Source organism: Ambystoma mexicanum, chromosome 6p, assembly GCF_040938575.1.
Source record: "Ambystoma mexicanum isolate Mex_15411 chromosome 6p, UKY_AmexF1_1, whole genome shotgun sequence".
Classification (NCBI taxonomy): domain Eukaryota; kingdom Metazoa; phylum Chordata; class Amphibia; order Caudata; family Ambystomatidae; genus Ambystoma; species Ambystoma mexicanum.
In genome coordinates this window covers 1,296,364,280-1,296,508,458 of record NC_090935.1, presented here as the reverse complement: position 1 = coordinate 1,296,508,458, position 144,179 = coordinate 1,296,364,280, and the positions used below count along the sequence as shown (strand labels likewise).

The window sequence follows — 144,179 nt, the reverse complement described above, 5'->3', positions numbered from 1 at the left end:
ATCCTCCCAAGACTATGTTCCCTGCTCTTCCTGGGCTGGACATGATTTGACGCCCTTCTGTTATCTTGAGCTACTTGTCTCACAGGTTCATCGATACGAAGGGACTCTTGCATGGCTCTCATGTTCCCAAATCCCTTGTCTATGCTGGAATAGTGAGGTCTCTATGTGTCATTCTTCCAATTGAAAGAAGTAAATTATGTCTTTCATTCGATACACATTTGTGCACTCTATCAGATCTCAATGAAATCTCTTCTTTCAGTGTGTGTACTTCTCTAGTCATCACCTTGTCTATTTTCCTCGATGTTATCATGAAATTCCCAAAATTGTGCACTAGATGTCTCGCTGCCCACACACATACTCTAAGGCAGGCTTCACCTTCACTTTCTTGTATTCAGTGGTGCACACTATTTTCAAGAGCACTTAAATATCGATCATAAATTTGACCCGGTGTTTCCCCAAAAGGAGGTCTGTCTCTACATCTGTCAAGGATGGCACTCTATTAAGAGTGGCACAGGACACCCAGAAAGGGTTTGGGTGGTTGTGCCAAAATAAAGTGGACAGATAAGTACACACACAGCAGAAAGGAAAGAGAACGAAGAGTAGGCAAGAGTAGCAAGGAAAAAGGTACAGAATGAATTCCCTCTTGGGGTGTATGCAGATTTAGGAAAAGAGTACTCCACGAACCTTAGGAAATACTCTAGCCTTCTGCAAAGTTTGCTATAACAGAGGCCCACGCTGTTTGCTCATGGCTTGGAACAGCAGCTATGGGTGTCTGTAATGTAGAAACGAGACAAGGGAAGGGGCAGAGGTTGACTGATGGGAACCAACAGACAAGCTCTGTACAAAAGGGTCTACAAACAGTACAAGAGAAGATACTTACAGACAAATCCAGGAAAAGGAGGTTGATAGCAAACTAGCAGAAGGAAATGAAGGGAAAGTCGTGTAACAGGATTGGATAGCAGAGGACAGTAAGGAACAAGGTTGAGAGCTCAGAGGAGCAGGAAAGCAATGAGCAAGCCCACAGGAGCAGGGCTGTAAGGTAGAGAGCCCAGAGGGAAAGGGCTTAGGGCAGCAGAGTAAAGCAAGCTGCACGGCAAGGAACCCAGAAGGGCCGGGCAGTAAGGAATGAGCCCTGAGGGGCAGGGCCGCAGACTGTAGAAGGTTGCAGAGGACTGTAGAGGGCTGCTAGGCCGAGAACCCAGCGGAAAAAGGTAGGTAGTAGGCAGCGGAGCTTGATAAGCTGCAAAGTAGGAAGCCCAGAGGACAAGGGCTGTAGGCAGCCGGAGTGAGGCAGGCTGCAGAGCAGGGAGCCCAGAGGACAAGGGCTGTAGGCAGCCGGAGTGAGGCAGGCTGCAGAGCAGGGAGCCCAGAGGACAAGGGCTGAGGCTGGAAAGCAGCAGAGCGTGATCAGCTGCAATGTAGAGAGCCCGGCAAGGCAAGGGCGGAGGCTGGAAGGCAGCAGAGCGTGATCGGCTGCAATGTAGAGAGCCCGGCAGGGCAAGGGCGGAGGCTGGAAGGCAGCAGAGCGTGATCGGCTGCAATGTGGAGAGCCCGGCAGGGCAAGGGCGGAGGCTGGAAGGCAGCAGAGCGTGATCAGCTGCAAGGCAGGAGCCTGGAAGAGCAGGGCTGAGGCAGGGAGCCCAAAAGGCTAGGGCTGTAGGCAGCAGGGTGTAGCAGACTGCAAGGCAGGACGCCCACCAGGGCACTGGAACAAAAAGCAGGTGAAAGCAGGAAACAGCATACAAAGTTTGTAGCTCGAAGCAAAAAGGTGCCAGAGGGACTCTCAATGCAAGAGACTGAGCTCTCGCAGGCAGCAGCCTTCATACTGCCCAGCCCAGCACAGAGGCAGGCTAATTGGTTGCACCTGGCTCAGCACACCTGCAGACAATCGGCCACCTCCCTCTCTGTTCCTGAGCTGGTGGAAGCAGAGCAAATCCCTAGGGCTTCTGGGGATTGTAGTTCTGATGAAGAAAAATAGGAATAGCCAGGAATAGATGGTTATAGCCAAGTACATTATGGTAAGTGTAGTTTTCTGGGAAAAATAAAAAAGCACCAAAGTCTTGCAAATGGGAAATAAAGTCCAAATAGTGAATAGCGGTTGATCCAAGAGTTTTCTGTAGATAAATGAATAACAATTTGTCCATAATGATCGCCAATGTATGCGCCCTTGGCACAGGCATGACAGTATGCCCCTCTCCAGGCCCCTCTCCAGGCTCCCTCAATACTGACCAACAGTAAGAAGGTCTGTCACACCGTGAAAGAGTCTTATTCCGAAAAGGCACATCATGAAGCACCAAAAACTGTTTAAGGTTGTAAGGTGGGAGTTCTGAAAGGTGGAGACGGTATCAATGTGCTGAACCTTTGCGGTAGAAATCAGAAAAGACAAAGTCTTTGGAGCACAAAACCCAACAGAGTGTTCATGAATAGAGGAACTGTGAATGTCTGTTGCAGGTTCCATGGCAAAACTTGCTTTGAAAGGCAACAGTAAGGTGGTGAAAGGTGGAGCCAGAGGTACAGCAGAGTTGGTTGCTTTAGGAAGGTTTTCCAAGGCATCAGACACAGCAATGGCAGAGTAAAGATTTGCCACAGAAACGTCAGGAGTCACAGTGGCGGGTTCTCCATGATTTGTAGGTATTTCAGAAGCCACCGCAGCAGAGAGATCATGAATGTCTGTGGATAGTTCCGATGCTGTAGCAACTGGGAGAGTGGGTGCCATAGAAGAACCAGCGGACAGTGACGCACCTGAGACTGATAGAGTAGAGTCTGGTAGTCTTAGTGCTGCAGAGGCGCCAGCAAGAACCACCGGAGCTGTAGTCCCAAAAGAAAAGTTGTTATCTGACTTAGCAACAGGTTCTGTCCTTGTAGGCAGAGAGGAAGGGGGTGCTTCTGCTGCGAAAAGAGTGATGTGAGATGCTGCAACAGTAGCAGATTTAGAAGTATTAGCAGGAGGAGCAGCAGAGATTGGGCTAGCAGATGCAGTAACAGGTAATAAGACAGATGTGGGGTCATGATTGGGTAGGCGTGATTGGGTAGGCGTTCTGAAGGCTGATCTTCAAAGTCTGGTGTGCTCAAATTACTTGGTGGGTCTGGGGTATAGACTGATGGAAAGGCTGGATTCCAGGCAGGTACCGGGTATTGTTCAGGATTGGAATCATGGTCTAGAGTACCAGAACCTGAGTTACTGTGGTTGGAAAGTGAAAGAGCTGTGTCAGACTTTAGAAGGGATGCATATGCTAAATTTAGGTCTTCCATCTGCTTGGTATAAATCTGTATCCTTTTCTGCGTGGCAATTCCAGGCCTTACCATGTCGATCTCTAAAGACAGTATTTCGGGTGTAGGACATTGTGTCAAAAGGTCTGGAATATTGTGTCCCTTCATAGAATTTTTACTATGTAAATAAACAAAGTCATCATAGAGATCTTCGGTCTTTCTTTTAAGGCGTAGGAGTTTTTCTTGTAGCAGGTATGTATCATTAGCCTGATCTAAAGCTTCAGAATCTGGTGTGGCAGAAAATTCGGTTGTAGCAATGGGAAGACTGACCTTCAGGTTATTGTGGTTGGTAGATACTGGGGAAGTATTAAGACCACCAATGGTCAGTATTGGTCTTTTGTACCCAGGACTAGGTGAACTAACCTCAGGATACATAATGGTGTGTCCTGTCAAATGAGGGTTTCCAGTAGACTGGGGAGCTTGCCAAGCAGATCTTGAACATATCACTCTAGCAACAGCGTACTCTGGTTTAGAGACCCCCACAATGAGTGCAATATCCTTGGCTGTAACAGTGTTAGAAAAAATATCAGACGCAGGAGTGTCTTTCACTGTTTGGGCTAACAAGATCTGTAAGAATTCATTATCTTGCTGTAGCTCTTCAACCGATAAGGACTGCAGATCATAATCGCAAATGTCATAATAGTTATACATGGAAGAAGGGTCAGCAAGCCAGTGAGTGTAGTACCGTGCTTGTAAATCTTTGTTTACTAAGGCGAGACTGTTCTTTAGACTAAGGTTCTTGTTTGCTGTCTTTAGGGAAACAATAGATCTTTGCAAAGGTTTCTTAACCCGAAAGGAAAGCATCCTTGGTCTGTGTGTGCCTTTCCTGCCTATGGAACAAGACATTTTTTGCTCTTGCATTCTGTCAAGGATGGCACTCTATTAAGAGTGGCACAGGACACCCAGAAAGGGTTTGGATGGTTGTGCCAAAATAAAGTGGACAGATAAGTACACACACAGCAGAAAGGAAAGAGAACGAAGAGTAGGCAAGAGTAGCAAGGAAAAAGGTACAGAATGAATTCCCTCTTGGGGTGTATGCAGATTTAGGAAAAGAGTATTCCACGAACCTTAGGAAATACTCTAGTCTTCTGCACAGTTTGCTATAACAGAGGCCCACGCTGTTTGCTCATGGCTTGGAACATAGCTAAGGGTTTCTGTAATGTAGAAACGAGACAAGGGAAGGGGCAGAGGTTGACTGATGGGAACCAACATACAAGCTCTGTACAAAAGGGTCTAAAAACAGTACAAGAGAAGATACTTACAGACAAATCCATGAAAAGGAGGTTGATAGCAAACTAGCAGAAGGAAATGAAAAGAAAGTCGTGTAACAGGATTGGATAGCAGAGGACAGTAAGGAACAAGGTTGAGAGCTCAGAGGAGCAGGAAAGCAATGAGCAAGCCCACAGGAGCAGGGCTGTAAGGTAGAGAGCCCAGAGGGAAAGGGCTTAGGGCAGCAGAGTAAAGCAAGCTGCACGGCAAGGAACCCAGAAGGGCCGGGCAGCAAGGAGTGAGCCCTGAGGGGCAGGGCCGCTGACCGTAGAAGGTTGCAGAGGACTGTAGAGGGCTGGTAGGCCGAGAACCCAGCGGAAAAAGGTAAGTAGTAGGCAGCGGAGCGTGATAAGCTGCAAAGTAGGAAGCCCAGAGGACAAGGGCTGTAGGCAGCCGGAGTGAGGCAGGCTGCAGAGCAGGAGCCCAGAGGACAAGGGCTGTAGGCAGCCGGAGTGAGGCAGGCTGCAGAGCAGGGAGCCCAGAGGACAAGGGCTGAGGCTGGAAAGCAGCAGAGCGTGATCAGCTGCAATGCAGAGAGCCCAGCAAGGCAAGGGCGGAGGCTGGAAGGCAGCAGAGCGTGATCGGCTGCAATGTAGAGAGCCCGGCAGGGCAAGGGCGGAGGCTGGAAGGCAGCAGAGCGTGATCGGCTGCAATGTGGAGAGCCCGGCAGAGCAAGGGCGGAGGCTGGAAGGCAGCAGAGCGTGATCAGCTGCAAGGCAGGAGCCTGGAAGAGCAGGGCTGAGGCAGGGAGCCCAAAAGGCTAGGGCTGTAGGCAGCAGGGTGTAGCAGACTGCAAGGCAGGACGCCCACCAGGGCACTGGAACAAAAAGAAGGTGAAAGCAGGAAACAGCATACAAAGTTTGTAGCTCAAAGCAAAAAGGTGCCGGAAGGACTCTCAATGCAAGAGACTGAGCTCTCGCAGGCAGCAGCCTTTATACTGCCCAGCCCAGCACAGAGGCAGGCTAATTGGTTGCACCTGGCTCAGCACACCTGCAGACAATCGGCCACCTCCCTCTCTGTTCCTGAGCTGGTGGAAGCAGAGCAAATCCCTAGGGCTTCTGGGGATTGTAGTTCTGATGAAGAAAAATAGGAATAGCCAGGAATAGATGGTTATAGCCAAGTGCATTATGGTAAGTGTAGTTTTCTGGGAAAAATAAAAAAGCACCAAAGTCTTGCAAATGGGAAATAAAGTCCAAATAGTGAATAGCGGTTGATCCAAGAGTTTTCTGTAGATAAATGAATAACAATTTGTCCATGTTGATCGCCAATGTATGTGCCCATGGCGCAGGCATGACAACATCATCATCCTCATGAACTGATAGCATATAGTTGTACTCTTCTGAGTTCCTTTCCAAACTAGACACCAGAGAGTTCTGGAGTTCGACTTCTTTGCTGTGGGCATGACACTTGGGAGACCTTCCATTCAAGGTCATTTTTATTTTAGGGCGCATATATGCTGCATTTTGCATAGGGAATCTTTTTTCCACATTTACTTCATGGATGACTTAATGTCAGGCATTGAATCTCTTGTGGGAAACTCTAACCACACCAGTAACATTATTTGTTACTGGTTTATGATCTCCCATCTGCTTTGTCTTGGGATAGTCTTTGTTTCTTCTCCCCCCAGCATCTGGCATATCAGTTCTTCTTTACATAGTCTCCCCTTCTCTATGTGATTTACCTGAGAGTCTGCTCCTGCTTCCAATCGTGCCATTAGGAGGAGGCTGGCTATTTCCACTGGTGACTGAGCAGCTCTCAATGATCTGCAACCAAATTTCAGCCTCACTGCAGCAATTCTAGAAGTCACTGTAAACGACCAGTTATCTCAACCTCATGTCAAACATGTAGGCTGAGTGCCCAGGCAGGTTGAATGCTTTTTGAATGTATATTGTTCATAGATAATGTTTCATTGAGTGTCAGTTTCCGCCAAGCACTTGAGGTCTTATATGTCTTCTGCTGGTTAACCATGAACATCAACAACAGATCTTCACATTTATCAGAAACCAGATTGAGGACAAGTCATCTGGCATTGTAGTCCACTTAATTCTTCTGCTAGACACAAGGTGGTTGTCAAATTTCATGACCTATCTTTCCTTTGATCATCTCGACTCAATTGACAGGTCCTCTAAAGCATGTTTGTCTTAAGCTCTAAAAGACGAACCCCTACACACACAATTCTAGTGCACCGATAGGAGTTGGTGACTTCAAGTCCAAAGAATGTTTTTTTGGGTGTAACCCATAGGGGCCTGTTAAATATGATGGGTAACCTTTCATTTAGAGTCATGTTCATGGCTGGATTTATTTGCGCGATTATTTTCTACTGCCCATCTGCATTTTGTTAATGTATGTACATGAGGGACCACATGTATCACATAAGGATAACCTCGATTTATACATTTATATAGGCCCCAACATAACCAGGAATACCTGATGCTGCATATTGATGCATGTTTTAGGAACTTAGACCGACAATTTCTGTGTTGCATCAGGAGTCTTAACGTTTTGCTTTTTGATCTTATCGGTTGCTTGTACTTTTTTTTCCTTAACTTTCATTTCGAAGGTCATCAAAACATCTAGGAGGATCTACAGACCCTGCATGCACAGCCATGGACAAGTTAATCGTAGGATCTTAAGACAGTTAAATGAGTGGCATTTTTAGATTGTATTTGATAGAAGAGAAAAGACAAAATAAATTAGCAGTTCTGTATTACTTGTTAAAACGATCGCCCCCTCTTACTCTCCCTCTTCTCCTCTTCCTGCTATAATGCCCATAATCACCACAGATGCTGTATCCCATCTATGAAACCTCAAGATTCCACCATATCTTTCTGATGTCTAGAATCTCATTAGTGTAAAGAAAATCCCCCAATAGTAGATACTTTAATTTATGTAACCCGACCTTGCAGAATTAAGATCCATCAACAGAAAATGACTGTGGGGCTTTCCTTATTATCAACAAGCATTATCAAATTAAACAGCTTACTGGCATCTTACCAACAAATTGGAATTTGGTCGGCCTTACATAATTTAGTAACCTATTTAGTAAATCCTCACACATTTTGGACATTTGTACTTCTCTAATTAAAACTTAACTTCCTGGCGGTTAAGAAGACATTACACAGGATAAAATAATTAAAATTCTTAAGATTCGATGGGTTTCTTCATTCAACCTTCTTCATATATCCATAAGCATTTTCTCCATAACATTTCTGGGCCAATGTGGCTTCATAGTGTCTTCCATTTTAAAATCATGATCTCTCAATATCTCACAGAGCAAAGAAATTCATTCGGTGTGCTTCCAGATGCTAGAGAGTCATTTTTCATTTCAAACTGATAATTGAAAGGTGATATTCTCTCATTAGCCCAAACAAAGGTTGACAATTGAGCACACATGAGCATCTAGAGCTCTTGCACCATTTGTCGGTTATGGTATAGTCTTGTCTATTCTAGCCCAGTTTTGCCGACCTACACTTTCTTCAATGCATTTTTACTGCTTTGTTTTCGACTTCTTTTGACACAAAATGCATATGGTAAATTGGGGTATGGTATTTAAGGGGTTGGGGGTAGTATGCGAGGGGTGCTATCCTGCATTTTGCAGTAAAAACAAGTGGGAAATAATCAGTAAAAAATAATTTGGCAAAAGTGTAGGATGGCAAAATTATTTGGGTAAACATTCATAGAACCGTCTTGTGAAGCCTCCTATCCGAAGCATGATTGAGAGTATCTTTAAATATGGTAGCTCCAAAGTGGTAGATAGTTAGAAAAGACTAATACCTGTCTTAGCAGTCCATGGTTTCACTGAATCTTTGAGAATGGTAGCACCCCATAGGTATGAAATAGCTAGGGATTCATTATCTGTGCCTTCAGTTACAACTGCATAGTCTTAATTGGATCGAGGTTAACATTTGATTTAGCTGCAAGTCACCTTTCCTTCAGAGCTTCCCGTCATCATGCCCATTCATTCCTTTAGCTCCTCACCACTCGAATCTCCCACGGGAGACCCCCACTCTCTCACTGGGGACCCTCAACCTTCTAAATCCTCTATGAGCTATATTTCTTTTTGCTGTGCCTCCTGACATCGCAAACACCTGAGCAAGCACAGTCTCTCCTCATGATGGAGGAATAATTTGCTCCTTTTCATATGTTTCAGTGGGAGATAGACGGATATGCATTCCACAGAAAAAGTCTCCCTTTTCCATTCCCCTTTTGGGAATCTGCCATCTGTCTGTCTCGCATCCTGCCCCCTGAGAGATTCAATTGCCATGCAGACATAACGACAAATAATCACATGACCGTGATCACTTTTCAGTGGTATGTTGACTGGTTCCCCCTTAAAGACTGTGCCTCAGTGTGTAATTTAAAGTTTTGATAGGTTTAACCTAGTAGTAGTTTTTTTGGCAGCTTCATCAAGGTTTATTATAGTTTGCCTGTGGCACAAAATATGCAATGTCATGAAAAGGGAGGGCTGTCAATTAAATAACATGTGTACGTGATCACGACCTCGGCGGTAACCCTTAAATCCGGCGGTAGCGCTATTACCGCCGGATTTAAGGGTCTGCTTCGGCGGATTTCGCCCCAGCTCTTGGCTGGGGGGAAATCCACCGAAAATTCGCGCTATTACCGCCAGCGGGAAATCCGCCGGCGGTAAGAGCGTGAATTTTCCCCATTGAGCCCAATGGGGAATGGGGCATTCCCGAATGGGCTCAATGAGGAATGGGGACTTCCAAGTCCGCCCAACTCGTGATCCCGCGCTATTAGCGCCGGGGGCTATGGCGGTCGCGCTAATAGCATTAGCGTTACCGCCGAGGTCGTGATCAGGCCTGTGAGGTTGATCTAGGAATTGAGAAGCTTCTTACATCTCAGTATCCTATTCCATACTTGTTTCACAGAAACAACCAGGGAATGTTTCATGTCAAACTTTCAGATTTTGACCCCTGGATTTGAATCCAGGTCGGTTTTCATAATTTTGCAGAAGGCATAAAGCACATCATTGCTCATTCCCATTTGTGAAATATTCAAACATGAAATCTACATATAATAACATTTGAAAAGTTTCTTGATTTAAACCAAAGTCCCAAATATACTGATCCTGACTCACAATGTATGCTAACTTTGTCATGTACCTGGTGTGACATGCTCTTATGATTACATAACATTGGCTCCTGTCTGGTTGTAAATTGGTTATATTATGTGTATCGGTCAAATTCAGAAAGCACTAAAAACAATTCAAAATATATTTGAACACAATATGAACAAGCAGCGTTACAGGCTCTGTGAGCTTCTAAAACATATCAGGTAAAATGCTATTTGGTCCCGCTACTTTCGCTTTGAGTAAAGGATTTCTGTGCCATACCTTCCTCTGTCACAATGGGGCTCATTTGAAAGCATGTGTAAATCGCATACACTGGATGGCCAACATTAGCACTTACGTGGTGTTGGGTGCCCTGTATGCAATTGGAAGGTGTGGTGCAAATGTAAGGAGTAAAGCCAGGCAAAATTGCGTTTACTCTTTATTTTTACTCGCCCATCTTGTAAAAAAGTAAATTTCTCCTGCAATCTACACTTTGCAGACAGCATTTACCAATAGGTTCCTATGAAATCCATACCCTTTTAGCAGGTGCTTTATGGCGATGGATACCAAAGCAATCCATTTGTTTCACGGAGGAAAGCACAAAAGAGTTCTTAGCACTGCTGGGTGCCCCTTCACCTTGAAAACAAAGGATAATGAGGCAGGTAAATGAAAGTGTAAAAGCATTACGCTGTGTTTTTATGCCTTCATACCCTGCTCCACCCTATACAAAATAACCCCATAATTGACTTTCAAGATGGAGGAGGAAAGCATGCAGGCTATCTTAACACCACTTTGTGCCCCTTCTCCATTACGAAAGCAAATGAAAATGGGGCAGAGAGGTAAAGAAAAGCATAAACACATGATGTCTTGCAGTTATTCCTGAATTGCCCTCTCCCATACGAAATGGCCCCCAATATGTTTAGCTAATGTAGTCTTATCTACTCTCGATAATTTAGGAAGGGATGATCTGCTGGAAGAAATATACATTTCCAAACTGGAAAATAATGTCAGTTCCAAAAAATAAAATGTGCTCACCGAACAATATATATGTAGTGAGTATTTTATTAACTTCAAATTTCAACATTAGTAGTATAGTTCCATAGTTCACAATTTCACTTGATGGTCCTCAGGGAGGGTTCTTTGAGCCAATTAGTTTTTAGGTCATGCGTTTTGTAGTTTACAGTTCATGAAAGCGTTTTAGCCTTTTGGTGTGGTCCTTGGAAATGAATTTGGCTTTTTCTACTCACTTGATCCATTTGTGTTTTTGAAGCCCCCACACTCTGCTTGTGGGATAGTTATTTCTTCGGGGTGGGTTCAAAGAGCTTTACTAGGTTTATACCCTGCTCCCGATCCACTTGTGTTGTGAGACCCCCCCAGCGCTTTAGGTTGCTTGTTTTACAGCTGGGGTGGATTCAAAGAGCCTTACTAGGATTTTCCCTGCTGCCGATCCACTTGTGTGTGCGACCCCTTCACTGCTTGTGTTGTACTATTTCTCCACTGGGGTGGGTTCTAAGGGCTTTACTGGGAACTTCCCCTGCCCACGATCCACTTGTGTACCCCAGTGTGCTTATCTTGGATATTAAATGCAAGGGGGGTGGGTTCTGGAGCCTTACTAGGACCTTACCCTGCTCCTGATCCACTTGCGGTGAGACCCCCCTATGTATGCATGGAGGTGGATACTTGAGGCTTACTAGTACATTTTCTGCTCATGAACTCTTTCTGGGACCGGAAGGAGGGTTGTTGCCCATCATCTGTAATAACTGCTTGGCTTTTATTTCAACCTTGGAAGAATACCCAGCAACATTCCTCCCCACTCTTTCAGCTCACCCAGAAACTGTTGCATTATACTATTCTCCTGGGTTTTCTTTTTAGTAAAAATAACTTGCTATCTTCATACAAGTGTTCTGGGGGATACTCTCGAACCCTATCCATAAACGGATGCATGACAACAATCTGCTGGTGCAAAGGCTGTGAAGAATAGTAGAGGGTGATAAGCACAAATGCTAGGCCATGGATATATTTAAAATCTAGGCAATGAAATTTGAAAAGCAATCTCTGGTGAATGGAGAGCTGGATAGCATGTAATCCATGAGCTAAAGTAGGAGAGGAATTGGAGGTTGTAGAGAACGGGAGTAGCAACATTTAGAATTTTGCTGAGGGTTTCCAAAGAGTAGAGGGAAAATAACGAGGAGAATGAAGCAAGGTTTGAGCTAGCTGGATGAGTATGAGGGTGGAGTTTGTGAGTGGTAGGTCATGTGTAAGATTTTTCTGATGTTATGGAGGTTAAGACTAGCAGCAGTAAAGGGCAGTTTTGAATTGGAGTTTTCAATCAGTTTCAAGGAGGCCCACAACGTTATGGGCCTTGGGGATAGTGATAGGTTGTCAGAGGGGGTGTCAGGAGACTGGGGGGATAGATTATTTCAGTCTTAGAAAGGTTATGCATTAGAAAGGAAAGTAAAATCAGAGAGATGCAAGAGGAGAGGCTGGGGGTTGAAAATAGGAAAGGTGAAGAAAATGTGGGTACCACCTTTTTAGTTTATCAAGAAGGACAGGGTGAGGGTGAAGGCTAGTGGGTCTAAGATGGAGCCTTGGAACTCCAACTGCGAAAACCTGATCAGATCCTCCATTTGAGCATCACGTTTGGGGAGAAAAAAACAAAAATGGGGAGCCACGAAGCCTATAAGAGACTAAAAAGAAAATGAATTGCCAACAGAAACCTAGCCATCTGTGGCTTTTGCAAGCAACATCACTTAACAACTATCACTAATTCCATAAATTTGAACAAACCGAAGTCCATATATGGGAGATTCAAAGATTTAACTTTAAGATGCGTGTGTGCATTTTGCCGGGTTAGGATTTAGGAGTGCTGGCTGGGCCACAGTAAGCAATCCAGAGGTCAGGCACGTGGGTAGCTGCTGTTGGTGGTTTAAGATGGAGCGCTAGTGGGGAATACTCTATGTGTGCCCAGCTAGACCGAATGGTTACGTAGGTGTTCGCTGTATGCTAATGGCGCAGGTGTTGAGGTACGTCAGGGGTTTCAGTGTGGACGGCTATGCAAACCGCTAGACCAGATTTGTCATAGCCATAGCTGTATTCTAGAGTGCATGAATCAGGAGCCATGCCTCCAGCATGCGTCCACAGATGTGGTGCGATTTATACATGCCTTAGCCTGGGACAGATTTATTTCTTTTGTGTTGTTTTCTTAGGTCTCTCAAGACAAGTGGGGAGGTTTGGAGCAGAGTGGAGAAGCAGACTGTGGTTGCAAAGGTCTGCTAGTTTCCCTTTTTGAAATTCTCAGATTATATTCCGATTTGATTTTCCCTGTGATCCCAGTGTCTAAGTCATCAAGTTCATTGAACCCCCTCACTCGCTCCATCATAGATCCTATTGGTCAAAATGAAGCGATTAAGACTGCAGTAAGACTTTTTATTACCGAAAATGTACTAAATATGAAAGCTTTCAAATACTGAAACTGTTTTAAGAGGATTCCCAAGTTTTGACAGCATAAAGCGATATAGTCCTTGATGAAGCATCCTTTTTCACAGAGAAACCTTGTTCCTCTGCATCAGTCTCGGACTGGCTCATGGGGTAATGGGGTAATGGCCAAAGGCCAGGCCTTAGATACTAGTGTGGGCCAGTTTATTTTGGCCAAAGTGGGACTTTTTTCCGGCCGAAGTGGGCCAGTTTCATGAGTTACTTCACTGGGCAGCTATTCGTTTTGAGCAGCGTTAGTCAACAAACATTCTTTAAAATGCACAATTTGCAAAACATTTCACACAAAAACTCCACCTTGGCTACTACTTAAACAATTTGTCCAAAAGGAACAAATTGCCATTTGCGACTGTTGGACACTTTTTCCCGATCCAAATCTAGTCCCCAGTCAAACTCTTCTCTGCGTCCAAATGTCTTGGGCCCTTCTCTAGGATATAATCAATTTTTTGCCACTTTACAATTACTGGGGTCAGGATATAATTTTAAGGTTATCCAATTTTAGAAATAGATTAGAGGCTAGATTATTTGGGTATAATATAATTTAAAGTGGCATGGCCATTGCCCTGAATAAGTTACTATTGGTTGAAGAACGTGAAATTGTTTAGCGGTGGACGTCTTCAAGCATAGCACCAACTACACTCTCCCGAGCTTATTTTGTTTGGCAAAGGACGTTGTTAACACTAACCAAAGAGGTTTTCTGATTCAATTCACAATACAGGTCTTGCAATAAATCTAATGGTGTACTTGAACACCTATTTACCTACCGATCCTTCCATAAATAATTTCTGCCCATTTGTGTGGAGTACTTTGAAGGAGATGTATAACATTGGTATGCACTCTCCCTCGTCAACATTGAATGTGGAAATACAGAACATAATAACCTGGCTAAATTGGACTCTTCCCCAATAATTAAACTGGTTTGCTCAACACCCTAGCATCTCCAAGTGGAAAAGGCGGAATCTACGAAGCCGCACTAAACGGTTGAAATGTTGCTACTCAAAGGTTGATTTTGAACTAAACACATTTACGTTTTACCTGCTTTCATGTCTGGCCGCTTATCTTATGCACCCAGGAATGTGGGGGGTTCCTTGGGGAATACCACGTGCAATTAAGGAGGTGCGTCAACCTACATGAGATGTGGCATTTGGCTGGATTTGCCATGCATTTCGTGGCAGGCTGCCTTTATTATGCATCAATATGAATTGCTCTGTGGATGACTAGTGTTACCAGATGGACCGGTTGTCACTTGTCATACCTTACATACATATGGTTATGATATATCTATGCTACTGCCTCCCATACATTGCCAACTTTCAACCCTCGCCTCGCTTTCCTACGTTTTGCTATGAAAAACATAATTTTTAAATTAAACTGTTTTAACTCACAGAAAATGTGTTTTCACATTGCTACAAATGAGCTAATAAATAAATCGATCTCATACTTGTTTTTCTATTACTCGTGTTTTATTACACTCAATCACTAAACTATTTAATCGAAATGCTCCGTTTAAGCATTAAACTGGTTTTGACTGAAAGCAGGACAAAATCATGAAGGCATATCACCAAAATAGGAGACCAGATGAGATGCCAGGGACAGGGTTCCAATGCATGGCTAGGTGGAGAGAGGAAGCATGTGTGTTGGACCAAAGTCTTGAAGAGCCTGTGCCACAATGTCCATAATAAATCCGTTTAGTGACACCAAAGGATTAGGTCCCAGCAATAATCGCTTCTTAAATGATCCCTCAATTTACAGTATGGTTGTTTATTCCAATGAGAACTACTCCAGAATTTTGTACAGTGTAAATTTCCAAACCCGCAGCCACTCTTGGCATTAAGTACAGTCACCCTCATCAGCATACAAGGAGCCTTACCTCTGTATCCCTCGAATGTCCTTCGAGGGATGCACTGGAATCAAGTTGAATCAGAAATAGATTGTGTGAAACCTAATTGTTCAGTTTAGGGATGAATAGTTTTTGTTATGTAGTGACCTCCTGTGTGAGTGTCTGGTAAGGAAAGGAGATGTGTTGGGTAGTGACCTTCTGTGTGTGTGTCTGGTAAGGAAAGGAGATGTGTTATGTAGTGGCTGTCTGTGTAATACTGTCTTGCTGTGAGCCTGTGATGTCACATGGAATGTCACTGTGTGAATGGTGGAATGTTTATATGAAGGTTCCATACTGAGGCAGTTAGAGCTCCCCTGCCTGGGTGATGGGGCCAGTGCTTTATATATATATAGTCCACACTCTCTATTATTTATCTTCATGTAACTGTAATCTAAGTTCCTGTAATAAACCTAAGAAGAAACTAAGAAAGTCTGGAAGTCACTTCATAACAGTTTTAAAATGAGTTTCAACTGAATGTATAAATTTGTCATACTTCAATTTCTAATATTTTCTAATTTATTACCTCTTCAAGTGAAGACATACTTCAACGGCACCTTACTTAATCGTCGACATTGTTTTTCAGTTTGATACATAGTGACTCTCTGTTAACCAAGGCTACATACAATGAGGAACAATGTCAACGCGTACAAATGCTTCCTGTTGGCCATGCTCCCCCAAATGGCAGAGGTCAACGGGGACCTTTCTGACAGCAGTTGATTACTTTCTGTTACAGTTATATTGTGTGGGCAGCTAGTGAACTTTACTGGATAACCTTGGAGTTTCAAAATTAAGGTTTTGTCTCAAGGTAATTATTTAAAAACAACCCATATCAGATGAGTAACAACTGTTATCGCTTCAGAAATCTACCTGTAAAATGTATTAGAAAGATGAAAGACAGTAACATTGTTGAACTGCGGCTGCTTTCAGTTTGCGCTCCTAGAACAATCGTTTCCTGGAGTCAAAGCCCACAGTTCTTTCTACTTGTGTTTCTACTTGTGTTGGTAAGTAGCAACAGGCTAAGCATTCTGTACCGCATGCATTGCCGGGATCTGGACTGTATGTCATCTGAAGCTATATTCTAGTATATGTAACTTAAGGTGTGTTTTTTGTTTTAATGCAACGTACCTCATTTCACAAAATATTAAAAACATGTTACACAGTTGAAGGTTATGATTTATATTGAGGTGTTTCGTCATTTAAGTACAGGGATCAAGCAGAATCGACAAAAGGCTACTTATAAAGGTCATTACTGGTGGTGGTGCCATGACAACTTCAAGATAACATATTCAATTACAAGATCCGTGCGACATGGGCAGTGGAACTCGAGTAAATCATAGCATTCCATTCCATGCAGTGGTGTTTGTCAACACCACTTACATATAGGTGTAATTACAGGCCGCTCCCATCTGTACGAATTGGTTGCGTTATGATTAAAGTCAGAGAGGACCTCGTCACAGATGGCTATGCGTTCAACAAAGACTTACCACTTCAGCACTCTGAGACAACCATTCGGGCCCGGTTTAGTAATGTTAAAGACTAACGTTTCAAAACCAAACTAGGCGCAGCCATGTTGATCTCGACCAATACCAAGGTAACATATCCTGGGTTCTATTTCTATCGGATATGGGACTCTAGAAGAATTCATTTGTTAATCTGAAAAACAGCCAATAACTTTTAAAGCTGGTATTTGAGAAGCGTTGCGAAGAACCCTCTTCAACACAAGGAAGGTCATCATTGGAATCTCTCCAGGATATTAACGGTGCTGTACAATAGTTTTTCTAGCCGGCAGATTAATCGAATGTACACTGGCCCATTAGTACAAGTGCCGAAATGTAAGTTTCTCTAAAATAGGGGAAGCCATCAAAATATAATGGGTTGCCTCATCATGACCGCCTCATCATTGCCCTGGACGATGCGCTCAGGCCGGAAGATGTTTAATGTTCAGGCTATCTGCAGGCGTTGCACTTCAATTTGGAACTGCTTGCTGCTAATCATCTCTTTTTCAAATTCAATATTTATTCCCCTAAAATTCGAAATCTCCCCAGATGTGGCCTAGAATTATTCCGACATTATTCAAGCATCCAGAGTCTCCTAACTCTCCAGCCATCTCACCGCTGAACACCGAAATGTACCCCGAGCCAATGTTAATCCTGTACAAGATGCCAACTCTATTTATTATCTCAACAATACTTTAACCTCAGTGTAGTTTGCATCCTTGCAACCCAGATATTCACACGTGATTTGAACAGGTTCGATTCCTCCGTTTGTCATATGTTTTTAATAAGTTCTGCCTTTTTTTCTTTAAAAGCAATTTAATCATTTTATACCAATGTTGTATTTTCTTTGTAGAGGAGTTGTGGCTTTAATTTTACTGTAATGACTTGTTGATTTTCTTGCACTGGCACCAAATGTTTTGGGCCAGGCAATGGAGGAAAAGAGGTTGCTTGCATGATACTAAATCACCAAAACCTGCTCATTATCACCAGATTCTGATTTATACTTGCAGCAAATGACCACAAGTTCTGTTTGTTTTATAAATTTGCTCTAAAGAAAAAAAGATCCCTCGCTAGCAACACCTCAACTACTTTGACGCAATACCTTGACCTTCCACACACACGCACGCACACTCACCCACACACGCACATCCCATTGACTAATTAACCATTTAGGCTTTTACTACTGCCTCATTTGTAATCCAGGATTCCTCATGGGATAATCATTAACTAATATCTAGCTTCGGTACTGGAGTGCTTTGCAAATTAAAATAAACACAAGACTGTCATCAAATAGGCAAAAATCAGCACCAGGAAAAGAACTGAAAGAATCAGGTACCAGAGGCAGTTTTATTTTCATTAAGAAAAATACCAAAAATTCAATCCCTGATACTACATTTTAAAAATATTTCTTTCCTTTAATTTGAGAATAAAGTTAATGAAATAAATTACAAACATACCCAAAAAAGACTCACGGGGATTAACCTGAAAGTAGAATCTTGACTTTAAGAATTCATGTGCCTGAAGGACAGGACAAATTATACAGCAGGAGAATACTGCAACAGCTGCTAGACCGGCCAGCTGCCTCTATACATCATGTAGCCCATGGCCGGCTGTTTTTTTATTTTTTTTTACTTTGGACTGGGCAGAATGCTACATTTGTCTTAGACCTATTTCTTCTCTTTCAGAGTTTTGAGTCGATTCACTTTTGCGGATCCAGTGGTTTCGTCAAAATATAATCTCAAACCAGTGAATAATATTCAGGTTGCGATAGATTCTCGTATAAAGACTTTAATTAGACAAAGGGCCAGATTCTTGGAAGTGTTTTATAATGGCGCAATCCCATAGGAAAACGTTCCATGAATCAGGCTCAAAGTGTGAAGTCACCCCATCTGCAAGACTATGAACCTTCTTGATCCTCTGCTTGCACACATTGCTCAATCTTTAGAGCTTCCCGGAATTGTTGGTAGTCAAGCTGGGTCTAGTGTGGTAAATAGGAGTTAAATTGGCTCTGCCGAAGGTAGCCGCAGGAGGCAGGATGTAATACTGCTGGGAGAAAAGGAAAATGTAAGTTTCTCTGTGCAGGTTAAAAAGCGTGTACAGTAAACAAACCATGGTCACAACAATGTATCACCAAACTATAGCACATAGGATGATGATGAAAGTTGCCAACTGCACAAAACCCAATAGCAGCTTAGATGGCAAGTCGACATTATGTACTCAAGTTCTTTGTTGACCGTTTCTTATTAACCAAAGCAGAGGTACTCATCAGAGTCATTTCTGGTATGCTTGTGTAAGGATTGACTCTCCGTTGGATCGTCTATCACCGAGACATTGCTGAACTGGTCGAAATCCGAAGGAGTAAAATGGCCGGGGATGGTGTCGGCTAAAGTGTCCAGGTAACTTCCTACCGAGATCCCGTCCAGTCCATCACTGCAGTCTTGCAAACTATTGTAGCTGCCATGCAGGGAGGTGTCCCGACTCTCCAATAGGCTACACAGGCTGTCACTCAAGCTGCTCCCCCTGCTGGCAGGGATGCCCTTCTCTTCCATCATCCACTTAATGGGTATGAGGGTGGAGTTTGTGAGTGGTAGGTCATGTGTCAGATTCTTCTGATGTTATGGAGGTTAAGACTAGCAGCAGTAAAGGGCAGTTTTGAATTGGAGTTTTCAATCAGTTTCAAGGAGGCCCACAACGTTATGGGCCTTGCGGATAGTGATAGGTTGTCAGAGGGGGTGTCAGGAGACTGGGGGGATAGATTATTTCAGTCTTAGAAAGGTTATGCATTAGAAAGGAAAGTAAAATCAGAGAGATGCAAGAGGAGAGGCTGGGGGTTGAAAATAGGAAAGGTGAAGAAAATGTGGGTACCACCTTTTTAGTTTATCAAGAAGGACAGGGGTGAGGGTGAAGGCTAGTGGGTCTAAGATGGAGCCTTGGAACTCCGACTGGGAAAACCTGACCAGATCCTCCATTTGAGCATCACGTTTGGGGAGAAAAAACAAAAATGGGGAGCCACGAAGCCTATAAGAGACTAAAAAGAAAATGAATTGCCAACAGAACCCTAGCCATCTGTGGCTTTTGCAAGCAACATCACTTAACAACTATCACTAATTCCATAAATTTGAACAAAAAGCAGTTATCAGAAGATGGTGTGCATCAGTAAATGTATACATAATATATTCAGAAAGTAGCGACTAGGAGTTTTAGAAGGAATGTATGGCAGCAGGCTTTGGAGAAAAAAAAAGATGAGGTGTATTGTGTTGTAGTCATCATTTGTGGTTGGAATGACTGAAGTCCATATATGGGAGATTCAAAGATTTAACTTTAAGATGCGTGTGTGCATTTTGCCAGGTTAGGATTTAGGAGTGCTGGCTGGGCCACAGTAAGCAATCCAGAGGTCAGGCACGTGGGTGGCTGCTGTTGTTGGTTTAAGATGGAGCTCTAGTGGGGAATACTCTATGTGTGCCCAGCTAGACCGAATGGTTACGTAGGTGTTCGCTGTATGCTAATGGCGCAGGTTTTGAGGTACGTCAGGGGTTTCAGTGTGGACGGCTATGCAAACCGCTAGACCAGATTTGTCATAGCCATAGCTGTATTCTAGAGTGCATGAATCAGGAGCCATGCCTCCAGCATGCGTCCACAGATGTGGTGCGATTTATACATGCCTTAGCCTGGGACAGATTTATTTCTTTTGTGTTGTTTTCTTAGGTCTCTCAAGACAAGTGGGGAGGTTTGGAGCAGAGTGGAGAAGCAGACTGTGGTTGCAAAGGTCTGCTAGTTTCCCTTTTTGAAATTCTCAGATTATATTCCGATTTGATTTTCCCTGTGATCCCAGTGTCTAAGTCATCAAGTTTATTGAACCCCCTCACTCGCTCCATCATAGATCCTATTGGTCAAAATGAAGAGATTAAGACTGCAGTAAGACTTTTTATTACCGAAAATGTACTAAATATGTAAGCTTTCAAATACTGAAACTGTTTTAAGAGGATTCCCAAGTTTTGACAGCATAAAGCGATATAGTCCTTGATGAAGCATCCTTTTTCACAGAGAAACCTTGTTCCTCTGCATCAGTCTCAGACTGGCTCATGGGGTAATGGGGTAAAGGCCAAAGGCCAGGCCTTAGATACTAGTGTGGGCCAGTTTATTTTGGCCAAGGTGGGACTTTTTTCCGGCCGAAGTGGGCCAGTTTCATGAGTTACTTCACTGGGCAGCTATTCGTTTTGAGCAGCGTTAGTCAACAAACATTCTTTAAAATGCACAATTTGCAAAACATTTCACACAAAACCTCCACCTTGGCTCCTACTTAAACAATTTGTCCAAAAGGAACAAATTGCCATTTGCGACTGTCGGACACTTTTTCCCGATCCAAATCTAGTCCCCAGTCAAACTCTTCTCTGCGTCCAAATGTCTTGGGCCCTTCTCTAGGATATAATCAATTTTCTGCGGTGGACGTCTTCAAGCATAGCACCAACTACACTCCCCCGAGCTTATTTTGTCACTAACCAAAGAGGTTTGCTGATTCAATTCACAATACAGGTCTTGCAATAAATCTAATGGTGTACTTGAACACCTATTTACCTACCGATCCTTCCATAAATAATTTCTGCCCATTTGTGTGCAGTACTTTGAAGGAGATGTATAACATTGGTATGCACTCTCCCTCGTCAACATTGAATGTGGAAATACAGAACATAATAACCTGGCTAAATTGGACTCTTCCCCAATAATTAAACTGGTTTGCTCACCACCCTAGCAACTCCAAGTGGAAAAGGCGGAATCTACGAAGCCGCACTAAACGGTTGAAATGTTGCTACTCAAAGGTTGATTTTGAACTAAACACATTTACGTTTTACCTGCTTTCATGTCTGGCCGCTTATCTTATGCACCCAGGAATGTGGGGGGTTCCTTGGGGAATACCACGTGCAATTAAGGAGGTGCGTCAACCTACATGAGATGTGGCATTTGGCTGGATTTGCCATGCATTTCGTGGCAGGCTGCCTTTATTATGCATCAATATGAATTGCTCTGTGGATGACTAGTGTTACCAGATGGACCGGTTGTCACTTGTCATACCTCACATACATATGGTTATGATATATCTATGCTACTGCCTCCCATACATTGCCAACTTTCAACCCTCGCCCCGCTTTCCTACGTTTTGCTATGAAAAACATAATTTTTAAATTAAACTGTTTTAACTCACAGAAAATGTGTTTTCACATTGCTACAAATGAGCTAATAAATATATCGATCTCATACTTGTTTTTCTATTACTCGTGTTTTATTACACTCAATCACTAAACTATTTAATCGAAAGGCTCTGTTTAAGCATTAAACTGGTTTTGACTGAAAGCAGGACAAAATCATGAAGGCATATCACCAAAATAGGAGACCAGATGAGATGCCAGGGACAGGGTTCCAATGCATGGCTAGGTGGAGAGAGGAAGCATGTGTGTTGGACCAAAGTCTTGAAGAGCCTGTGCCACAATGTCCATAATAAATCCGTTTAGTGACACCAAAGGATTAGGTCCCAGCAATAATCGCTTCTTAAATGATCCCTCAATTTACAGTATGGTTGTTTATTCCAATGAGAACTACTCCAGAATTTTGTACAGTGTAAATTTCCAAACCCGCAGCCACTCTTGGCATTAAGTACAGTCACCCTCATCAGCATACAAGGAGCCTTACCTCTGTATCCCTCGAATGTCCTTCGAGGGATGGACTGGAATCGAGTTGAATCAGAAATAGATTGTGTGAAACCTAATTGTTCAGTTTAGGGATGAATAGTTTTAAAATGAGTTTCAACTGAATGTATAAATTTGTCATACTTCAATTTCTAATATTTTCTAATTGATTACCTCTTCAAGTGAAGACATACTTCAACGGCACCTTACTTAATCGTCGACATTGTTTTTCAGTTTGATACATAGTGACTCTCTGTTAACCAAGGCAACATACAATGAGGAACAATGTCAACGCGTACACATGCTTCCTGTTGGCCATGCTCCCCCAAATGGCAGAGGTCAACGGGGACCTTTCTGACAGCAGTTGATTACTTTCTGTTACAGTTATATTGTGTGGGCAGCTAGTGAACTTTACTGGATAACCTTGGAGTTTCAAAATTAAGGTTTTGTCTCAAGGTAATTATTTAAAAACAACCCATATCAGATGAGTAACAACTATTATCGCTTCAGAAATCTATTTGTAAAATGTATTAGAAAGATGAAAGAAAGTAACATTGTTGAACTGCGGCTGCTTTCAGTTTGCGCTCCTAGAACAATCGTTTCCTGGAGTCAAAGCCCACAGTTATTTCTACTTGTGTTTCTACTTGTGTTGGTAAGTAGCAACAGGCTAAGCATTCTGTACCACATGCATTGCCCGGATCTGGACTGTATGTCATCTGAAGCTATATTCTAGTATATGTAACTTAAGGTGTGTTTTTTGTTTTAATGCAACGTACCTCATTTCACAAAATATTAAAAACATGTTACACAGTTGAAGGTTATGATTTATATTGAGGTGTTTCGTCATTTAAGTACAGGGATCAAGCAGAATCGACAGAAGGCTACTTATAAGGTCATTACTGGTGGTGGTGTCATGACAACTTCAAGATAACATATTCAATTACAAGATCCGTGCAACATGGGCAGTGGAACTCGAGTAAATCATAGCATTCCATTCCATGCAGTGGTGTTTGTCAACACCACTTACATATAGGTGTAATTACAGGCCGCTCCCATCTGTACAAATTGGTTGCGTTATGATTAAAGTCAGAGAGGACCTCGTCACAGATGGCTATGCGTTCAACAAAGACTTACCACTTCAGCACTCTGAGACAACCATTCGGGCCCGGTTTAGTAATGTTAAAGACTAACGTTTCAAAACCAAACTAGGCGCAGCCATGTTGATCTCGACCAATACCAAGGTAACATATCCTGGATTCTATTTCTATCGGATATGGGACTCTAGAAGAATTCATTCGTTAATCTGAAAAACAGCCAATAACTTTTAAAGCAGGTATTTGAGAAGCGTTGCGAAGAACCCTCTTCAACACAAGGAAGGTCATCATTGGAATCTCTCCAGGATATTAACGGTGCTGTACAATAGTTTTTCTAGCCGGCAGATTCATCGAATGTACACTGGCCCATTAGTACAAGTGCCGAAATGTAAGTTTCTCTAAAATAGGGGAAGCCATCAAAATATAATGGGTTGCCTCATCATGACCGCCTCATCATTGCCCTGGACGATGCGCTCAGGCCGGAAGATGTTTACTGTTCAGGCTACCTGCAGGCGTTGCACTTCAATGTGGAACTACTTGCTGCTAATCATCTCTTTTTCAAATTCAATATTTATTCCCCTAAAATTCGAAATCTCCCCAGATGTGGTCTAGAATCATTCCGACATTATTCAAGCATCCAGAGTCTCCTAACTCTCCAGCCATCTCACCGCTGAACACCGAAATCTACCCCGAGCCAATGTTAATCCTGTACAAGATGCCAACTCTATTTATTATCTCAACAATACTTTAACCTCAGTGTAGTTTGCATCCTTGGAACCCAGATATTCACACGTGATTTGAACAGGTTTGATTCCTCCGTTTGTCATATGTTTTTAATAAGTTCTGCCTTTTTTTCTTTAAGAGCAATTTAATCATTTTATACCAATGTTGTATTTTCTTTGTAGAGGAGTTGTGGCTTTAATTTTACTGTAATGACTTGTTGATTTTCTTGCACTGGCACCAAATGTTTTGGGCCAGGCAATGGAGGAAAAGGGGTTGCTTGCATGATATTAAATCACCAAAACCTGCTAATTATCACCAGATTCTGATTTATACTTGCGGCAAATGACCACAAGTTCTGTTTGTTTTATAAATTTGCTCTAAAGAAAAAAAGATCCCTCGCTAGCAACACCTCAACTACTTTGACGCAATACCTTGACCTTCCACACACACGCACGCACACTCACCCACACACGCACATCCCATTGACTAATTAACCATTTAGGCTTTTACTACTGCCTCATTTGTAATCCAGGATTCCTCATGGGATAATCATTAACTAATATCTAGCTTCGGTACTGGAGTGCTTTGCAAATTAAAATAAACACAAGACTGTCATCAAATAGGCAAAAATCAGCACCAGGAAAAGAACTGAAAGAATCAGGTACCAGAGGCAGTTTTATTTTCATTAAGAAAAATACCAAAAATTCAATCCCTGATACTACATTTTAAAAATATTTCTTTCCTTTAATTTGAGAATAAAGTTAATGAAATAAATTACAAACATACCCAAAAAAGACTCACGGGGATTAACCTGAAAGTAGAATCTTGACTTTAAGAATTCATGTGCCTGAAGGACAGGACAAATTATACAGCAGGAGAATACTGCAACAGCTGCTAGACCGGCCAGCTGCCTCTATACATCATGTAGCCCATGGCCGGCTGTTTTTTTATTTTTTTTTACTTTGGACTGGGCAGAATGCTACATTTGTCTTAGACCTATTTCTTCACTTTCAGAGTTTTGAGTCGATTCACTTTTGCGGATCCAGTGGTTTCGTCAAAATATAATCTCAAACCAGTGAATAATATTCAGGTTGCGATAGATTCTCGTATAAAGACTTTAATTAGACAAAGGGCCTGATTCTTGGAAGTGTTTTATAATGGCGCAATCCCATAGGAAAACGTTCCATGAATCAGGCTCAAAGTGTGAAGTCACCCCATCTGCAAGACTATGAACCTTCCTGATCCTCCGCTTGCACACATTGCTCAATCTTTAGAGCTTCCCGGAAATGTTGGTAGTCCAGCTGGGTCTAGTGTGGTAAATAGGAGTTAAATTGGCTCTGCCGAAGGTAGCCGCAGGAGGCAGGATGTAATACTGCTGGGAGAAAAGGAAAATGTAAGTTTCTCTGTGCAGGTTAAAAAGCGTGTACAGTAAACAAACCATGGTCACAACAATGTATCACCAAACTATAGCACATAGGATGATGATGAAAGTTGCCAACTGCACAAAACCCAATAGCAGCTTAGATGGCAAGTCGACATTATGTACTCAAGTTCTTTGTTGACCGTTTCTTATTAACCAAAGCAGAGGTACTCATCAGAGTCATTTCTGGTATGCTTGTGTAAGGATTGACTCTCCGTTGGATCGTCTATCACCGAGACATCGCTGAACTGGTCGAAATCCGAAGGAGTAAAATGGCCGGGGATGGTGTCGGCTAAAGTGTCCAGGTAACTTCCTACCGAGATCCCGTCCAGTCCATCACTGCAGTCTTGCAAACTATTGTAGCTGCCATGCAGGGAGGTGTCCCGACTCTCCAATAGGCTACACAGGCTGTCACTCAAGCTGCTCCCCCTGCTGGCAGGGATGCCCTTCTCTTCCATCATCCACTTAATGGACTCAATGCTTTCATTGATCAGGAGTAGCTGCCGCATGAGTTTGACATCAGTAGCTCGAAGGTGAATCTGAGGGCAAAAGAGATAGGAAGAATTAAAATAAAGTGGACGTGAGCAAAAAGAAAAAAGTAAGCAAGATTAGAACACGCTGATTCCCAGCACACAGTTGAGAGACTTGCAAACCAGGCAGAATTTTAGGATAACGTTAAAAGTAGCTATTTACATCCACCGACTAGGAATGACAAACGTTTTATACAGCAGTACTAGAGAAATTAATCAGCGCGAATAGTACACACGTTTTAAATGAAAATCCATAAACCAAGAATACATGTTTGCTGGTATCCTGGCAGCAATACCACCAGGATACCGGCAAAGAGTAATACCGTTACCGGTGCCTGATCTGCCGGATTTACCAGCAGATTACAGGTGCCAGCAATGGTAAATTAATCCCCAGTCCATGAAGTCCATAGGACTCCATGGGGGTGCGGGGGATTGCCAGTATTACTGGCACCAGTAACACTAATGCTGGGAATACTGGCTGTTTTTTGCTATAGTTGGCAGTGCGAGAAAAGTGGCGGTAATAGAATTACCACCACTTTTTTTCCTGCAATGGCAAACTTGTAATGCGCACCATCATGTCATCAGGGAAATAACATTTTGTTAATATTCAAGGCCATCCCATATTAATGTCCAAACGTTTGTGCTTTACAGTTTGCTTGCTTGCATACATACAATTACAACTGGATTTGGTTTCATTGGAAGGACATTTTGTATTCAGCAGGAACACGTTCACCACAGAGAAGAGAATACATTAGTATTCATTTGCATTATAAGTATGGTCCCAGTTAGATGGCAGCAACACAAAGGAACTGGAGTAGAGCACCATGTCAACTCTTCTTCACATATCCGGAGACCGGGCAAAAAAAACACCATAACCAAACTACAGCGACCATGAGGAAAACAAAATGGGCGAAGGGGTGGAAAAGAGTAGTGGGGCGAGTAGAGATTGGGAACAGATTGCAAACAGAGGAAGAAAGTGGTAGGCGACAAATAGACGCGGAGGATGAAGAGAGGCTAAAAGGTTTTGATTTTAAGGGGTTAAAATTGAAAAGGGGAGGAAGTGCAGAGGAGAAGAGGCAGAGGAGAAAAGAACCAGATCGAAAATAAAAGGGGAGGCAAAGAACTGGAACCATGAGAATGCTAGGACTGAGAAAGTGAAAGAGAAGATTGGTAGTATTTGAAATACAGGAGGGTCTACCTTGGCTTGGGCAGGCGGGCCATTACCGGCCTTGCCCCCCAGCCCACTGATGGGTGAAAGCCATAATCTAAACCACTAACTCGTGTGCTCTTCCAGTAGATAGCCCCCAGATTCACTCCTCAATTTCTCTTGTTCATTCTCAGTATCTTTCCTGCAGTCTGGCTCGGATGCACACAGTGAGGGAAGCAGACCCAGGAACTATGCCTCTCCCCCCCACAACCCCCCCCCCCCCCGACTGGATCCCTTCAGGCATGGTGTCAGGGCCTTTCAAATTTTCAGCTGTAATAGGAGTTCAGACTCAAGGTGGGCTGTAGCTGATGCCTCCATGCTGGCTGCAATATCATAAATCTAATGTTCTTTATTTTATTACATTAAATGTGCCTTTTGCAGCGTGCACATTATAGGCTGCCTATCATGCGGCCGTCCACTTCCTCCCTCCCTGCCCTTCCAGAGTATCCAGAAGCATGCTAGTTCTCTTCACTCAGTTGCCTTTCCACTCCAGGATTCGGCTACCTTGCTTGCTGACAAATAAAGCATAAAAGCTTTTTTAAGTGGTCATTTAGAGTTTCATCTCCCAGATGGCTACCTTTGTTTGTTCTGACTTGCAGAGGCCAATATACCTGTCCTAGGATAATTTGCAGCTACTCGCCCTCTCCCCACACCGAGGTATCATCCGGGATTTTGCCACAGAAGAAAGCCACAAGATGGGACTGGTGGCATGTACACATTCCCTAAGGGAGCAGCAGTCTTCACAAACGAAAGGCTGTGTGACTTTTAATGTGTACTTGTCGGCCAAAGGCAGCTCTTTTTAAATGGTGTTACTATTGCACTTAAACGCTTACCCTGCTTTCAGCTGTGTGGTGCAGGGCAGTGAATATGCCAGGGAGTAACCGAGTACAAGATTTGGGCTCATGTTGTGCAACCAGAATGATAAATCATTGGGGAACCACCCATTGGAGTTTGCATTAGGAAACACCTCAATTACAATCTATGAACCACACACCTTCTCCTAAACGCTTTGGAATGGGACCTCGCACATCTTCAGCCGTCGTGGCCTTTCCCCTCCCATGCCTCCACCCAGCCTCGTGAAAGGTTCTGGTGTGCTGCACAGTTCTGCACTATGAGCTTGTTGGGAACCATGCTGAACCAAAACTTGTTTGCAAACCCTGAGCCTGCCAGAAACTGATGTATTCTCTTTTGCTACTTACGGGGGTGAACGGGACCATGCAGAGGTTTCAAAGTGCCTAGCTAAGGGGAGAACGTTACATTCCGAGCATAATTTAAAAATATACATAACAATAATTTGGAAACAATACGAACATTGTGGAATTGGCTAGGCAGATTTACAAGCAGATGAGCGGGCCGAGATGATCCAGTATGACTGGTTTTTCCACAGTCTGGAAGTTTCAAATTAAGCCAGTGCTGAAGAGGTGAGTTTTTAGTCAGCCTGGAGGACGAGGGTGATCAATACGGCAGAACCTTGGCTGTGAATATTGGCCACCAAATTGCTTGTATCTTGACAGCCCAATTATTTGGGGGCAACAGATTCCAAGCAGTGGGCAGGGAGATTGCCCACAGAAGTATTTAATGCAGTAAAGAGGGGTGCAACCACCCACCGGAACCCAGTACCTCAGTCTGGTCTCTTATCCCTTTTATGGGGCAGTCATGCACGTAAACCTTTACAATAGTTCAGGTGTGATCGGACAACGGAACACCTACAGCAGGGTGATCTTCTGATAGTCCCAGAAGTGGGAGTACCTGTAAAGACCGGGGGAGGGTGGGGTGTCTGTACTTCTACTCTCTATATGACAGAGGAGAGGAACAGAGGACCCCAGCCAAGATTCTCTATTGTGGTAGCAATGGAGGAGCAATCAAGGCCTAGCTTCTCAGGAGGTGACGCAGGCTGGTTTATAAGTACAGTGTAGTCCCCAGGCCCCCACAAAGGAATGACCGCACAGTCTTTATATAATTAATATTCATGGTTATGTACAATATCACGATAACTCACTTTGTACTCGATTATCTATAATGACAAATATACAGTTCTACGTGGTACCACAATTACTATTGGATCTCTTTAAAGTGCACCAACTGTACGGTTAAATGTCACACAAATAAGTTTGTAAAGGAAACCAACAATAGATATAAGAGGAAGGTAGTTGGTTAGAACAATTGGCAGAATACTGGCCCTGATACCTAGCCACAGCTCTGTGTGGAGATTCCCCCTCTTCTGGGCAACCTGTAGAATAAAGATATATCACAAGCCCAGTCCATATATTGTTCACAAGAGACTTTCCAATAGTTCTGCAACTCCAAAGTACCTGGCGTTGTAGCGTTCCTCGTCGGGGAATCGACGGCCCTTGTTGAGTGTCCTCCCTTTAAAGCAGGAGTCACGGGTTGTTGAGCGTCCAACGGAGAACAGGGTGAGCTACGACGGTGAAGTGGCAGCTTGTTTCCTAGCGGGGATCGTCAACAGGGAAGCGTAAATGTCCTGCAAGGGAGAGGCAAGCGGGGCACCTCAGTGTTGATAGTTCAGGACCGCAAAGATATTGAAGAACTGTGGCCCAGCAAGGGCATCGAGTCGTCAGTGTCTCTGTGATCTTTGGGTGGCGGGAAACCCACCGGCGGATGCTCCTCGGCACGTTGACAGCCTGGCCTTCTCCGGTGGGATAAGGTGGGCGGCAGTGCAGACGAGCGCGTCCATGAATTGAAAGTTCTTAGGCAACAGGTGCATGGCGGCTCCAGTCGGCGACAGCGGTCGTCGACAGTGGTGGACAACAGTCTGGGCGCTTCTCTTTGGGATTCCGCGGCAGTCCCCGTCATCGGTCGGCAGCCTGTCATAGGTCTGTCTATGAGGGAGCTTTGGCAAAGATCAGCTGATGCACAATGGTCCATCTTAGCTTGGGAAAAGGGTGCCTTACCAGGTCCTCTCTGGGTCAGTCCTTGGAGACACAGCAGCTTTCAGATTGATGAAGAAGGGCAACAGCAATTCTTCTCCTCCAGCAGGGCTTCAAGGTCAAGCTTCAGTTTCACTCCAGTTACTCTTCGTAGTTTGAACTTCAGCTTCTTTACAATTTCCAGTGGTGAGAGGTCCCCAGATATACTATTCTGTCTCTCATCCACACTGCTGGGTCATATTCAGCAGTCAATCATACAGAAGGGCATTCATGCAGTCAGTCAGCCAATCAGGCATACAGTGCATTCAGGCCATACTCCTCCCTCTCAGACACGCACAAGGAATGTGTATTGGGACAAGTACCCACCCATTCAACACTACACACTGCATTCATACCAGTTTCGGGCAGGGCTGTCTCAGTCATTGTGTCAAACGCCAGAAACCAGACATCCACAACAAGAAGTGCATATTGGTCACACACTCCATTCACCCAGGTCCCACCGACAGGGTGTACCCACAACATACATTCACTGGGAAGGCTCCAGCCACAACAACACCATATAGGGAACTTCCACCCAACAGCCAGTCAAGGGGAAGGGACAGAGTCAGGGCTTCCCAGGACTTTGGGAAACAAGGTAACAGGCAATAGAAAGCAAGAGGCCACAGGGGCCATCTTGTTTCCTATCAGGAATCAACTGATTCCAATGGCAGGGCCTGGGTATCCCAAAATGGAGGATACTCAGAGCACCTGTCAAATTCAGCATGGAGCTGCCACCAGCCCATACGCTGCTCTGGGGCCACACACAGGTGTCCAAAAACATACACTAGGGGCACAAGATTGCACAGGATTGGGTGCCATAAGGGTATCCCATGGATCTGTACACCAAACCAAAAACAGGAAGAGCTGCACTGCCAGGAGTCCCATATGGACTCCTGGCCAGAAAACAATACAGAACACAAATGAAAAAGGACTACAGGACAAGGACAGGGAGGCCCTGTCCCTCTAATGCATTTCAAGCATCACAGTACACCTCATAGATGACTGATGTAGAAGAGCACATTTGTTATCAATGGGTCGACTTCAAGTACTACTGGATCATAATGTTTCATAGCACACGTTTTGGCTCAGCATGGTTGATGGCGGGAGATGTGTATGGAGGGGGGGTTTACAGAATAAGGCATGGAGGAAATGCTAAATCTGGTGCAGACAGTTATGAATAAGCATCAGGTACGCCAGGCTTTGGTTTGCGGTCGGCAGAGCTTTCTTACTGTTCGAGGAGGAAATGTGCAAACAAAGACTGTGTTACACGATAATGGAAGCCAGAGGAGCTATGAACACTTTGAAAAGGCACAGGGGACAAGGGCCTATTCCTGTGTAACTGCACAAGTGCAGTGTGTACATTTTTGAAGTAAATGGCACCAGGCTACATTTCTTTATGCAACCGTTCAAAGACTCACTAGACTAACACTTTTGCCCTACTTGAAAGGCCAAATCTATTTATTTATTTATAACATTTTTGTAATGCCCTGTCCCAGGGGTATCACAGCGCTTGATCTAATAGCCAAGTAAGAGGTACATCTGATACAAACATTAATCGTATTAATCATTGATAAAAGCATTAAATCGTATTTATCAAACAGCCACGTTTTTACAAGCTTTTTGAAGGCAGTGTAAGATAGTTCATTTCTGATGGTGGCCGATAGAGAGTTCCAGAGGGATGGAGCAGTAGCAACATGTGGACAAAATAAATTGTGAGCATTGCTGAAGGCTGTGGAGAGGGAACAAGTGCAGCATACTTGTCCACATTCTGTGACCAAAAAGATGTAGGATTTTTCAAGTTTGCAAAATAATAATTGCCATAACGATGACATCACAAGAAAATACAAAACATACATTTTTGGTACCATTGAAACATTCTAAAATACACAACCCATCAAACAGCACAACATGGAAAGATGTTGAAATGTTAAACATTTATAATTATGAATGGTAAGTTTACACCAAATTCAATTACCTAACTTCACAGAAGGTAATCACACAGAGCTGGTAGGCAACGTTGGCACCTGCTCTGTAGCAGCAGGCCAGGCAGTACATATTTATTGCAAGTTGAACACTACAGGGTGACTGATACCCCCCTCAGTCTGATAGGCAGATGCTGTCTGGTGGTGTTACACTCTGCCACTTGCCTTCACTGGTGGTTCACCTAAGGGTTGCCCCGGCAAGAGTGCAGGACAGAGTCACGCAGCTGTCAGGTCAGTGGATTGGTCTGAGCCCAATCAAAGCAATCACCTACTAGCCCACTGTACAGACAGGCTAATTAATGTGTTGCATGCTTTGTCCTGCAGCCTGCCTTAGAGTCACATAAATTACTTGCCACTGTAAAAAACAGTAGGATCTGTCACTGAAATCTGTAGGCGGTAGGACTGATTAAAAAGCAGTAGTTTACTGCCTAAATCTGTAGGGTTGGCAAGTATGGTGCAGCCTCCAGCAAGAGTAGACAGGGTGCTCAAGATTGTAACTGGACTAGTTCACCCAAACTAAACAACGATATCTAAAGTTGTAAAAAAGAGGGAAAAAAAGAAAATAATTTCTTGTGCGCGTTTCCTTCTGAGAAGTGCAAATGGTAAACAGCTCTGCTGAGACGCCCCCATACACTCACATGCAAAACATTACAGACAGGCGCTCTGTACCGGAGAACACTTACCCATTTATGAAACTGTGAATCAGAGGGCGAGGCAGCGTTATTAATATGTTATTAGACACTACCTGCTCACTGTACAGGTTGAAATGTCAGGGAGTTTAGCAATAGCTCCTTCTCTGGCGAGGCTTCAGAGGAGGCAGACCATCAAAAGAGAACTGAAACCCCGTCTAGGGGCCCCAACAGTACTGGAGAACGGCGTGCCCACACGCTGCCGCAAACAGGGCGACGCAGCAGACCTGTGCCAAGCAAAAGACTAGGAAAGGAACAATGTTCTGTTTGAACTCGGGAGTTTCTTTGCTATTCACTGTGTGTTTGTTTACACAGTGAGCTACAAACGCATTAGTTAGGAATAAATCATGGGATGTGTGTGCAGTGGGGTTGCTATTTCTTTGTATCTAAGCTGGGGAAGGTCCATACACCAGGCCGATGTTTTCCAAAATTGTGCTATAATTGGTGCTCCTCATTTCTGAGAAACTGTAAAGTATATGCTACACGCTAGAAGCCATTCAAGACCACAACAAACAGTAGCTAAAGAAAACGCGTATTTGAGAATGTGTTGAACAGGCTGACAACGTATAAATTACCAATTTTCCCTCCACACAAAAACACACAAACTAAATAAAATGTGCACTCGTGTCAGAAGGAGCATACACATACGCACGCTATTTGGGGTTGGGGCGTTACTCCTGTAAACTCTTCTGCTTTTCCGGGATATGCTCCTACCACCTCTCTTTACACGTGTTTTGTCTGAACATGTATCCAAATATATCATTTCACTTTGCGACTCTGATACCATTTGCTGAATGCAATCAATAAAAAACGAGTCACAGGGCGGTTCAACCTGAATAAACCTCCATGCCCTCCCCACCACCACGTCCCACTCAGTTGTCTCCTCACTTCCCTCTAATTTTACTCGAAGGGAAACAATACTCTTAGATTGCTCTGGGGGGAGCGGCTAAAGGTGGAGTCACGGCAGGTAAGTGAAGTTTGTAAGAAGTGTAAAAACACAGAACGCTTTTAGAGCGAGAAAACACAACCTGACACTCTAGCAAAGTAAAGGTAGGATTCTAGCTTAATTTCCCCCATCCTTAATGGAAGCATGCCAATGCCTGCATGCAGATTGTGAGGAAAAAAAGCACCTGAAGTAACTGAAAGTAAACGCAGCTGATTGAGAAGTGCGGTCAATTTTTAATCACCCAACATTCATAGCTCTCAAGAGACACTGTCCACTCCCAATTATCTACAAGAATGCTTGAATTGCAGTCTTCCAGAGAAGTACGCTTCAACTGGTACTATCAGACTAATTGCAACCTGATGTTTGGTGGCCTAAGGGATTTTGCTCTAAAGTATTAACCCCTCTTTATCCCTCTAAGTGCTGTATTTAAGTGACTGGTGTGCATTTGCATGATGTATGTTACCATTTACTAGTGGTTGGGGAAATGCCATGATTGTTTCTGTTTTGGCTTTTGGGGTGAATGCATCATTCTATTGTGTCTGGGGTTTCCTTTCCTTCCAACTGTTCAAGACTCCGTTTAAAGCAAGCATGTCTTTGAAAACAGTTCTCATGACGAGAGGTCAGACATCTGGCAGAGCAGAGCCTGTTATATATCGGGGAAAAATCAATTAAGTTAAGCTGAACAAATGCACAGCATATGCTCATCACAAGTGACCTAAACAAAAATATGTAAATACATTGAATATGCACTCCAAATATCTCAGTTCGATGGTCTAGGGTGGTGTTTATGCGTAGGATATGACTTGGGTATCTGGCATGGCTGCCTTCTTTCCTTTCCGCCCGACCCTCCCAGGTCGAACTTGGGTCCTTCCTCTCGGATATCTTTTTCTCTACCTGTGGTGTCCCCCAGGGATCTAACCTCTCTCCCTGGCTGTTCAACCAATACCTGGCACTCCTTGCCCACCACATCACTGCTCTCTGCCCCAATTTTCAGTGCTAGGCGAATGATACCCAGCTCATTTTCAGGCTACCCTCGGCCTCCTCCTCTCCTTCCCTCATCTCTGACTGTCTGTCTGCTATCCAGCAGTGGTGTGCCGCCAACGACCTCTGCCTTAATGCCAGTAAGACTGAGATTCTACTCATCGGAACACCCACTCCCTCCTTCCCTGCAGCTCTCTGGCCGGCCTCTCTTGGCTCTCTTCCTGCTCCCACCTGCAAGGCTAAAAACCTCAGGGTCAACTTCAACTCCACACTCTCCTTCTCTCCTCACATCTCTGACGTCTCTAAGAAGTCAAACTACCAGCTGCACCTGCTCAGAGGTATTCTTCCTTTCCTCTCCTTCCCCCAGAAGCTCATCGTCTCCAGAGCCAAGGTTCTCTCTAGGCCGGACTATTGTAACAGCCTCTATCTAAATCTGCCTGCCTCTACTCTCTGCCCTCTGCAACATATGCAAAATAGGACTGCGAGGCTTGTCCTTGGCCTCAAGCCCAAGGATCGTATCTCTCCAGGACTGAAATCTCTGCACTGGCTCCCAGTAGCTGCGAGGATTAAGTTCAAAACCCTCTGCATTGCCACAAGGCCTTCTGGGGCCTGGGGCCGCAATACCTTCAACTCTCTCTTCCCAAATATCTTCCTTTGAGCTCTTCGCTCATCCGCCTCCAACGCCCTCAGGGTCAGTCGCTTCTCCAAGCAACGAGTCGGTGGTCGATCTCTCTGTTCAGCAGGGGCCTCCCTCTGGAACAGCCTTCCTGCCTCTCTGAAACTTGAAGAGAACCATCTCCGGTTCCAGAAACACCTCAAAACCTTCCTCTTTGCTTCTGCTTTCTCTCCCTCTCGCCCCTGCTGAAACTCCTGGTTGAAACTGCACTGGTTACATGGCCACCCTTTCCGATCTCAGTGTTAGGGAGAATTCTCTGTTTAGGCTGAATTTCCTAACCTAGTGAGTCCCCCAGCAGCTTTGCTGGATTTCTCGAGTTTGTTTTTTTCCATCCTGACAAGAGTGAGACTCTTTTCTCCCACTCTTGGACATGAATGTGGTTTATTCCTTTTGAATGTCAATGTGTTCGATGGACTATGGGGTCTTTTACTCCATAGGGTCTCATGTGTTTTGCCATGTGTGTTGCACCGCACCCTCCATGCCGTAACACTGGGGTGTCCTAGAGGATCCCCACCATAGACTCCATACCCTGGGACTGACTACTGTCTCCCAGGGCATGTAAAGTCACCAGTGGCTTTACTAGACCTAAATTTACTAACAGAACTAGTACAAACCATCCTATTGTGGATGTACTAGTAGGGGTAATTCGATTACCCCTGGGTCTGTTATTCGAGGGGGCACTGTCCCGTCCCCCCTCGTCGAGTTTTGGCTGGTGGCAGTGGAAACTACTTGTTATATTCGACCCCGAATATAATTCTATGGGATTCTTCCCATTGTTGGAGGCTAATACTTTTTCCTGTTAGTCTCTAACATACCGCCGGTTTATTTGTCTTAAATAAATCTACCGGTCGGTATTTTCTGCCAGAACTCGGCTTTTAAAATGGCGTCTGTGTTCACCTCTCTAACTCCGAACCAAAGGTTGAGCCCTTTGTTCCACTTTTGGCGGGCTTCTACACAGAAGCCCTCCAGAGTGGTGCCATTCTGTCTGGGTACCACAGGGGGTGTGGGAGGGGGTTTAGGCACCCTGGACTGAGTTGCCTTGCCAACTCAAGTCGCACTCTGGTGTGATTGGCCCAAGTGGTGAGCCACCCTTCTCACCACTTAGCGTGTTTTGATTGACAGCTAGGCTGAATGAATGGGGGTTTGCTGCATAAATGCAGGGCTTTTGGGACTGGATCTTCAGAAGTCGCCACAGGACCTAAGAATCCGACGAGGGTAAAGCTGAGCCGACCTGCAACGACAACACCTCCGGTGGAGCCCTGCTGAACCGACTCACCACTTCCCAACGACAGAGGAGATCTCCCGGCCGGAGAGTCTTCTTCCCCTGACTGGTGGGAACAACCAGTCTCTTTGCTTTTTCTTCGCTTCCAGGGCGTAGTGGTCGAATTGCCCGTGCTGAGCACCCCGGCAACTGGATAGCCACTAGCCCATACCGTGACCAAAAGGTGGTGCCTTGTGATGGAGCACTCCGCGGCTGGTCTCTTCCCTGGTGGTGCAACGATCTTCAACTTTCCTTCGACGACGAGACCATCTCATCTCTTGGCAAAGCCCCGACTTGCATCCACCACCAGGAACAACTGCCCCCGCCGGAGCTGTCTCTGCACTTATAAGGTACCGTGTCCGCCTGGCTTCCCTTGTGACGGTTAGCGTGGGGTGTCTTAAATCCCTGCCTTTCCCTTGGGTCGCCTCCAGACCTTCTTAACTTTTTGTTCTAAACGGGTCCAACCTGTCCGAGACAATTTGCTACAAAGACTCGAAGTGCATTTCCACTGTGATGCTTTTTGGGACATATCGCCTTGCCTCTCTCCGAGTGGGCCTGGCCTCTGAACTTTGTGATCCACAGTAGACCCTGCCTTACTTGCCTTGCATTTGCTTCGTAAACATGTTGGTACCGAGTTGGTTGCATACCCTGCCTTTTTCTCTCCCGTTCTAACAAATATTAGAGTGCCATTTAGGTTAAAGCATTCACCTCTGTCTGCAAATAAGTGGTGCCGTTGAACCTAGACTTGTCGAAATATTATTGGGCGATTGATATACTTATAGTAATTGCAATTGAAGTTGTTTGCCGTATTAGTGCCAGCGTCTTTTTCATAGATGTGTTTTTAAAATAATTATATATCTTTACACCCAAGCTCTGTTCCGTGTCTGCTTGTTCTACTGTGTAAATTGCCCTATCTTGTATACTCCACATACTGCCTAACTTTTCTTGAGAGAAGTCTGACAGCTCAGCCACAGCTACCAAGTGAATCTGTGTGGTACAGACTGCTCCCAAGTGGGTTTACTGCCAAACACTTGTAGGCTTAAATCTTTTGCAGTGGTCCCAGAGGGAACTGCACATGTTTCTGCTTAACACTCAGGCCCAGGCCCCACCAATTGCACACCTGCACTGCCTCCCTGGCAACCCCCGCACCTGGGGACTGTTTTCTGTATCCTTACATTCCCCCCTACCAGCACTTATGTCTGCCCTTACCTTGCACTTGCCACCATCTGGCCACTTTTTTTTATCTTATTTATTCTACTATCCCATGTACTGCACTTTCCCCTCTCCCTTCCCCCTTGCACTTTTCCCTTTCCCCCTTCCCATGCACTTGCGCGATCTGAATGACACCTGGCCTAGTAGGATTGCTGTCTGTCTTCCCATCCCTTGCCTTGTCGCGCCTTGAAACACTTGTGTATAGGTGCATTATAAATGCCATATCATATAATTTTTGGCTGAAGTCTGCTTTCCATAGAACAACGCTTCTAAGAATTTGGCTCCAGACAGATTTCTACCTTTGACTTCTAGCTCAGCCATAAAGTACGATCTGTCAATTTCTAATGGATGGCTCAAATCCTAAATAGACATAAGCTGGTACTGTTCAAGTAGATATTTAACAGAAATGGGACCTCCATGTACAGAATAAACAGAAACAAAACTGCATGTCTATTGGAATGTGAACAATAATGTAAAACATCTTTTTGCTTATACATTGTCCATACTTTGGGCGTTTGAGAAACTGAAGACATTTCTGGATTCAGGAGAGCATGCACCAACAGCACAAGTGTAAACGTAATCTACTATGTCCATAATTAATAAATGAACATATTTAAATAACACTTTCATATTTCATACTCTGAATGGCAAGTTGTACATCCCCGGGCCCAATTCCTGTGTGATGCCAAACATGTTTGTCTCAATGGTGAGAGAATATAGGGGAAAAGAGATTAGCGTCCAAATCTAAGCAGAACATCCCCTTGTCATGTGGCTAAATATTTATTACCTATATGAACAAGGGGCGGTTTCACTCAAGAGTGTCAACTTTTGAAGGGGACGAAAAAGAAGACTAAACTAATGGCAAATGATTATGTCAAATGTCACTGTGTGGGAACATTTTGCCTCTGTATAAGCCCAATCACACAGAACTTAGAGCAAGCTCTGGGATTCTGGAAAGTCTGCAAACAGGGATACTCTGCGTGAGAGGAGAAGTGCTGACATGGAATCATCTATTGAGATGACGGGAGGACTCCCTATGATGGCCTTGTCCAGATTACACCTGTAGTAGAACTTTACCTAAACAGGGCCAGATTCCCAGAGACGTTTTGTAAACACAGGCCAAGGGGCCATTTCTGACTGGGGGAAGCCTCTTGAAGCTGTGAGATGCCCGTTCTGTGCCTTAAAAGACAAACACAAAAGGGAATATAAAAGCCCTAATGAAATTAGATATATGTCCTGAGGATTCCTTTACCAGTTGGGCCACTGAATGGCTTTCAGTGTGAAATACATGGCGTTTTCGGACAGCAGCCAAACTTTGTGTTTTCACAGGTGAATTGCAAGACTGTAACTGAACTGGTGTACAACATAGTCACAGTTTACAGAGGATTATTTCATTCTTGGCCAGAGTAATGCCACACCATTCTAGTGGGGTGAGAGGAAGATTATACTGTCGGCACCCATCTCCCAGAAAATGGTGCACTTTCTAGTAACATTACTCTGAAATGAAAGAACCCTGCATAAACTGAACTCTGAATGGCAAGTAGGATTGGGGGCAGCAAAGTTCCCCAATCCAAATGGTGTGATGTTGTGCACTAACAATGTATAACAATATTAGTGCACAACATCACACTGGACACCATCAGAAACATAAACCTGTAGTTGATCACCCTGTGAATAAGGAGTTTTCGTTTAAATGAATATGTATGAATGTGTATGATGTAGATTTTCTCTGCTATTGGTCAATGGTGTTAAACTCAAATGAAATGCATATTTTGAAATGTCTCTCTAATACAAACACTTGATGCGGGAGAACACAAATTGCAATATATTGTCAATTGTTGGAAAAAGGCACTAGAAATACGGAAGCCTCCAAAGCAGCAACATTGGAATTATTTTGCCTATTGCGGTCTAGAAATATAATATATACAAATGGATATTTGCGGGCTTTGTAAATTAGCAAGATAATAGCAGGCAGGTTATTTTTCCCTTCTGTACTTCTGCAGACAAGCTGCCCCTAATTGTATAATATTGTAGGTGACTTCCCCAGCATAAGGTTACATGCACGCTTTGGTTTTGATTTACTGTTTTATTAAACAGCATGTTCTGACCAAATAAAGCCCTTGCCTCACAATATTAGGATGAGATTGCAAAAAGTGGGGGGCCTTAGATCAGAGCTGCTGGCTCCGCGAAATGAAAAGTAAGATTCAGATATGACCAATGCTGCTGGGAGGGCACCAGCTCTGAATCGTGCAGGAGCAGGCGAGTTGCAAAGGAGGATCATGCAGCCACATCTTAACAAACAAATAGATGTATTAAACATAGATAAAAACATTTCATTTAAATTAAGATTAACATATATTATATAAAGCTCTACTGAAACTTGTGCTACAGTTTGGGATGCTGTTTTCAATGTCTTACAGGCCAGTTATTTTGTGGCTAGGAGATGTGGCTGCACCAGTGGTGTGGAGATGTTAACCTCCTGCACCTTGCTATTACCTCCTTGCAAGGAATTTGCTCATTGGACCATTTCACAGACGGTCTATAGGCCGATTAAGGGTACACAAGACAGTACTCAAAGAAACAGTGTAATTGCAGACTTAGAGTGAAGGAAGGTAGGTTTGACTCAAAAGCAATGGGGCTCTAGTAAGTCATTATACAGTTAGGTGTGTCTCAATGGGTGAGGGAGAAAAGGGCAGTGAGGAGGAGGGTACTGTAAATAAACAACGTTAAAGAGTGTGTGTGTGTGGGGGGGGTGTATGAGGGTGACTCACTTGTTGTGCTGTGGTACAAAATACTGTAGGCTTGATGAGCCCAGAACTATATAGCCCTGGGCACTACAGTGAGAATGGCTGGACATGGGGAGGGGAGGCAATTTGAGATGATCACACCTTTTGAACATGGGGGTCAAATGGGATTTGGGAATTGTCACAAAGTACTGTAGAGTAGGTCTGTGTTGATTGTAGTACTTAGCAACAGGACCTTTTCATTTACATTGCTCTCAAATGTCCCTTTGCCATGTGTGAGAAGGCTGCCCAGTCCTGTTTTTTCTTGGCATTCTGGGACTTGCAGTTTTGCTCAAATTAAAATGTCCTAGAATTTAATGTAAAAGCAAAAAGATTGGATGGCCTTGTAACGCATGGCAGGGGAAACCCCAAGAGCTCTTCATTTAATATGTACTGTAAAAAGGAGCAGATAAGAAAAAATAATGAAGTCATACATATTGTGCACACATGTGTCATGTGATTCTTTCCAGTGCACAATTCTTTCTCCCGAAAACATTAGAGTACACAAATACACAAGCAAAAGAAAAGTACGGGGATATATTACAAATAAAACAATAAATAAATATTAAATCAACACCTTTGTGCTTGAAATGATCCTTGTCACACTGTCCATGCTCGTGCCCTGGTGTGGTGCAAGTGAGAGGTGCTTGTGCTTCCACCCTAGTGGGATGGCAAGGATCACCTAGCCGTGAAATGATAAACAGCTTCCCTTCAGGCTGTGTCAAGTGAACATACATGTGACCTTGACCAAGTGCTTTGACAAACTTTGTAGTACAATCATAATGAAATGACATAAAGCTGTGTAGGACCAGTATCAAAGATACTTCATGGCTTAAATAGTAAAATAGTGTTGCTATGTGGGCGATGAGGCCGACTCGCCAGATTAAAGAAACCAAAAATGGGAATAGACATTTGACCATATCAGCTACTGTATCTTCCTTCGTAAATAAAATAAAAAGTGAACTTTTAAATCAGCCAGCAAGTAAAACCTGGCTGCACTTGATTGTGACAGTATTCTGAAGAAATTATAAAGAAAAGATATATGAGAGTCCTTGACTGAAAGTCATCTTGGGCCAGATATGTCCCCTTTTACTAGTATCATTTGATTTCATGAATTAACTGGTTTATCTGGTGCCATTGCATTTCCGTGGTGTCAGGGATTACAAGGTGAACACTGGAGGATGTCAATCAATAGTACCATATGTTAAAAGGGTGCATTGTGGCATTGGAAGTCCTAATCCCCATACTAGGTGCAAACGAGTCTGTTATTTCTCATCATGGAATAGTGCAAGTAAAAAAAGTAGCCCGTGGTATAAAAGCAAAAGGTCTGACCACAGAGTGGTGAGGTTCCAAAGAAGCCTGGTAGCATCCTTACTGGTGCACTGTTGGCAACCATGGCAACCATGGCAACCAAAAACATCAACCAAAAACATGTCAAACAGTGCAGGTTTGATTTCAACATAGGCACGCTCAATAAAGACTACCCTCAAAACAAAGTGAAGCTGTATTTTACTTTTTGAGATTGCATTTCTGCAGCAACAAACATGATGAACATCAATCCTGGTGTGTGAATCCAATGCTGCAGGGATTGTCAAAGACTATGTGTTACAACCAGAGGCATAATTATTGCCCAGAACCTCAAACCTAGCTTTAAATCACTCCTAGAGTGAACATATATAGGTTGTATTCAATTAAGAACGCAATGAAGATTCTGGAGCAGCTCCACACAAGGCTGTAGTTTATTCTTCAGAGCATGAAGATCATGCACAGTCGCTCCAGATAACACCAGTGAGTAAATCATTGTTCATCCATCCACGATCACGCTCTCTGCTTGCACTGCTGTTCATTGGACACTGCCAGTGTTCTAGGAGTACACATTCCATTTCATGCTCACTTAAGCCAGATCGATGTACAAGAGATGCAACACACCCTTCTTTAATTCCCAAGGCACAGCTGATGCCAGCACCTGGGGCTGATGCATCCAAGATAGACAGCTGGTGCAATGCAGTAAAGGCTGCGACAGGAAACACTGGTGGGGGATAATCTTTGGGGTCATAACAGGCTGTGGTACCTCCGTCTTCTGGGCAAGCGAACAAGAGGGAAAGGAAAAATGGCAACAAGGGATTATACACCACTCATGTCACCATGGTCACTACAAAGTACCTATACAGCTAATCCAACTTTCCTCTGATGAGTGGCGGACAGTCAAGCTGTGAGACTGAAGAAAAACATAACAGAACAGTTAGTGCTTGAACGGTTCCATGCCGTTTAACTGACAGGAATTAATTCAAGGTAATTTACTTTGAAGGAACTATTGTGAAAAAACTCATCGCATTGTTTTTAATTTGGGGGTTCCTCAAACCCTATTTTCTGTATACTAGTCCCCCTTACCCAAGTCACTCCCCACCTCCACCCCTATATAATTCAATGTTTTTTTTGTTGCATAATTCCTTCGAAGGAATTCCGTCAGCAAAACAACGGGATACGGCTTGAACACTTTATTAAGACATGATAAGGCGATAAAGGTTAAGTAGGAAAGGTTATGTCAGGTTTGATTGAGCAATTGTTCCATAAAAGCAAATCATACTATTATTTTGTAGCATAAAATATTAAATATTTTAGCTCTGCAACAGATGCTTTAGTCCACTGAGATACACCTCAGCCAGAGTATTATACATGAGATGCACTACCTTGCATAATAATTCTCCTATCACACAGACAGGGGAAGTTCTTTACAGTTGGAGTAAGGCTGCACCATCTGGTTTGTCTCTGCCTCTATCTTCCTTCCTGTCCCCTCCACTTTCTGTAACACAAAACACTTTGGGTTTGACATCAGAAGGCAAAATCCACTTGTTCCTAGAACAGGGGATAGATCCCTTCCGCCCCCCAAATGAGTATACATTCGGTCCAATCACATGGGAGCTTTTGCCTTTACAAGAAGGGGTGCCCCACCACTTTTTTGAATCATCTCTGGACTTCAACCATTAAAGAAGATTTCAATGGACCTTCTTGGGAGAGAGAGACGTCCTTTCCAAAGTCCTCCATTTGTGAGGTGAGGACAGGTGTTGCAAGGCAGAGGCAAGCTGTGTCCCCTAACCATCCCCATTAACTATTGTGGGTGACCTGCAGCTGCAACAAGACCTGCATCTCTGCCAGCGACACTTCTGCACAGAACCTCAATGTGCTGCAGGACCCACGACAGGTGTGTCCCAGCCTCCCCCATATTGGGAGCACAAGGAATTGGACTCATCTTGTCCCAGAGACCCTGAAGTAGGACTCACAGCTCCTGAAAGCCAAGACAGCCAGGATTCTTACCATTTTGCTGTCAAACCGCTTTGAGCTGTGATTAGAGCATGTTCGACCCAGATCGAAGCACAAGGACCCTCCGGAGCTGCCTTTGACACTCACTGCATTTCGAACCGCAGTCCACCTGTGCAAATAAGATTTCCACTGTATCTCCCCAGCTGAAGCATGTCATTGCCTCAGCTCAACCAGAGAAATGCGGTTGGATCCGCTTTGCATGAACCACTGTTTGCCCTACCAACCTATTCATTTGCGATTGAGGCAATGACCGAACTGCCACTGGTGTTCTTCCCAAACTGCATTCTTCAAGCTGCCACGCCTCCACATCTAGTCATCAGCACATCCAACGTTGACCCTAAACTGTCGAACCAAATCTAGTGACCTCCAAAATCCACATTGCTTGAGCCGCTTCAAACTGTAGCCTTCTTCCAGTTCGACCCCACTTCGACAGCTGTTCACTGCTGGACGACAGTGACTGCCTTACCTCAAATTGACTTGAACTACTGAACAGCACAGAGAAGCATGGTTCACTGTTGTTGAACCGCAAAGACATTGTAATAGGTACTATTGGCAGAAAACTGCCCCCTGGTCAAATTTAGGCCATAGAGACTGGCTAGATCACCTTGATCCTTGTTGTAACTTCAAAAACATATCCTTTTGAACATTGCGGTTTTTATTGCCTTTTCTCTCTAGTCTCATAACCCTGAGTGGTTCATCTCATCTATCTTTGCATATTCTGCATTGCTTCTACAGGTGGAGGATTCTACAGTGTTTTCTAATGTGTTATTTTTGTACCTGATGTGTTTGATTAAAGTATATATATGTATAGCACCTAGATTGGACATTCCTTTATTTTGGATTGTTATACCTTTTTGAGTTGCTACTGAACCACATGTCTCTCTCTCTCTTTTTCTCTCTCTTTTTCTCTCTCTCTCTCTCTCTTTTTCTCTCTCTCTTTTTCTCTCTCTCTCTCTCTCAGAGAGAATATAGCCTTCCATCGGGCCAGAGGCGAAGGAGGTATATCCCTTAACTGTGCCCATTTCAACTTGTCTCTTGGTTTGTAGAACTGTGAGGGCTGAGTGGGCGCTTTAGCCTCTACTCATCCTTGTACTCCTGAAGGGCAGAAGTCAATGTGTCACAAAGTTCAAAACCACTAGGTTTTCCAATGCATGTGTGTACCATCCAGTTAAATTTGAACACGTAAAAATCCATGCACATATTCTGTGTGACCTATTTAGAGTGTCTAGTATGCCTTGCCAACAATGGGTTGGTCTAGCCCTATGCTTCATCTACCACCAAATGTCTCAGCTTCCTAGAATAAATTGTTTAAAACCCAAGTCTTAATAACTACAGATGGCAGTGATGGGGCAGCTTTTGGTGCCAGGGTGGCAGATAGCTCCGGAAAGGGGCACCAAGATGTGAACAATTATTCATCGGGCAGCCCTGGGGTGGTGAAAGTTTCCAGTGCAGGTCCCACATTTTTCCTAAAATTATTGTGAGTGACCAAGCATAGTGAGGGAGCCCAAAATAATTAAATGGCAGCGGGGATATAAATTGGTGGGGTTATCCTGTGCCATCTCTAAGAAAAGGGTTTAAAATGATGTGCTTAGATCATGCATTTTGCAGCACAATATAAGAAAAATGGGATGAAAAGCCATACAATGTATAATTGTTTCACTAGGGATACATGAGCAGTCATGCTGGTGAATATTTTAAGTGGAGGGGTCTAAATATTTTCACAGATTAGCGTGAGCGACAGAGTAGTGATGGAGGTCAGTATTATAGGTCTCTGCACCTTTAAGGGAGAGACCAGGACACTGGCGGGAAGCGGGAGCGAGTGGGAGAAAAGGGAGGAGTCAAGGAGGGAAACAGCAGTTCCTTGTAGCCATTGAATAAAGAGGAGGTGTGTTCCATTACTCTGGTGTTGCGTTCGTCCTTTGTGTGCGTGTGTCACTTGCAACAACTGGTGATGAGGACTTCTCCCCACACACCAGATTCCTTGCCGTTAACTCGGAGCAGAGATCCCACTGCGTCCGTCCTCCTAGAAGTGATCCCGCCTCCAGTGCTACACCACGGAGTACACATCGATCCTGCCGAACGCCCGTTTCCGTGGCAGTCTGCCACTCCTCCTCCACAAGACATTTCCAGCAGTCCTGTGGTGCCCGGCAATCCCGCCACGGACCCCATTTTAGTGGCCATCCGCCACTCTCCCGCGCAGCATTCCGCCAGCAGCCTTCTCCCGATGACTTCATAGCAGCTGGCGATGCTGATCGGGAACAGCCTACCACACATGCAGCAGAGGCTGTTGTTCACCTGAAGAATAAACAGACAGTACGTGAACGACAATCGAGCCACCTCCAAGCAGCTACTGTTGCCATACATTGCACATAAGCAATCAAAGCGGCCCCACTACAAGGCCCCATGGCCCACAGGAGAAAACGGGCTGCAAAAACACAGACAAGGGCACGCCACCCAGCATGTGCTGCACCAAATACCTGCATTTCCTGCTGTGAAGAAGGGCCCAAATTCCACCACCATAGGGGCAACATCCCAACACACAAAACGTTGCATCACCAAGCCCCTATCTCAACTGGTGCACATACAAGTAGGCCCAAAATTGCAAGCAGGAAACCACGCATCACCCTGCCATCATGAGCAGCCCAGAGGCACTAGCACCAACTCCCGCACCCACATCCAAGGCGGCACTACTACGCAAGTCACTCCCTTTCAACATGATGCTCCAGTCTGGCAAAGGGCTGAGCTGGTTTGAGTGGGTGGAGGACTTCAACCACTTTGTGAAAGCAGCAGGAGAAGAGAAATCTACAAATCTAAGTGGCATGTTCATCAACCTGGTGGGCAGCGAAATCAAGACCATTGTCAAAACAATTGCCCCAGAAGATAAGACAGACGTCACCGCCCTAAACAGATAACTAATTATGAAACCTAACAGAGACCATAAAAGATACATTTTTAATAAATGCACTAAAAAACCAGAGGAGAACATTGATGAGTTGATCACTCGCCTCAGACTAAAGAGAGCCCATTGCCAGTTTCACTTATTTTCCAATGATGAGGCGATCAGACTACACATAATTGAAGGATGCCTATCACCACCCCTCAGGAAACAACTGCTAAAGAAATCCCTCTCCATTGATGAGGTGAGTGAGATGGCTCAAATCTTTGAGAAAGCGGACACACAAGCGGCTTCCATTGAGAAAATCCTGAATGCAAAACATGAGAAGGGGAGACCATTGCCGCCATCCAACCAATACCTCAACGACCCACAGATCGGGGGACAACCCCCAGCAGAATGGCCAACCAGATGGGGTTCATGAATCAGAGACAATGCTACCGTTGTGGCATGAGCTTACCGCACTTTGGGTCTTGCCCAGCACTATCGCATAAATGCTCCAACTGTGGCAGAGAAGGTCACTTTCAGTCAGTCTACAGAGAAGGAAGACCATTCCCCAACCCCTGACTAAACACCCAGGCTCAAGGCAAGGCATACGGCCACCCACCCCACCCTATCAAAATTGACCAAACATACCCTACTATCAAGGGCAGCAGCGATACATCAGAGCAATAGAGGAGACTCCCCCGCAAGATAGCGAACAGGGCTATGACCAGTACAACCAGTACTCCTGGTTCGGGGATGAATACAACAAACTCCCAAACATATACCAAGCATATGGAGAACAGCAGAACAACTTCCAGCAGCAAGTTGGTGATGAATATGACCAATGCTACCTGGATGAATACATCAACTTCATCCAAGATGACCATGAAGCAAGGGAGGCGCCCAGAATAGTAGTCAATCTGGGGAATAAACAGTTCTGCTTTCTCATTGACTCAGGCGCGACAGAAAACATCACGCGGGAAAAGGAGTTCCTGCAAATGCTGGAGAGGCCTGAACTCTCAAAAGCCAACTCAATCAAGGATCTGCCAATGGGGAGCAGCATTGCCCTTACACTTGATCAGACAGTTTAGGAGATGCCTAATGCACAACGGTCCAACACCACCATCCACATCATTCAGGAGCCCAACGAAAGGTTGCTGCTTCCTCAGCTATCACACAGCGTGCTGCCTCAGTCTCATTGACATCCGTTTCCAGGAGGGTGAGGTGATTGAGTCGACCACATTTGGTGGGAACAATAGAGAATCAGTGTGCACAATCAATACCACCCCGAAGGTACACAACATCACAATAGATATGGTCTTAACCGGTTGCCAGTCAATTCGTTGAAAAAAATTGGTCGACCAGACAAATGGTCGAAGCAAATTGGTCGAAAACCATTTCGTCGAAAATGTTTTTTTTCTATTTTAACCCTTTATTTATCTATTTTTTTGGGTGGGGCCCCCCCAACCCCCCTTTTTTGCCTTAAAAAACCTTTTTTTGCCTAAACGAACACCCAAAAAAAAATATATAATTTAAAAAAAAAATTAGACGAAATGGTTTTCGACGAAATTGCGTCGAACAAATGTCATTCGACCAATTTGAGGTCGACGAATTGACTGGACACCGTCTTAACCAGATTCCCAGACTTGTGCAGGGGACTATGCAAACTCAAGGGGGGCACCAGTCTGATTACACATTGATGAAACAGTCAGACCTGTCCCCCAGCACCCAAGACGGGTAGGTTTCCACCTATCGAAAGAACTCGACCAGCAACTCTGCGATGGAACCATTGAACCAGCCACGGGTCCCACTCCATGGGTATCCCCACTAGTAATCATACCAAAAGAAGGAGGACGTTTGCGACTATGCGTCGACATGAGAATTGCAAATACCGCCATACAACAGGAACGACACCCAGGTCTGTGCATCAAGGACATTATTGTGCTATTAAACAAATCAACCACATTCTCAAAACTTGATCTCAGACAAGGGTACCATCAACTGGAACTCCACCCGGAATCAAGAAGCATCACCACATTACCACTCATGAAGGACTCTTCCAATATCGGCGACTACATTTCGGCATCTCCTCTGCCGCAGATATTTTTCAAGAGGCCATAACGCAGATAATTAGCCTGATCAAAGGTGCACTTTGTGCTCGGCATGTCGCAGGAAGAACAAGACACAGCACTGCTGGAGACATGTGAGGCGCTACACAAAGCTGGCCTGACACTCAACCTGGAGAGGTGCAGGTTCGGCAAGAGAAAACTAAAATTCTTTGGACACATCTTCTCAGATGACGGCATGACACCAGACCCAGACAAGGTCAGCACCATCACCAACCTACAGGAGCCGGCTCAGGCAGCAGATGTGCCATCATTTCTCTGCATGGCTGGGTACTGTGCACGATACATCCCACATTACTCTTCCATCACTAAACCTCTAAGAAGATTGCTGCAGAAAGACTCACCGTTCGAGTGGTCAAAAGACTGCCAGGCAGAATTTGATGACATCAAGATGACTCTAGCTGAGGCACGCCGTCTTTCATACTTCGACCCCATGTGACACACAGTGATATCTGTGGACACCAGCCTGGTGCGATTGGGTGCCATCTTGGTGCAAACAAGCGGAGTGGACACACACCCCAGACACATTGTCGCCTACGCGAGCAGAGCCTTGTCAGCCACAGAGTCAGCATACTCACAAGCTGAGAAGGAGAGCTTGGCAGCAGTCTTGGCATGTGAGCATTTTCACAATTTCATCATTTTGAAAAGGTTCACGCTGGTCCCCGACCACCAAGCACTGCTTTCACTCTTTGGAAACCCTTGCATGGAATTGTCGCTCAGGATAGAACAATGGGGCATCACGTTGTAGGAGTATGACTACACTATCATCCACAGGCCAGGAGGTGACCAAAATCCGGCAGACTATATTTCCCGCCATCCATCCGGGGCACCAACGACCTGCAAATGAGATGCTGAATACATTAACTACGTGGCTGCTTATGCCCTACCACCCGTGCTATCCCTGGAGGCCATTGCAAAGGCATCTGCGGCTGCCACATCCATGGCGTTAGCCATCAGGCTCTCATGCAACAACAAATGGAAAGATTATCGCTGCGCAGTCCAGAGCCACCCGGGGGTGTGCAAGGAAGAGCTAGAGAGGCCAGAGAGGGTACATAACGAATTAGCGGTCAAGGACCACTCCATTCTGTTAAGAGGTTGTCGACTGATCATCCCTGCGACACTCTGAGCCGAAGTCATCAAAACGGCACAGGAAGGGCATTGGGGAGCGGACAATACAAAGAAACAGCTGAGGTGCCACGTATGGTTCCCATACATGGACTCGCTAGGAGACAGGTGGATCAAGGACTGTCTGCCCAGTCAATGCACTGCACAAGCGGAAGCCTCCATCCCACTACAACCGACACACATACCGGACAGACCGTGGGACCGGGTAGCTGTCAATTTCTGTGGTCCCATGGAGTCAGGCGAGTACCTCTTAGTATTTTATGAATACTCAAGATTTCCCATCGTGAAGAAGAAAACAACTACGCCATACCCCAAGGTAGTCGCTACCTTCGACAATGTACTCAGGGGCATTCCACAGTCCATCAAGTTAGATAACAGACCCCCATTCAACAGTCATGAGCCTGCAGCCTTCAAGGCACATGGGATTCACACACCAAAACATTACCCCCCAGTGGCCACAAGCCAACGGTATGGCAGAACAATTCATGGCATCAATTAAAAATACATTTCAAAGAGCTTGCATAGAAGCTGCCAACCCACACCAAGCACTCTGTAGGCTGCTACGGGACTATCGCAACACGCCCCATGAAGCCACCAACAAGTCACCCGCAGCAATAATGATGCACTATCAAGTCCACACCAGGAATGTGAGACACACCAGTGAGCAAGAGAAGGATAGTGAAGAAATCATAAGGAGAGACACAGAGAGAAAGGAACGCCCAAAAGTGGACACCCGACATGAGAAGAAGAGCAGTGCCCAAAGACTTCCATGTCGGAGATGACGTCCTAGTCCAGCAAGCCATGACCAGGAAGACAGATGCTAGATATTTACCAAGACCACTGAAAGTGGTTGCTGTCAAATGATCCATGGTGACAGCCAAAGACTCATCCGATGAAATAACAAGGAAGAGCTCACATTTCAAACATCTCATCAAAAGAGAAGAACCCAAACTGCTCCCACCAGAACCAGACCCTGAACCTAGGAAAGCCCCAGACGATACATGGATTATCCCTGAGTTGGATCAAGATGAAACACAGGAACCATCAGGAGCACCAAGGGCAGCAGAACACTGCGACGTGTGGCTACGCCCACAACGCATAACCAGGAGACCCGCACACCTGCTGGATGAATGTTAAGCCCGACGATAGAACATTTGTCTGGGGTTGATTTTATAGGTCTCTGCACCCTTAAGGGAGAGACCAGGACACTGGTGGGAAGCGGGAGCGAGAGGGAGGAAAGGGAGGAGCCAAGGAGGGAAACGGCAGTTCCTTGTAGCAGTTGAATGAAGTGGAGGTGCATTTCATTCCTCGGGTGTGGCGTCCTTTCTTTATGTGCGTGTGTCTCTTGCAACACACAGAATAATACATTGGGGATTTTTTATTTTTTTTAATAAGATGCTTAAATGATGCATTTTGTTGCACAATTTTTGACAAAAAGTTGGTAAAAAGCCACACAATGTACAGTTGATTAACTAGGGTAACACATAAAAAAATCCAGTAAATGCCAAGTCACCAACAGTACACCATATAGGAGCACTTTATACCATTTTAATGAGGCTGCAGCTACAACCTATTTATGCCAGTAGTGGTCAGGATAAACACCTGCATGAGGCTGCTGCCACAACCATTCTACGCGCACACTAACAGGTTGCTGTTTTTTTTATAGGAAGGCGGAAGCCGTCAGTGCCAGCCCTGGCTGAGTGCTAGCCCTGTGAGAGGCATAGGGGTGTATTTGGCACCAGAGAGGAGGCGGGTTGAGCGACCGACCCCCCTGCCTTGTGAATTCCTGTTTGAGAGGGCGCTGTAGTCAAAGGGAGTAAAAAGAAAAGCTAAAATAAACTGGTTTACCAGGGTAGAAACAAGTAGAATGTGGTCATGGTTAATGTCTCCTTTTATTGTCGTCGTGTAACTAACCCAGCTCAGCACACAAGCAAGAGAGCGTGTGAAAGTAACGTGTTCAATACCAGAAATTCGAGCTTGTTTTGTGGCGACAAGGAAGTGCACTGATGACAGAGTGGTATGGGGATAAATCAGCGCGGTTGTCAAGTGCGCCATTCACAGGATCGGAAGGCATGTGGCATTAAATAAACTGAAACCCAGACACTGGTCTGTGCAAATCAGAACGAAGGTAGCCAAGTAAACGTACAGGATTAGTTCACAATATTCGCAGTCCACTGACAGAGGTAGAGCACGTAACTATATTGGGTCACTGGGGCGCCATGTTCCTCTGCCTGAGGCAAGCACAGGCCGCTGGGACTTATAAATCACCCTGCAGTCAAATGACAGGAAACGCGCATCCATTTCTGCAGTAAGCCCCAAATAAACAGAAAACGTAAGCTCTTCTAAAAACGGCAGCGATGCCGTCAGCCAGCAGAAGACATTGATGAGGAAAGTGGAACAATGACAATCTTGTATATCCGATGTCCTGGTAAATTCCTATAAACTGTCTGTATGCCGCTCAAGAATGACCTGCATTTCGTCCCCAACATCTGCACAAGATGTTGGATTCTTCAACATGCAACCCAACATCTTGTGCAGATGTCAGCTAAGGTCTTTACCGATTGCCTCATGCACAGCCTCTCTACGATAGGGTCTCGCGTGGAGCTTGCTGGCAGCGTTCTGTCACTTACCAAGACCTGGAAATACAGCTGATGTTTTTTTTTAATCCAAATCAATGCATGGACCTAAAAAATACCAAGAGCTATTTTGGGCATAAAAAAGGCACGGGCACCAATGAAAAATGACTCACCGTTGCAAATGGCAATTTGTTTCTTTTGTGGATGACTGAGTAGTACCCGAGAGGGAGTATTGTGGTACATTGTTTTGCAAATTGTGCATTTTAAATAATATGTATTCAATTACACTGATCAAACTACTACTGCACAGCAAAGAAACTCACCGGGCCCACTTTGGCCTAAAAGAACTGGCCCATGTTTCGTCAGGCCAGCACTTCGGGCATTTTTCGATTGGACGACAAGCCAGTCAGTCTTTTGAGAACCAACCAATCATCCTCCCCCAGCCCCTCTGCAACGTGCCGGGATTTGAACATGTCCCTGCAATTTGCACAGAGCTCTGGAGCAAGTGAATGACTCATGGGGCATGCATACCCAGCAGAAGAGCAAAGAGAGCGGAACCCCCAGTAAAGCCACTGGCTATCCTGATCCTGTACAGCTACCCCTGAGCGGAGGCATTATTCCTTTTAGACTCATGACAAGCCAAATTTGTAGGGTCAGCATTGGGCGTCTGGAGGATTACCCTGATCAGAAAAGCAAAGCAATCCCTGTGCATGTCTTCCAGCATGACAGAGCCCAGACAAAGCACGGATGCTGGAAATCTGCTGCACATCCATAGGACAGGGACTTACAGGAGAGGGGCATGCAGCTTGCAGGGAGTTTGGCAAAGAAAGAAGATGCCTCTGGCTTCTCCTTCCAGGCATCCATGATATGATATGATATGACAGGTTATTTATAACACGCTTAATACCCACAGGTTTCTTAGCGCGGACCCGGAGATTGAACCTGTGGTGCTCCGTGTCGTCTTGCTTCCAAGGCGAGCACACTGCCCTTGAGCTATCCTGCCGAGACAGTGATATCCTCCATGTCAGTGATAGCTAGCATAAACCTACCATGTGCTATTGCACCAAGGGCAATGACATTCATAAACCACTAAAGATGTCCGCTACCCCTGTGCAATCCCACAGTTATGTTACTTATTTGGGTGGATTTCTTTGTACATTTTGGACTACATTGGGACTAAATCGCCTGCTTTAGTCACAGCTAACCCATAATTGACGTTTATTCTATATATTGCGAACGGGTATATGCGTTGTCACCGAATGAAATGTCAGAGAATACCCTTTTAACAAACCTTTTTTACCCAAAAATATCAATTTTGTTTAATTGGGGGGACTCCTCCCCACACCCCCATTTCCTTGTGATTCGAATCCCTCACAAAACCCCTCCACAACCCTTTGCCTCACCCCATATTCATTTGGATTGAAAATTCTATATTTTTTCGTTATTTCTGTAAAACATGCATTCTCTGTATTCTATTCGGTAACATCACTGGATACATCCGGAACTCCTGGTGGTGTTGAACTGCAATTTCCATTTTCTGAAGGATTACGACATTAGGCGAGATTAGGTGGCCAAATAAATCAAATTGCCCAGGCTCATTTAAATTCATTAACTGTGGGAGGTACTGGGCTGGTAGGGGTTCCCAACACGGATGGGGCAGGCCTGGTAGGGTTTCCCTTTATGTCCCTTGGGAGGGACATGATCCTCATTTACACCTCTTGGTGCGTCTTGCCTGTGAAGCTCACCTCTGGGCCATAAACTGGGAGCGGTATGATGGGCCAGTAAAAGGTCAGGGAAGGGGTTGCAGCAAAACCCTTATTCTATAGCGGCCTAGCCAGTCCACAGGAAAACCTGACCCTCCTTGGACTATGCCCCTCAGTTCAGGCCTACTGGATGGTTTCCCTCTGGGGTGTTTTGGGAGAAGATGTTCACTCTCTTCCCCACCATGAACATTGTGCAACCCCCGCCCCAAACCCCCTGCTTCAAACATCCACAGATAGACATACACCCTTACCTGCAACGCCCAAATTTCCCTGTTCCAGCCCGTAGCACCCATCAGCCCCTGCGTGCACTTGTGTCTGGTGAGTGGTTTGGCATGGCAGGCTGGTAGCTTGCGGGCTCCAGTATTCGGTCATTTTTGCCCACAATCAATAGCTAAAGCAAAAGACCGAATGACGCAAATTGAGGACCAGTCACAAGGATCTTAGAAAACCAAAAGCCTGCGGGAGCAGAAGTACTTTTATTCTTTGATTTAACTGGTCAACAGTGTTGAAGACAAATAAAAAACAGGAGGACCAAGCCAAAGCCCCAGAGCCTGCCCAAGAAAGTGGACTCCCCTAGGGTCAGCAAGTGACTAGGGCAAGTGGAGTTTTTTCATCAGAAAGTAAAGTGCAGACTGAGGTGTCAGGAGAGGCTTCAGGAGCTGTGAAGACCAGTTCCTTGATCCAAGCACCTGCCACCGGAGACTACCTTGGTTATTCACTTCCATGTCTTTTGCCTAAGGGTTCAGAGATCCCGACCTAGTGGATCCTTCCTTGGCCACCGCATTCGGTCAATTCCCACTGGTGAACCTCATGCTCCATCAAAACAACTAAGTGCAAAGGTACATTTTTCGACTGGGACAAACCTGGCCCTGGTATTCAACCCCAGTTGTTCACTAATCGCCAATTTCGTTTGACTGGACAATGAGGCCAACCCTTAACTCATTGTTGGATAAAATAACTCTGCATGGGCGAACAGATTACCTGGAATTGGCTCTAACTTCACAATAAAACGTTGTTGAAACTTACTGCACCACACACACCTCCCCAGCTCAAAATAAGGCATAGGAGACCCATCCATCTGCTTATGGATTTGGAGGCGAAAGATTTTCACTGAGACAAACTTATAATCGGCTTGCTAACTAAGTGGCAGCCAGCCATTGATAAAGTTACCCCCTCTAAAGGCATACCAGCCACAACAGCCATAACACTATGTCAATAATTCATATTTAAAGCAAAACCCTAATCCTCCGGTCTTATCCTTGCACAATGCATTAACCTTGACACATCTAGAAGCAACTCAACACTGTAGTCTTTGCACGATTACATTTGTGACCACAATCTTTTTGCTATCTTTCATTGCACACAAAAGGGAGTCCAACAAATCTGCAAACTCATGAAGGGCACTGGGGTTCTTTCTTCCTTATCAAACCACCTAATGTGGGTGGGGGTGCAATGGGTTGGGTGGCAGTGCACAGTAGTTTAAACAAATATTTCTTTATTTAAATAAAATTAAATTATAAAACAGGTCTTCCTACAGCTTTAGTGAAAGTGTAATACTGGGAAGCCTACTTAAAGTAGCCTTCAAAGAGCAGTGTGCAATTCACGATTATGGTCGCACTCTCACTCCTCTTTGCCTTACCCGGTCATACTCAATTTCTCCCTTTTTAACCTGTATAATGGAGACAATTGATCAACATGGTAAATTAATTGCAGTCGACAGGGTCACTTTATATCACTCACCAATGTCTGCACCACAGACCCCTGAAGGACAACAAATGCCGTTTTGGTTCCACTGTAATGACAAACACATCAATAACTTGAACAGGAAACATGCTTGGCAATAACTACACATATCGACACATCGTGGAAGCTACCACTCCCGGGATCAGTAGCATGGATGGAGGGTTCAAAACAAATCTAACTTTTGCAACATCAACAAAAGCACTAGATTCCTTTAACAACTGTTTTAACTAATCAAGCAACTCTAAGGATTACACTGCATTTATAACAGCAAAGTTGCTCTTTGATGTGCAATTAGCAATCGAGTTCACAAAATAATTTGCTAAAAAAAAAGGAGACCGTTGTGTAGCAACAAGCCACGGTAAGGCAGACACAGTCCGTGCTGTTCCCGTGATCACGATAGAAAACAAAGCATTGAACTTAACTGTGCCCATGACAATTTCAAAGCTTAAGTAACACTTCCAAGTAAGCCCCAAAGTAGCGGTGATAACGAACAATTGGAATAAGCCGGTTCGGCCACGGTTTGTTTATGTGGTACACTGTGCACCTAAAACGCACATGAGAAACGGTGGTCAAAGCTAACAAGCAGAGACAGCAACACCGGGTCTGGCTGCTGGCTCATGGAGGAATCCCTAGGAGCAAGCAGACCTCACAGCAACATCCGGGCGAGGTTCTCGGGTCACAGCCGATCACACGCGTACCTCTCCTGCTACACCAGACAATGCTTTGGAGACACTCTGCATGGCAACATCGACCACTAGGACCAAGTTCTGCCCTAGGTCCAGGGACGTCATTTAGGGGTCGCCAGAGGTCTCGCTTGCAACCTCTAGAACAAAAAAGAAAAAAAAGAAAAAAAAAACTTTTGTATTTTTTTTTTTTAATGTAAGCTCATGGGCTGTGGCCAGCACCATGTGGCTCTTTAGTTCTGGAGTGGCTGGCTTTCTTGTTAAAGACCCTTAAAAAAAAGAAAAAGAAGTAAAAGGAGTGACACAAGTCTAACACTTTCTGCAATGACCCTAAATAAGAAGGATTAGGAATACCAAATAATGTGTCTTTCTGGAATTCTATACAATAATTGCTAGACTCATTAAAGGTTTATTTCAGGCACACTTCAGGGGGTGAGTCACTGATTTAGCCTGTTCTAAAACGCCTTTCATCCTTCTGAGGTCGATAAATGAGTACCAACATAGGGTGATATTGGGTGTATATTTTTTCTATATAAAGCGCTTAAGCGTAAGTGCTATATAATAACACATCATTACCATTTGGTCATGGACGTCTGCTTGCATTCACAGTAATTTGGTAATATGGGCCTATATACACTGATCTTAACGACACATATGGCGATCCATTCTTTTATGAAATGTACTTCACATTATAGTGATATCATAACCATATTGTTTGTAGTGTACAATGCTATTTGATAGCACTTCCTGTTTTGTCAACGGTTGAAAGGTCACTTTCCATCACATCCCGCGATATCACTTCGTGGTGGGGTCAAATAACATCACTTCCTGTGATGTCACCACATGCCGCTACCCCTGGCCTTTTGGTGAAATGACGTCCCTGCCTAGTTCACATTCAATGGGTGCAGTGTACTCCAAAGCTCTGCTCCATATCAAACAGGTGACACCTTCTATACTATCTCGGAAAAAAGCTCTTTAAAAAACCCAAAGGTTTTGAACTGCCAGCATGACGTTTTATGTATCGTATATCTTTTGTTCAGAATTCTATTGCCTGTCATTTCATAAATGCAGTGGTGAGGATAAAAACTAGAAAAGCCAGAGCAGCAAAGGAATATAAAACCTACGTGTGGAAAGCAAGTGGTCTGGGCTATGCATTAGCAGAGGGCTCAGCGCGCTACTCGCAACCCAAAGAATCTTCCTCCACAGTAGAAAATAGCAAACAGGACGCATTTTTAAATACTCAAGGCAGAGGAGATTACAACTAGATTACTACTTCACCATATTGTGCATTCCCGCTTTATTTGTGTATAGGAAAACATTTTTGAAAATTGACAGTATTTGGTTGGGTGCCACAGTCAATGCCCGTCACACCTGCCACTGCTGCACAAAGGCCGCAACTGAGATGGGCTTGTGGAATAAAAAAATTAAAAAAAATTACAGAGTGATGATTCAAGTGGATGAGAAGAACAATGAAATGTGTTTCCCTCCATTAAAAGAAAGTCCCATCCACGAGACAGAGGTTAAACAGAGTGACAATTCTGGAAGATAGATGAAGATCATAACTGAAGACGGTGTGATGTTGGGCATTTCTGAGGGAGAACTCTTCTTGTGCGTGTGAAAATAAAGTGCATAATTAGGTTACGCTTAAACACTAAACAGGGAAGCGTCATGGCCGGACAGAGGCTCAAATCGGTGCCTGCTAATGGCACTAAATGAGCTGACATTACCTTACTTTAGAATGCTGCAAGAGCAGCACAAGGTTAGAGCAGGCTAGCTGCGAAAGAAAGCCTCGCGGCATTTGATCATAGCAGACCCTATGGAGTGCACGTAGGAAAATTACTTGAAGCCAATGGATCCAGGAGGCCCTGCTGTCAAAGGGTCAAGAAGGAGGTTGGCCTAAACCAAGTACCTCTGAGAGACACCATTTATTTTGATTACATGGTTTAAAATCAAACAGGCATTTGGTCACCCAGATTAATAGTGATGGTCACACGGTCTCGGATATGTAAACTAAAGAGAAAAATACTAAAATTAAAATTCAGCTGGCTACCGGTCAATCAGTAATTGTAGTAGGCATTTACCCTTTGATTTTCCCCACTGTGGAGGAAAAATGGGAAAATGGCATGAGGAGGAATTTCTGCCCAGATGTCTGCATGGGCATGATCATGTACGGTGCAATTACCCTTTAAAAATATTGACTTGACTGACACTCATTTGGAGTGCTCAGGAGCACTAACAGTATTAAAATACACAGAAAGGTCATAGTACAAGGGAAGATATTTCAAATAGATTTTTATACATTCACAAAAATAGATGCACTTACTGACATAAAATGTTCTAGATAATTTATCATTTTTGAAACCTCACTAGCTTATTCTAGAAGGATTTGGATTCATTTGTCTTTACGAGATGAAGGATTTTGGCTGCTATTTAAAAATTGGTCCCTGACATTGACAAGATGGTCTGTGAAAAGAGCACAGTTTTTTGTTATTATCAGATAGAAAGCCTCACTGCGGAGACAAGTGGCCAAAAGTAGACAGTCTCTTAGTGGGAAGGCCCTTTCCTGTCTGGAATAAAGAGACAGGCAGCACTTCTGGGCATTCAAAAACAGAAAGGAAGATGCAATCGTTATCCCAAATGAGTAGGGCTCAGTGAGATTTGCAGATGTGCTCTGGAAGAGACATTTGTCTTGTTCAGTCATGTTACAATGGATAACCACAGGAGTAGGTTTTTGAAAGAAAAAGTATATTCAATAACAGCACAGAAAAGTTAATGGTAACCCGTTCAATTAATGTTTAATAACTTCACATAAGGAAAGATTTCCTACCCACTTATAAAAAATCTAACTGATAAATGGTGTTATTGAAAAGAAATGTTCAGATGTGTTCGAGCGACAATGAATTCATACCACAGTTACTGTGTGAAAAAGTTAATTTTACCTGATATTGGTCAACAATGCATATTCATAATCCTTACTCTCATGTAAATGTCCTTACTGAACAATTCTCTGCACACTGAAAGCACATGCCAAGAACGCAAAGCTAAAATTAAACATATCCCTATGTGAAGGGAAAATCGTATGTATACATGTAGTCGGCAGAATGTCAGCCGGGTTCTAATTTCCTCTTAGATTGTACTTCAGAACAATTCATGTAATTCTCAATTCATCTTACTCGTTTGGAAAAGAAACTGTTAATTGAAAGATTTTTTCAATTATCGGTCAGTTGTAAAACTTGCATGTGATAAAGTTTGTATTTCGACAAATCCCATTTTAATTGGCTCTGGCGTAGTGACAATTGTTGATTAGAGTTTTTGCTGGTTAAGGATATGAGATTTGATTGTAGGTCACTCGAGAAGGACCCGAAATAAAAAACAATAGCTTAAGCAGAGGCTAGATTAATGCACTGGTTGACATAGGACACAATGATCATGATGTGATAACAGGCCACAGGGCAAACATTTGGGATTTCATTTTCTGAAAACAGATCAATTTCAAGAGTTCTTTTAAACCTAACGATGCCCTAATGTTGAACTCAGAAAAATAACCCTCATTAAAGGAAACAAAAACATCAATTGGTCACAAAGATCATGAGTTGAATAATCCATGAATCAATCCGTATCCATCACAAATAACTTAAAACAGGTCTATGTTTAAAAGGACCATAGACGTGAGAAGCATATACGACTGTATACCTGTTTTCCATATATGTGATCCAATAATTCAATGTTGCCTTCACTTAAGCCCACGATTGCTTCATAGTCCTGACAATGAAACAAGCCCTGCGGAACCAAACAAAAGCCAAATATTTTGTCATAGACAAAAATATGCTTCGTTAGTGTGAAGACTGAACATCACATGACAAACGTGTGTTGAATGTATGGCCTTACATGCTGTCAAACTTTACCAATATTAGAAATTAGATGTGTTTGCAGAGAAGTAAACGTGCACCTCAATTTGCTTGCAGAAGAGAAATAGTGTGCGTGGGTCAAATCCACTGTCTCGAATGGAGCGACATGGAACCCATGGACACCAAAGCCCCATATCCTGGTACTCCTTCCCACACGTAGCGCACACACAGGCCAGGAATGCAAAACCACAGGGCTGGAGTTACAGGCGGTCTTGAGGGATTCTAAAAGTCACTTTTTGTTTTTAAACGTAACAAACAAAAAAACACAGTAGCACTAATGAGGTGTCCTTCACGCCCAAAGTAACACACTTACTATATACGCACACACACATGTGCTCTCACCTGAAACAATACAATTACTTAGTTGTCAAGCACGGCATGGCCCCCTAATGAACTAGCTGCTTTGAACCTAGATTGCCTCTCAAACTGCTTCATGTTTATGGATTGATTTTACTGAAGGTCATTCCTAAAAGTGAGTTGGAAGACCTGATTTCCAAGTACTTCCCTGCAATGAAGCGTGGATTTACTCTTACTGATTGCATATCCCTACCTTCACCATCTTTAATGTTTGCTTCGAGATTGTGGCTCGCCCCCTATTAGCCATCCTTACCTGAAATCCTCTCCGGGGACTGTCTCTATATCCAATGATTCGGACTACACCTCAAAATCCCACAGTCAATTCATCTACAAGGAAAACCACAAAAGATGTGTCCTAAAACACACACACACATACATCAGGTCTGGAAGTGAGGCACCGATCGCAGCTAGTTTTCGCAGACAGTCTGGAACCGGTGCTTTTGACGTGCTGCCAGGAACCTGTAGGACGTCTCTCGCCGTGTAGTTACCGTGGATCTGGAGTGCGCAGTTCCCATTTATGGAGCCAGAGTCATCATTGGCATTTACCTCTGCCCCCTCCATACAGTACCGTGTGACCCTGAACGCTCTCATGAGTGGCAGTCCCAATTCCCATAGGCATATGGGGCCCCCTGGATGTTTCTGGCATCAACTGGGGCCCCATATCAACATCCCACATCTTCACCACGTGAACCATCGACTGCTACCAGGCCACTGAATAGAGTCAAACTTCCCATTAGAAATGTTTGATGGTCTCCGGGCCCTGGTTGGGCACAGGAAGTTCCTTCACTGTGGTGTCTATGATGTTAAACTTCACTTCCTGGTCGCAATCTGGATCGCACCCATGTGGTTTGTGTGTATGTCCATCGTCTGAGCCTCTTGCACGTGTCACAGGATTTATTTATTTCACGCAAATTACAGCTGGCATCGATTTCCCCACTTTCTAATGGTGGCCCAGTCAAAATATTGTTAAAAGGAAGGAGTTGGGCTTTAAAGCTACGATTCACTCCATTTGAACGGAAAAAAACGTCAACAAACACGCACACGGTCAATGTGTGGATAGCTTGAAAAGCAAAAAAACAAAAAACTTTCGAATCGAATGCTGAACTCCAGGGAAACCAAATCATGTTCTATAAACATTCAGATATATATTATGACCTGACAGCTGAATACTGCTTTTCAGAAAAGCGTAACCCGTTTGCAAATAAAAACTGATGCGTTCTTTTGAGTGATGTGCTGGGTACACAGCGTGTCACTTTACCCAACCCACCTTTACTTAGCCACGGAATCCTGTGTTTTTTACTTGCAGTTAATCCCTCCAACAGAAAAAAAAAGTCTGACCGAACTACCTCGCTTTTGTAAAGCGCTGTTCCACGCAGGTGTGGGTCTGGTCTGGCAGGAACTTTGAAGGGCACGTGAAGTATGGGAAAAGGAATCTTACTTATGGAAAGAGGGGGAGTGGCATCAAACAGAGTCAGGCTAGTCAAGTCTTCCAAGGTTAAGGCACCCATAGCAAGTACTCGGATAGGAAGGCATGCTGGTGAAAATAAGTGGGCTGCAGTGGTGACCAAAAATAGTATGTAAACTCAAATCAGTAGCACTTCTGATATCATCAGAGAAAAAAACAAATATGCCATTTATAGGTTACGTCTCTTCAGCACTAAAACACGAGCAAACAATTTCGGATTGTTCCAAAATCTAAATAAAAGACTTTAGGCGCCTGTGGCAGAGCACTTGCTGTGAGCTTATGGATGGTAGGTGCTCGTTTTCTTCAATGAGTTTGGAAAGATTTGCTAAGTGTCAATGGGCCCGGTCCTCATCAGGCTGCCTGCCTTTATGTTCTAGCGGGCGTAGGCATATTTGCATCTCGCACTCCTTGACATTGGATGCCGAATTGGGGGGTTTCCAGTGCCACTTACTGGAAATGTGTACATAGAACACTTACTGGGAACATCAAGCGGCAAACGAGATGGGAATGTCTAGCTGGGAAGGCCATCACACACCCATAACAGGATTTAAACTAGTATCACTACTGCCGGTACTACTAACCGCCTCCAAGAAAGGTTGCCTGTTAGTCGGTGCAGCGCTTTCCCTCCCTGGTTCAATTTTCTTTGATTGAAAACATCTACAGCTTTACATGGAAGCCAGTGCACTCGGCTTCCTTTCCCTGTACCCCTGGTGGTTGGTCTATGTGTCCAAACTTCCCCGCTTGCTCTTCCTGTTCGCCTAATCCCAGTTTCCTCTTCCCTCCAAGATCTGGGGATCATGCCTCAGTACCACTACAGTGGTGGGGTGTGCAATGGAAGATTCTTACCGTATTGCAAGATAACAAGGAAAGTGGTGCAAATGTCCGGTTTTTATTTTATTTAAAGAGATGTATGATAAAGACACTGCTACAATTATAAATTAAATTCATATAAAACAACACACAAAGTAACAACTAGTCCATGATCACAGTAACAAAAACAAACAAATACGAGACCACATGGACGACACTTCCAAGACAAATCGGATGGTCTCATTTGGACAGAGAGGGTTGCAGCGAATGGGAGGGATGAATGGGTTTTAAAAGGAAAAAATAAATAAATGGGAAGAGATAAAAGGATAATATGTAGGTAGATACAGGTTGGTGGACTCCGGACACCATACATTACTTTTATTACCCAATCGAATTGGTACTCATTTATCAATCTCAGAAGGGAGAAAGGCTGAGTTGGCCTTTGCCGGGATTTGAACCTGATCACAGCAACAAGCGTTTAACACGCTGAGCCATCTTACCAGCTATGTGACTTGCTAACAATTTTTTGCTTGAAATACCAGCTAGCCATTAATCCAATTTAGTGGTAGCTAGCTTATCGTCAGCCAATAGACGAGCCACAATCGTCGCTTGCAAGTCGCATCCCTCCCTTCTTCTCCGGACTAATCCAGCCTTCCGGGGCCTGCCTTAAAACTGGGATAGAAGAAATGATTACACGGGTCATAAAACGAACAAAGAGGCAGAGTTTGCACACAAATATACCCTATTCACATTCAGCGATTGAGATCCTCCATGACACAGCCATTTCTTCACACAATTGTGTTGTGGCTCGATAATGCATTCATAACTAGGATGCCCCCTCCCCATCCTTCCACATCCATCGTCCTCCCATCCCATGTCATTTCGGGGAGAGGGGTACCGCTAGAGTGGCACAAAACAGGCCTTTCAAATAGATTCTAGATTCCTATATAGAGTAGTAAAAGAGCGGGAGAGTTGTGCAACAGCCTTCCACACACCCAGAGAAGCCAAACACTGTTCTCTGCCTGGGCAGACATAGCCCGGGGGTGTGGGGAGCAACAGCTTTCGATATTCAATTAAAATCTTCCAATTCAAATGATCCTGCAATGATTTTAGACCCAACTCAAATCGCAGCGCCTCTATCGGGAAACAATCTGACAGGTTAACCATACTTTTCCAAACTCTGCTTTCGACCCTGGCATAGTCAAGTGAACGGGTTACACCACCAAGATCCATGCAGTACAATAATGCAGGCATGGCCTTCATTTCGTAAAAAGTGATCATTGGAAAAATAGAAAAATTGCAAAACCTTATGTTGATTTTGCTCATCTGTGCCTCGCTTTCTTTTGGTTTGGCAACCACTTTAGAAGACCCACCATGTGAGATGGGTTTGCGCAACCCATAATGGTGCCTAGTTGGCAAATCGATCGAGGGAACCATAGGAAAGCTCCCGAATCAGGACAGACTGGCATAATATGGCAGGCAGCTCCGGGTCCACTGTGAGATCTCGGGTCTAGCTGTGGGTTGATCCCCCTTCCCTACCAGGATCGACGCTGGCACCGTCTTGCCCTCCTAGCAAACTCCCTGGGATGCTTCCTTCCTGAGCAGACTATAGAGAGACATTGACATCACATGTCAGCATCAAGGCCTTGGCAAGGTCAGGCGGCAAGGAATAAAAACAAACATCCGGTAACGGAGATGTCCCATAACAGACGAAAGGTTGAGCCAGGATTCAAAACTGCGTGGCGGTCTAACCAGCAGCAGTGACATCACCGACAATTAAGATGCTGGCATTCGTACGTTCTTTCATAAGCAGGAGAGGCAACGACAGTTGGTGCAGTTTTATAAAAAAAAAAAAAACCGTTGGAAGCGCCTGCAATGAAGGAGCGGCAAACCTTGGGAAGAGCTCATCATGTGCTAGATGAAAGGGCGGCACTGAGCCGCATGTGGGAGCGCCGTTCATTGCAGACATGATAATACAAGCACTGTGATTTAGGTCATTGCCCAGTGGCAAGAGCAGCTGCTGGTGTCAGAAAGCGTTAACGTGCGTGGCGCATGATGGATGGACTCAAATTCACGTCAGGGATCTGCTTTTAAAAACACAGTGGCCACATCACAGCAGATGGCCGCTTCCCAGTACCAAAAAAAGGCGGACGTTTCAGTGAAACCCACTACTCACAAGGCCCAGTTTTCTACAACAACTGCAGGAACGCGACTTCAATCACAGACAGTACTACTTCATGCCTGGCCCCGAGCACGGGTGCACAGGACAATTCTATGCCAGCCTTTTAGACGTTAGCAAAATGAAGGCAGGAAAGAGGGCAAGGATTTTAATCCCATGGCTCCAGTTTGTGGTTTGATCAAAAACTTGATCACCTAAAATAGAGAATATTGGCGAAAAGGGCCAATTAATGGACCTCCCTGTTATACTGTTCAGCTGGCCATACACGTACGCTGCAGACAGAAAACACGGGAGCATTCTGCACTCCAACCTTCCCTTTATTCCTCCGTAACATGACTGCCTTCCCTCTTCCCTTGCCCCTCCCTTTCCTCCCGCTTCCCCTTGCCTCCCATAGTCTCAAGCTCCCCTCTTAAAGGGGCTCTGTCCTTTTTCCCTTGCAACACCTCCCCCTTGCTTAACATGAGACTTCCCAGGTTACATTTGCTCGATGAGCCGTTGGGGTCTCTTTGTGGTTCGATGGGGCCTGTTTGGTTGCTCGTGGGTCTCCTCTGCACTCTCTCGTTGTGGCGTTTCATGAGTCTCCTCTCTCTCTTTTTTCTCCATCTCAATCACCTTCCTTTCCGTTGGTTCATGCTCTTCAAAGTATAACTCGTGGAGGAGGGAGTCATTTGGCGTCCTTTTGCCGTAGTTCCTTGTCGTACTTGTCACTTGTTCTTTGTTCTCTGTCGCTAGGGTGGGATCTGCGCTGTTCGTCTGCCCTTTGGCTTTGTATGTCTCTCCAGCATCTTGCTTGGGCACGTGGTCCTTCTTGTGGGTTACTTTGAATGACCTATAGTGGACGCTGATGAGTGTGTGCTGTAGTGCTGTCCGGTTACTGAGGCGGCTGTCTCCTCTGGCGGGGCTCGGTATCATGCGGATGGTGTTCGGCACTCTGCGTTCTCTTTGGGTTGGGTCACGTTGTGGCCATCCTTTCGGCTGCTCTGTCTGTGCCGTCCTCCGTTGGACGGCATGGTCTTGGGGTTCGTCTAGGGGGTATTCTTCCGCCCTTGTCTGGTACTGTTGCCTTGTACTGACGTTTTCTGTGACTTCCATTTCCCCCCCGTCCAATATTTCAAAGGGTACTGGGCGGTTGCGAAGCTCGCAGTCCTCTCGCAGGACGTGTGGCATTTGTGTGCCAAGTGTCGGTCCGTCCCCTTTGTGGTGGGCAAGCTCAGGGTAGAGGGGGTGTGCCTGCCTGAGACCTCTGGGTGGGCTGATGTTCATGTCCTTGATGTCTTTCCTGATGTCATGCCGTGCTCTCGGTGTACTCGGGTGTCTTTCCTGGGGTGTGGGTTGGCATGCCGAGCTTGTGGGTGGTCCCGTTCTGCAGATTCTCTGAAGGTGACCTTCCTGGCCACAGCGCCAGCATGTTCGTCCAAGGGCTGGGTATGGTTGTCTGTGGGTGTGTTTCCACCCTCACCCTTGCCAGTGTCTACTCAGTTTCCTCCTTCTCCAGGGTCGAGTGGGCTCAGAGTATTGCGGTTGCTCTTCCGTGAGGGTTGCGATGGCGTCGCGTTCACCTTTCCTTTCAATGGCGGCTGCCTGTGCGTCAACTCTCTCGTATGTTTTTGCCATATTGAGTATTTTCGCTAGGGGTAGGGGCTTTATGAGAAGGTGTTTCCTGAACGTTGACGAGGTGCACCCTTCTATGATCCTTAGTCTTATAGCTTCTTCATCATTGAAGTTGGCGAAGTCACAGTCTCCTATCTTCTGCTGGAGACGTATGACGAACTCTTCAATCGATTCGTGTGGACGCTGCCTGTGTTGGTTGAATGCAATGCGTTCGTATTCTTTGTTGGATCCTACTATGAGTATGTCGTTTACTGCATCGAGGAGACGTTGGTACGTGGTTTTGTCTGTGGCTGGGATTGTCTTGATGATGTCCTTTACCTCTTTTCCTACCAAGTTCTTGAATATGCTGAGTTTGTTTGGCGGGTTCTGGTTCCCGATTGCGCCTAGAAAGTCTTCGAATTCTTCGACTCATTCCTCCCATCTTGTTCCTTGGTCGTGGTGCGGGATCAAGGCAAATGGGTTGGGTCTTCTCATGACGGCGGCATATGATGTGGGGCACAAGTCTGCTAGGGCTTGCGCACTTGCGTCGGCATCTGCTTACTCTTGGTCCGCCATGGTGGCCGGTGTTTAGTTTGGTTGTGGAGTCGCTATGCACTTTTGTATGGTCCTTTGGTTTGTATGGGTGGTGCTGCGTTTACTTCCGTTGTTGCCGGTCCTGTCTGGTACAGGTCTTCTCTGCTGCTGGTGCGCATATGTCTGGGCAGCTTTCTAGGTCTGTCTTCTTTTTATTTCCTGTACGGGTCCGTGAGGTGGTGTTTGGCCTGTGTGGGCTTCGGTTTCCTAACCTTCGTATTGCGTTTCGGTGGCTCCCCGGGCCTGTTCAGACGGCTTTTAGCCCTTTCCCGTGGGTGTCTTACTCAGCTGTTGGGTGGTGTTGCAGCCGTGGGCCTTGGCTGCTCAGTGCACTACTGCTGTGTTGGGCTTTCTTCTTGGGTCGACCTGTGTCGTGGGTGCTGGTGGCGAGCCCTCCACTGTGTGGTTTCGCTCAGCTATGTGCTGTTTGATAAGCTTTGGCGTGGGTCTGTCCTCATTTAAGATGCAGGTGGCTGTGTGTGTCCTGTCCCTTGGGTTTGGTTCGTGTAGTGACTGTCACGCCTGTGCTGGCAGCCGTTGGTCTCGACCCCTCTTGGGTGCAGTGGCTCCTTGTGGGAGGCGCAGGGTTAATGCTGCTTGATTGTTGGTGCAGCTTGATCCGGCTATTGTTTTCCTATATGTATATATATATATTTTTTTTTTGGTATGTTGTCACTTCGTTGGGAGACACAGGGTTTCCCTTTCTTTATTCGTTGGGGTGCCCAGATGAAGTGTCACTTCGCAGGGAGACACGGGGTTAATGCTGCTGGGCCCTGAGTTTTGGCTTTTATTTTCACTGCTTGGGTATATTTTTATTTTTTTTCCAATGTCACGTTGTGGGAGACGCGGGGTTAATCTTGGTAGGCTAGTGTTTCGTCGCTTTGCAATGTCACGTTGTGGGAGACACGGGGTTCCTTTCACTCCCAGCCCCCGTCCTAGCTCTTTACTTGAGGTGTTGGGACCGCGGCAGTCGGGTGATTCCTTTCTCCTCTGCGGGTGGGCGGGATGGATCAGCTGGGCAGCCGGGTCTGCAGCGCGGTCGTGGGCATCGCAGACGCGGTCTTCTCCTCTCCCTCTCTGGCGGCTCCGCAGTTGCTGGGTCTCCTCCCTCACGGCTCCACTTCGGTCCTCGGCTCCTGCGTAGGGCACACAGGCCCTTCTGGAATGCTGGGCGCATAGCCCTCCAGTAGGGCACACGGGCCTCTGCTTAGTTGCAGGGCGCACCGGCCCTCTCGAACTGCTGGGCGCACGGGCCCGTCGACAGGGCACACGGGCCCCTGCTCAGGGCACACAGGCCCACACGAACTGCTGGGCGCACGGGCCCACCAACAGGGCACACGGGCCCCAGCTCAGGGCACACGGGCCCACATACAGGGCACACGGGCCCTCTTCAGGGCGCACGGGCCCACTGCTACTGCAGGGCACACAAGCCCTTCCTCTGGGCTCACAGGCCCGCCTTTGTTGCTGGGCTCACGGGCCCTTCTTCACTGCAGGCTCTCAGGCCCTCCGTTACTGCTGGGCGCATGGGCCCCTCTTTTCTGCTGGGCACACGGGCCCTCCATTAATGCTGCAGAGCATGGGGTCGCATCTGTCTTGTCGCCAGTTGTTATACTGTTCAGCTGGCCATACACATACGCTGCAGACAGAAAACACGGGAGCCATCCTGCACTCCAACCTTCCCTTTATTCCTCCGTAACATGACTGTCTTCCCTCTTCCCTTGCCCCTCCCTTTCCTTCCGCTTCCCGCCCCGCTCCCATAGTCTCAAGCTCCCCTCTTAAAGGGGCTCTGTCCTTTTTCCCTTGCAACACTCCCCTAATAAGCATTACATAATAACAACAAGACCCATCCAGTACACTCTAGAGCATGGGTTTTGCACTTATAACACATTTTTATGAATTCATTATTAATTTACCTAACAATTATTTCAATGAGATTCACAATATTTACACAATTTTAAGTGCTGGAGCCATGTTGTGCCTCAACTGACGCTACCGAGTACACAATGCACACTATTTACAAACATTAAAGTGCTACTGCCATAAAGGGCCTCTTACTATTGCACTACCCTATCTCCTCTCTAAAGTGCTATTGCAAATCTTAACAACACCACGCCACAATTCATTAATAAGTGCTAGTATGGCAGTGCCATCTGAACTAACCGTTACATTATCCAGCTACAGACACAATTACATCAAGATCCTATACATTTACAAAAAATATGCATCCATTTAATTAATGTGTCCCCATGCACACTACAAAAACGATTTCTGTTCTACACAACCGTAAAGCGCACACACACACACAAATACATACAATTGGAGCAGCATTTGGTAATTAGAAAAATGATCATTCTGTTCCCTATTTGTCAAAACCCACCTTACATCTACAGTTAACTTGGGAATAAACCGTTCTGAATAACATGAAACAGCAGCACACACGCACACGTATGCCCTCCAGATAATTGGCACAAGAATCGCTAAAGTGGATGGCAACATTTCATATTTTTAACGTAGGCAACAAGGGGCTACCATAAGCATGCAAACCAAGGTTGGCAATTCACAAATAATCTTTTAAATCAAGATAATAATAATCATTTAGCATTTATACAGCGCTACGAACCCTCAGGCATCTGAGCGCTGCTTATTATTACCCACGGGGTGTGGTGCTCATTTATCGAGCTCGGAAAGATGAAAGGTGAGTTTGGTCCCGCTGGGATTCGAACCTGAATCAGCAGGCTCGGCACAGATGTCAAAGCGAGCGCTCTACTCCTGTTCTATCAGACCAGCTAATGGACCGGATGAATGGAGGGGTGCTATTAGCTTAATTTCATGCTAAATATTTCAGGGGTTTTGGGAGTGGGGTGGGAGGTGGTAATAATTTGCTTTGGCCTTGGTTAACTGGCACCAGGCTAGTTTTATTCCAAAATCAAGCGATGTTGAACCAGACCAGCCATGGCTTTGCTGAACAGAGCTCTCTTCTCAGGTCCCAGAGCGAGAGACCGGGGAGGCGGCCCGCACAGTGGATAGGGTGGCATATCAAAAGAGATGGCAGCAGCATCCCTGCTCTCGCTTGGAACAACGACCCTGCTCCATGGCATACCACACCTCGTGCCTCTAACTAGAACAATATCTGTGCCCCCCGCCCCCTCCGTTTGGTGCCACATAGGACCTAAAATGTGTGGTGCCACTTAGCCCAACTGGGTGATGTTAAGTGCCACACTAAAGGCCCGCTGATGAATGCTGGTGCTAAAGGGCCGCTGTTGGCTAAAACTCTGTAGCAACACTAAGTGGCAGTAAACAAAGCACCGCCCAGGAGCCAAAACTAATTCATTTAGTGACACCGGCAACATCTTCTGCATCCACAAACACTGTGAAGCTGCGTAAAGAGCATTTCTGTTCTTCATGAATAATAAAAGGCGAATCATGCTATCCCGCTGAATACCAATATTTTTGCCAGCAAACTAAAAAGGAGCAACTACCAAGAAAAAATGAGCCTAAAGGGATTCCCCGTGCACCTAGGACGAGCACGCTCGTCCTTGGCACTGAAGGGGTTAAGGTTGTGTTCGTTTTGATGGGACTATGATGGAGAGGATTTACTTGACTAGGAAGGTTTCATGGTCCTCGTGGAAGAGCAGCATTGCTTTGGACATGGATACGCTACATGGTTCAGCAACTCAAGTACTGAACCAGAGCTCAGCCTTGACTGGTGAGCCGAAGATCATTGAGTTTAGAGAAAAAAGGAAGGAAGGCACCTTCTCGCTCGGTGCGTTCCTACTGATCCAGCTCCCCACACCTCTCCTCACTGGTTCCCTTTTCCCATTCATGCCACCCCAGCTCATCAATCTCCCGGGGTCCTCTCTCCCTCCAATCCCGTGCGACTCGTTCCTCCGTTTCTCTAGTCACTCTGTTATTGGGTACATTCGACGCAAGCGAGCACGGTAGGAGGCTTCCCTTCTCATTTCCAACCACTTAGCAGTTGCCCTTACCCTCACAATCACACCCTCTCTCTCTCTTGGTTACCAATGAAGTTCGGAGGAACAGACCCCCCTCCTTTGACTTTGCAGAAGTGCCCGTAAAATTAACCCACAGAATAATTAGGTTTGTCTCATCAGGGGTGCTTCAGAGACACCGATTGAGGAAGGTCTATTGGCAGGAGTAACAAATAATAAAAATAGACACAGCTGGTCATTTACGTGCTCTTTGGCTATTTGCACTCACCGTTTCAGTGTTCTTTGTCATGCTAAAACATACGTAAATTGAGACCAGAGCTGATTAAGCGCCACATGCTTTCTTTACTTGGCCATGACAGACATCATTCCTTCTCCCGATGGCGATACCTACCCTTCAACCAGCTTTGAAGTTCACAGGGGCTTTGCGCCCAGAGCAATATGTAGTGTGGTATCCATTTCTGATTAAAGATGCCATAAAGAACTACTTTTAGATTAACTGGAGACTCGAATATGTACAGAACACCTGATGGTAGTTCTGTGAAAAACGGTCCTTACAAATGAATCATCATTTTTGTCACCCTACGTAGGGTACAAAGGGTGGCACCTACCTGTAACTCCCAGCACATTTGACATAGAGTGCCTGGACACTAGGCAAATGGCAGTGGTGAGCGGGGCAATTCCACATAGCATTCAACCATTCTTAAGCGGTTTTTATAAATCGCTGCAATGTAGCCCCTGCAATTATAGCAGGGGAGCAGAGGGTGTGGCCTTGCGTGTCCTTGGTATGCAGTCATTAATAATGAAAGCAAAATCATAACCATCAGCATTTCAGGGAGGACAGCTCGCATGTATAGTCGCTGCTTGATTGGGAAATGAAATACAAATTCTAGGTGTCTTCATGTTTTATTAAAGATTTCAAGCAATGCAAATGCAAGTGTCAGGAAGAGCTATGCGCGCGCTCTCAAGATAGCTCAATACATTAAACACTGGGTTCAACGGTCGCTACACATATCTAGGAGAAACCTGAACTTGTCGGTTTCCAATGTCAATACATTTAACACTTACATTGGGTTGCAAAGTGGAACTCACACTACACTGCTTGGATGGGAGAAATCCAGTGCAAAGCGCGAACGAAAACTGATATTGTTTACAAATGGGGGCGATCAGACTCTCCATCTCACCCTTTAGAAGAAGGGGCAAGCAGGGGAATGCAATCAACCAGATTCCTTGCTGGTAGAGTTGGGTCTGTAATTAAGAGGGTTTGAAGTTGTAGTCTACGTTTGGCATAAAATGGGGAGATTATTTATTTATTTATTTATATATTGGGTATTTATAATGCTCCTATATGGCAAACGGGTGTTTCAAGGCGCCACAAGACAAGACAAAACGGGGGCGGGGGTTTCGGGGGGATCGGCAATGATAAAGAATAACACAAAAACAGTCCTACTAGGCCTGTGTCCTTTGGGTTGTGCAAGTGCAGTAACAAGAAGTGCAGGGGAGTGGGGAGTGCAGGTCAGAGTGGAATGTGTTAATGCTAAAATTGGAAGGATCGCAAGTGTTGGGGCAGAGAGGGAGGGAGGAGGGTAAGTGAGCTCCTGGGCTAGGCGAGTGCTACGGGGAGGCCAGGTGGATACGTGCCTGGCGAAAGCAGGGAGTGCAGAAAATGACGGTCCACATGCTAAGTGCAGGGATGTGGTTACATTGCGCGCAATAAGGGTGTAGGCCCCTCCAGGTTAGTACAGGCGAGCGAGTGTGTTTGGGCAAGTGCAGGTTTGGGTGGGGGGTGTCAGGGGAGAAGGAAGTGCTGGGGTAGAATGGGTGAGGAGGGCCTGGTGAAGAACAGAAAAGGAGGGCCTTGCAAAATTTCTGGAACTTAATGAGATCCGGCTGAAGCCTGAGAGGGGTAGGGAGGCCATTCAAGTGGGAGGCTTCTGCGGAAGAGAGAGATCCACCCCAAACTCTCTGCTTGTAAAAGCGTCTGATATGCATAGAGTTGGAGGTAGAAGAGCAAAGGGCTCTAGCAGGGAGGTATTTAGGGAAAGAGAGTTGGAGGCAGCTGGGTCCCAGGCCCCAGAATGCCTTGTGGTTGATGCAGACGGTCTTGAACTTGATACTCGCAACCACCGGGAGCCAGTGGAGAGATTTTAGGGCTAGTGAGATGTGGTCCCTGGTCTTGAGGCCAAGGATAAGTCTTGCAGTCCTTTTCTGGATTAGTTGAAGGGGGCAAAGGGAGGATTTAGGCAGATTGAGGAAGAGGCTGTTGCAATAGTCCAGCCTAGAGAGGACCAGAGCTCTGGAGACGGAGTTTATGGGGAAGGTGAGGAAAGGGAGAATGCTTCTGAGGAGGTGCAGCTGAAGGTGGGCCTTCTTGGCAAGGTCCGCGATGTGATGAGAGGAGAGAGAGAGGAGTCAAAGATGACATGAAGGTTTTTTTGCCTCACAAGAGGGCCAAGGGAGGAGGCCATGGAGGGCGGCCAGAGAGTATCAGGGAAAAGGGGTCCAAATGAGAAGGATCCCAGTCTTACTGGCATTAAGGCAGAGACAGCTAGCAGCGCATCATGCCTGAATTGCAGTCAGACAGTCAGGAAGGAGATAGGAAGAAGAGGAGCAAGTGGATAGAAGTTTGAAGGAGAGCTGTGTCATCTTCATAGCACTGGAAGTGAGGAGAGAAGGCAGAGATCAGATGGGCTAAGGGGTCAAGGTAGATGTTGAAGAGCCACAGCAAGAGGATAGAGCCCTGAGGGAGGCCACAGGCAGAGAGTGATGGGGAGCGGAAAGGGCCCGGTTGAACCTGGGAAGGTCAGTCAGAGCGGAAGGAGGTCAGCTAGTCCAGTGCCAGGTCTGTGATGCCAAGGGTATCACGGAGCCGATATATAGGGGTGCATGATTGACTATATCAAAAGGCAGAGGAAAGGTCAAGAAGGATGAGGATGAAAGGAGAGTTAGAATAGAGATTTGAGAGCAAGACTTCACAGGTGTTCAGAAGTGCAGTTTCCATGCTTCTGGCTGCTATGAAGCCAGACTTGCGGTTGTTGCGACAACCTACAGATTCAATGTGGTGGATCAGCAAGGAGATGACCAGCTTCTCCAAGAGTTTGCCCACGAAGGGGGTAATGGAGAGAGGGCAGTAGTTAGCTGTACAGGAGGAATCGGCAGAAGGCTTTTTGAGGAGAGGATGCACAAGGGAGAGCTTGAGGAATAGCAAGAGTCAAAGGAGTGATTGCAGAAATCAGCCAAGGCTGGAGCAAGGGATGCAATATTGTCCTTGATAGTTCTGGAGGGGCAGGTGAGCACTTGTGATGACGAGGCTTTCATAGGGAGGACTTGTCTAGAGATCTCATCCGGCGGTATGGGTGAGAAAGAGGAGAGTTGGAGGGAAGGGGAGAGAGGGGCCAAGGGAGACCCGAGAGCAGGTGAGGGAGAAGTGAGGAGTGAAGAGGAGATATTCTTTTCCTCCCTTTTTCCTTTGTTAATTTATTACAAATCCTGTTTTTGCTTCATATATTCATTACTTGTTGTTTCTTCTTGTTTAATGACTTGTACTTTGTATAAAAATAGTCTCATAGGTACCATCTTTTTACAAACAATGTGATTCAATCACAATATTTACTTAGTAAATGCCTTGAGCTTACTAATTACCTAAAACATATTTTTTTCACAGGAACACCTTGTTGTTATTGGTCAAAATCATACCAGGTGTTGCGTTTCGAGTCAGGCTTCATGCGGACCTAGACGACAGGGGCAAGGTTGTCCAGAGTGCTGGAGATGGGGAGGTGAGGGTTATCAAGGGCTGTGACACTGTGAGAGTAAGTGGCCAGAGTGAGAGGGGGAAGGAAAGTGGCAGCAAAAGCAGCAACAGACACTCGCTTCACCAGTCGAATGACAGAGAAGGAGATCGGCTTTGTGGGCCGAGGCTTAGCCAGGGAACCAAGAGATACAAGTGGATGGAAATGAGGGCATGGTCAGAAGAGAAGGGTGTAGTGAGAGGGTTGGAGATGGGTATGTCTGCTGAGATGAGAGCATCCAAGGTGTGTCTGGCTGAGTGTGTCGGACCAGAGAGAAGAATGGTGAGGGAGTCACAGAGGCTGCAGAAGAGTTCAGAGAATTTAACCAATGGCACAAATCCCAGCACCCCTGAATGGATCAGCCAAATGGACACTGAGATCACTGTGCCAGAAGCTCTTTCTTGCACCACCATTTGACACCTATTAAAGATCAGAGTCTAGTAGGGCACACTGATCTTTAGCATCAGAGAAATGTGTCGGTGAATGCTCTGGGACATGGACTAGTCGCCAGCAGAAAACCAGTTGAACTGGAAGATGATCCAATTCTGAGGAAGGGCCAATGGAGGGGTGCCACGACTTGGGAACTTAAAGTGTTTCCTGTCCCTTCAATACATTAACCTGTAATCACTGGACATGTTTCTCCATCCCTCGTCGTAAGATAGAAGCATGGAGTGGGATTCGTACTCAGAATAATGAAAATCATCCGTAGCATACAATATCACAATTGAACCAACTTTGCCTCCATAGCCCTGGAGACCATGAAAGATAAGGGCAGGAGAAGCCGTGTGACAGTACTGGGCTCAGATACCAGATGCAGATGGAAGCACTGTGTATGAAACTAGGTGAAGAGGAGAAACCTGGAAAGAAATCAGCAAGGCAGTCCCTAAAAATGGAAGCAGCTGTGCAATGAGATGTCCAGGAGAGTCCAGGAAGCAGACAAGGCGCTGGGATCAGAAGGACTCATTGGTGAGAGAGCCTACCCCAGAGTTGAAAATGTTAACAAGGAGAATGCACGCATGTTATCAGCAAGTGCAAGTATCTAGACTCCTATGTCTGGCAAATAGTGACCATATACTGGGGGTCAAACTTGAATTATTTTCTACTTTGACGTTTCAAAGATTAACAATGGAACAAGGTGACAAGCCTCAAATTAGGGGTTTTGAAGAAAGTCTGACATTTGTAAAAGGGTATGGGAAAGACATGGATGGACATCTAGCACTAACAGAGTGCCATTTAATTTCACCATTGGGAACCCCAGTGGAATGCAAAAACATTGCACACTGAGTGTACAATAAAACAGTGTTATCAATGAAGACTGCCCTGGAACCAATGAGTAAAGTAAAGCACCTTGATGATCATAAATATGCTCCTACTTTATAGGCTGCCTTCCCCTACACTGGGGCAAAAAGGAGCAAACAGCAAACCATGTTTGTCAGTGAAAGACCGGGCACGCATCTACCTCAACATGAGCAAATGAACCATATACGTGGGAAAGCTGGTGAACACTGAAATAGCAGAACCAAAGATACTGACAGAGGACATGAAAATATATTCGACACGACTGGTAGTGGAGAGGATTATTCAAAATCAGTGGTCTAACAAAAATCCCTACAGAGAACAATAAATAACCTCAGTGACAAAGGCAGGATCGATTGTGTACACTATTCTGAAATTACAAAGAGAAAAGAGGTCTAGCAGGTAAGGACCCCGTGTAATTCGTAGAGACCTTGGTATCAAATGTGCTAAAATTATACCACTCACAAAATGTATTAAAAGGCAAAATATAAAGCTACAAAACACAAAGGGACAAATATAACTGGAGATCACCGATTTCTACATAAAAGATAAGGATCCATTCCGTAAAGTAAGTCTCATCTCAGGCAAAACACAGGAACTCTGTGCTGGTGGATTTCTCAAAATAAACTAGGAGAACGATGGCGCATGGCCAGGCAGCTCAACGGAAGAACTAAAACATACAGCATGGGAGACATGCAATAATCTTCCTGAACACTTAAATAAACGGAGTAAACGACGCATTTAGCAGTGTCACTTAGAGAGCAGAGATGTGCACAGCGGCAACATGAATCCCTGTGATGGTGTAGGCTGCACGAAGATGAGGACGTTATTATGATCAATACTAATTGTGTAAAAGACAACTAACTACAGAGTTGTATAGATGAACATGTTCAAATCCAAAAGGGCTTCATTACATGTTTGGACAATCCCCAACCGTTTGATATACTGATGAAATCAAAGCAGAAAGTGTTTGACTGCACTTATTTCATTCTGGATTGTAGCAATGCTTCTGATTGTAGCAATGCTCTCATCCTGCCATTGAATGCCAATCATCCAAAGCTATCCTCGCGTTTAGATTGCCTTACCAAAGTGAATTTCAGTCAGAGCGCCAGACTGAGATTTGTGGTAGTATTTGACTCTATTTTATACATTTCTGTGATAAATGTTCTTTACAAGAAGGGGGTAAAGTATTATCATGATCCATAGGACTTTGCACCTAGTAGTAATGCAATGTGATGTCAGTGCCCATTGAGCTCAGGTAGTAGTAATACTAAAGCAGGTTCATGTAGCAAAGGTCGGCTTCTACCATTAATATGAAAGTAACAATGAAACTGTGGATGAAAGCAAGAGAGCAGACTGAATAGCCCGTTTCCCCATTTTTTGTTGGGAGTATTTTTACTCCCCTTTTGTTTGCCATTTACCTGTTTTTAGGGAATAGGTGTGACTGGTCTACTGGATGGATATCCAGTTGCCTGGCTTCCATCATGCAGAGCTTATTTGTAGCTATTTATTGCCACCAAATATCAATGGGTAAATTGCCACAATCTGAGACTTGTAGACTCCCACTTGCAAATCCGGGTACACAATTCCCTCTCCATCTGCTTGCTTTGGTAGAGGTCATGGTATGCACGTGAAACCAGAACAAAAAGCAAACATGGTCACCATTTATAGATGTGTGTTCATCTTAATAAATTTGAAATGATACAGAACTATTACCTCTGAGAAAACAAAAGCAGCCGAAATAACTTAATTTGTCCTAGATCATGCACATTTAGAAAATGCTGTAGTGGTTGCATTGTACCTTGCTACATGTGTGCCTCACAGTTGTCTCTGTATGATGTTATCCCATATTTGCATTGTAATTTACACTAAAACAGCAAGCGATTAATGTTAAACAAAAAGGTAAACAACGAAATTCACAAGTCACTTTTTCCTAAAAACCATATGTAAAGTTAATAAAGCTGAAGAGAAGCATGACTTGCTATAGGAGAATTTTTCAAATACTGTACATCTACACAAAAGTAAAGATTGTCTCTATTATTTATTCAGTATGGGGGAAATAAAACGAGTGTCTAAGAAAGATATTTCAGTACCTAGCCTTATGTGAACTTTCCAACCGGAAAGAAGGTAGGTAGGGGATGTATCATTTTCCCTCGGGCATCGAGGTCACTTAAATACACTGACCAATAGGAAACGGCTCTACTCCCTTTGCCCTTAAAGGCAAGTTATCTGGGTATTTAAATGCAAACACATATTAAAAAAGTATAGTTTGGGAAAATCGAAGAAGCGGGACAGCCCTTTCTGACAAGAGAAGAAGATTGGTGTTCCAACTGGATGCAGCGGATGGGGAACCACCTTTAAGGGTCTTTATCTAGACTGAAATGATTTTCAAACAGGTGGGAGTTTCCATGATGGAATTGAATTTGATCACTTAGTGTGCTTACCTGTCCAAGACCTCATACAAATAGTGAGTACTTCAGGTCCAAGATTTAGATTTTTTTTTCTGAGAATTAAATCCAATAAAACATTCAAAAGTAATTTGTGAGCCCTGTTCAAAAGTAAAAATCACAGAAAAAGGGAATGTTGTGCACAGTGTATGTGCTTTGTCATTTAGAACTCAATCTGAACAACTACGTATGGCCATATTGTTAAGACTTTCTCCTGCAATTTTGGATTCCTGAAGATTCTTTTCAAATCGAAAATAGAGTAACAAGTCCCAACACTGGTTACACAGTCAAAGTAACAGAAATCTATTCTTTAATAAACACATGGAACTGGGGTGTTCAGAGGGTTAAACAGACACCTTGATGCTAATGAGATAGATCCCACGGTTTCAGTATTTCAAAAGCAACAAAAATTTTGAGAAACCCAGGCCTTTCCAAAATTTGCAACAAACCCAACAACATAGAAAATGCAGTTAAGTAGTACCTACGCCCAGGCTAGACACCAATACTTTGTCATAGATAGCGTCTAACATTTACTGTTTAAAATCAGCCCAAGTATTGAGAACCACATTTGACATGTAACTGTAATGAATTATTTTATTTTAAACAGATTCGGAGAACTGCAATAACTTAGGATGGACGTGGGTTTAAAAGGAGAATTCTCAGCTCTATTAATATAATTTTCTGTGAAACCATAAAAGTCAAATTCTGTGCCTACCTAACGAGAAAAGCAAATAGTTTAAATTGATTTGCATTGAGGTGTGGGTGCAGGCACTTGATTACTCAGGTGACGAATTAACCTGCCACATTATTTTGAAGCCAAATACAAACTGTCTGAAGTCTCATAGTGTGAGGGTGGGATTCCTGCACACTACATTATTAAACCGAGGGCTGTCCAAGACCAGAAACGTGAAGCTTAGGCTATTATATAGTTTATTGGTACATATATCATATTCAGGAGTGGATTTTAAGCATCCTTGAATGGGGTGTCATTAAATTAATACACATAGATAATCTGATAAACTACAGTGCTTAAGAAAACTCTTCATTACAAAATTGTTGTCTAGCACTACTATAAAGCATTCTTGGGAAGAGGTTTTTTTTTAGGTTTTTTTTACATTGGGGGCCGTTTTGTGGTAACATTTTTATTTCCGCCCAAGCTGGTTGTCTTGGAAAAAATACATTGTTAGGGACATGCTATGAAAATTACATATATTTATTCTTATTAAAGATTTGTAAAATATAGATGCACAAAGTGCATAAAATTGACAATTTCCCAAACATTTTAGAAAAATATCTGTGAGGGAGTGGGATAAGAGTGCCCTAATACCTCTTGACAGTGTTCCTCACAAATGTTTCCATTTCTGCTTAATTTACCAAGTCAATAGTTGACAAATTCACCAATTTCTATGTTGATTGGCGGCATTTGATCCTACACCATAAGCTGTTAAAGGAATACCATTAACTGGAACCTGTCATTGCTGGTAAAAGTACAATTCTGGTTAATAAAATGCAAGATAACATTTGGAAATCAGGTAAGAGCGATTCCATATTTCAGAGTAAACAGAAAAAGTGCCCCAGATGTTCTTAGGTGGCCTTTTTGCTCAGTTGTCCGATTCTCAGCTCCCCACAAAAAAAACATTATGGGGGTCATTATACGTTTGCCGGTCTGGGAAAAATGCTGGCAAAAGTGCCAGTATTTTGGGACCTGCATTTTTCCCAGACCGGCAAACTACAGATTTGGCAGTGGTGTTCACTGATTTACCTAGCCAAGAGCTACAGGTAAATCAGGCCCCTACTGGCAAAAAACGGCCAGTATTTTCAGTATTGGTATTAGCGGCGCTGGAAATACTGGTAATTGCGTCCATGGAGTCCTATAGAACTCCATGTGATGGGGATTCACTGCGCTTTCCGCCACCTGTAATATCCTGGTAATTCTGGGAAATCAGGTGGTGGTAACGGTAGGTCAGTTTGCTGGTATGATATGAAATATGTATCATATCCACCAGAATCACTGGCGGCATATGGGCAATCTTGTAATGAGGGTCAATTATGCAGCAACATATAATTCTCGGTAGTGCTGGAAAATAAAGCTTTTACTGTAATTAGTTACTGGTATCCTGCAATGAGCCACTCAATTTATACCAAGAGAAAAATGGATTACGGTTCCCTGTACCCCTGAGCTAGCGACGATAGTTGTACTTTGATGCACATACAGCCTCAAAAGAAAAATGTTAAGTCCTAACCCTTAAGAGTTAGTTGTGCTGCACGATATTATCTGTAGCATTGCTTAATTGTAGAAAGGTAAAAATGGCAAATTACTGAAAATCTCACACTATGTGATATCCAAGCACCCACATATCTAATTTCACTAAGTGCAAGCGGAGCAAAGTGGAGACAATACAGAATAGCCCAACCGGTTTCGTGAGGGGTACAGTGGCAATTGGTACTAATTGCCAATAATACTAAACTTGCCTTCACAAACAGGATCAAGGTTGATGTGCCCAATCAACTACAATGAATACAAACGCAACAGAATCTGCACTGTGATCCGCATGTGGAAGTCCTGGTAAACGAAACTGCAGGGCAAAGGAAATCTAGGAAGTGATGAAAGAGGTATCAAGAAATGGATCATCAGAAACCTGATGAATAATGCACCTGTAATCAGAGCGGGTATCTGTTCTGATTGCCCTGGACAAGCTTTGACCCATTGGTGGTGCTGTTGATAAATAACCGCAATGTTACGATACACTACTTAAAAAAGGAAAATGTGAGAATATGGTGCGATGGGTGATGACATTTTGAGAATTGGTCCTATTTACCTAATTGAGGAACTCAGCCAGGTAGCCTGGATTGTGGGACAGAGGATGTTGTCTACTGAATAAGGAAAATCTTTGACTACAGTAAACTCTATGTGCTGGATGACGCAAGCATAATTTAAGGGACCAGTGATGAAGGGAAGATCATTTTTCTACGATATGCAGAATGATAGATATTGCCACCAAGAGGCAATACAGAAAGGGCCACAATAAAAGGTGTTCTAATACAAACAAAGTGAGGGAGGAGAACTGGCTTCTATTGTAGCCATTTGGATAACAAAGACAGTGGGCCTCATTCATAGTGGGGTGGTAAGGGATAACGGGCACCGGTAAGGAGACCAGTGCCGGTAATCTCTTACCGCCCTACTACGAGTTCCCTTAGCGGGACCCTCCTTTACTGCCTAGTCTGACCAGGCGTTATGGACGGGACCCGTTAAGGAAAATCAGAGCCAATAACGGTACCGCAAATTGTGGTACCATTATTAGCTAATTCCCCCTTCCCATTGAGCCCTATGGGGGCTCAAATGGAAATGGGGAATGTTTTTTTCAATGGGGATTTACCGGTCCCGCAAAGATCGGACTACACCGGTAAGTCCCCATTGAACGAGACCGGTGCCGGTACCGTTATTGGAGGGAGTCATGGTGCAAATAGCGCCATGACTACCTCCAATCTCGGAATGAGGCCCAGTGAAATGCTGGAGGTGACCCTGCTACCAGTTTATATGCACAAAAGCTGGATAACATGCGAATACTAAAATTGTTAGATGAGATTATCAAACGATTGACCAGAAAAAACTGCGAGAAGTGGCAATAATTCTGTGTCCAAGGGAACTACCCAAGGAAGATGGAAACCATTGGGTTACTTTGTAGGATAGCATAGCTCTGGTCTGACCACAACGGGATGAGGATTTTCTGTGAGAAGTGGCATAGCAGAAGGAACGATAGTATAGAAGGTTATCTTGATGTGATTTTATAATGTGCTAAATCAACACTATATTAGTTTCATAGCACCTAGGCTTGTCCATGGAAATGTGTAACATTCCCCTTACCAGGTGTATTCATATCTTCATTTGCTGGAAGAAAGAAAAGGGAGAAAGTGATGAAGGGAAAGAGAAGATGATGAAAAAGCAGTACATGCATGCTACACACACATGGAAGGATGCAGTGGTTGTTTTGCATGGGTGCATGTCATTCCTGTTAAAAAGACCAGAGCTCTGCAAAAATAAGGAGGTGGCATGTCCAAAAGCATTGCAATATGTGGGTACTTTTTTCAAGCCAGATTTAGAGAATTGTCAGTAAGTATTGTAAGGGTGTAGAAGTCGGAGATCAAGACACTGGTGGCATGGGTTAGGTTATACACTTTTATTTAACACAAAAAGAGAGTTTGGGAAAAGCCTTTCTTTCCTGAACACTAAGAGGGGGTTCCCTGCCTCAAAATAATATTCTAAGGAGTCTTTCAGGATGTACAATTAATATCTGTCCACTGCCGTGTCCAAAACCTACTTATAGCCCTCACACTAAGAACTAAAACTAAAGTGAATTGATTTTCTTCTTCAAAGAATCTAACTCCCAACACAAAGTTACGAAAGGTGCACAAAGTTCCAATAGACTTTTGATGGCTCACCAAAATAGGTCTCCCGTTGAAGTGTACAACCTTCCCTTCAACAGATTGTCAATTTCCTTTTAACAGTGAAGTTCTAAAATGCTGTAAAACACAAACTTCCAATTGTCAAAGTCTTTCCCTTCTTTACTTTTGTTTCCTAGTTCACAAAAGGTTAGAAGACGTGTTTCCTTTCCCCTGGTTTCTCTTCTTTGTCTCTTTGATATGATATGATATGATATGGCATTTGTAACGCGCCTATACACAAGTGATTCAAGGCGCGACGAGGCAAGGGAGGGGGAACAGATGGAGGACAGACAAACGATCCTACTAGGCCAGGTGTCATTCAGATCGCACAAGTATGTGGGGAGGGGGCATGGACAGTGCAGTACATGGTACAAGAAAATAAATAAATAACAGCCAGCAAGTGGCAAGTGCATGGGTAAGTGCGGACAACAGGTGTCGAGGGTCGGTAGGATGACTGTAGGGATACAGAAACAGTCCCCAAGTGCGGGTGTTGCCAGGTGAGCAGTGCAGGTGAGTGACGCTGGTGGGAGGACATGGCCCGAGATCGGGGGGGTGTCCAGGTAGATAGTGCAGTTCCGGTTACAGCCAGGAGGCAAGCAGAGGAGAGAAGGAGAAAAAGCAGAAGCAATGAGAAAGGTTTTGAGGTGCTTCCGGAACCGGAGATGGTTCTCCTCAAATGTAAGCGATGCAGGGAGGCTGTTCCAGAGGGGGCACCAGCCGAAGAAAGAGATCTACCACCAACTTGTTGCTTGGTGAAGCGACTGACCCTGAGGGAGTTGGAGACAGAGGAGCAAAGAGCTCGAGAAGGAAGATATTTAGGAAGAGAGATTTGAAGGTATTGAGGCCCCAGACCCTAGAAGGCCTTGTGTTCGATGCATATGGTTTTTAACTTAATCCTTGCAGCCACTGGGAGCCAGTGGAGAGATTTCAGTCCTGGAGAGCTATGATCCCAGGGCTTGAGGCCAAGGACAAGTCTTGCAGTCCTGTTCTGAATAAGTTGCAGAGGGCGGAGAGTAGAGGCAGGCATATTTAGTAAGAGGCTATTACAATAGTCCAGCCTAGAGAGAACCAGAGATCTGGAGACAGTGAGCTTCTGGGGGAAGGAGAGGAAAGGAAGAATACCTCTGAGGAGGTGCAGCTGATAGTGTGACTTCTTAGAGATGTCAGAGATGTGAGGAGAGAAGGAGAGTTTGGAGTTGAAGATGACCCCGAGGTTTTTAGCCTTGCAGGTGGGAGCAGGAAGAAGGCCAAGAGAGGCCAGCCAGAGAGCTACAGGAAAGGAGGGAGCGGGTTTGCTGATGAGGAGAATCTCAGTCTTACTGGCATTAAGGCAGAGGTCATTGGCGGCACACCACTTCTGGATAGCAGACAGACAGTCAGAGATGAGTGAAGAAGAGGAGGAGGCCGAGGGTAGCCTGAAGATGAGCTGGGTGTCATCCGAATAGCACTGAAAGTTGGGGCAAAGAGCAGCGATGCGGTGGGCAAGGAGTGCCAGGTATTAGTTGAACAGCCAGGGGGAGAGGTTAGACCCATGTGGGAACCACAGGTAGAGAAAAAGATAGTGGAGAGGAAGGACCCAAGTTGGACCTGGGAGGGTCGGTCGGAGAGGAAAGAAGTCAGCCACACCAGAGCCTGACCTGTGATACCCAGGTTATCACGGAAATGGTTGAGCAGGATGGCATGGTTGACAGTGTCAAAGGCACAATAGAGATCTAGCAGGATGAGGACGTAGGGGGTGTTAGAGTCAAGGTTGGAGAGCAGGTCCTCCCGGATATTCAAAAGGGACGTTTCCGTGCTTCTGGCAGCTCTGAAGCCAGACTGATGGTCATGGAGACAACCAACAGATTCAGTGTGGAGATTAAGCTGGGAGATGGCCAGTTTCTGCAGGAGCTTGCCCAGGAAGGGAGTGATGGAGATTGGGCAATAGTTAGCCGGGCAGGAGGGGTCCGCAGAGGGTTTCTTAAGAAGGGGGTGCACAATGGAGTGCTTCAGGGGGGATGGGAAGACTCCAGTGGCGAAGGAGTTATTGCAGAAATCAGCAGGGCAGGAGCCAGGGAGTCGATATGATCCTTGATAGTTTTGGGGTAACAGGGGTGAACCTGTTTCGACAATACTTTCATAGAACGGACTTGTCTAGAAACCTCATCTGCAGAGAACAGGGGAAAGGCAGAGAAGGAGGGAGGAGAGGTGGCTGCAGAAGGGCCAGCGGAAGAGCAAGGAGTGGGGGGAGGGAGGGCATTGGAGAAGAGAGAGGACAGGATGTCCAGAGTTTTAGACATGAAGTGAGAAGCCATTGCCGTACAGAGGGCCTGGGAGGGGACAGGAGAGGTAGAGACTGTGGCAGGATTGGTTGAGTTCCTTGCAGATTTTAAAGAGTTCAGCCGAGTTATTAGACGCCGCAGAGACACAGACTTAGATATGAGCTCTCTTCTTGGATAGGACAGAGAGCCAGTATTGCCTTTGTAGGAGGCAACAGGCCAGTTTGTCAGAGGATGTACATGAAGCACGGCATTTCCTCTCGGCCACCCTACACTTGCGTTTTAGGGTGACGAGGTCTGAGTCGTACCAGGAATTGCACTTGGCTTTGGGCTTCTGGTGGATTCTCATGACAAGGGGCAAGGATATCAGGAGTATCAGATATAGCAGAGTGGAGTGTGGAGAGGGCTGTGTCAGGATGAGAGTCAGCCAAGGGGGGAAGAGGGGGTGAGAAGGTGCCGGCGAAAGCCTCAGCTGACACGCGCTTCATGAGTCGGATGACTGAAAAGGTGAGTGGCAGTGATGGAAGTGGCTTGGCCTGAGGGGTAGGGAGGGTGAGGTGGGAGGAGAGGAGAAAGTGATCACTCCAGGAGAGAGGAGCGGTTTGAGGGACATAGAGGGCAAGGTCTGAGGAGATCAGAACATCAAGGTTGTGCCCTACAGAGTGAGTCGGGCCCGAGGGGAGAATAGTGAGTGAGAGAGAGTCACAGAGGTTGCGAAAGAGTCCAGAGGGAGGACAGGAGGCATCCAGATGGATGTTGAAGTCTCCAAGAAGGAGGAGTTGAGTGGTTGAGGTCAGGAGTGAGGAGGAGAGGTTCGCCCACTCCGAGAAGAAGGAGGAAATCTGAACAGGTGGCCGATAGATAGTAGCCACAGTGAGGGAATGGCTAGGTGAGAGAGAGAGGCATTCAAAAGAGGAGTAGGCCTGTGTAGTAGTGACAGAGGCAGGAATCCACTCAGGGAATATCAGGGCAACCCCCCCCCACTAGAGCGTGGTTGGACCTGGGCGCAGAGAGGATCTTGTAGCCTTCAGGTAAGAGTGTATCAAAGCTGGTGACAGGGCTGGCCGTGAACCATGTCTCAGTGAGACCGAGGACATCAAGGTCAAGTTCTTCTAGAAGGCGGCAGTATCAGAGGAGTGTTTGATAGGGAAAGGCAAGGTAGCCAAGGAGGAGGCAGAAGGGGGAGGCAAGGTATCTTTCACCGCTAACCTGGTTTCCGTTTCTCCCAGGTACTATGACTCTCTTCTTTGGACTACTTTCTTGTAGATAAAGGCCTCTGAGAAAATTCTTCCCTTCCCCTATATTCCTTCTTCCTGCATTCACAGTCAACCTGGATACTCCTCTTCCAGGTATAGTGGTTATGAAACTTAAATGTTCACACTTTAAAAGGTAATGGTTGCTTCCCTTTTCTCTTCTGCCCAGTTAATGGTTTCACTCTACAACCAGGTACTGAGACTATGAAGATGAGGAATTGATGTGTGAATGCAAGTCTTCAACCCGCCCGATTCCTGTATGTCTCCTGTAATTAGATTTGGTTTACTCGCCTGTCAAGAACTACTGTTGCTGAATTTTCCTTCAAACACAGTCATCCTAGTCTATCCTTCACCAGACACTGTGATTTATGAAGATAGATAACTGACTTGTAGGTGCGAGTTCCAAACTCACCTGTTTTCTGCAAATCTTCTTTCTCATAAACTCAGTTCAGTCACCTGCCAAGTATTACCATATGTGACTTTATTTAGTAATGTCTCTGTATGTGGGTCCCAGACCTGTTTCTCAGGGTATTCCTTGCCCATCTCCCTCTGCTTGGGGTATTCATTGCCCCTCTCCCTCTGCTACTCAGGTCCCAGCAGCCTTTCTGCCCACTTGTGTACCTTGGTTCTGATTCGCGAGGGCTTCTGCTACATCGGTTGCTCCGCGTAACAATCTCGGGACGTGTGGTGCTCTGCTGCTTCTTCAGGAGGTCTGCAACGGCTCTGCTAGACCAGTCTGTTTTGTGGAAGCGTCCTCACTCCCCTGCTCTCAGGACCACCTTTCCGACTTTGTTCACCTGCTTGCTGTTTCATTCTCCTTCTTGGGATAGTCGTTCCATCTTGTGTCCTGGAGCTTTTGCAGCCTCCCAGCTGCACTGCGCTGGCTCCTGAGGTTGTTCTGAGGTGGACTGTCTTGCAAATGCAGTTCTTCTTCCCTTTTTATTGTCCTATTGAAATTGACTATCTGTGATAGTCTGCACCATTCACCTAGGTCCCGCAGGTTGATCTTCATAACTCTGCACATTTTTCTCGTCCTAGTAATGATATCATCATTCTCCATATGCTAGTCACTCTCTCCTTTGTCTCAGTGGAGTCAGAGTTCAAATCAAGTCTGCAGCCCCCATTCTTCCTCATCCCAGTACTATGGAAAGAGGTGAAAGGGTCCACCTTACACAGATACATGGGTTGATAGGGTATTACAGGTCTCTGGGAGGGTAGGAGGTTGATAAAGGTAGGATATCTTCACGGTTATACCATGGCTCACCTTGGCTGTCGTCCCTCATGCCACAGTGGGGTATCCTTCCTCATGTGAACCTCCCGCAGTGCACCACCCCCAGGGGGACTATTGGACAGTGGCTGCACCACCCTGGTCACATGAGAACGGCTCTCCCCTCTCGGAGAAGGGATGACACCTTGGATTTGTCACAGTATGCAATGTAAAGTTGGATGCATGAGAGGCTTTGAGAACAGGCAACCCTGGAAGTTTGGTGGATTATTGTGCCTGCGGTCAAATTCCAGAATGTTAATTCTGTGATTGACAAGCATGAGCCAAGCATGACTTAATCAAGAATAGACTGTATGAAAGTAAATGTTGTTGGTAACAAAATGTTAAGGGAATGGGTTTGTCAAAGTAATATGGTAAAATACAATAGCCTGGTACCATGATGTGAAAAATGTCAGGATTTGTGTCATGTCATGATAGACTTTAGTTTTCAGTGAGATGAGTTTTTTCTTACTTGGGAGTAGCGAGTAAGCCATCAGAGTTTAGTACTGCATATCCGTCTACTGTGAGAAAACATAGCCAGTGCTCCCTATGCAGGCTGTGTTCTATAGACTGAAGGCAGAGGTGGAAGTGCAATACATAGGGTATATAGACAGAGATCCTCAGCCAGCCAGAATTGAGAGAATGGGGGTGAAGCCAAAGTGAGTGTGCTCCAAAACAGACTCACAGGCAAGAGAAATGGGCACTATGGCCCCCCCACATAGAATTGCGGGAAATGCGCTTTTTCAAAATTCTGTATTTTCGTTTTTTTTAACTTTTCTTCAGCGCAGTAATTGACTGATACAGAGAAATTGATGTTTGTGCGGGTTTATACATAAACGGGATATCATATTGTGCCTCCTTTATTGTATAGATTGGTCTAAGCCCAGTCGCTCTGTGAAGAAATCCGCGTTACAAAGTTCTGACCTTAGATTGACTTTTCTGCCATTTTAGGCCTATCCGCCATTTGGATTTCCACCTCAAAGTCACTCTGTATTCTAAAATGGTGGACAGTGTTCTCCTGCTCGTAACCTTAGCCATCCTGACCTTTACAGAGGTAAATGCCTAAACTGCCTGTAGGCTAAATGTTTGGGTCATGTAATAAGACCATGTTTGACCTGAGGATCAAAGGATTAGTCGCACCAACAAGTGCGATCCATGGTCATACATTGAATACAATGTTGTTTAAATACTAAATGTGAGCACTTGTTGAACTACATTGTATAAAAAATGTACTAAGGCTTAATGTCAAATTCTAAGATACACTGTTGCCATTGTGACTTGTTGTTTTATAAACTAGACGTAATCCACATGCATATAGTTGGACTAACTAGAGGTGAACTCGGCACGAACCCTAGGCCGAGAATAATTAACTTGTATAGGGGCTGGACATTGTGATTGAGAATTGTATAAAAGATGTGAATATGTAGACGTCCAGTACCTCTCACTTCTCACACCGAAAGGGCTGGTATTCGTTGTGATGTACTGAGGGCCAGATAGCTATCTGATACTTTGTTACTTTGTAAACTGTGCAGTTTTAGAATAATGATTTGTGAATCTTTATAAGCCTGTGTTTGGTGTATTTCCTTTTGGTGGTACTCAGCCTCGATATTTTTCTTTTGCTTTTACATGTGCGGGTTTATACATCTGGAAACCCTTTTAATAACAACATTTTGGGGGGTTGAATGTCAGAAATGCAAATTGGCAGTGTTTGCAACTCTCAAATAAATGGGCAACATTTTTAATGTGTTCCCCTTCATGTTAAAACCACCACCACAGTAGTCTGCTAGCAGGTATGCTTGTCTTTTTGTGAAAAAGGTCTAACGACACCGATCACTGGTTTTGGCTCAGCCATCTTCCACGGTGCCGGCATGTTATTGTGAGTCTGGACTTGTTGAAATCAAGGGAAAGTCTGCCTACTTACTCCTAGTCCTCCAATGACCAGGTCAGTAGTTAGCACACCTGGAATAACTATACACTTTTATTTAGTGTGAGTTTTGAACCGTGGCTCCTACTGATGGTCAATTATTCAGGCAACCATAAAAGCACGAAACACCAACAACGTGGCTACCAACTAAACCCACAGGTTTCTTGTTCTTCGTGAGGCACCTACCCCACATATTGACATGCATGAAAACCACAGAATTCAGTATTAATGCAACACAAGCAACGGATTTGAATCCTTTCTATAAATGCAATGCCCCCTACTGCATTTACCTGATCATCTGTGCGTACCACAAAACCTATATAGGCCGCATGATCAGACGTAACACTATGTAGGCATGTAATAAAACCTTTATGATAAAGAAAATCGGAACATTTAGGGATAACGAGGAGTTGTATCCAGGTCGAAAAACACTGCATTGGTCCATCACAACGGTGACCACAAATCAGGCATTAAGTTTTTCAGCATTCAGCACATATAGAAACGCTGTTCCAACACAAAACATGCACACATTTTATCGCCTTGTAACTGAAAACGTAGGGCCCTGGGCGGTCGGATTTTCAACACAAAGCAAACACATTCCGTCACAAAATTACATTTTTTTCCCACACCTCTACATCCCAATGTCATGCATCCAGTCGCATTTTTTCATGCCACATCACCTGTAGGATTTTACCACTTCCTGTTCAATTAAAACAATATTACCCCCTATTCCTCACGATACCATGGGCCACAGATAAAGGAAAGACAGATTTGAATGCATAAGCACCGAGAAGTGCCTGATGAGTGCTGTGTGACTGGTCATTGAGTCAGAGTAGGAGAAACGTGGCTACGTTAATAAAGCAAATGCAAAATAACTGCGTAACTGAAGCCAGTACAACGGGTAGCTAATCCAATGGTGACTGAGGTTCATCAGGTTGGGAATGTGATGATATACTCGATTTAACTGATAAGGAAGCCATTGATAAGAGTTCATAGTTAAATATGATCATTAACTTAAAAAATGCTACCAGACCAGTGATGGAGAATGTTGTAGGAGGGATCTCTGAAAATCCTTTAGGGTCGCAAATATTATCAACAAACCTGGAAAGGTCGCCGGATTTGAATAAAATCGCGATGATGGCTTATGCATCCTCCCCAATCCATGAAGGCTCAAGCTCTTTGTCGGCTTCGTCGGATGAATTGGACTTACCTGATCCAGAAAATGTTAAAATATTAACATTTTGCAATGTTATTTTTAAGAGACAACAGGCATTAAAGGAGGGAGGACTAAAACTTGTTGGTGCGGTTCTATTCTCTATGGTTAGGAATGAATCTATAAATACAGTAGTTGATAGGGGCTCTGTTTATGTAGATCCTGGAAAGGTACCAAGAGACACAATTACTTCAATGTTGAATGTTGATGATTCCATCTTAACAACACATGGCGAGAGCTTGACATCGATAAGAGGTGATGATAAACTGCCGATTGAAAATGCAGATTATTGTAAGAATGCACATAAACACCCCTGTAAACGTTATACAAGGAAACAGATAAATACTCAAAATTAAACAAAAAAGGAAAGAATAAAAAAAAAAAAAAAAAAATAAAAAAAAAAAAAAATCAGGGTGAACTGTCATTAGCAGATAGTTGAAGGGACAGAGTACAATTGTTGAAACCAGAGACAGATTTGTATTAACTGAAAAGGTACCCAAAAAGAAGAGGGTACATTTACCGGGGGGGGGAGGAATATGTAAAACAGGGCTCCCTGGAAACCTGGATTAAGACTAATGGGACTAAGAGGGACGGTTTCCTGTAAAGGTTATCAAACAAAGTCCCTCGAGGACTAGAACCACTCCAGAGATTATCCCCAGGCCGTTAAATGCAGACGATTATGATGATTATCATGAATGGTTTTACCATTGGAGACAGAAACTATCCAGCCAGTAAAGAACCTAACAGAGAGGATGTTGATGGCGGGAGGAGGGATGTATAGCACTATAATGAAGTTAAATCAAAGAAGCTTAAAATCATTGACCTATACGCTACAACTCAGAGTCCCTCCTTAAATAGAAGCAATGTCCTGGAATTGTTACACGAAGTCCCAGACCTAGAGATGATATCTTCTAAAGATATGGCACCAGTGGAAATTTCGAAGGCTATGCAAGGTCCTAATTGGGCTGTGATTCATTTGGTATCTCCTATCCTAACTGAGTATATGAGTACTGACTATATGCTGCCCCATTCATTATATGGTATGGTATATATTGTCGAGAAACTAGAAAATAAAGATCTGAAAGTTCCTCTTTCAATAAAGAAAGAGAATGGAGTGAATATGGTCTTTCCAACAGGTCTCCTCCACTCAGTAGAGAACAATGATCCTATATATTGACAGGATCCAGAAAGTAAGACCCCATTGAGATCATTATTGTGGAATACAAGAGGATTCAATTATTTTGCTTCTAATAACATAGGATTGACCCATTTGTTAGTTTCAGACATGTTTGCATTACAAGAAACATGTATGGGCCATGATTTTGCATTGGACGGATATGTAGCAGAAGAAGAAGGAAACTGTTAGGTGGGCCATACAGTGGATTAATTATGGGAGCACAAAATCACTTTATTCTAAGTGAACCTGTTGGTACTGTGATTGATCAGAACATACTTGCTGGCATGTTGGAGATTAAGCAGGATAACATCGAAATGAGATTACTGGTTATTAATATTTATAATCCGCCAGATCATACTCAAACAGTTAGAGTGATAAATGAGTTGGAAAGAAATCCTTGATGAATGGTGTTGGAATGATCCTGATGTAATATTCTTGATTATGGGTGATCTGATTTTGCTAGGATGGGGGATTAAAACAGCATTTGAATGTTTCTCGTTACACATGTATTAATGCTAATGGGGCAGTAATGTTACAGTCCAAGGAGGAGGCAATGATAATTATGAACACTTGGTCATCATTCATAACTACAAGCCACTTGTTACAGTTGTTTGTGGATGATACAATGATTAAATATACATGGTTTTGTGGTGATAAAACATCATGGATAGATTATGTTCTATTCCGACACTATGGTGGAATTCATGGAGAAGATTATTTTAGTACCAACTGTGGTTGGTGACCATACCATAAAGGAATTCTCAAATAAGCTGGGATTTTAGACTAAAAGAGAAGATGAAGGGAGTCTGTGCTATAAACTCGGTAGGAAATAGAATCCAGTCGGAATATGGAACGATATCTGATGTTCTTTGATAATATTCTAATTAACATGGGTGAGGATGAGAATAAACAGTCACATATTTTTGAAGAACTGTCTACGAAGGCCAGAGAATATGTTGAAAACCCGGATCTGTTGTAGAGAAGCAGACAGAATGCTGTAATGGATAAGAATCGACTTAACAACAAAGAAGGATGGGATAGCCATCATATAGCCTTTCCTGAGGAGACCCACAGACCCGTATATGAGCACGCATGGATTGTGGTCTAATTACAAGACTGTTCCTGTGAAACGTGGCTACCCCACTAACCATCATAGGACACCTATCTTGATCGCTGATAGGCAGATTCAGCACTTGTGTAGCGCCGCACCACATAATGATACTTTTCCCTGATCCTAGCCACTCACAACCTGCCTCCAAGTCCAACAGGCAGGACAGATTCACCCTCCTTCTTTCAACTGAACTTTTGAAGTTGTAAGTCCCCATGAGCATACCATAAGGTGCTATGAAATTGACTCAGATCAAGTCTGTTAATCTATAAAAACTAGGTTTTCCGTTTAAACTGTTTTCTCCTGATGAATGTTTGTTATTTGTGTTTGTGAACAGAAACATGTTGAGACAGCCCTCTGGATTGAAAACAGAGACGTTATAAAATGGCATATTAATCCAAATGGATTCTGATACAAAACAGGTTGCCCAAAGTGTATACTGTTTTTTCTTGAATTTGTTTTAGTTAGCAATTGATTGCCTATTACGTATTCCTATGTTTTTCTTGTGAAGTTTTGTGATCTTTGTATTGTGGACCGCTGAATTTAATCGTGTTTTTTTAAACTTGCCGATTTATTATAAAAAATTGTGTGGTTTATGTGTCAGGTCCCTTCTGTAGGTCATATTCCTTTGTGACCAGCACCTGTACATGTAGCTCTGTCTCCTATTTATATGTTGCGAATTGTAGAGAGACACAGCCCTCAAGAATACTGATGAGTAGTGATAACAAAACAAAAAAACATTATTTGATATAATGATTCGTAAAGAAAAACTGAATAATTTTTAAAAAAAAGGTATAAAAGCTAAGTATTTTTGATTAAAAAAGAGTTCTGAAGCAAAGTATTACTAGCTTAAAAACTAGGTATACAAGCTTGCTTAAGAGACACAAAGCATCATAGTTCTCAAGAAAATAGTTTTCCTTGCAAAAAATGCTCTAAGAAACACAGATGCACGGAAATTCTGGGATTTCTTTAAATATCATGATAGTGTTGAGGAACTGGGAAAAAAAGGAATTCATGTTATTTTGGAGAATAAGTGGCCCCTTCACATAAGACATTATACCAAAAAGATGTGCTGTATGAAAAGGGGCCAATACCAGTTTAGGAGATTGCGGAGTTTGGAAACATAATCCCTATTAATGAGGATATAGAACAAGTCATTCTTAGGCTTAAAACATCTAAGGCCCTTGATGGGATCCCCAATATTATCTATAAATACAACCCAAAATATTGGGTGAGGGTACTCTCGGGTCTTTTCACTAATATTCTCTATACAGGCCTGCTCCCAGTGAGCTGGAAAGCATCAATCCTGGTCCCAGTATTCAAATGGGGGCCTGTGACCATCCAAATAACTATAGACTACTGGCGATGTCGGAAGTCTGTTCAAAAATGTTTGCACAGTTATTGAAGGAAATAAATGACTGCTGTTTAGACAGGATGCCTTTTTTTATCCAAACAGGATTTAGGCAGAGAATGGGACATCATTGAATGCTTGGACACTATCTTACCTAATCCGTAGTGCTATATATAAGTGAGGGTACAGGATGGTGATGCGATTTGCACCAGTAGTACAGCAGAATATTAATTACAGTCAATGAAATTTGAAAATAAATGATGGCTTTAATTCAAGTATGTAAGCAGCCGACTTGATGATAATCGTACAGAAAAATGCATAATATGATACATAATAAGAGTTGATGTTCAAATTGACATTACAATAGATGTTATAGAAACCAAGAACAAAAAATATAATGCAAACAGTGGGTATGTAAACCAATGAGTAAATTCAAATACAAAATTCAAACAACCATACCACATTTCGGGGTGAGGGTAGGGGAAACTGATGAGTTGAAGTTAAAAAATGGTATGACACCTTGATCCTTTCAAGAAAGGGAATTGGGTACTCCTAAATATGTCCATACATTCAAGATTATAAGTGATGCATGTGATTCTGTGTATGGTACACACATTACAGGCAGGCCGAGACAACCAAGTGCACCAAAGTGCACAAACAAGACTCTGGTCAATATTCACCTGGTAAATAAATAAGGTTCCAAATCACCCATATGTAGATTGAAGCTGAGGAGAAGTGACATGCACTAATAATGTGATAATGAAAACAGAAACATTCTTGTGGATGTATGATTGGCATACTGAATCCACCAGATAGTGTTCTAAATCACCCATACATAGAATGAGGCTAAAGAGTGGTGACATGCACTAATAATGTGATCTTGAAATTTAAATCAGTTTTGTGGAAGCAGGATAGGTGTCCTGAATCCATTTTACCAAGAAATTGAGATTAAAGTTGGTATTATATCGTCCTATGAGAGCAAGAGAATGAATGGAAAAATGTTTCACTGAGTAACGTGATCACAAATGCATACAACTTAAGTATGCTGGGTGTGTAATACAAACATACCTGATAATTGATGAGATGTAGGTTCAAAACACTGCACAATGTGGTGAAGGTAGCACAAGTTTCAATATAATCAAAAGCACCGAATTGGCAAGTGACAATATATAGCCTGTAAAAGTTTAAAGAATGTGCATTAGAATAACAGACTACTGAATCAATCTATTATTCTAAATGTAGCACAAGTTTCAAAATGATCAAGTGCGCCAAATTGGCAAATAACTGGGTATAGCCTGCAGACGTTAAAAGAGTGTGCATTAGAATAACAGACTACTAAATCAATCTAATGGTACACACAGGAAGTCGCCAAGTACGCCCAATTGGCCAGTAACGGCGATAACCTGACAAAGTTTAAGAAGTATGCATTGGAAAGAGATTACTGCCTCAATCTATTAATTTGCATAATGGACTAGGGGCTACAAGAGTAAAAGTATTCTAACATAGTTTCCTGTGAAAGTCACTTACTCGTTGAATCGAGTGAAGAGGAAGTCTAAGGGTCAAATCCCAGATACGGATCAGGAGCAAGGCGGCTACAAGCCGCGTCCTTATTCAACCGTGAACGTCACAGAAGTGATGTAGGGCGGCGTAATGACATCATACGCTGGGGCGTATGACGTCCCGATAAACAAACGCGATCAAATGGAGTTCGCTGCAACTATGAACTACATTATTGCTAAAGTAACCTAATAGTGATCGAAGTAATACTATGAAGATATGACAAATAAGTAATAATAATACAGTTGTGCTAATAATAATATCAATTGCTAAGTGGAAGAGAATTGGAATATGAAATTTGCGGTAAATGAAAAAGTTCCCAAATAAGTCATATGAATACGGAGAGATTTTATAGACTGTAGTAGTAACTAATATCTAGCAAAGAAGACAGGTTTGGACTAAAACAGGGTAGCCCATTGGCACCAACGTTATATAACATCTATGTCTCTGATATGGGCACAATTTTGGCTAAATCTTGCAGCTTTCCCCGAAAATTAGTAGTCATCACGTACCATTGCTCACTTATGCAGATGACACCGTTTTAATGGCTAACACACCAATAGGTCTGCAACGTAGTCTGGATAAACTGTGTGTATATTCCAGCAAGATTATTTGTATAATTAACACTAATAAGACTAAGATATTGGTGATCCGGCAAAGGAGGAAGAGGAAAGATAAACATATATGGTGGGTGGATAATAACCCGATTAAGGATGTACACACACTATATATATATGTATATGTGCATATTGATAACAGACACATTAAATGTACAGTTGTAAAAACACGACGTGTGTTTAAAGATCGAGAAGAGATTTCTGGCAATTTAGAAAGGTATTCAATATATTGGCTGCTACTCTATTTATATCCTTATCAAATTGTATGGGTCATGTATAACCCCTTTCCTTACTTATGGTTTAGAAATCTTTACCGTGCAGGAAACTAGCTGGTTTAAACAACTAGAAGGTAGACTTTGGCGACATGCCGTGGATCTACCAAACGGTATGCCTATTGAAGCAATAAACTGCGAATTGTGTTTGTTATCTCTCTGTATTTTAAAGAGAACGACTGGGTGTATCTTCTATGTACGGATGTGATCCAAAACTAATTATTTAGAATCTGTATTCTCATATTTTGGAAATATCAGAGGAGGAGAAGATCTGGATAATAAAGTGACAGAATGGAAAAGTGATGTTTTCTCCTTCTATGATGATATAGGTTTTACTTTTGAACCGGATATACTGATATTTGTGATGGAGAATCAAATAAGAAAATTTGCAAATTTATGGCACTGTAATGAAAATGTGACATCTCTTGCTAATTATAAAAAATATATGTGTTATGTTCAACAGGGTTTTACTGTGGAGAGACTGTGTGAGTATCATGTTAATCATTTTCTTTTTTTTTTTAAAGATATCTTTATTGGCATTTATCAAAACATGTTCAATCATTGTGTTAAACATTTTGATAGCAATGTAAGGCATTATGAAAGCCAGACTGGATACCCTCCCTAACCTTTCAAGGACATGGGCCTGGCAGGGTATGCCATATAGTTTGAGACTCTGTAAAGATGAAATAGAAACCCCTAGACATTTATTAACTGGCTGTCGAGAATTAAATGACATTTACATTAGGGGGTATTGTAATTTAAGGTATAGTATGCAGAATTGTCAATCTGACCAATCATGGAGCCATATATACTCTGGACGTAGCGCAATGTTAAATTTTACGGTGTATCATATCTAGCTGGACATGCAATAGAAATACTTATATTGATACTATATGAATGATTTTGTTTTATAAGTTTCATATGATCAAAGTATCTTATTTATTCTATCTATTTTTGCACTGTATAATCTTTCCACATGGATGTTATCTACTCTGTTTGCTGTATGTATATCTTATATGTGTTGTGATTTTATGTGGGTTATAATGTAATATGTTGTTAATGACATTTGCCTCTTGATTGTTATAAGGATTAATTAGCCAAAGGGGGGGATACGTACACGTTGTTATAAGGATTAATTAGCCAAAGAGGGGGGGGGATACGTACACGTTGTATTCAGACCATGGTTCTGCTAGTGTCATCTCCTAGCAGTATTATAAAGTTTTTCTCTTACATATTTGTCCACTTCACGTAACCCCAACCTCATTACAGTAAGAACCACCCCACGACAAAAATGTAATTTTTCACCAATTAGAGTTTGATTTTTGCAACCATCAGCAAGAGCCACAGGTTTTCCTACCACTCGTTTGGACCCATATGGTGCATAGGCCTATATCTAACGCATACTCATTCCCGTTTCAATGCGAGTGCTGTTATAGACATAGACATCCCTTTACAACGCCTTGGGGAGCACATAGGATGATAAAATGTCCTTCCACAATTAAAGGTAGAAATTCAACTTCATTCCCAAAACCTCGCAGCCACCTCCTACAATGTCTTATACCCACACAAGAACATAACCACAATTCCAACTGCAATTGACATATGCAAAACTGCTGTTGCTGTTATTCCCCATGCAAAATGGCCACTATTAGACCAACTCAACTTTCACAAGATGTCCAAAGGATAATAATGTCCTGCCGCCTCCCTTTTATTTCTGGCTTATCGGGAGGAAACCAAATTCGCACAAAGACATGACCCTTGTACCCCTTTACTGGAAACCATATCTCTTGAAGAAAAAACTATGTTGCTAGCCGAGTGAAGCCTCAAGAAAACACTGCTGATTAGCATTAAATACATGTAGGATAACTCGATTCATAAGCACTTCACGTTTAATAAACGCACCTAAAATAAATTGAACCTTATTTTGTATTTGTGTAAGTGAACTGCACATTGGCTTGCCGTTTCCTTCCTGTTGAGTAGTCGACTTTGACATGGTAGCATCAGGCACACGCCGATTGGGTGAATGCTCTCCAACGCCATGGCAGATCCCACCTCTCATTGGCAGCGCGTGTCTCCATTCCAGCCAGATTCCTGTAAAGGTGTAAAACTCATACCGTGACATTTATTTTAAAAACTGAAAGAACCAAGCTGCACATTTTAGCCGACTCTGGGAAATGTATTTGAAAGCCACACCTTTGCTAAAGCTAGATGGTCCGGCAACAACTGTAACATGATCAAACTTGTGATCATCTCGCACAGCTTACAATTATGGAACGTGTGGAGACAAGATTTATAACTAGACCATCCCCAGCACTTGCCAACAGAGACACACACACACACACCACTCCCCATTCCATCCCACAAACACTGTCCCCAACACTGTAAACACCATCGACAGCACCACGCACCAACAGACAAGAACACTGCCAATAGCTATACATATTAACCCAAGCTACACTCCCTATCTGTGCTGTAGACAGACAAACACAACCCTCAGCACTCCTATGGGGTACACACAAACACTGGCCCCAGCACTACACAGACACCACGCACTCCACTCAATCCCAAACTACCCCAATGATGCAAACACACCAAGAGCACTTCACACGATCGCCATGACTACTGCATGCAGATGAACATAAACAGAAAACACACCGAGCATTGTACAGATTGGGCCCCAACACTACACCACACACACTACCTTGGGCACTGCACAGTACATACAGTGCAAACCACTAGCCAACCATAAAAGAAATCACCTATCAGCTAAATCCTCCACATACACAAAGCAAACAGTGTCTTACTTGCCAAGAGTCAATTATCACTAGTCTGTGGCCAGCAGTAGTGACAATTGCGAGATATGCATGAATTAAGCCCCGCCGCCCAACACCACACAAACACAACAAACATATATCCCCCCATGGAATTTGGCTGTGCTGCACTAACTGTAATGTGAATGCTGTTGGCCATGATGAAATCTGGCCTTTTGTTATAAATGTGACTAACGGTATATAGCCTTACTGTGCTAACTGATATTTGAATCTGGCATTGCATACTTTGCAATGTTGGGATAATGGTCCTGGCACCGCAATCATAATTCTGCATAAGATAATCTTGCACGGCTTTAATAACTGGGCATAAATGACCCTGAAACTATTTTCTAACTGGCCTTAATGGAATCGGTCACTGCTGAGCCTCCGGGGAATATCCTGGATAATGGTGGAAGTACCTGGCCGTTTCATAGAAATTGGGCAAACAACTGGGATTTTGATGCACTTGTTCAATTTTGAGGGCCTTACTTGACTTACTTCAGTGATAGCTACTTTGCGAGTAGAATGCACAAACCTTACCAAAGAGTACATGGGATGACAGAGCTGGTGAATGGTGAGAGAACTTGGGGAGGTTAAGCCAATACCTATAAAATAGCCAAAACTATAAAAGTTGGTCAATGCTTTTCCCAGTAGTTAAATATCTAGTAACCCCAGTTTTCATTGTGGAGCAAGCATCTCTTATGTTGCACACAGTAAGCAAAGCTAAAAATATGCCACGCTCAAAAGGTGTCCTTACTGCACTGTAGCAGAGCAGATAAATACGTCATTGTTAAGCTACGCACCTTTACCTCTGTCATGTTGTAACGACAGTGAAAGAGACGTATGTATGACACCAATCATTGTCCCGATGCCGATTCGAGTGTACGAGATGTTATGCACTCAGACAACTGTATCGAATATACCCTCATACTGAGAGGGTAGAGGGATGTCAACATACCGCAATGAACATTAAAGAGTGAATGGTGAGAGAACTTGGGGAGGTTAAGCCAATACCTATAAAATAGCCAAAACTATAAAAGTTGGTCAATGCTTTTCCCAGTAGTTAAATATCTAGTAACCCCAGTTTTCATTGTGGAGCAAGCATCTCTTATGTTGCACACAGTAAGCAAAGCTAAAAATATGCCACGCTCAAAAGGTGTCCTTACTGCACTGTAGCAGAGCAGATAAATACGTCATTGTTAAGCTACGCACCTTTACCTCTGTCATGTTGTAACGACAGTGAAAGAGACGTATGTATGACACCAATCATTGTCCCGATGCCGATTCGAGTGTACGAGATGTTATGCACTCAGACAACTGTATCGAATATACCCTCATACTGAGAGGGTAGAGGGATGTCAACATACCGCAATGAACATTAAAAAACTGTAAAGAAAATTAAACAGTTGCAGAGTGACGTCTTGAAGTAAAGACACATGGACGCACTGAAACGAACTATGAATATTCAAAAGAATAAAGATGTTACTGAAGCAACAAGAGAAAAATGTATTTAAGTCTGAAGAACTCATGAGTAGAGGCGAAGTAAATTTACGTATGCCGAAAAGCAAGGTAGAGGAGACATATAGAAGCTTGCTGTGATATAACCTATAATGTGACTCAAGTGGCCATGGGTAGAAAGATGGACGTCAGACTCGTATTGAATCTAATCAGAAACAAACCAAGGCTGCAGGGATGGGAGACGCTGGAAAAACAGCTTTGTGTGAAGGATGGCGAGGAGCCTCTTGGCTTGGAATCAAGGAATAATTGCAAGGCACATAGGCAGTCAAGAGGATAAGCCATCGACATGACACAGTTCCCTTAGATTAAGCTAAGAAGAAAACATCCAAAAGTGCCAAATATTGGATAATTAAAAATGCAGAAAACATATGTGAGATGGAGTGATTTAGTCTCCAGAGGCCAAAAGGAGTAATAGCACCGAGCACAATTAAATCAAATAACAGTAAATAAGAGGTCAAAATGGACATATTTGTGGTCTCCATACACATGACTCGGAGGGTGAAAACAAGGGCCATTCATTAAGCTCCAGAAGAAAATAAGGGTGTACCCAAACTCCCTCCAAGATCCCAGAGCAAGGAACAGGCTGCAAGGTCAACTACAAAGGAGAAACTTCGGCTAAGGGTCTGATGGATGAGAGATGAGAGATGATAGATGTTGTTCTCTGCACCTGGGTTTCGTTTTGCTTACGTGCTGCTAACAACCTGAAAGTCCAAGGCTGGGAGAGAATACCTACCAATCATATGAGTCCATGTAGAAACCTGCTATGCAAAGTTGCAGAGGCCAATCAGCTTCTGTATTCTGCTAGAATTAGATAAGGGGCAGCCAATGAAAGTATTAAAATTTACATATACTATAAGTAAATCTTTCCTTAACCAACACCTCCTTGCAATAGGTTTTAAGTGTATCACGAAGGATGGCATCACAGCTGATGCATATTGAGGTATAAAAGCTTTGTGTAATCAAAAACGTGTGTGAGTGTGCGGACTTCTGCTCGTGGTTAGCCAGATTGCCCTACTTTATTTTGAACTGACAATGAACTACTACTTTCCCATATTCTTTGGGTCTGTCCGGTTATCTGAGTCTGGGGTCATTTAATATGGTAATTCCATTCTGCGCAAAATAAACACTTCAAGGTGCTATTGCCCAGCATTGGAACAGCAATGAGCTAAGACCAAACATGTGAAAGAACCACCTACACATGCAAAACGACTACATTAAGTGGATCATTTTAACTGCGTGCTTGAAACACGATATGTGCGTCCACACACTCAATATGAGAAGACTCATGTTGACATGCGTTAACAACAGAGGCGTTGCTGGGGGGTGCTTAGGTGGCTATAGCCCGGGGTCTTTTGGTTGTAGCCCCAGATCTCAGGGTCTACAACCAAAAGGCCAGCTAGCCGCGAGTCCCGACAATCCCGACATTAGTGTAGCCCTGGATCTTTTCCAGACTTAGCAACACCCCTGGTTAACACCATGGCCTGGTCCTGAACCATACACACAAAGATTAGCCAAGACGAAAAGTCAAAAGTCCCAGTGCTGTCTGTAGAGATAAAATATGTATGATGAGCGCTGACAAAAGTTAAAGTTGTAAACGCACCCTTAAAAGTTAGGCAGTGCCATGAACGTTTTTCCTTTCAAAGAAGCACCAAACAAAATGGAGGATGTATAGTAGGAGGAACCTGCAGCTAAATGCCCAATGGTGTCCATGCATTGAGTGACCTCCTATCTGTCAACCTGCTACTAGGAATATGGTGGATTTGCCAGGATTACGAATAATAATGGTATTTGAGTTGAGCTGCATTGCCTGTGGAAATACTGGCTAATTCACGAAGCCCTGAATATTGTCCTAATCTTTGAGAGCTTAGCACTTTGCCAACAGCTAACAGTTACAAAAAAATGAAAACTGGAATGAGTCATAGTTTCACTGCCAAGCATGCATTGGACATTTTAATGTGTACTTTAACTACTTGTGCTCTTTGTTCGATTTCATTTCTATGTGACAACACACTGATGCAAACCTCAACCTTGTTTGCTAAAATGCTTTGCATTCCTCTTAAGCATTGCTCTGTAATCTTGATACTAGACTGGTTCTGCAAGAAACTGGATGCTGCGGAAGCAATCGGAGCTTTGGATTTAGACACATTTTTCCCATGCCCCGCAGTAAAGCCCCCCGCTGAATGTCGTCACTGGAATCACGTGCTGCTGGGGAGAAAGAGGAATCCCATCGCTTGCGCCGTTTACAACACATTCTAGTGAGTGGGGCTCACTATAAAAGGAAAGTGCGACACCAATCCTCTCTATGCGCTGACAAGAGCAGCATGGGGTTTACTGCTACATGTTTGAGTGCATATATTTTCTATGTTTTAAAATTCAGTGAAACATCAACATGTGGAGGAAACACACCTCCGCCTGGTAAAATACGCCCTAAATTAACCATTTGCCCCTTTTCGTAAACTAATACCTAGTCCTTTAAAACAAAAACAAAATACAACATGCAAATCGGTGAATTTGTTTGCAATTATATTTTCTGCACTGTAAAAGCGTCGAGATGAATATTTTGCATTAATAGTACCCTGGCATGTTGTTTCAAGCAGGTAAGGAAGATGAAAATTATTAAATGTTTAGGTCTGCGTGGTCCATTTCAGCATAAAACTGATATGTGTATGCCCCTTTGGGCAGCCTAGATGTAATGGACCCTCGGGGACCCATTAAGAACTAAAGGACAGTTCTCCTGCACAGCACCTTAAGAAACTCTTCAGAGATTTGTAGAGCTAATGGAACTTTAGCAGTCCCAGAACTCCCTGCAGCAAGAACTCTGCTGGAGCAATGAATGCGATGCTCCAGTAACTACAAACATACATAGAGGAACAGACTTTCGAAAGCGTATGAGGTAGAAAGGGAGCTGCACTATTTGAAGCCATCTCTATCAGTCCTGAAAGTGTTTGCACAGATGAGTTGTGCAGGTCTATAGAACCAAACTGCATTGGGGGGTAGAGTGTAGAAACAGAAAAGGGACACTTAGTCTGACTGATGTCCCAGAGCGAGAACAGCAATTTTGGCCGTCAACTTCCAGACTGGCAGTGATAGTTTTGTAATAATTTTTCACACTGTGCACACATTTAACAGATTCAAATAATGACAGCACTGGTAACGGGATAACCTTGGATGATGATTTGTTTTTGTTTTTTTTTCTTATAACAGAATTGCTGAGGGCAACAGCATTGTCCAATCCTTCTGAAATGTGCTGATCTAGGTGGAAAAGTGATCACCAAGAGAAACATGGGAATGCAAAAGTGAATAGGAGGATCTGAGTCATGCTTGGTACAAGTAAGGTCCCCATTTCAAAACATTTACTGCCACCTGGACAGGCAGTTATCATTGTATTTCCACTACATCCATTTGGGCGGTAAAGAGGACAGATTTTTCAGTACAATGCATCACAGTTGTGTGACGCAATGAAGGTTTGTGAGTAAGAAAAAATGTAGTTTGTCGGGCAGGGCCTAGTGGCAGGTTGTCCTGCCAAACAGAAATATCAATCCTTCGTTTATTGGTTAATTGGCAGCAGTAATGATGGCCAAGTTGTTAATACAAATCTTTTCGCCATACATGAGCATTCAATAAAAATAAAGCAACAACAAATAACAATCAATAAGAAAAAATATCAAATCAGTAGTGCAGCAAAAATGGTTGAAGAATAAATTACAACAGATGAGATCAACAGGGCATTAAAATCTATAGTTAGATTCTAGATTCTACAATCTCTATAACCATTAAAGTGTGAGTGCTCAAGTTCAAGTACAACTAGCAGTGCCTCAATAGTTAAAACTATAAAACAAATTGGGAAGTGACTCATTGCAGTGTTAAATGATACATGAAAACAGTGTTTAAAATCGTAAAGACGGGTTTGAATTTCAGTTAGCATTCTACACAGGGCAATAATGCTGATTGGATTGCCTTGTAGAAATCAATTCAATAAAAACCTTTAAAAGGTAGGGTTGTAACATCATGAATAAAAGTAGAAATGTAGTTAGTGAACATAGTATTCTCGGAGTCCGTTAATATATGTATAATTGACTCTAAAGTGGCTTTTTGTCAAAGCCTACAGTAGCGTCTTTTCTTTTAGCACTTTCCATTTCAGACACACGATTTCTAATATTGATAAAAGCGGAATCTGAAATAGATTTTTTCTCAAATTGTGTAGAGGGAAAGCAGTATTTTGGAAGACTTGCTCATAGTAGATGAGGTTGGCATATTATTTCTGAGGATAGTTAAGATCCTACTAATTCACTGTGCAATCGCCAATGCTAATACAAATAGTTTCCACTTTACCAACAAAGGGAAGGTGATCAATAATTCTTCTGTGGCATCAACAATTTTATAACAATGTTGTATATAATGTATTAATCGCTGGGACTTTTTTTTTCAATAAAGAGGTTTTAAGATCTTGAAATAAGGAGTTGTCCGGTATAATAAAATGTTTGCCAATTTTTGAAATTTTCTCCATAAATCTATACAATTTAAAGAGACTATACCAAGCTCCAAACTAAAGAGGGCAATCAGAAATTACAATGGGAGGCCTAATGTGTTTTAATACATGTAACTTTCTAGTCATTGCCCTTCTTAATGTCTCTTAACTTGAGACTGTTTCAATGAGGGGGTGATTTTTGGCTGACAAAATATAATGGCTGGCAGATGTGAAAATTTGCAGAATCTATGTGCAATGAATTTCGAACTGAGCCCTTAAAGGTTTTGCTCTGGCTGATCACCTGTCCTACAATAGACTTTGAGATCCCTTCTCAGAAAGAAGAAAGCCTAAATAAATCTCGATTGGACTCTTTCCAACGTTTTCTGTTCAAAGTGCCAGCTGAATTTAGTCTAATTTCTCCTCTTAGTAAGAAGTACGATTTGTGACTTCTCCACATTTGCTGTTAGCTTTGTTTTTTAAAGTCTATTGGCTTTGCATCAAAAATATAAGATCAGCAGTGTATACCAGCCATGACAGACTAACATTGCCAAGTTTTATTGGGATGGTCCAATTTCAGAAGGGTCTTCAGCAGAGTTTGTTTCCACCCCAGGCACAGGCTCTCAGATATCTTGGCTCAATTCAGTGCTATGAGGAAGATACAGGGTCCTGGACAGGGAGTTTCTCGTTCATGGGTATCTTGCTTCCACAGTTCCAAAATGTGGACATCCCTTAATCCCATTCATCCTTCAAAGAAAAGTAACTCTTGCAGTCACATTTTGAACTGTTGGATGCCAGTGTTGGACCTTTTAGATCCCAATTCCATTATTTTCACCTCTGGTTTAAGATCTCCATTGATGCTCTGCCATACATTTGCAAGTGGGCACTCTGTTCCTCTCCTCCCACAGAAAACGATCACTACTGATGCAAGCATTCTAAGATGAGAGCCATTCTGATGTTCCTAGAAACAAAGGGACGGTGGTCCACATCTGACTTCTCAAATTGGAAGGAACGCCATGCCATGCTGAGAGAATGCAGACGTCTGCAAAACTTATGAATAATTGCCATGTTCGGGATAATGAAGTCAATGGAACTGCAAAGGCCTTTTTCGACAACCAGGCTGGCAACTGAGTTGGTGGCATCACGCCCACCTACATAGGTCAATGGGCAGAAACCCATGTTGCTTCCCTTACGACGATCCATCTCATTGAGGGCATCTGACAATCATATAATTCCCATAAACGAAAGGATAGGGATGCACTACAGTGCTCCAAGCAAGTCCCTGGCTACAGAGACTGAATACATTCACTGAAAGAAGAAATATCAAGGGACTCCCCTATAATGACTCCAAGACACTTGTTCATGCACAAAAGTTATACAATATGTTTATTGTGTCAAATAAATGAAATAATTTAAAAATAATCAAGGAGGAGGAGATAGCATTTTTGAAAACTGGAGGCAGGGCAGGTAGAGGCATCCTATTGCTATGTAAAGTTGTTGAATAAGTGTAAACCAGCATCTCTGTGGCTAGTGTGATCTAGAACTAGGGCTTTTGTCCTTGATTTTTGAGGATTAACCTTGGTGATGGAGAGCAGAGGAATCTGGAAGATTAGGGGAAAGTATAAAGAAGAACCCCTGATGTGTAAAGATGTACCCTGCCAACTGATAAAATGTTAGGATAAGATATCGATGCCCTAAACAATAACCCCCATCCCAGACGTGCCATAGTGTGTCCATCTGCTTACCTTCACATTTACTTGGAAAATCCTTTGAGTGAGGGAATCGGGAGCAGCTGCAGAAAACAGCCTCTGGGACTGCGCTCACATAAGTATTGAATAGCGTGACGTGTGCAGCACGTATAGACGCGCTGTCCGTCTAGATAACGAATTTACAAGGTGACATCTTAGCCTAGTCTCAAGTATGGCTATATAGCATGAAAACAGCAACCGTTTACTTGTTAACAATGTAAAGAATATAACAAACGCATGACATGACAGTATAATGAGTGTCCAATTGACTTCATAAACAGGCATCTTGAAAGTTTTAATACCAGAATTTTGGAATCATAGAAAATAATGGCAATATTGAGAAAGCATTATATTACTCTATTCTGGTACTTATGTTGAAGTAAATTGTGCCATTTGCGATGTATTCAGTGAAAAAAAACACATCTTCTCTGTTTAAGAATTATAGTCAAATACATTGTGTCATAATATTTGTGTGAATACAACACCCGTTTCATTCAATGTTATGGGAGAAAAAGCCCTTTGTCTACATCTTGCTCGTCTAATCTTTCACATTGGATGAAATTATAGCCCACAAGTAATATGAGAAATGACCAAACATGAATATAATTCACATATGTAAGCATACACTATTGTGCATATAGATGCTCCATGTGCACATGTAGTGCCACACTTGTAAATAAAAAACATGGTGTGGTGCATAGCTAATTTATTACGAGTTCATCACAAAAATGTAGTCACCCACCCTGGAGTCCAGATATAGGACTCTAAGTGGTAAACGTTCTTTTCATCATGAAATCTGATGTATTTAAACAATGCTGTGATACACGATTCCAATAGTTGCAGGCACATAAAATACATCAACCTCCGATCCAAAAACATTTTTCATATGTCAAGGAACAAGGAACAGTCATACAGGTTTATTCTTCTGTCGAGGGACTGTTTTATAGAAAGCAACTCAAATTGTACTCTGTGTTCATTCCCCTTGGGGAAAAGGACTCCAATCTTTCTATTGTGAGGAACTCATGGTGACAACAAGACGGACACAAGTGATCACAGTTCAAGGGTGTTTATTGAGCAATGAAAAATGTATTTAGGATGGAAAAACGCCTAATCTAATTGTAACTCTAAAATGAAAGCAAATGTTAACCATTAAATGAAAAATAGGGCAGTCCTAGTGGCGTTGTGTCAAAATAAAAAGGGACTATACTAAGAAACCTATTGCCAAACCTTACAACTACTACAGAAAAAGGGGTGTAAGATAGTTCTTAAGAAAAGAAAGAAGTGTCTTCAAATAATAAATCAGGATGATGTGGTTTGGTACTCCCTTCCCCATGTTTTAGACACAGGGTAAGATGGGAGCTTGGAGCACAGTCCTGTCTCAGGTTTCTCCAGCATGAGACAACAGTTCCATTGGTAGGTCTCAGGACCGTTGATGGGCAAGTCTTGTCTCCTCTAAACGTCTTGTGCCTTTGGGCCTGATGTGCTTATCCAATCAAAACAAAAGTTCCTTTAACAAATGAAAGTTTGCTAGGGTGATAACTAGTAACCCCCAGCACACCCTCTTCTGGGCTGACACCTTTCAATCGTACTCCTCAAATCTTAATGTCTTTTTAAACAGTTCCAAAACACACCGCTTCTTGGGACTCTAGACTAGCCCCACCTGGGATTTGCTTCCCGGGTTTCCTCGCACTGCGGGATTTACTTCCCTTTCTTTCAGCCAATTTACGGATCAAATTCTTTTGATTGTATGGGCCTTTTGCTTGACCCTCCCATATGACCACTTTGAGTTCCTTTCATGGCCTTCCTATGACCTTCTGGCTTCTGTAGTTTCTCAATATGGGGCTTGACCAGAGTCTCTTGAGTTGGCACCCACGTGGTGTCAGTTTCCCTCTGTTACTGGTCTCCCCTTCACACTTTTTATAGTTCACTTATAGTTCATCCGTTTTTGGGTTTCAAAAATAACACTTTGCGATTCTCACTCAACACAACCTGGGTCTTATTGGTTCTCCCCTCGACTCACCGGGTGTGATAAACCACTTGGCTTTCAGCTTCTTTGGAGTCAAGGCCGGTACAGGAGTCTTCTCGGCTCTGCCTTATCAGTATAGGTTTGCACTGTGTACCGTTGACATCTGCAGCAGGACACTTGTGCTATTATTCTTGTCTTAGATACCCCTCTTCAAAGGTGCCACAGGCCTGGGACGAAAGGGGCAAGGTCACTTCTCTCCTTGCCACCCTCTACTTCCCGCCGCCTTTCTCCTTCTCTTGAACTGCTGCGTGGTAGCTGTCTCGACATGCTGTCTGCTGCGTTCTCCTCTCTCGTACTGTGCTCTCTGGATCCACCTTTTATCCCTGTGGGGAAGGGAAAGGGTTGTCAGGTGTGTGTGATTCTGATCAATTGCCTGACTTTGCCCGACCCTTGAATTGGGACATGTCAGGCAAACGGCTCTAGTGTTAGTCTGTTGTCCGTTGTATTGTGCAAAAGTGTTTGTGGTGGAAAGGGGGGGCAGTGGTTTGGAATGTCCTATGTGTCCTATGTGTCCCACCACCCGGGGGCCCCCTGCCAGGTGATCCAGGCTCACTGGTCCACCCCAGGAACTGGATCCAATAGTGATTGCCGTGCCCTGGCCACCTGGATGACAGATCCCCAGGGACTATCTAAGGAGACACCTTAAGGTTTCTCACACTATCCAGTAAATTTCTTTCTGCAATAGAATTGTGCTGACATCACCACCTCTATGTGACGGAATTATGTGCTCAAGTAGGACTACTTGCATCTGTAAAGTTGAATGGCATGCGGATATCACTCTGACTTTGTCCTAATATTAGACTTATGCTCTGTCAAGCGTGTTTTTGCTTTTCTAGTTGTTATACCAACATAAAAGATGCTGCAAGCACATCTAATTCTGTATACTACATTAGTAGAATCGCATATAGTGGAGGGTCTCAAAGAAATTGCCTATCCAGTATATGGGTGATTGATGGAATTACCCTTCATAACACTGACAATGCTGACAGTTATTACAGTTATTACAGGATTGCATACATCAATGTGATGCACAGCAGCTGCCAATAAGAACAAAGTCTACTCGAATCAAATTGTCATGTATGGACTTACAATGTCGGTAAGCAAATAGTGGTAACGTTCTGAATAGTTTGGACAAATTACGGTCCATTTGTAATGTTTTCCAATGACGTTTCACAATAGATTTTATTTTAAAACTCTGAGATGAATACAGTGTCACATAAACCAAATTACGTTCAGAAGACTTCTCTTTAGGGGTTAAAGCAGTCGTTCTTGAAGTCAATTCTGCTTTCTGAGCACTCGAGTCAATAATTTCCATTGAATAACCTCTCTTGTGAAATATCTCTTTTAAGTGGTCTTGCTATTATATTCCAGAGGATCAGAAATCATTCTTCTGTATCTTGAAAACTGACTGTATGATATACTCTCACTGGTCCTTGTAGGATGGAAGCTACATGCCAAAGGAATTTTAACTGTGGTCTTAGTGTACATTGTAGTTTGAAGAGTGCCATTAATGGCACGTATTTCAACATCCGACAATTCCATGCATGATTTACTTTGTTTGGTTGTAAATGTAATCCTTGGAGCCAGATTGTTCATATATTCAAAAAAATATGTCAATTGTTCAAATGGCCCCGTCATATCCCAAATACATCATCTATAAATCTATAGAAGCATTTCAGATGACTTGTCCAATGTTCACAATTAATAACATTCTTCTTCCAGATATGCCATGTATGTGTTTGCGTAACTGGGTGCCATGCCTGCACCCATGGATGTTCCAGATATCTGGACAAAGAATCGGCTTTCAAATCTGAAAAATGTGTTTAAAAAATTAGCCCTCCATTTGGCCGTTGGGGGGATATCATTTTTTTTCTGCCTTGCATTGTGCCATGGGTCCTGTTACAAATTATTAATAAGAATTGCCTGGTAAGTGGTTAAAACCCACACAGTGTTAGTGAGACCTTCTGCGCAGGATAGCATGTACAGAGATTTCCTGCCGCTACCAGTTTCTTATTTCTTTACGGAAGGCTCCTCTGGTTTTTTCTCCAGGTAGAGGTATTTTTATGCACTCACTTTCTCTGCCTCTATTCTAGCATTTTATCCATCATGGTCACATCCCTAACACAGCTGTCTGTATCCCATACCTGACCTTAGAATTGTCTAATGTTGGTTGTCCTTAATCTATGTATGTCCACTCAAGTATTGTCCCTGGTGACTGTTCAATTCAATCCCCTCCACAACCTGGTCAGAATGTCACTTGAACTCACCCCATTGTAAGGAGCTCACTGCTTCTCGTCCATTCTGATTTCTTGTCTATTGTATGTTTTTTTGACCAAAAGAGCATTGCTTCTCCCTCTATATTAATAAAGGGTGACAGTCAAGACATTTTAAAATTTCTTTTTTTTCCTTTAAACGGGTTTGTGTGTTTTTTACCCCTCGGACAGGCAGTTATGTTTTGTAGTACATGCAGCAAATAGGTGGTATTGAAATACAATCAGGAGTCTTCTTGTGAAATCCAATGTCCCAGCTGGACATCTTTGCTGCCTACTCAGCAGTTTTGTAATGGCCATGCAAAATCAGACATGGAAACTATCGCTGCTCAATCGTATTCAGTAATAACTAGTACAGTATAAAACACAACATGCCGGATTCCTCTAGTATTCAAAGCACTGCAATAAGAGTGGTTTGATTGAAAGGTGCTTCATTTACTGACTTATAAAGGGTGAACGGCTGAGCTTATAAAATCATCTGGCCTGGCAGCACAAAGAAACAAAGCACACGAGCGACTCACGTTCCATCCAGTCGCCAAATATCGCAATTCGAACACTGCCAACTTCTGGGTAGGAATATCGACAGGGTTTGGTAACAGTCGCCAGAACAGAGCAGATGTCTAGAACTTGATCGCAAACCAACCAACTGAAGCTGAAAGGGCACCAGCAGTGAAAAGCGGTCAAGTGGAATACAATGTTCCTGCGGAACAAACCTGAGCTGACTGGTATTAGCCGCAGTCTTTCACACTTGGATTGGTGACAGGGTGTTCAGTCTATTGTACTGCGACTGAACGGAGTCCCTGCCAGATTCTAAAACAACCTCTTTGCATTCTTAAACATCGTGATTACAACACCAACCTGTCACATTTTCTCTGGGGAAAAAAAACTCCAGTTAGCAAGTCTCCATATAGCCATACATTTGAGTTATCTGATCTCCACTGTTTCCTCCCCTGGTTACTTGTAGATCCATTGCTGCCAATTGCCTTCCTTCCCCTGTTAGATCCCCCACTCCCATGTTTCTCTGTACCCTGCCCTTGCTCTTCCCCCAATGATTGTAAAGATCTCTGTTGCTTCCCTAAGCAAGGTCCGCGCTCCATAAGTATACTAATAATAATAATAATGATAAATCATTGTGTGGCCTGTCTGGACTCCCTGCAACCCAATTCACTGGTACCCTTGTTCGCGCATGCTGTCTTAAATTGCAGTACTACACTAAACATGGCCTGCATAGAGCATCATGAGGTACGCGTCACCTGCTCATGCCATCTCCCCATGCTCCACTGAATGCAGCAGAACCAAGTGCTTGCAAGCACCACCTTGCTTCCCTCATTAGCGTGCCAGAGTCCCTGTCTTCACTTGTGCTGCCGACTATCACAGTGTGCCTATTTTCCGTTTGCCACCGGTAAGCCCTTTATAGTCTCCCTTGCGCCAGTGATCTTCAATGCTGCCAGCAGTATGCCAAAGACACTCTTGGCAGCCTCCGTCAGCACAATAATAAAGGAGAAAAGAAAGAGCCAACGCTCTTGTTTACATGAAGCCTGTGTGGAGTGTGGCTCCACACCCACTTGCCACATATCCACATTAAACACTGCAGCCCCCTCTGACACTGGAGTACAATCATGAATATTACAGTACCAAAAATCGGTACTCAGTAATTTTACCAAAAATAAATCAGAGTGGTACATTTTACCAAAACCCAAAATGCTGAATAAATACCGAAAAAGTTAATAAAATATATATATATATATATATATATATATATATATATATATATATATATATATATATATATATATATATATATGATAGTGGGGTAAAATGGGTGGGGATGGGGTTGGGTAAAAAGGATAGAAAAACAGGGGACTTGGGAGGGACCCCCTACAATACAAAAGTTTTAAAAACAATTCTGTATTTTTTCTGTATTTTGACATTTGGAAAGAAATCACATATGACCCCAACAAACTACTTTTGCTTCAGCATCCTATGTCTTTCCAATGTCAAACTACTCATACACCCTTCATTTTGTGGAGAGGAGGTCTTGCTTGCTGCAAATAAAAATGGAAACACAGCAGGGCCAAATGGGACGCTAAGACCTCTGATATGGGTCCGACCTAAGGCTCGGGAAGGGAATGTCCAAAGGTTGAATCTTGTGCTCGAGGTGGAGATCTCAGTGAAGGCTTCCCTCTTCATTATAGGTGAAGACCAGGAAATACGCAAAGATGCATGGCCTTGGTATTCATGGACACCATGCTGGCTAAGAGAATCGTTCTACATGCCTGGAAGTTACTTGTGGGCCTAAACATTGAGGAGTGGATTGACAAATTACTGAAACCCTACAACAGAAAAAGCCATCTGCAAAAACAGAGGGGACTTGGAAACGTTCAGGACTACCTGGAAGTCCTTCTGAAAGGCAGTGGTTTGAATGGGAAAAAGGGACCAGGTTAGTCATGGCAGACCACTGCACTAGACTTTACCCCTCGTGTGCCATGCTGGTTGTTTCCATAACGTTTCCTAGGAAGCAATATATAGCTCTCTCATGCCCATGCCTTGTGGAGGGAGAGTGGGGGTGTGTGCTTAAAAATCCCACAGGTGCCCCGTGGGGGATGGTGGGGAGAGTGGAGGGGAGGGATTATTTTGAAAATGTAAATTACAACAAAGTAATTAACTTTGATAAAACAATGGTATACAATTGAAACTACACAATGCAGAGTAAACAGATCTCACACATTAGGCCGCGTGAGCCATTTCATCGCATTATTTTGCTGTGTTTTTATGGGGGCCAAACCTCTGATACTGCTGCTTCTACTGCCCTTCCACACCCCTCAAATCCCTTTTACACTATTCCCAGACCCTGCCCCACTAAAAATACAGCCAAAAAAAAAAGCAGCGGTAAAACAGCCCTTCACCAAATGCAGTGAATTTGATGAGGCTAGATGGGCGGGTACCAAGTAAACATGACAAAGCATCTACATGGCACCGTGACCCTTGCTTGCATGTATGGAGGATGTCTTTGAATCAACATATGGTGCTGGTTTTTCATGATGCAAATATAACTTTCAAATGATATACCTCAAAACCCAAATCGAGCAACAGTTTAGCATGTTTTGCAGATACTTTCAACTATAGGAGAAACAAAAGTTGCCAAAACCCAATTGGAGATGCTATTAAAAATGGGCAGCTCGAGCCTTTCAATGTCCTTAATAGAGATGGTACAAAGATCGAGGATGAGATTGAATGGATCGAGTAACCGAGTGTGATTAAGAAAAGGGCTGTTGGCTGATGGGCTCAACTCAACTCAATAAATGTTATGTGCGTCAGTGAACCGAGATGAATCCAGGAAATATTTGAAGGGAGGGAAAGGAGTAGGGGGAGCAAGTGTGTTTACCCAGATGTGTTAACAGTTTGGTTAGTCTATAAGGCCAAGGAGCCAGGTTAGCAAATTTTGTGAGCTCTGGCCAGTCACATTAAAGCGACCTTTTCTACTTAGGGCGAAACGGGGTATTTTTGTGCGCTGTCAAGCCCAAACATACAGAGGTACTTTCAGCCACTTTGACAAGACAAACACTGTCCCTATAAGTCAATGGTCGCATACACAGCGTGAGAAACCTAAATAAATGGAACAATGTGATAATCTGAGTTTAAATACAGTCTATTCCATGTAAGGCAAGCAACCACCGAGAGGAATAGGACATTGTGCGTCTATTGTGGGACTTCAACACCGAAGTATCAGTGTAGGAAACATGCACATGTAAGAAGAGTAGTAGATAAGGTCTCCGTGAATACCCATATACCATTGCTTGGAATACTAGGTTGAGGGGAAGAGGGGGTGAAAGAAGCAGCCGGTGGCATTTATTCTGTAGGTGTAGCGGTTTGAAAGCTGATTGCAATACATATCCGGAAATACAGGAAGACAGGGGGAAATACTGTGACATTACTAGTTCATGAAGTAAAAGCAAATGCAGAGAAATAAAAGGCTGCAAGGACCCATTTATATAAATGGTGCATGTGAGGTCATACGTAAAATGATTATCGATAACAAATGAACAAATTACAAATGAAGTGCAAGAAATTACTATTGAGACTTGTAAAACCTACGCGCACCAGTAAAGTTAGCATATACAAATGCTACCTACCCAATAGTGCAACCAACTGAACACATTCCGCGGTAAAGAATCGGAAACTGAAAAAATGACAGCTTTTGCTACAGTGGGTCCAGTGAGGAATATGCTTTAACCCTCCACCATCCCATATCTCTCTCTCTCTCTCTCTCTCTCTCTCTCTCTCTCTCTCTCTCTCAATCTCTCAATCTCTCTCAATCTCTCTCTCTCAATCTCTCTCTCTCAATCTCTAGAGAGAGATTATCTCATTACATGAAAAACGTGGAACCCTCAGCTACAGGGCGTGGTCCAGTAACCTATGCCCCAGTGTTGACCGGACAGGGAGAGGGGGCGGCAGTCAGGTCTGCTGTTCGCAACCTCCCTTCTCCATTCACGCTCGTCTCCGCAAGGTGCCCCGGAGCCAGGCAAGAGGAATGGCAAGGTGGGAACAACACCTTGCCCTTCACACCAAGTAGGTGCTAAACACCTAGGGCAGGGCAGGAAGGTAGCAAGCTGCCCACAAACAAAAGAAGAACCTCCAGGTGCAGCATGCCGTCGGCGCCAGCCGGCCGGGGGCTGGACACCACAGCCCCCACTCAGGCATAACAAAGCCATGGACCAGCCCCTGGGACCGATATAAGTAGCTGCTCTGCAGCAACAAAGCACACTTCAGTTCGGGACCCTGCACAGGGACCCAAACAACAAGTACACTGCGCACGCACAGTACTTTTATTTTCTGGTGAACATAACCTGTTCCCGAAATTAGCGGCCGGAGACGCAAGATTGGCCTGGCTCGGTCTCAAAAGCTTTCACTGGCTTCATGATTTCCCTGTCCCGTTGGCAGCAAGGATTGGGGACCCGATCAGCAGGCGCCTAAGGGGGAGTAGTTGTGGGTCTGAGCCCCACGTCATACAGCAAAGGGAGCACCATAGTGCTTTCGGAAACAGAACGGGGCACGATACGTGAAAGATCCAACAGCTCTTACATGAGGAGATGACAGGAGAAACATCCTCGGCGGGCAGCAGGAAAAGATTTCAGCCGTTCTCCGGAGCAAGGACGGAGCTTGCGCCAAGCGTGCCGAATGGAGGCGAAATACTTTGTTGCAACCAGACGAGGAAATAGGACCCGGCAGAGGTTGCGCATTCGAAACAGAGTACAGTTTCATTTTATGGAAGCAGGATGACGTGGAGCGGAAGGTGGCACACAAATTGCTACCACACTGGTCTATAAAGCCAGGGCAACAGAAAGGTGAAGTTATTACACGTACTATCAAACAGAATACATGGTTTTATAAGAAACAGCACCAACAGTAGAACCCTGAACACAGGGCACAGCAAATCATAACAACATGACAGCGAGGAAACCACCAGCAAAGAAACAATCAGCAAAGGAAAAATCAAAGCTCCTGCTGTGGTCTGAGGAGGCAGCAGAAATCTATGTGTGGCCATGGGTAAGAAAACGACTACGCGAAAAATCGGATGAGGAGGAAGAAGGTGACAGCTCATTGGAAGAAGAGGCGACACCCCAAGCAGCAAAGAAAGCAAAGGAAGGCACAGAGGCTAGCAAGCAGATCCCAACACAAGAAACGGGTGGCAAGAAAGTGTCGGGTGTCCTGACCCACGTTTAAGCTATCATGCCACAACATTTGGTGCTGTGGGCTTAGAAAATTCAAGATGGCGGAAAACCCACATGTGCGCCGAAATCCAGGAAAGCTGCGCAGTTTGTGCGCACACCAAAATGGTTGCCTCACTTGCCACCCACCAGTGCGAGAATGAAAGGCCGGGTTGCCATGAGGGAAATGGGTTGCCAAAGGAAAAACAGTAGCGCCGGTTAGCTTCAAAGCGCTTTAAAACCACCATTGGACTACCCGCACAGTAGTCTGAAACCATTGGGAATGGCAATGCTGATTGCCAAATGCAACCTAGAATTGTTGGGAATTCATTTTCTTAAATCCCAAAAATGGGTGCAGTACCAGTACTCACCACTATCCAAAAGCCGGCAGTTTAAAACCACCCTGTGTTTCTCTGAAGGCAGGCTCAAACTGTCTATTTTAAACATTGCAACACATCTAAAAACTCACTGGACACCAGCAGACATTTGGTAGAATGGAGTGTTGTGTGCCTACAAAATCTGGGAAATGAAGAGCCCAGAACAATGCTTATAACAAAACTGGCTGAGCTATGGAGTCAGCAGTTTAAGTTGCACTGGATTTAAAGACACTAAAATCGAAAATGTTTAGATCAAATGAGTGACCTATGTTTGGTGTCACATGCCTTTGTAACTGTTGAAATGCCATAGTTTTGCACTTAGAATCAGCCTTCTAGCTGCATATGTGAAAATGTTTAGTTTTATTTGAAGGCAGAAACTGGGGAACAAAAAGTGACATTTTACCTGAAACCTGGCTTAAGGAACTGAATTCTGCCTGGCAACTACCCCCATCAGGAGTGAAACTTGAGTCACAGCTGTGTTCCCAGGCCTAGCTGCCCTTTTGCTGCTCACACTAAGGATATGCCATCTATCTGATAATTGAATTACCTGTGCTCTGCAGGAAAGTGAACAAAGCCCTGTCCTGGCTCAGGCAAAGGTTTTATTGGCAGGAGTCGTAAATGGTCGTAAAAAGTGGCTTCCTCCTGAGGAAAGGGGAGGGGCACTGCCTGTGAGAGCAAGCTGGCTTGGCAGAACTGGAAAAACCAGAAATTCAACCTTGTGCTGAGGGTAAACCACACCCCTTTGGAGCCAGAACATAACTTTAAAAAGATGAATAACTCATAGAGCGGACATGTGAAAATTTTATAAATGATACCATAATTCTTGTGATTTTTCTGCCCACAGTTTAAGAGGTTTTTCGACCCGGTGGCGTGTTCAGGGGGGTTTTAGCGGAAAAGTGGATATTACTCTAAATGTATGCATGTTAAAAATCTGAAACTTCATCAGTTAATGTCCCTACTCCCTGCGCACATGTATGTAAAGTTGGGTCAATGTCAGAAATTGCAAAACCAGTTAAAAAGTGAAATATGTGCCATTTCTGAATGCAAGCTCTTAGAAACAGCAGATTTGGACAGAGACATGGCTAAATTCAGCCACACCATGTATATGTAATTTCAAGCAACTGTGTAACTGTGAACTATGTCTTTTATTATCAAATATAGAATGTGTGCAATCTGACAGAGGAGTGTCCTATCTGCAAGCCATAAAATGACATCCCTCTGACTCACAGTTCATTCCCCAATCAAATGATAAATGGAAGTTTGACCAATTAGAAGCTGAGAGAGAGGTAGGGTCAGTGATGCTAGAACACACCCACATTCTAAACACATAAAAGCAGACAGACAGGACAGATAGGGACTTTTCAATTCCATCTGCAGCGGGACGCTCTGCCGGAAAAATCCATGCTTTACCTCCACCAAACCTCCAGAGAGCCAAACTAGAGACTTCAATCTATCCAGAACTAGAGACCCAGACCAGAGAACCAGAGAGAGCTGACCCAGATCACTGTGAAGTGCAGAGACCAGAGGCGAATTTAAAACCCTGACCAGATCCGTGATGAGGCCCATTTCACTCAAGAATATAGTGTGAGTACCTAGAAAACTGTGCAGAACCAATCTCCTAGTTAAAATAATATAATTCAATCCATTTTTAACCTAAGTAGAACTGCAGCTTAGCAATTGTGTTATCCTGCCATCATTTTTAAAGCTGAAAAAGTGTTCGTTTAAAATTTCAAATCTGAAAAACGACCTTTATTCAATCGCTCATATCTCCGCAACCGTTTGTGCTAGAGACTTGCAGTAACTTTCATTTGGAAGATGAGATCCTAGGCTTTCCTAGGACCCCAAAACGATAGAGATAGTCCTTGTGGTTCCTCTGTAATAGCGCTCGGCGCATCCGCGAATTTTACCGCGATTTGCAAATTTCTTCACATGTAAAAACTGCTGCTGCTTGCCTTCCATTTGCCAGAAATTCGTTTAACCTGCTAACTATCCCTGCCTCATTGCTAGTGTGAGCCTGGACTAATATTAACTAGATACCACTCACCCTGAACCTCTGAAAGGGAATTAAAAAGCATTTCCAGCATATTTCTCATCCATTGCTAGCACATATCAAAGCAATTTGGGCCTGTGTTTTCAAACTTCTGTAGTCTAAGCTTGCTGGGGTGAACTGAATCACATTTGATTGCATTTCTGAGAACTGTGTGTTTTCCTTCCATTTCCTTGCATTGCATAAAAGGGGGGAGGGGATTGCCAGAGAAAAGTGATTACATTGTTTTGCTGAAATCATATCAAGTTGTTTTCTATACTGCATTTCATTCATTCAACCTTGCATTTCCTTGAACCTTATAAAGCATTCTCTACCACATTATACTTCTGTACCTATTTACCAGTGTGCTACCTTATCCATTTCATGTCAACTCCTTATTGATTATAGAGAAGCGTGTTAGTGCCAGATTTTCCGTTGTTGATCTTTATCATATCAGATTAAGTGTGATATTCAATTATTAATTTACTATAAAGGGTGATATAGATCTATTGTTTAAATTATCAAATAAACCTTTTAAACTTGCAAAACAGAACTACTTCTTGGCTCAGTGGGGTCAGGGGGATTCCAAGAGAGGGGTGTTATATAGGGGTAGTCATCCAGAACGCATGAACTGGACCTAAAGATATATCAATAAGGGTTTTCATTCAGTATTCTAGACTAGGCGTTAACTTAGCTGTAGTGCTGAATTGAATCCTCTTACAAATGGTAAAAAGGCGGCCAGAATGACTGAAATGTTAGATAACTTTGCAGCTAAATATTTGACACAACAAAATGATCAAATGAGTACAATTGAGCAAATGATGAAAGAAATGAGGGAGAGACAGCCTATACCTATAGAGGCAGAAGTGATTATTGTACAGGGAGGGTGAAGGGTCCCTTAAGGCATGGACCGGACCCAACCCCCACAGGGGCAAGTGGGACCAGCGGTTGTAGGGCACCCAGGCACTGCCACAGCAAACCCGGCAGCAGTAGGGGCCACAACATCAGGCAAGGAAGGGGAAGCAAATATATTAGCAGCCCCAGCTCAGAAAGAAGGCATAATGGTCAAAAGCAGACAACTAGGGGAAACGCTCAAAGCCTTAGAAACAGGGATTTTAAACAGATATAAAAAAACACTGGCTTGGAACACTGACCAAACAGTGAAGGAAGCTATCTGGAAAAAAGAATATCTCAAAGTTTTTTCAGTGATAGAAGCACAGCAAGAGGGCTTGGACGCTTTTAAAGACCCAAAACAATAGAGGGAAAGGCAATAGCAAGAAACACACACAAGTAGAACGCAACTGGGACAACTGGTTTAAAGCATTTATTATTTTGTCAACCATGTTTTAGAAAAAAACCCTGGGGGACGGTTTCAAGTTATTACCATATATAGACAAAATCAAAGAGGTAATAATAGCCTACGGGGGAAGTGGGGGCGGGGGTATGGCTCGCTTATGATGAAAGATTCAGGAGGAACATGTCAGAAACACCAGAGATTGAATGGGATGAGGTCCAAAATGATTTATACCTAATTTACGGGAAACCCCCATCAGAGGGGGAAAAGGCACAGGCCCATAACAAGACAGCTTATGCTAACAATAACAAAACCAGTGAACCTGAGAAACACAGGAAGGGGGAGCATCCCTTTCGGAAGGAACAGGCATTGGGGGCTAAGTCTAATACCCGCAGCCAGTTCAAAACTCAAAATACCAGCAAGGCGCCCACCTGCTGGAATTTTGATTAAGGTCAATGTGCGTGGGGTAAGGTCAATGTGCGTGGGGCAAGGAATGTAGATAAAAACACAATTGTTCAAACTGTGGGGGAGAGCACCCTGGCAGCAGCTGCACCCGCCTGCCTACTAAAAGGCACAAAAAAGAGGAGCACTGAAACATGACCCAAAGTTAGATTGCTCCCAGGGAGGACCCCAATCAACATTGAAGGGTTCAAAGCAGCACTAGCTGCATACCCAGACAGGAACATCAGTTAAGCAATAGAAGAAGGTTTCAATGAAGGTTTCCACATCCCATTTCAGGGAGAAGGATCACCAAGAATCCTGAAAAACCTAATCTCAGCAAGAGACAAATCGGAAACAGTAACGGAAAAAAATAAAAAGGAGTTAGAGCTAGGGAGAATGGGGGGGGAAGGCATGGGCACAAATGCCCTTCAAAAAATATATGGTATCACCGTTCGGCTTAATACCCAAAAAAGAACGGGGGAAAATGAGAATGATACATCATTTATCACACCCAAAAGGACAGTCAGTGAATGATGGAATCCCAGAAACAGAATCAGCAGTGACCTACACACACTTCCAGGAGGCACTGAGAATAGTCAGGATATGCGGAAGGCGGGCCCTGATGGCAAAATTCCACTTAGCGTTTGCTTTCAGACTGCTCCCCGTCCACCCAACCTCATAACAATGGCTAGGTTTCTCTTTTGATAGTCAGGTCTGCGTAGATAGATGCCTACCTATGGGCTGCGCAGTATCTTGCGCACTTTATGAACAGTTCAGTTCATTTTTTCAGTGGGCTTTCCAAAAACAGGTACCAGAAGCACATGTAGTTCACTACTTGGACGACTTCATGCTGGTAGGACAACCAGAAACAGAAGAGTGTCAAAGGGCACTGGCAAAAAGGATAGATATGGCAGCACAATGGGGCATACCATTGGCATCTTAAAAGACAACTAAACCAGCAGCAAACATCGCTTTCTTGGGAATATAAATAGATACAAAAGCAGCGATTTGCAGAATTCCAAGAGAACTTTTAGATAAAATCAAGAAAATGGGAAAAAGAGAAAAGAGCTTGGTCAGGGAGATACAATCACTGCCAGGAAGTTTGAACTTTGCTGACGGGGTGATACCACAGGGCAAGGCTTTCACAAGGAGTTTAGAGCTCAGGAAAATGGCCTGTAAAAAACCCCAACGGCACATCAGGCTGGGGGAAGACGTGAAAAAAGATCTGAAAATATGGGAAGATTTCCTCACATATTTCAACGGCACAACACTTTGGCTTACGCCATCGAACACTGATGACAAAGGGGTTATCTTTACCGCTGCAGCAGAAAGAAAAAGGTTTTGGGGACATCGTGGGGACAGAATGGGTCGCCGGAGAATGGCCAGACTCACAGAATCTGGCGGGCTAGACCAAAAACATTACGCTCCTGGAGCTCATACCTATCTGGCTAGTATTACACATCTGGGGCAGGCGATTGGCAAACACAGAACTAACCACATGGTCAGACAACATGGCAGTGGTGGGAATTATCAACAGAAGAACGACCAAATGCCAATTGGTGCTGAAAGTTTTAAGAGCCATCACCAAAATTACTTTGTTTGAAAATATCACATTGCAGGAGCAGATAATAACATTGCTGATGCTTTATATCATTTGCAGTGGACAAAATTTCACCGAATGGCGCCAAATGCCCAGAAAGATATGACAGAGATCCCAAAGGACTGCTGGGAGATTCTGGGACAATAACAAAATCAGCATCAACGCCAAATGGCCAGGATGCACAATCAAGTCCATCAAACACCTCAAACACGGGTGTATGTGTGCCAAAGGCAGCCTACAAAAAATATAGACCCTGACACAGGGTTACTTTTAGAGCTGGCCAAGAGATTCTTGGCGGACAACACCACATCTCAATATAGTAAGTGTCTGAAAATGGTACTAAATGTGACGGGCCTAACCCATGTAGAGTTGTTAACAACGAAGGACATTAATACATTTCTGGGATGGGCTTACAGACAGGGTGTTAAAAGGGAATGGGCAATGAGACACCTGACAGCAGTAGCTTATTTTTCAAAACTACAGGGAGCCTCAGACCCCCACCCGCAGCTCCCCAATTTCATACGGCTTGAAAGGCTGGGGAAAAATAGAAGGGACACAAGTAGACAAAAGATGCCCTTTAGACTTCCAAAAGCTAGTTAAAAATAACAGACCTACTGGAAGAGATATGTTCACACCCATATGAAACCCTGCTGTTCAGGGCAGCTTTCTCTTTAGCATATTTTGGAGCTTTCAGAGTGAGCAAGCTCATAGCATCAAACACCAAAGCCAACAATGGCCTAGGGATGATGGACACAAGGGTGATAGCAGATAGCATCACCATTGACATCCAGAAGTCCAAAACAGGATACAAAAAGAGAAATAAATATCTACTGTATTGAGGATGCTAACAATTGTCCAGTATGCTTCACAAACAAATATTACTTGCAGCGTCCATGCGTAGGGGGCAGGTTCCTGCTACACAGGGACGCTTCCTCCTTGAGCCATTTTCAGTTCAAATGCATACTGATGAAAGCCATTGGCAAAGCAGGATGAGACCTGAAGGAGTTTGGGACCTATTCATTTAGGATTGGCACAGCGACAACTGCATGGCAAGGGGGACTGGGAACTCAGCAAGTAAAAAACATAGGGGGTTAGAAATCGAAATGTTTCAAAAGATACAGAAGACCGGAACTAATATAAACCAATTTTGTCTTCCCGCAAACAGATCAAGACCCTCCCCCCCTCAAATCAGCCTGGTTAATAGGCCACTTTCGTTTTCGGAACAGGGAGATGGGCTGAGGAAACAAAGGAGGGACCAGCATTTAAAAACATCATTACCTCATGGTGGGGCTACAGGGGGCTACTGTGACCAGACATTCATGAAAAACTGTCCGCCTTGGTGGCATACAGGGAACCCCCAGAGGTCCTGGTCATACACCTAGGGGGAAACTACCTAGTCTCCATGGGAAGGAGAAACTACTAGAAAACACATGCAGCTCTATAGCAGGCATCGCCCACAATTGGAGAGGCACAGATTTTTTATTCAGCCATTTTACCCAGAAAAATCTGGTTGGGTGCAAACTCATTTAAAGCCGTAGACACTGCCTGGAAGAAGCTGAACAGAGGGATAGAAAAATTCTGCACAAACAGGGGGCTGGGCTTTATAAGACACAGCGCTATAACCCTGGCCAATCCGGATCTTTTTCACAAAGACGGGACACATTTATCAGTGGCAGGAATGGAACATTTATTTCCACAGAGAAATTATGGACAACCTGGCAACTAGAGGATGTAGGTAACAACTTTTGGAGGGAAACTTGGAAGGCTGGCCACCTTCCCAAGTGTTGCGGCACAGGCCAGAGGGCGCAACCTCAGGACCTTGTGCCCAAAAGTACACATTATGTTTTATGGTTATTATGATTGTTTGTTATGATAACATAATGATGTGCAGTAAAAACCCACTGCCTTTTTATTGCCAACACTCACTCAATGTTTCGTGTGGTACATGGGAGAATTGGGGGGGGCTGTGTTTTATTACAGCCGACAAACTCTGGGTCCACCAGTCATAGGCGAAACCGCAGCTACAGGGCGCAGGCCAGTAACCTGTGCCCCAGTGTTGACAGGACAGGGAGAGGGGGCGGCAAGTCAGGTCTGCTGTTCCAAGCCCCCTATCCTTCTCCATTCACACTTGTCTCTGCAAGGTGCCCGGCAGCCAGGCAAGAGGAACGGCAAGGTGGGAACAACACCTTGCCCTTCACACCAAGTAGGTGCTAAACACCTAGGACGGGACAGGAAGGTAGCAAGCTGCCCACAAACAAAAGAAGCACCTCCAGGTGCGGCATGCAGTCGGAGCCAGTCGGCCGGGGGCTGGACACCACAGCCCCCACTCAGGCATAACAAAGCCCAGGACCAGCCCCTGGGACTGATATAAGTAGCTACTCTGCAGCAACAAAGCACACTTCAGTTCGGGACCCTGCATGGGGACCCAAACAACAAGTACACTACGCATGCAGAGTACTTTTCTTTTCCCAAAACCTTCCCACCCAACAAAAGGGCAGAGAAGAAGGAGATGAAAGCAGGGCACCGTACAGGGCCCACACTGTCGTGGGACAAGGAGGACGGCACGGGCCAGAGGGTGCAACCTCAGGACCTCATGCCCAAAAGTACACATTATGTTTTATGGTTATTATGATTATTATGATAACATAATGACGTACCCAAGGGCTTTTTATTGCCAACACTCACCCAATGTTTCCTGTGGTACATGGGGTGGGGCTTGGGGGGGGGGGGCAGTGTTTTATTATAGCCGACCAACTCTGGGTCCACCGGTTAACGTGCCGCCCGTGTGCATACTCCAAGCAGGGCGGAAGGGGGGCCCCGGGGGGGAACGCGAAGCGTTTCCCCCCAGGGAGTTTTTTGGCGCTGCACACGGCCAGCGAGTGGCCGTGGGGTGCAGAGCGCCCCTTCCCGGGGTATTTAAGGGCTCAGGGAAGGTTCGGGAGGCAGGCGACGGTTAGGACTTGGCGATTGACAGGTCCCGTTGCCCGCTCCCGAGCCTTCCCTGTGGTTCCTTGGGTCTAGTTGTCGAGTTAGTGCAGGTGAGGTAGGGGATTAGTATAGCGGGAGGGTGGGTAGGTATTATAAAAAAAATAAAAAAATAAAATATGTTCGTGTTGTTAGCGGGGTAGGAGGGGTGCCGTAAATAAGACACCCCTCGCGGCTTACCGGTTTTCTGCAGGCTTCCGTCTCGCGTTAGAGGTAGCCCGCGGGTGTGGGGGGCTCCGTGTTTCTCGTCGGGTTTTGGGAGGGATTAGTGATCCTGTTCGTAGGCCCGCGGTTCGTGTGGGCGTTGAGGCCGGGGGGGAGCGGAGCTTCAGTGGCTCTGCAGCGGCTTTCCGCGGCGCCCCTAGGGAGTAGTTCCCACGCCGCTTTCCGAGCGTTCTGGTCCGGGGGCGGAGGGCGCGTATCAGTGCTCTCACATAAAGGGGCTGGGCAGCGCGCTTAAAGGAGCCGCGTCCCGGTGGTGGTTGTTGGAGTGCGGTGCTGTTCGGGACACGGCCAGGTGGCAGTGTTCTCTGCCGGTTGGCAAGCGCTAACTAGTGCTTGCTATAGGGGTTGCAGGGCGCCCGCTTTGGGTTGCTGGACTAGGTGGTGGGGAGGGAGAGGGTAAAGGGTACAAATTGGTAGTTTGGCAGGCTTAATAAAAAAAAAAAATTAAAAAAAAATAATACATGCTAGTTTATATTTTTCATTTTAGCAGTAGGGAAGCAAAAAAAAAAAAAAAAACTATCTAAGGAAGGTTAGTTTCAATATTTTGCCTTTATTAATTGGCAATATTAGGGAGGTTTATTTACAGGGGGCCTCACTAGGTGTGGGTTGTGATTGTGGTTCTGGGGGCGGTTAGCTTACTGTGAGTTTTGTGAGGTTTCTCAGGGCCAAGGGTGCTAGTCCTCGGGTAGGTCCCGGCTCGGGGGCATAGAGTAATTAGGGCATTTTGAAGGGGTATATTTCTGGGCACACGCGTTTTAGTGTGCACGATGACAGGCCGGGGGGCGAGCAAGAAGGGGCTGGTGGATGCCGGGGCCTTGAAGAAGGCCCTGGAAATCATTAGCAGGGCAACTAAAGCCCAATTGGAAGGTGCGGTAGGGGAAGTTACGGGAGAAGAGGTGAGCGGTGGGGGCCGGCCGCAGCGCAGAGCGGCGGCAGACGGGGCATTGGCGGCTGTGGTGGCTTGCACCCCTACGGCGGGGAGAGGGGAGATTTGGGAATCTAGGGGCAGGAAGATGAGGAGGGAGATAGACAAGAGGGCAGATGGGGGTTTAGGGAGTTCAGGGGGGCAGTCAGGGGGGGAGGAAGGGTATGATAGCTCTAGGGAGGAGGGGAGCGCTCGAGAGGGTAGGGACCGAGGGAACAACAGTGGGGGCAGGGGTGGGGCGCAGATGGGGGTGGCAGGGCAGAGAGGAAGAGGGGGTAAATACCTGCAGAAGAGCGCAGGTGGGAGAAGGAGGGAGAGGTCCCCGTCAATTGAGGAGGGTAGGGTGGGGCGCGGAGCGGCCCCCCCGGTTAGGAGGAGTGGGGGCGGAGGGCGCTGCGCAGCTCCCGCTGTACAGATGGAGGGTGAGGGTTTCGGTACGGCCCCTCCTCGGTCAGCGCAAGGTGAGCCTAGAGGGCGCAGCACAGCCCCTAGCAACGAGGATGTCAGGGTGGAGGTCGGAACGCCTCGCCCAAGAGAAGAGGACCAGGCAGAGGTTTCCACAGCCCCGCCGAGAAGACGTCAGAGGAGTGGCGGGGCGGACGCCCCGGGCTCGGAGGAAGATCAGCAAATCATCTTGGGCAGGAGTCCGCATCCTCAATGGTATTTAAGGGGTGATGAAGTTGGTTGGGAGGAATACGGGGGGCAATGGGAATTTGAGCATTACAGGGCGGATAGGGAAAGGGCGGAGGAGAGAAGAAGTTCAAGGTGGGACAGGGAAAGGGAAGTACAAGGGGGTCGGGGTGAAAGGGGTCAAGGGAATGATTGGCTGGGTGATTGTGCTGACATGTTTTGTCCCCGCAGCAGGAGCCCTCTAAGAATGAAGAGGAGGAGCGCCGGGGTGGATGCCAGGCTGCAGTTGGCAGGCGTGGAAAGAGGTGAGCGGGAAAGGGAATGGTCATCTGCATGGCAGAGAGGGGTTACAAATTGGCGGTTGGGGGATGACCGGGGTGGTCTTCAAGGTGTGAGGAAGGAGGTCGGGGTGCAGGCCATTGGAGCCGAAGGGGTTGAGAAGAACATTTGCTCAGTGGAGGTCCAAACGGACAAAGGGGTGGAGCCATTGGGGCTCGAGGTGCAGGCGGGAAAAGATAAAGAGGTGGAGGTAAAAGGAAAGGAGAAGAAATTGCCATACATGGGGATAACGAAACCATTGGGGGCACATTTGATGGCAGCGACCAGGGAGAAGATACAGGGAGGTGAATTTGTGGATGTCTTCAAATTGCTGCATAGGGAGGTGAGAGCGAAAGAGGGGTCTAAGGAGGAAGAGAGAGAGCTGGCTTCACGCCAGAGGGTCCCGGTGACCATTGAGAACTGGACATCGGCGTTTATCATTTATGCCAGCGTGTATTGCGAAAAATTCCCGGAGCGTTGCGTGGCCCTGCTTAAATACATGGACGTAATAAGGAAGGCTTTCACGAGCTTTGGGGGCTTTGCCTGGGTAAGGTATGATGAGGAATTTAGAGCGAGAATGGCGGAGGACAGTCAGGCGGTCTGGGGGGGAGATAGATATGGATCTTTGGCTGCAATGGATGGCCCCAACGAGGCCTGCCCCGACATTACACACGGCGAGTGGGCTGCCAGTGCCTTTCCGGCCCTTTCTTGGTCGCCCCGCCCATGAGGGGGCAGGGGTAGGAGGCAGGGGCCAGTCCTCAGCAGCATGCTGGGGGTACAATAAGGAAAGCTGCGCAAGAACCATGTGCAGGTTCAAACATGAGTGCAGCAAATGCGGGGGAAAACACCCACTCACGCAGTGTTTCCAGCAAGGAGACAGGGGGAGGGGGAGAGGTGCAGGAAAAGGGGTTGGGGGGAAAAGCTTTTACTCCAATTAAAGTGGGGGTGTTGGAAGAATGGCTGCAATTTTACCCGGATAGGGAAGGGGGTAGGATTTTGAGCGAGGGTTTTGGGCAGGGGTTCAGATTAGGTTACCAGGGTCCAAGGGTGCGGTGATGGGCGGAAAATCTGAAGTCGGCAAGAGAGAATGCGGAGGTGGTAAGGAAAAAATTGAGCAAGGAAATAGAGGGGGGTAGGATGGTGGGTCCGTTTGATGAAGTACCGGGTGACTTAGTGATATCTCCATTGGGGGTGGTGCCCAAGAAAACCCCGGGGGAGTTCAGACTCATTCATCACTTGTCATGGCCGGAGGGTATGTCAGTTAATGACTTCATTGCCCCGGAGGAGTGTGGGGTTGTGTATGCAAGTGTAGACCAGGCGATTGAGCTAATAAGGAAGGAAGGGCGAGGGGCCTTCATGGCCAAGTGCGATATCAAGGCGGCGTTTAGATTATTGCCAGTGCACCCAGAGGATTTTTTGGTTGTTGGGGTTGCAGTTTGAGGACCGTATCTACATAGACAAAGCATTGCCTATGGGGTGCGCAATTTCCTGTGCGCTGTTTGAGTGATTCAGCTCTTTTTTACAGTGGGTCTTCTCGTTCAGCTCAGGGTGGGCGAGTGTGTTGCACTATTTGGATGACTTTCTGTTCATAAGCGGGGCAAAAAAGGAGGAGGATTGCAAAAGAATGCTAAAGTTGTTTCAAGACTTGATGGAGGAGCTGGGGGTACCATTAGCCGAAGACAAGACGGAAGGGCCGGCAGTGGTGTTAACATTCCTGGGAATTGAGTTGGATTCAGTGGCCATGACCTCACGCTTGCCGCACGACAAGGTGAGCAAATTGGTGGTACTGTTGGAAAAAGCGGTAGGGGCCAAGAAAATGATGCTGGTGGAGATGCCGAGATTGGTTGGGCATCTGAATTTTGCATGTAAGGTGGTGGCCTTACATGCAAAAGGACGTTTTGCAGAAATATGGCAAGGGCCATGGCGGGAGCGAAGTGCCCACATCACCGGATAAGAGTATCGGGGGCAGTGAGGGAGGATTGCAGGATTTGGTTGCGCTTTTTGGAGAGTTTCAACGGAACGTCAATGTGGTTGCAGGGAGATCCAGTGACTTGGGAAGTTCAGATTCTCTCGGATGCAGCGGGGGCCGGTGGTTTTGGAGTGTTTTGGGGGGGAAAGTGGTGTGCTGAGAAATGGCCAGAGAGATGGTTGAAGGAAGGGAGGAGCATAGCATTCCTTGAGTTTTTTCCATTACTAGTAGCATTGGAGTTGTGGGGGAAGGAGTTGAGAAATAAGAAGGTGAATTTCAATGTAGACAACGAATGCGTGGTCCATGTGGTGAACAGGCAGTCAGCGAGGGATCAGAGGGTGGCAAGGCTGATGAGAGAATTTGTCCTGCGTTGCATGGAATGGAATGTGGTGTTTAAAGCAACACATGTGCCGGGGAAGGATAATGGCATCGCTGATGCATTATCTCGTTTTCAATGGCAGAGATTCTGTGGATTGGCTCAAAAGGCAGTTCGGGAGGGGCGGCAAATTCCGAAGGAGCTGTGGAAGATAGGAAGCTGAGAGCGCTGGCACTGGTGGAGGGTTCATTGGCCGCGGCATCCAGGAAGTCATACAGGAGGATTTTATTAGGGGAGGAGCTAGGAGTTGGAGGGGTAGATGGGATGCGGAAGAGCGGAGGAGGGATGACGTTATTAAGTATCTGCTGAGGTGCATGGACAGGGGCTGGTCAAGGGCAACGATAACAGGAAAGCTAGCAGGGATTTCCTTTTACGGAAAATGGTTTTGGGGTTTTCAACCAAGTGGGGGAGAGATGGCAAGTAGGATGTTGGAAGGATGGGCAAGGGAGAGTAGGAGGGATAAGGATAAGAGGAGGCTGATATCGGCTGAATTGCTGCAGAGGTTGATTGAGGTTTTGGGGGGAGTTTGCTGGTCGGTATGGGAAAGGGAACTTTTTGCGGCTTGTTTTACATGGTTATTTTTTGGGGCCTTTAGGGTTTCTGAGTTGGTCGGGGGACAAGGGGGGGTAGGGGGGTTGCAGTGGGAAGATGTGCGAATTACGGAGGAAGGTTTAGACATCAAGATTAAGAGGTCCAAGACGGATCAGAAGGGAAGGGGCTCTTGGGTCCTGCGGGTCCTGCTGGGTCGAGGGAGCGAGGCTCTATGTCCAATTAAGGCTGGTAAGGTGTGGAAGGAGCGATGTGGAGTTAACTCAGGTTTGGTTTTCCAGCATTCGATGGATCCCCGGTTACAGCAGCACAGGTGCTGGGGGTATTGCGTAAAGCGTTGGGCAGGGTAGGAGAAAAGGGGGAGGAGTTTGGGACGCATTCTTTTAGGATGGGCGCAGCATCTGAGGGTAGCAGACTGGGTTTTTCGGAAGAAAGGGTGAAAAGCTTGGGGCGTTGGAGGTCAGGAAAATACAAGGGTTACGTTAGGGATTTTGGGAAAGGGGATTGTTGAGGAAAGTTGGTGGAGGACTTGGGGGGCAAGTTGTTTTGTTTGTAATAAGATGACGTGTCAGTAATTTGTTGTAATTTTTGTTTCAGATGCTGCGCAAAGAAAAGGGGAGTTGGCACAAGTTTGGATTGTTGGACATTCAATTGTGAAGTGGGCTGGCAAAGAGGCGGAGAAAAGGGTGGAAGACAGCTGGGGTGCAGTTATAAGGAAGTGGTGGTGAGGTGGCATGGTTTGGGGGGACTGCGGTGGGATCAGCTGCTGCCCATATTGGCAGGAATGAGGGAGCGCTACGGAGTTCCTCAGGTGGTGATGCTGCATGCTGGAGAGAATGACCTGGTTAGGTATACGGGGGTGGCTCTGCTGAGAAAAATGAAGAGGGACTTGGGTTGGATTAGGTGTATGTGGCCTCAGGCGGTGGTGGTGTGGACGAAGTTGTTGCCGAGAAGAGTTTGGAGGGGAGCAAGGAATGAGGAAGCAATAGAGCGGGCTAGGAAGGGGATAAACAGGGAAATGGAAACATTTTGTGCGTCAGTGGAAGTGAGGGTCATGGACCATAAAGAGATAACATATGAGGGGTTCCTTATCTTTAGAGAAGACGGGGTACACTTGTCCATTTACGGGAACAGTTACTACCTTGCGGACTTGGGTTCATGGCTGGGAGACTGGGTGAAAAGTTTGTGGTAGAAAAAGGGGGGGGGGTTTGGGGCAGAAAGAACTCCTCGGGGGAGGGTTTTTCTGGTGCCGGGGGCATGGCCCCTTTTGATGTGGGGGGAGGGAAGCACAATGGGGGAATGACACGGGAAAGGAGGGGGTGGCGCTGTTTGCACAAGCAGGTCACCCCGGGGATCAGGTATTGAGCCTGGAGGGGCATGGCCCCTGGGGAGAAAGCGGGACGCCTGGAAAAGGGGCAAGGATACGGTAGGATCCAAGGGATCATTAGGGAGGAAATTGGTTATTTAATTATTTAATTGTTGGGGGAAAATGGGAAATGTTTAAGTTATTTATTGATTGTTCAAATAGCTATTTAGCTTGTTAGGCCATGGAGCCAGTTAAGCGTTTTGATTGTAAGCTTTGGCCTGTCACATTAAAGCGACCTTTTCCACTTTTAAATGAGTCTGGGTTTTTGTGCAGTAAGCCAAAAGGGGGGCCCTGGGGGGAACGCGAAGCGTTTCCCCCCGGGGAGTTTTTTGGCGCTGCACACGGCCAGCGAGTGGCCGTGGGGTGCAGAGCGCCCCTTCCCGGGGTATTTAAGGGCTCAGGGAAGGTTCGGGAGGCAGGCGACGGTTAGGACTTGGCGATTGTCCCGCCCTCCCACCCCTTCATTTTGGTTTTTTAGGCCATAGGCCTGTTTGAAGCCGGGAGAGGGTCCAGGGTACATTTTGTGGGGGGGGGTTTTGCTAGAGGTAGGGATGGTAGTTTTGTGTGACAGGTCGGGGCATCGTGAGCGGTGTTGTAATATTGTTGCTGATGTGGCAGGTCAGGCTGGCTGCAGGTCACAGGAAGGGGGAGTTTGGTGTAGAGGGGAGTTTAACGGGGTTTGAAGTGGGCCGGGGCGCCGGGGGCATGGCCCCTTTTGATGTGGGGGGAGGGAAGCACAATGGGGGAATGACACGGGAAAGGAGGGGGTGGCGCTGTTTGCACAAGCAGGTCACCCCGGGGATCAGGTAATGAGCCTGGAGGGGCATGGCCCCTGGGGAGAAAGCGGGACGCCTGGAAAAGGGGCAAGGATACGGTAGGATCCAAGGGATCATTAGGGAGGAAATTGGTTATTTAATTATTTAATTGTTGGGGGAAAATGGGAAATGTTTAAGTTATTTATTGATTGTTCAAATAGCTATTTAGCTTGTTAGGCCATGGAGCCAGTTAAGCGTTTTGATTGTAAGCTTTGGCCTGTCACATTAAAGCGACCTTTTCCACTTTTAAATGAGTCTGGGTTTTTGTGCAGTAAGCCAAAAGGGGGGGCCTGGGGGGAACGCGAAGCGTTTCCCCCCGGGGAGTTTTTTGGCGCTGCACACGGCCAGCGAGTGGCCGTGGGGTGCAGAGCGCCCCTTCCCGGGGTATTTAAGGGCTCAGGGAAGGTTCGGGAGGCAGGCGACGGTTAGGACTTGGCGATTGTCCCGCCCTCCCACCCCTTCATTTTGGTTTTTTAGGCCATAGGCCTGTTTGAAGCCGGGAGAGGGTCCAGGGTACATTTTGTGGGGGGGGGTTTTGCTAGAGGTAGGGATGGTAGTTTTGTGTGACAGGTCGGGGCATCGTGAGCGGTGTTGTAATATTGTTGCTGATGTGGCAGGTCAGGCTGGCTGCAGGTCACAGGAAGGGGGAGTTTGGTGTAGAGGGGAGTTTAACGGGGTTTGAAGTGGGCCGGGGCGCCGGGGGCATGGCCCCTTTTGATGTGGGGGGAGGGAAGCACAATGGGGGAATGACACGGGAAAGGAGGGGGTGGCGCTGTTTGCACAAGCAGGTCACCCCGGGGATCAGGTATTGAGCCTGGAGGGGCATGGCCCCTGGGGAGAAAGCGGGACGCCTGGAAAAGGGGCAAGGATACGGTAGGATCCAAGGGATCATTAGGGAGGAAATTGGTTATTTAATTATTTAATTGTTGGGGGAAAATGGGAAATGTTTAAGTTATTTATTGATTGTTCAAATAGCTATTTAGCTTGTTAGGCCATGGAGCCAGTTAAGCGTTTTGATTGTAAGCTTTGGCCTGTCACATTAAAGCGACCTTTTCCACTTTTAAATGAGTCTGGGTTTTTGTGCAGTAAGCCAAAAGGGGGGGCCTGGGGGGAACGCGAAGCGTTTCCCCCCGGGGAGTTTTTTGGCGCTGCACACGGCCAGCGAGTGGCCGTGGGGTGCAGAGCGCCCCTTCCCGGGGTATTTAAGGGCTCAGGGAAGGTTCGGGAGGCAGGCGACGGTTAGGACTTGGCGATTGTCCCGCCCTCCCACCCCTTCATTTTGGTTTTTTAGGCCATAGGCCTGTTTGAAGCCGGGAGAGGGTCCAGGGTACATTTTGTGGGGGGGGGTTTTGCTAGAGGTAGGGATGGTAGTTTTGTGTGACAGGTCGGGGCATCGTGAGCGGTGTTGTAATATTGTTGCTGATGTGGCAGGTCAGGCTGGCTGCAGGTCACAGGAAGGGGGAGTTTGGTGTAGAGGGGAGTTTAACGGGGTTTGAAGTGGGCCGGGGCGCCGGGGGCATGCCCCCTTTTGATGTGGGGGGAGGGAAGCACAATGGGGGAATGACACGGGAAAGGAGGGGGTGGCGCTGTTTGCACAAGCAGGTCACCCCGGGGGATCAGGTATTGAGCCTGGAGGGGCATGGCCCCTGGGGAGAAAGCGGGACGCCTGGAAAAGGGGCAAGGATACGGTAGGATCCAAGGGATCATTAGGGAGGAAATTGATTATTTAATTATTTAATTGTTGGGGGAAAATGGGAAATGTTTAAGTTATTTATTGATTGTTCAAATAGCTATTTAGCTTGTTAGGCCATGGAGCCAGTTAAGCGTTTTGATTGTAAGCTTTGGCCTGTCACATTAAAGCGACCTTTTCCACTTTTAAATGAGTCTGGTTTTTTGTGCAGTAAGCCAAAAACAAGTGACTTTTGGAATATTCCATACAAGCCTAGGCGCTCATTTGTACATACATGTTTTCAGGGATCGCCAGTTGTTTGCCTTCGCCTGGTTAAATCCTTCCAAGTGGAAAATGAAAGAACGCCAATTCTCCAACCCGTGAGGGCAGATTGCACGTCACTCTTAAGTTTCACGTGAGAGACACCCGCCGGTAGCGGGTGCGGCATAGCATGTGTAGAGGATAACCGTGAGGAAACGAGCATGGCAGGGAACTCTCCCTGCTCCTCGCAGACCACCCCGCCCCCTTCGTTCCCCTCTCTGACAGAAGAGCTCCCGACCTTGCCAGAGACCATTTAATTGACAGAGGAGGCGCCCCATCCTGCGACAGCAATACCCGCCCTTCACGCCCTCATTGGCAAAACCAACACCTTTGCCCTGGCAGAAGCAACCCTGCTATCAGTCATGCATTTCTGTGGCGGCGGTGTGTTCTTCGCCTGCTCGCTGACACTAGGGGTATCCCACACTGGGAGCGGTGCCGCACCAGCCCCTCATTAACTGCAGTCCCTCGCTCCCGAATTCACACGAGCAATAGCTCCACTTCCCGTGGACCCTCCCCGACAACGGCACCCCCCTTCTGGACTAAGCCAAAGAAACCCTCACTGCCCCCTCAGTTCACAACAATATCACAGCCATTTGCCCTTCAAGGACAGCACGACCCGCAAAAAAGGGCCCCGTCTGTCCCCTCATTGAGGGCAGACAGGCTCAATGTTCCCCTGTAACATGGGGGAGCTCCTGCTGCAGCCAGCCTGCCTGGCAGCATCGGCAGGCGCCCGTAGACCCCACAACACACAACTAACAGCGCCCTCTACCTCTCGCGGACAGTACCACGCAGCCACGTGCATGCACACATGAAATCATTTCCTAAAGGGGAATAGTACCACTTTTCCATTCACCTAACCATCGTGTAAGGAGGCGTCGTGCATTTCATTCATCACTGCACCGTCCATATCCCTCGCTGACAGCAGCCCCCCCATCGGTGCAACCAGGAAAATATGGGGGTGGGGAGGGAGAAAACCTTACAAATGTTGGGGGAAGGGCTGAATTCAGAGACTGTCTGGGGGCAAACTTACTTGTGCCTAGGCATCTAACTTCTTTACATATTCTAATGAGACTATTCGGGTGACGCTTCAATGTTAAAAGCAGTTAACTCTCCCCCTCATGCCTGAATCCAGACACTTAAGGACCGCTGTGAGAATGCCCTGTGTCCTGACCCTGATCTGCCCAATGGTCTTTGCGATACTGACCCCCCCCCCCCCGCTCCCCCGCCCGGGCCCCACCTCACCCTCGATGAGCGCAGCACTCACCCATCACTGACAGCAGCTGAGCCCCGCGCCCCCGCTGGCAGAGTGCCATATAGGCAGCGTACCAACAGCACAGGTGGGCGCAACCGTTCTTTAGAGGCTGTGAAGCACTGGCACATAGCAAAGTGGCAAGTCTACCAACAACTCGGCCAATTTAGTCGTGTTTTCCCACACTGCATATGTAGAAATATAATCATAAAGCATTTCGAAGGTGAAAATGGTGCAGCATGTTGGAGTGGTTGGGTACCCCACAGAACACGCAGGCACAAGTAAGAGCAGGTGCCTGCGAGAATGCGGGCGATGGGGGCGCAGAGACCTGCAGGAGAGTGGCTGAGGGGAGCGGTAAGGCACCAGGTCTGCTGCCACCGCCTCACACATTTCCAGGGTTCTGTATAGAGCAGTGTGCCGGTCCAGTACTCACCATGTCCCGCTTGAGCAGGTGGATTTTGGTCTCCAGCCTTTCTAGGGCGCTGGCACCTGGCGCCTCGGAAACACTGGGGCGCTGCTCCGCGGGCCCTTTCAGCCGGGCGCCCGCCTGGTCCTCTCTCAGCCACCTGGCCAAACTCTCAGGCACTTTCCGGCCCAGCTTCAGCTCCACGTCCCTCAGGTCAGGTACGGGTGGCTCCTCCATGCCGGCTACACAAACAAATGGAAATATCCGCTAAGGGGTCCGTGTGCGCAGACCAGTCCGCGGGGCAGGGGCCTCTCCAGGGACAGGAACGGCGCTAACGCAGCGGGGAGGCTGCGAGCCTCTCTGGAAACACCGCTCGGTAACTGCGGCGCAGCAGCCCCCGGATCCAGATCACTCAGGCAGCGGGAGGTTAGAGCTCTCCCCGTGCCTCAGGGAGTTCTCCCTTGTCCAAGTCTGCGGTTCCCCTTCGCCTGGCCCGGCAGCCACCAGCACAGCGTCGCCACTCATGCCCTTCCCCGCTTGACTCGGGCTCCGATCTCCCAACGGGGCTTCCCTCACCTCTGCTCCGGCTGACACAGAGCTGCTCTCCACGCACAGTATGAAACTTTAAACCCAGCCGCTGGCAGGTGCAAAGAGCTGAAGCCCTGCCTCCTGTGTGGTACTGCACGGAGGAGGAGGCGGGACCTGTGGTAATGTACATTGGACGAGGCTCCCTGACGAGGTGGCACGGCCCAACCCTTCCCCCGGCACACGGCGTACCCAGCAGAGCTTGAAGGGAGGCTCCGCCGAGGAGCGCACACCGCACGGGTCACAGCAGGGCCAGGGCAGGTCAACCGCAGGATCGGCACGTCTGCGCCTCCAAATGCCTTTAGGGAATTACATGCTGGAAAAGAACGGGGCTGGAACTGTATGGAATGTGGCGAGTTTCTTTATTCTTCCTTGGACAGAGACGTGGTTGCAGTTCCGATCACTAGTACTACTTGACTGTCAACTCCTGTTGTTTTTAGTCAACTCTTTGCTGATTCATGGAATTATTTGCGCCGAAAAACGGGGATTTGTGAGCCATTCTGCCGTCAAATCCCTGTTTAACAAATGGGGATTTGCGGGCAGAATGGCGCACAAATCCCCGTTTATCGGCGCAAATAATTCCATGAATCAGTCAGTGTTCAGAGTCGAGAATTCAGAGTCTAAAATGCATGTCAACGGGGAGAGGCATTCCTTAACGTTGAATTAAAACCTCACCCTTCTATATGCTATTCTCATTGGACACATTTTATGTGAACATTCAAACATATACATCACAGGGTTGTCGATAGAGAAACTCTAGTTATGGTTAAGTTGGACTCCCTGGAAGAACACTTTCCCCCCGATTCTTATAACTTTGACAACGTTTGATGAATCTTTACAAAAATGTTCTCAAAACATAGTGCAGACTATGCATTTTTCGGAACGTTTTGGGGTGTTCATTAATGTGGGAAGGGGGCGATGAGATGACTTAGCCCTGCCTGTCATAGGAATTAGCAATGGATTCTAAGCCCCTACCGAGTCCCTCTCCACGACTGGCACAGCATGCATGTTATATCATGCACCATCACCACTTAGAGGTATATAGCTATAGTTATGTTATGTTATTTTCCATTTATATAGCGCCTTCTGTACCATTGGTATGGTCTGAAGGCGCTGGTAGGTTGAACGCCCTTGGGAACCGGAGTTCAAGTCAGTACAGAGAGTCGAGAGTTAAAGGGTGCATGTGAGCACCGGATATGTGTGCAGCTGGTGTGGCCTTCGTGTAATAGCTGCTTCATAGAGGTATGTGTGGTGGTTGAGAGATCAGGAGTATGTGTTAGTTCTGGCAGGAATTATCCAGACCAAATGTGGCTGCGTTAGGCCTGAGGAGAACGCCTGGCTGGGGGGTGTGTAACCAACAGTGTTTACTTAGAGTGATGGGGAGTGAGCACGAGATGTTGATATGAGAACAGTTATACCGAATGGTGTCATAGTATCTCTGTGTTCTAGTTGAATGGTGGTGTAAAGAAGAGAGTAAGCATGGTAATGTGATATGATGGGTTACATGCTCTTACAAACGTTCCATGCACTCCGAACCATTCCATGTATGTCACTCAATTCCATGCACTCCAGTCCGCCCCCGTATTCCCTTCCCGCCCTATGCACTTCAGTCTGCCCCACGCACTCCAGTCTGCCCCATGCACTCCAGTCAGCCCCACGCACTCCAGTCAGCCCCACGCACTCCAATCCGTTCCAAACACTCCAATCCGTTCCACGCACTTCATTCCGTTCCACGCACTCCAATCCGTTCCAGGCACTCCAATCCGTTCCATGCACTCCAATCCGTTCCACGCACTCCAATCCGTTCCACACATTCTACTCCGTATTCAGCTGCTCTGCGTACTCATCCACTCTACGCAATCATCCGCTCTACGCATTTTTTCGCTTTAGGCACTCACGCACTCTACATGCACTCGGCACTCGTCCGTTCTACGCACTCATCCGCTCTACACACTCATCTGCTCTACGCACTCATCCACTCTACGCAAGTCATCCGCTCTACACATTCATCCACTCTACGCATTCATCCGCTCTACGCATTCATCCGCTCTACGCATTCATCCGCTCTACGCAACTCATCCACGCATTCCAGTCCTCCCCACGTACTCCAGTCAGCTCCACACAGTCTAATCCATTGCACACACTCCAACCCATTCCACGTACTCTAATCCAATCCATGTACTCCAATCTGTTCCACGTACTCCAATCCGATCTACGCAGGGTCAATGTACTCATCCGTTCTACGCATTCTTTCGATCTAGGCACTTATCTGCTCTACATGCACTCCACACTCATTCGCTCAATGAACTCGTCAGCTCTACGCACTCATCCACTCTATGAACTCATCCGCTCTATGCACTCATCTAGTCTTGAAGGGGGGGTGTCAGCATGGAAACATCCAAAACAGAATAGTACAGTAAGTGCCAAGATACCAGAAAGAGCCAATCAAGCTTCTAGAAAAATGACCCTTTTGAAGTGGGAGAATGGAAGAAAAGGCTCCCACCAATCCCCTCTCTCCCTTGGCCTAGAGGATCACGGCCCAGGCACCCGCCACGAGAGGAGTTTACCCATCTACCAGACGACCAAATACCCTGGTACAAGAACATACGGATGTGCCCTCCCGCGTGCCCGCCAGCCTGCCATACCCTTGCCGACGCCTGCGGCATGGAGGGACTCGACTGAATCATCCAGCACTAACTCGACACATCATTAGAGATGCCATGACGACCCGGCCAACGGCCAGAATACCCGTACAACATACACACTGGAGACTCCCACACCAATCCACACGAAGAACATACTCAGTGCTATGACGCAAGTGACGGATACACCCACAGACGCGCATCTTTATTATTTTTCACATAGGCTTCTCAAAATGCAGAAACGCAAGTCGCACAATGAACTCATCTAAAAGCTTGCTCACGCTTCTCCTAAACCCATGCGCAATAATGAAAAGCATAACGAAGACACGATACTGGGGATAAAGCAATATGATACCATAACCTAAAGCGCTGTGAACCAAACGTCTCCGCCTATACACCAGGCCCAAGTAGGCCGCAAGCAAGAGCTTCCATGAACATTGAATGAGCAAGAGTATAGTTGCTGACCCTGCAGAATGAGCCCGGCGATGACTGACAGTCAAGGGCACAATGTTGCAATCTCGTATGCCGCAAGGCGACGCCGAGGTCACACCTGCAATTAAAACCAGGCACACAGTGGAAAATACAATATTAATTGTGCAGAATTCTGCCACGACCACGGTCCCACCTCACGTGACCAAGCCAAACCTGACAGGGTGCCAGGCCCAGGAGGAGGGAGGCACCGAAAACCCCCGTTTCAAGACATAGGCAGATACAATTAAGCGATTCAATGGACATCTGCGGCGGTGGGAGTAGTTGGCCTTCAGGCATACCAATAAATCTTCACGTTGTCTGCGCATAACCATAGTGAAACATTGTTGCAAATGACAGGTGCACCGCGAGCTGGGAACAACGATGGTCATAGACTGGGGGGCTCGTGCGTGGACCAATCAGAACATGGTGCTCTTATCACTGACTCCAGTAACATTGACCAATCCCAGGGATCTTCATGTAACAATTTTCATGTATCAATTTGAAGGGACAACCCAATTATACCACCTGACTAACCCTCAACCACTAACAATGCTCTTTATACGTATGCTATACTAACCCTACCACTCGAGGAACCAATCCAGAGTGGCGATAGGTTTTTTGCTAAACTTTCCAAGGTGACGCAGGTAGCGCATCATACTAAGGTAAAAAGGGCCTGCGAGCCCAGGATGAAGAGAGAGAGTCAGGACGGACGCGTACGTTCCTTGACCCATCCCTGCCGTTTGTCCAATAAACAGCAGAACCACCTTGCTTCTTGCGTGTGCCTCATACTCATTTTTGGGATACACGGGAGGAGTTGGGGCCTCCCTGCCCGGAGGTTCGCGGACGGCTCAGCCGACCCCGGGAGAATTTCCCCCCGACAAGTTGGAGGCACTGCTGAGATCGGTTTAAGATCTGCTTTTATTTTATTTTTCCGAGTACTCCCGTTGCGGGGAGGCCCGGCGGCGCGGCCCCCTCTGCCGCTGCCCCCTTTTGAGGACTACAGGACCATCGCAGAACTGCGAGAAGACCGGACAGCGCAATCCGGATATTGGCCTTCGGGAGCCGGTTGAGAAGTATCCCGCCCGCGGTTGGCGAGTGTCCAGACGTGGTCCAGACGAGGGGAGGTGGCAAGCCGCTTGGAGGGGTGCACGCAGTCGAGCAGCCCCGCGTCAAGAGCACTTGGTGAGTATGCCACGCACAACAAGCAATGTGAAATTGTGAGGGAGGGGGGAGGAATTGAATGAGGGAGGCGGGAGGTGTTGCACAGGTGCGCGGTGAAGGTTTGGCAAATTAGTGTTGGTAATGAATGAATGGTAGCCGGACAAGTGCGAGAGCAGTCCGCTACGATTATGGGAGAGAAGGGGGCGGAGCACGGAAACATCGCGTGCGGCCGCTCGGAGACACTGATTGGCCTAGGTCGCGACCACGTGTAAGGGTGTGTGTGCGTGCGCGGTTTCCTACGATTTGGCGATTATTGATCAATGAGTAGATGAGGATCCCTATTGATCGAGCAGGAAACTCGATAGATAGATGACGTTTCCCTGTAGGTGGTAGCTAGCTGGTTGCCCAATACGGAAGATAATTGGCTGGTTAAGCCCTCCTGTCGAGGGGCGTATCACACGCGAGGCGACGCAGTGTGCGCAGTCCGATTATATTGTTGATTACCTTGTTCCAGGCGTGACAGGAAGACAGCTGTGGGGTTAACGGGGGTGGATTGCAAATATAGTTTGAACTTTTGAAGAACTTACTAATAGGTTAAAGAAATCGGTGACGTCACCAGTAGGGTTTTCATAGGATATCTCGAGAGCAAGGCATCTTTATTTTTGAAAGTGGAGGGGAAGAAAGGTGTGGTAGGGGAGTGGAAACGAAGGTAAACGGTAGTGAATTGATCGGGGGGAAGGCGGAAACGGGGACGTGGCTGCTCACGAAGAACGCCGGCCACGGCAAGTGTAAAGGAGGGAGGTGGAGCAAGTGGAAGTGGGGTGGCTGTATAAGAACGTAATAAGGGGCACGCAGCCGCAGGGGGCTACGTGCGCCTCGGCCACAGGGGGCCGCAAAGGTGGAAAGAAAGAAAAGAACATACAAACGTGAATGCCATATTTTACGTTATTGGATTATCACAAGTCCCCAAAAATTACGGGGCCAGGTAAGAAGCTGTACATTATAAACTGTCAGTAAGATAACGGCTACCAAATAGGGGAAGGACAACAGTAAAGAGCTACCATGTCATACTGGGCAGGATCGGGAGGGTGGGGGAACACCCTCACTACCCCATTACAACACATATGTAAAACATTATCGCCCCATAGGGAGAAACTGATCAAGTATAGCATTGAATGGACACAGGGGACGGACAACAAAATGACGACACCAGGGCCGCCTAATGGTAGTTTCGATCCATATACCCAACATTCGCTACTGACCTATCTGCATAACACATACAAAGGGAAGAAGTTGACACACCACGTGGAGGTATTTAACTTATGGAGAATGTTCCAAGGGTCCCGACCAGGACCAAACGGAATGTTTAGTATGGGTGGAACAACGGAGGAAGAGAAGATTAAAGAGGGAGGAGAGAATGGGGACAAGGAGAGTGGAAGCCCACAGAACACAGGGAATGGAGAAGAGGGAGAGAAGAGTAACAACATAAAAGAAAAGGAAATAAAAAAGGAACAGAGCGACGATATACCCCTAGCGAAGATAGCGAAAAAGGAGGAAGGGGGGTTATATCCTTTAACAGAACTACGAGACATGGTTCAATTAAGGGCAGCTG

The 144,179-nt window shown here is 45.1% G+C and overlaps 1 protein-coding gene across 1 annotated transcript; it reads right to left on the bottom strand.

Annotated features, from left to right (window-relative positions):
• Window positions 1-24,632: 24,632 nt before the first annotated feature.
• LURAP1L (leucine rich adaptor protein 1 like) lies at window positions 24,633-138,361 on the bottom strand. The gene is made up of 2 exons (XM_069625958.1): window positions 137,736-138,361; window positions 24,633-25,934 (listed from the first exon to the last, which is right to left on the bottom strand). Exons 1-2 carry the CDS (start codon window positions 137,943-137,945, stop codon window positions 25,548-25,550), a joined length of 597 nt encoding a protein of 198 aa, XP_069482059.1. The 5' UTR covers window positions 137,946-138,361; the 3' UTR covers window positions 24,633-25,547.
• Window positions 138,362-144,179: the final 5,818 nt, after the last annotated feature.

What these genes read in the sequence shown, in the direction of transcription:
- LURAP1L (XM_069625958.1), bottom strand. Translation starts at nt 137,945, where the DNA reads ATGGAGGAGCCACCCGTACCTGACCTGAGGGACGTGGAGCTGAAGCTG. An exon ending in ACCTGCTCAAGCGGGACATG is followed by an intron (nt 25,935 to 137,735) that starts GTGAGTACTGGA and finishes TTTTGCCCTCAG; the next exon opens with ATTCACCTTCGAGCTACTGA.